Genomic DNA, 144,179 nt, shown 5'->3' with positions numbered 1-144,179 from the left:
TCTTTATTTTTTTATCTTTGTAGTCATGGCAGCAACCTGAAATGAAAAGGTTATTATTTCCTATTTGAAAATAGCTTCCAGATACCCCCCAGCTCCACAAAAACTCTTCCTCCAGACTTTTCTATCTCCTGTCAGTTATTACACAATGCAATTAGAATCGTTTGTCTCTAATATTGCTTTATCATGTTGCCACCTTCCTCAAGAACACTGTAATAATAACAACAATATTATTTAATTTTAAGGCACATTTCTTTCCCACTAGACACTTTGCTAAGTACATTATCCACACTGCTTATTTAGTATCACATTAGGAAGCTCTTATTATTTTATTGTATCATTTTACCATTAAGAATCATCAGCAACTTAAGTAACAGCCAAATATAGCTAGAAAGTTGAGCTCAGCTCTACAATAATGCATAAGTGCTCAGTCACTCAGTGGTATCTGATTATTTCTGACCCCATGGACTGTAGCCTGTCAGGCTCTTCTGCCCATGGGATTTCCCAGGCAAGAATACTGGAGTGGGTTTCTGTTTCCTCCTCCAGGGCATCTTCCCAACCCAGGAATCCAACCCCCGTCTCCTACACTGGCAGATGGATTCTTTTACCACTGCACTACCAAAGAAGTCCCTGCTAATAGAATGTTGAAAGCTGTCGCTTTCTCCCTGTAGCTCTGACAATGTTTCCTCTCAGTAGTTCATTGTTCGGTGCACCTAAGCTTAGCTGTTTGTGCACGGCCAGTTGCTTCAGTCATGTCTGTTTGTGACCCCATGGACTGTAGTCCACCAGGCTCCTCTGTCCATGGGATTCTCCAGGCAAGAATACTGGAGTGCGTTGTCATGCCCTCCTCCAGGGGATCTTCCCAACTCAGGATCGAACCGGGGTCTCCTGCATCTCCTGCATTGCAGTCAGATTCTTTATTGCTGAGCCACAGGGGAAGCCCCAAGCTTAGCTAGAAATCATATCAAATACATATGTAAATATTTACCTATTTATTTATACATATATAATTCCATAGATGTAAATTAGATGAGCTAAATTTGCTATAGTGTCTGGTTATTTGAATCTTATAACTAAGTGTGAAGCACATGCAAGTCTGAGGCTCTTTCACACAGGACACACCAAGTTTTCAAATGACCAATCTCAGGGCAGGGTCCCAGTCATGTCATGACCATCTGAGGATGAGAAGGGGCAGCTGATAGGGTCGCCAGGTAGCCTTTCTCTCCGGTACTCTGTTGATCACTGCTGGGGGCACTCTGCACAGACTCCCCAGCTAGTGGCTCCCTGTGCAATCCTCTCCATGGTTTCAGGACAGCTCCCACCCCTGAGCATGTCCAGCCCCTATTTTAATGCTGTGTTTGGGGGTCATCTCATGCCCTTCACATGAAGGGCTCCCTGTGACGAGCTGGCAGGAGGTAAACCTCATTTTTAATTCCAGCTCCATCATTAGGAAACCATGTGGCTTGCATTTCCAGCCTGACTGTAAATGGGGGTGGGAGGGCTGTGGTCCTTCTCATCCCTGGGAGGAAGATGAGATCATATTTGCGCACATCTGTGTGTTGGTGTGTGCACACGCACGTGGAGTATTTCTTTCTAGAAGTGGGAAAGCCCATGAATAGCAGGAAGCACATTTTTTCCCCCCGCATCTGTCAATGTTTTCTGGGTCCTTGGAGAGGCACTAAACACCTGGTTCTCACCATAAACGCTCTGCAGAGAGCAAATCCACGCTTCCCTCTGTGCAGAACCTGGGGGACCCAGGGACCACAGGGCCTTCATCCCAGCCTCGCCTGCCTTCCCAATACAGGCGGCCTATACCCACTCAGGCATAAGGGTTGCAAGCCCTCTTTTTAATATGTTCATCAGTATATTTGGAAAGACAGTTTCTGTGAGCAAGAAAACAGAGAAATGAGTTGCTTACTCTTTGTAAGGGAAGACTGTTCAGTTTGATTGTATCTTTAATAACCAGAGACTTAACTCTGACATGTTTAACTGCCACTAGGAAGGGAAAACAAAAGCGAACAACCCAGCAACCCCTTGCTTCACTCTGCATGTGTTTGTTTTTGAAATGTTATGAATAAAGACGTTAAATATTGTCCAATACTCATGAAGATTAGAGAATAAGACATTACTTTGCCAAGAAAGGTTCGTCTAGTCAAGGCTATGGTTTTTCCTGTGGTCATGTATGGATGTGAGAGTTGGACTGTGAAGAAGGCTGAGTGCCGAAGAATTGATGCTTTTGAACTGTGGTGTTGGAGAAGACTCTTGAGAGTCCCTTGGACTGCAAGGAGATCCAACCAGTCCATTCTGAAGGATATCAGCCCTGGGATTTCTTTGGAAGGAATGATGCTAAAGCTGAAACTCCAGTACTTTGGCCACCTCATGCGAAGAGTTGACTCATTGGAAAAGACTCTGATGCTGGGAGGGATTGGGGGCAGGAGGAGAAGGGGACGACAGAGGATGAGATGGCTGCATGGCATCACCGACTCGATAGACGTGAGTCTGGGTGAACTCCAGGAGTTGGTGATGGACAGGGAGGCCTGGCGTGCTGCGATTCATGGGGTCGCAAAGAGTCGGACATGACTGAGCGACTGAACTGACTGACTGACTGACTTCTTCTTTTTAAATATATACATGCATACATACATGTATAGTTATCATCCTACTTTTTTATTAGAAGAATAATTTGTGGGTAGACAAGAGGGCCACATCAAATCCTAGCTGCAGGGGTCACTAGTTTTATGAACTTGGAAAATCACTCCAATTCACTTTGCTTTATTTATAGGTGGGATCGCAGTGATGCCCACCTCAGGAGGTTTCGTGAAAATTCGATTGGAAGAGTCCATAAAATTTACTCTGGGGCAAGCAATAAGGAACCTCAACCACACAAGTGGCAATGAAAAATTAAAAGTAATCTTTGTTAAAAAATGTGAAGTCAGGTTTTAAAACGCCATAAACGAATGAAACCACCAGTAATTCCACAATGGAAAGGAGTTCCTGTCTAACTGCATACTGGCTTCTTGCCGTGTCAATACCTCCCTCTCTGGTCCCATCTCTGTGTGTGGTTTTTGCTACAGAAATAGGACAGGCTCCCTGAGATTCATCACCTCCTTCGGCCAAGCAGTGCTATGCTCGGGATGTTGCAAAATGTAAACACAGACATGGATCAGCTCGTTGTCATTCATGGGCGCCTGCTAGTCCACAGGACTTACCTGACCAGTCTCCCACCGACAGCCCTTCATGGCTCTTACTTCCTTTTTGCCTTTTCTGTAATGATGATACTTACTTTTCAGTTTTTGTGAATGTGACCTCTTATTGGATGAATTCCAGAAAGTGAAACTGGACACTCAAAGGGTCCACGTTGCTAAGATTTTGTGTCCAGGCTGGCAAGTTGCCCCCAAAACTATCATGACAATGTACACCCCCACAAACAACACATGAGGGCATCTACTTTCCCACAGCTTTTCAGCCTTTGCTAATTTTATAGCCGAAAATTACCTTTTCATTGTGGTAATGCATTTAGTTTTGATTGTTAGTATAAGAAGATGTGGTGAGGTGACATTCATGAAATTAAGCCACGAGGTTGCTGTAGAAAGTGGGAGACAGCAAACCACTATGACAGACTGAGAGGACTGCATGTTCCCTGGACACAAGGGGAGGCTGGGGCCCTGTAGATGACCAAGAGCATCTGGCGTGTCTTCAAGAGACAAGCCCTGAGAAGGCTCTTCGGACCCACGGTTCTAAGGGAGGACAATGTACTCATGCTGGAAGATGCCTTGGGGGTGAATGGATTTACGACACTGGGAGGGCTCAAGTCTACGGAGGGTGTAGGCGAAGCTGGAACAGCCTACCTGGGAGCCACCTCGGGACCCCCTTTAGTGTCGAGCAATGACTGCGAACCATGAAGGTTACAGACCTGAGGGCAGCAGTCCAGTACCCAGACCAGGAGAGGCATTCCCAGCAACAAACACATCCATCTACAGAGCGTGAGCCTGACTCCCGCTTCCCTGCTCTCCTTCTCTTTGCCTGATATTTGGAGTAGGATGGCAGCTTTGGGGGCCACATAAGCCCCAGGATCTCTGGATAATTGAAAGGAAGTCTCAAGAGGGTGGAAATGCTGTGCCATAGACTCTGCGGATGAGAGCATGTCGACATTGGAGCAATTTGCTGGGAAAGAAAGAAAAACCAAGCTGGGGAAACATACCCAGTGTCATTGAAAGAAAATTTCACATGATTGCTGGCCTTGTAGAATTCATGCTCCAAAACTGTCCTATTTATAGCCTCCATCCATTTTTCCTGGACTGCTTCTCTGGCTCTTGGAACAGGAAAGAACTGTTTATATGCTGGTGATGTTAACGTTGTTGTGAACACTGGAAACATCAGGGAAGGGAAAGACCTGGGAGAGAGAAATGGAAATGCAAAGTGAAGCAACTTCTGGTTTGTGAAGACTTTTTGTTGACTTCTGCTCTCACCAATCAATTTTTAAATAGGTTAAGCAATAAAAACATTTTAACACATTTAGAAACCTTTTAAAGCATTCAGGGATTCCTAAGGGAGCCTAGGAACCTCAACTTCTTTGGGGCTTAGAAGCTGCAGAATGTGAGCTGGGTTTGGGGGGATGGGTAGGGGAGAGGACTCAGTCATTCCACAGATGGCCCCGAGAATGAAGGGCTTTGGAGCAAGGAGAATGCCTGTGGTCAGAGTACTCTCTCTTTTTTTTTATTTTATCAAAGTATAGTTGATATACAATATTATGTAAGTTTCAGGTGTACAAAACAGCCATTCACAATTTTTAAAGATCATATTCCATTTATAGTAGTTATCAAACATTGGCTAAATACCCTGTGCTGTGCAATATGTCCTTGTAGCTTATTTATTCTATACTTAGTAGTTTGTACCTCTTTCTCTCTTACCCTGATATTACCCTGGTAACCACTAGTATGCTCTCTATGAGTCTGCTACTGTTTTGTTAGTTGTATCTTTTTAGATTTCTCATATAAGTGATATCATACAGTCTTTTGTCTTTCTCTGTCTGACCTGGTTCACTTAGCTTAATGCCCTGTAAGTCCATCCACATTGATGCAAACAGCATTATTTCATTCTTTTTTACAACTGAACAATATTCCACGATGTATATATACCACATCTTTTTTATCCATTCTTCAGTTGATGGACACTTAGGTTGCTTCCTTGTCTTGGCTATTCTTGAACATTCTAGCAGTCTAATCCATACTCCCAGTTGGAATTGGGACAACAAGGAATGTATCATTCGGAAAACAAGTTGACCTATTTTTGACAAAAAGTAAACCGTGAAACCACATTTCAAAGAAGAGTCCAAAGTCTGATTTCAAATGGGAGCATGAATACTTACCATCCAGAAGCCTTGAGAATTCTCGAGCAAACATGTTCTGAACATCAGCTCCACGCCAGGTCACAGAGCTGTTTGGGCACCAGGAATTTTAAAGATGTGAATGAAACAAACGATTTCAGTCAAGAAGCAGCCCAAACTCTGTAAAGACATGCAGATGTGTAAATGTACAAGTGCAATTCAGCCTCAGGTAGTGGCATGTAATGACAAACACAGCTCAGCAGAGCAGTTAGGATCGGAGCAGCTGAGGAATAACCAGGTTCCAGTTGTTAGCTGTGTGACCTTGGACAACTTGCTTAACTTCTCTGTTTCACTGCTTCATCTGTAGAAGAGAAATAATAGTAGTCCCTACTTCCCAGGTTTTACTGAGGATGAAATTAGTTGATACTCATGAGTGAGCAGAACAAAGCCTGGAACATAATAACTGCTCAGGGAGTACTAGCTGTTGTATGTTCATAAACAGCTCCCAACCTCAGCCTTCCCATCTGTAACATGGGAGTAATAATTAGAGGCTGCCTTTAAAGGCATCCTTTAAAGGATGACCATGGGGCTTTCCTAGTAGTTCAGTGGTAAAGAGTCTGCTTGCCAATGCAGCAGACATGGGTCCAGGAATATCCCACATGCTGTGGAGCAACTAAGCCCGTGGGCCACAACTACTGAGCCCCTGCTCTAGAGCCTGAGAGCCTCAACTACTGAAGCCCGAGCGCCTGAGAACATGTGCACCACAACAAGAGAAGCCAGTATGGTGAGAAGCCTGTGCACTGCAACTAGAGAGTAGCCCCTGCTTGCAGCAGTGAAGACCCAGCACAGCCTTAAATAAATAAATAAAATTTTAAAAAGGATGGCCATTACCAGATGGAACTGTGCGAAGACTTGGAGACTGGTCAGGACTGTTAGGCAAAGTGTTACTTGAATGATAATGTTCCCCTGCAAGGCTCTTCACCAAATAAGGTGTATGTTTGTGGATTATGTCGCAAGGCCATGTGCCTTAACTTTCCACAGTGTTACACTTTGTGATTTTACAAGTGTTTGTTGGTGATGAGGCCAAAATCACCCTGTGATGCACTGCCTCCCACATCACACATCCCATTAAAGAGAAGCAGAGGGAACATATATACACCTATGGCTCATTCATGTTGATGTTTGAGAGAAAACAACAAAATTCTGTAAGGCATTATCCTTCAATTAAAATTTTTTTCCTTTTTTTAAAGAGAAGCAAGTAATGGATACAAATCTAGCTCACACAAGACTGACAACAAAACCTTTTGCCTTCCCAAAGATACAGGAACCCAGAACCCTCTTGTCTCTGCTGGGCCACAGAGCCACCATATGCATGCAGCCTCTGGGGATCAGGACCAGGGTAATGGATTTGCGCCATCACAGAGTCAGGCCCAAAACAAAGTCTTTGCCACCAAATGGGGGATTAGTACAGATGGAGTGGCAGAACCAAACTGCTGACCTCGTGAGCTGCTGTCATTTGCCATGCTCGCCAACCAGCTCCTCCGACTGTGCAGGGGAGTCCCCTCTGGTGCCTGAAACCCTCCCACCCCAACAACGACCACTGAGGACACTTGCCCATCCTCCTTTGTCCACAGGCTTCCCCTTCCGGCCTCTCTCTCCACCTGTCCTGCTCCTAACCACCTGGAAAACCCCAAGTGTGCACTTTCCAGCTTGAATGTATGGGCAGTTCATTTCTAAAGCCCCTCATGCTTTTCTGCAAAACCTTTAAAAAGAGCAGACGGATAGATGAGGCCAAAATGAGCACACAGATCTTACCCAGCCCGTCTAAGATGCTCCAACCCGTGAAAACAAGACTTTATAAATGTCACTCTGTTAATACCAGGTCAAATGTTCCTAATCACTAGAAAATAAAGTAAGAGTTCTGTCGAGTTAAATGTCATTGTTCTAATCATTAGATCCTGGCATCTGAAAATAAGAGAGAATGTGTCTTTCTCTCTGCTGTGAATGACAAGCCATGAGCCATCCCTACTGTTAACTGACAGCTGTTTAATAAGCCATGTGATTGGATAAAGCTCGTCTTTCAGCCTAACTAGTGGCTTATATCAGTCCCCAAACACCTGCTGAAAGTGAAAGTCGCTCAGTCATGTCTGACTCTTTGCAACCCATGGGCTATAAAGTCCATGGAATTCTCCAGGCCAGAATACTGGAGTGGGTAGCCTATCCCTTCTCCAGCAGATCTTCCCAACCTAGGAATCGAACCAGGGTCTCCTGCATTGCAGGCAGATTCTTTACCAACTGAGCTATCAGGAAAGCATAACGTCATACTCTGTTACCGCCACAGTCACAAAAATCTTAAACAAGGCTGTAAAATGGACATTTCTTTTTTTCCTTCCAGTTATTGAATTTGGAATGTTTCAGGTTACTGAGACAATCAAGCAAAGAATGGTTAGATATCATTTCTAAGTGTCACACCAAATGCTTTGGGAATGCCTCTTTTTTGTTGGCTTCATATGGTTTGGGGATTGGTTTTCCATTCCTATCACTGATGCAGAAGTAGCTAAATGCAGTGATCCTTGTCTTCCAAGAGTTTATCATCCAAAGAAGGCAGTGGGATCAACCACTGTGGAACAACTAGAGAAGGCCGGACAATCAGGGACTGCATGATGGTGGGTTTCTGAATGAAGAACATCCCTGAGAGCTGGCACAATCAGGGAGAACTTCCGGGGAGGTGTTCCCGCTGGTCAGAACCCTCCCATGATAAGAGAAGACAGACCATAAGCTGGCTCTGGACTATGGCAGGTGAGCATCAGGGTCAGTCCCCGGAGGACCTCAAGAGGCAGTGGTGGGGGACCTCATGCCTTGCGATACATGTGGTGATGGAAAATGAATGAGCAAAGAGACAGATGAAAGTAACCTTTGAGGAAGGTTAATCTGGCTGTAGTGCACAAAATGTGGGGGGAAATGGGGAGAATAATCTGGCCATTCGTCTGTGAGGCTGTCTCAGTGATTTTGGGGTAATGGTCACAACCTCTCCTAAAAAGACACACCTAGAAAAAAATTGAGGGGAAATAACAGGACTTGGTGATCTGAGGAATAATGAAGGTATCTTTGGGGCTTGGAATATGTGGTTATCCCTGTTTTCCAGAAAAACCAATGACTTTGAGTCAGCTTTGGGAGCTGCACTCAAGACTAAAGGAAGCAACGGTTTTGAAGGAGACCCTGCACAGGCTTCCTAAAGGACCAACACGGTTCCTTTATGGGGGTGCTCCTCACCCACAGCCCTGACATTCCACTGGTAAATGAAATATACTTCCTTATCATTATGTGAGCCTCAGCCACTCTACAAATCTTACAGAAATAACTTCCCGCCTTCTCTGGAGGCTTGATCCCAGAGCTGCAGACCCCGAGCCCCTCATCAGGCCGGAATGACTGATGGCCTGGGTGTGGCCACAGAACCGGGTTCCCTGTCAGGACGCCTTCAGCACCCTTGGTGAGCAGGTCCAACTGCAGGTCAGCCAGTCTCCCACGGGTCGGGTTGCAACCCTTAACAAAGCAGACCTGCTATTCTTCTCACGGAGCACAGTATCCAAAATATCCTTTATAATGAAGCACATTTAAAGGTTTCTTTTCGAAGCATCCTCCCAACTACTGAAAACAACTTTTTTCTTTACTATTTTTCACGGTGCAGGATAGCACTAACAACCTTGACCACTCATGTATCTAAAACACCATTCCAATGAAAGCGATGATAAATTGATTTTGGCTGTCAAAGGCCGTTTAGATTTGGCAAATTTGGGGCCTTCAGTGTGTTCACCTGGCTAAGTCATGCCCGGGACTGCAGAGTTTCTAATAAGGACACATCACTCCTGAATTCCACTTCCAATCTCTGAATCCTGGGAACGTGAGTTACACCCCAAAACCAAACGCTGTGATATTGTCATAAGGCCTTGTAAACAATGAAGAGACGGTTAATACAGTACATGACACCAAAGATAAATTATCCAGCTGCACCTCCCATAATTAAGAAGGAGGCATGAAATCAAAGGTAGAGACCTAGACAAAAAAAAAAAAAAAAAAAGGAAAGCAGTTATACTTGTAATTCTGGTTTTCTGGCTATTCTTGTTTGGCAGACAAATGTTGGAGGTTTTTTATCTGTCGGTTCTCCCTATAAGTTCTCCATTTGGTGAACTCTTATGTAATGTTTATGCTGATTTATTTCTTTTTTCAAATTGTTTTCTTTCCCTGAGCCCAATTATCTTATAGACTATATTTTTAATGTATTTATTTTTAATTAGAAGATAATTGCTTTACAATGTTGTGTTGGGTTTTGCCTGTTTCTTTTAAAAACACCAAAAAAAAAAAAAAAATCCTCTAAAATGTAGTATGAAAATCTTTAGAAAGGAAATTCAGATGAAACTGTCATTTTCTGAGCCAGTTTATTTGGAAAGACTCATTATACACACTTAAATATCAGTGAAAGAAATGGCCCATTTTCTAAGTCAAAATGTCTGTATTGTTCTGAAAACCTGTATTTGAAACCTGTCACATGAGTTCAAATTTAAATGAATCGCTATTTTCTAAAAGGGCATATTTTTAAAAAGCAAAGGATAGTTGCCATGTGTAGGGAAACGATGGTATTTAGAATTTAGTCACCAGTTTGAAAACTTAAATATCCTACAATCTTTTCTGGGGCTTTTCTGGGCTGCCCCACCCCCAGGCAGCATCAGAAGCCAGCCTGCTTCCTCCTGCAGCCCGTCTGCTCCTCCTCTGGATCCCCATGCCCTCCCCATGCTGACCTTCAGAGAACACAACTTCTCTTGTCCTCCCCAAGCCCAGCGGTCCTCTCCCGTCAAGTGGGGGTGCCACTGGGGAGTGTAGCTTACATAAAATCTACTGAGGATGTCGGGCCACAGACAGGGGGCCCAGGCAAGAGGGAGTCTTTCAAGGAACCCTGGTTTAAAAAAGACTCTTGGTGTCATGGGCTGAACTCACATCCACATCCTCACTTCTGTGCCTCAGAAAGTGATTGTGTTTGCATGCACCTCAGTGTTCATAGCAGCAGTGTTAACAGCCCAGATACGGTAGCAAAAGAAGTGTCCATCAGCTGATGAATGTTTTCTATTGCCTGCCAAGGCAGGAGACGCAGAAGACGTGGGTTCAATTCCTAGATCCAGAATATCCCCTGGAGAAGGAAACGGTAACCCACTCCAGTACTTTTGCCTGAGAAATCCCAGGGACAGAGGTGCATAATGGGCTATAGTCCATGGGGTTGCAAAGAGTTGGACACGACTTAGCAACTCAACAACTATGTATCTATATAGTCACATCTTCTCCATCCATCATATATATATATATATATATATATATATATATATATATATATATATATAACCACCGAAAGTGAAAGTCACTCAGTCCTGTCCAACTCTGCAGCCCCACGTACTATACAGCCCATGGAATTCTCCAGGCCAGAGTACTGGAGTGGGTAGCCTTTCCCTTCTCCAGGGGATCTTCCCAACGCAGGGTTGGAACCCAGGTCTCCCACATTGCAGGCAGGTTCTTTACCAGCTGAGCCACAAGAGAAGCCCCATATATATATAACTGCTTAGCCATAGGAAAGAATGAAATTTTGCCATTTGCAATAATATAGATGGACTTATTATTTTGCTTAGTGAAATAAACCAGAGAAAGAAAAATACTGTACTTCTCACTTATAATGTGGCATCTAAAAAAATAAAACAAACTAGTCAATGTAATAAAAAAAGAAACAGACTCACAGATATAGAGAACACACTAGTTGGTTACCAGTGGGGAGAGGGAAGAAGGCAGGGGCAAGACGGGGGTAGGGCATTATGAGATACAAACCACTATGTATAAAATAGATAAGCAACAGGATATACGGTACAGTACACCTGGTATTTTATAATTACTATGAAAAGTATAATTTTAAAAAATTGTGAATCACTGTCATACACCTTAAACTTACATAATATTGTACATAAACTATATCTCAATTAAAAACTCTATAAACTCATCCCTCACCCCCACCCCCAGTGTCTGTAAAGAGGTAATTAAATAAGAATGAGGTCATCAAGGTGGCCCTGGTCATATCTGACCAGTGTCCTTAGAAGAAGAAGTGTTCAGGACAGAGGAAGGATCACCTGAGGACATGGAAGAAGTTGTCGACATGCCCAGAAAAGAGGCCACAGAGAAAACAGCCTGTCCTCACCTTGCTCTTGCACTCCCAGCCTCCAGGACTATGAGAAATAAGTTCCTATTGTTGAATCCGCCTCACTGGTAGTGTTGGTTATGGTAGCTCAACACACCTGGTGTGAGTATGTGCCCAGCTCGACCTCGCTCCTCCTGCCAACTCAAGCTTTTCCATCATCCCAGGCCTGATAAGTGGCAGGTGGTATGACAGAACCCTGGCAGAGCTATAGACAGCAGACCCACCAAGTCATCAGAGTCCAGCTTCCTCTACCTTCCTGCTGGGATGTGCAGAGGCCACAGGTATGGGAAGATCCAGCCAAGATGAAGGCCTGAGTGGAAGAACATCGAGCAAACCCTCTGCAGGACCACACACCCTGCCTGGGAGAGGTGGTTCCTCCAAGCAAAGTGCCTGATTATAGATGCTGTGATGTGGGGAAAACAGGATCAAACTGGTTGATCAGAATTCAGACATGAAAGGAAAGACTGAATTTGATTCATAGAATAACAGAAATTTCTGTCCCTGAGACAAAAACCTTGGGAACAGATTTGCTAGTTTTTCATTCTTAAAAATAGAATTTAACTGTCACATCCTCACACCAGGATGGGTTTCGGTTCTGAAATCAAATGTGTCCTTGTTCACAATCAGTGTTCCATGGCAGTAATCAGAAGATGAAAATTTCACTTTCTGTCTCTTTTTCCATGTTCATCTGGACAATGCGTTGCTTTTCCTTTGAGCCTGTTTTAAACTTTCCCTATTTCTTCATTTTCTTTAAAACCAAAGGCTTCACATTTTAAGATAAAGATGAGAAAAAAACGTATTGTTTATGGTGCAAAGAATCCCAGATCTCTCTCAATCACTGATACACTCTCAACCAATGTATTTCTATGAGTATAAATGTCTCAATAATTTATTTATGAAACAGCAGTACATCAACATGACCTCATCAGTGGACACTAACTAGTTGTGTCGTCTAGAAAGTGCTGATGTGGCGCTACAGCTGTTGGTGTTTCCTCCTGATGAATGGAGGGGAACAGAAATAGAATTTCTTGGCACTGGATGGCTGTGTCTCCACACATTCAGTCACTTCCTTCCACTACAGGAGAGGAAGTGCCAATCCACGTGGCTCCAGGAAGATTAGATGCAGGGAGGACAGTGGTGGGGCGGGGAGAAGGTGGGAGGTGAGTGCTGGGAAGTGGGGTCAATGGAATCAACACGGACGACAAGACGGGAGCGACTAACACGTGGTGTGTCTTGGGTCACAGCTCTCGACTGGCTGACGGCCGTCAACAGTCAACAACGCCTATCAGAGGTGCTGCTCCTGTCCTCACTCAAAGCTGTTCCTTATCACTTGGTTGATGTTCTTCATTGCTTGTTTCAGCAGCTCATCAGACTGAATCGACTGCATGTCAGGCACTGTGGTAGACTCCAGAATCACGGCCGTGAGCTAAAAAGACAAAAATATTAACATCTGTCCTTGCAACCTGTTATTAGCATCTTGAAACTGTCACCTTAGGAAACAGGATATAATAATGCGATTTCCTGCATTTTTAGGTTACAATTAAGATTTGAGTTATGTTTTGCCTTCATTGTTGTTGTTCAGTGACTAAGTTGTGTCCGACTCTGCAACCCTGTAGACGTGGCCTGCCAGGCTCCTTTGTTCTCCACTGTGTCCCACAGTTTGACCTCCTAAGAACCCCTGAATGATGACAGAATAAACAGGATGTGTTTTTCTCACTCAAGGAGTAGTACGTGTAGCTAGACCCTTGATGATTGGGCTGCATTCCATCCCCTGGGTGAGTTCTGTTTCTCTGGTGCTGTTTAGGACCCCTCAGAGAGAAGTTCTTTCTCTTCCTTTGGAAGCAGTATGGGATGCAAACTCAATTCTTGGGAATTTTGCAGCCATTTCATCACCATGAGGGAAACAACAAAGATGAATCATGGGATTTGTTAGCAAACCCTAGAGAAATCCAAACAATCATTGCCAGAGTACTGCTCAAACCACACTGTGAGAATAATGTCCACTACCTACAGTTAGACAATTGTGTGTTTTCTTTTAGTGGATAGTGTTCGTGTTAGTCACATAGTCGTGTCCGACTTTTTGTGACCCCACGGACTGTAGCCGACCAGACTCTTCTGTCCACAGAAGTCTCCAGGCAAGAATACTGGAGTGGATTGCCATTTCCTTCTCCAATGGACAGTGGTCAGTGTCAAATCACTGACCACAAGGAAGAGTAACTGAATCATTTCATTTTTTATCTGTCTATGTTACAGCTTACTGAAATTTACTTCTCTTGCAATTATTTAAAATCGTGAGGAAAAATTTTATATGTTGGTTTGATAAGGATTACAAGGTTGCAGTTTTCAAAATAACAGAATATAACAATGAAAGACATTTGAAGATTACTGATCTAGAAAGCATCACAAAACATCCATTCCAAAGCAAAGTTATCTGAAATTTGGCATTTTAAAATTTATTTTAATATCTTTTTCATTTTTCTCAAAAGAGTGATCAAAGAAAAATACCTTTCATGCTTCAATGATAAAGTATGTATTATTTGGTTTAATTAACTAATAATTGCATCATAATTTCCAGTGATGATCTTTCTTGAAGCTATACCTCTGATGATATTTATTTTGTTGGATATTTTAAAAATCCCTTCAGAATAAATGTTTTAATATTTTTTAAGTAGTGTGGTTCATACACATTTTAGATTTTCCCTTGTGGCTCAGAGGGTAAAGAGTCTGACTGCAATTCAGCGGACCCAGTTTCAATCCCTGGATCTGGAAGGTCCCTTGGAGAAGGCAATGGCTACCCACTCCAATATTCTTGCCTGGAGAATCCCATGGACAGAGGAGCCTGGCGAGCTACAATCCATGGAACTGCTAAGTGTGGACACGACTGAGCAACTAACACACACATACACACGTTTTAACAGAAACATAAAGCATTTTAATAGAAACACACATATGCACATGTACTTAGAGATTTTAACTTCTAGGACCTTAGAATGAATTTGGAGTTCTTATTGTCTTAAATAATTTCAGCAAACATACAAAAGAAAATGAATTAAGTTACAGTAGGTGGTAAAACTCTATAGTGTACAGTCCATAGATGTAACCATCTGGATGCCTGTGGAGAGGAGCAGAATATAGCTTTAACTGATATGTTCTGGTCTGAACAGATGTTTCCAAACCCACATGGAGGATGTGTCTCTGAAAATAACACACCAGTTCCAGGGGTAACATTAGAACTGTTAGCAACAAACTGCTATTTGCTAAAACTAATCAAGATAGAACATCAGAAGTGTTTTATAGGAGAGGGTCATAATACACCCTCATTGAGAGGCACCCCACAAATATGTGTAAGTGCAGCCACACTCACAATCATGTTAACAAAAATGTATAAATCCTGGAAATAAGGCAAAAGGATGGGTATTTGTGAATGTGTTTGTGTGTGTATTAAAATTATTTCACACATGAGAAAATCCTCCCTGGCAGTAAGTTTCAACATTCCTTCTCAGCTGAAATCTAAGAATAACATTTTCCCTATTGAGAGGCATTCTGTCCTCGTCACACTCCTGAACTGAAAAGCAATCCCACCGTTTACATGCCATCATCCTACCCTTTAACGTGCAATGACCAGCTCTTGCCTGTTTCAAGTGTGACAACCAACCATCCAGCATCTTGTCTGTAAGTGCTACCCCTATTGCGTAAAACCCGGAGAAGGCGATGGCTTCCCACTCCAGTACTCTTGCCTGGAAAATCCCATGGACGGAGGAGCCTGGTAGGCTGCAGTCCATGGGGTCGCTAAGAGTTGGACACGACTGAGCGACTTCACTTTCACTTTTCACTTTCATGCACTGGAGAAGGAAATGGCAACCCACTCCAGTGTTCTTGCCCAGAGAATCCCAGGGACGGGGGAGCCTGGTGGGCTGTTGTCTATGGGGTCTCACGCAGAGTCGGACATGACTGAAGTGACTTAGCATAGCATTGCTTAAAAGCAAAAATCAGAGAGGAATCCGTAAGATGGGGAAAGAAGAGGAGGAGAAAAATGATCACAAATAAAGATTTACATTTGTTTTACATGTGGTTTTTTTGGGGGGGGTGGGGGCGGGCATGCTCCCTAAGGCAGGAATGAAGTAAAGGGGACTGGGACAAAATGGTGATTTCACCCTGAACATACAAGCAGATTACCAAAAGCAGGTATTTCTCTTTATGAAGAAGTGAGAGGAAGCCAAAGAAGTTATATACCAACTTCTAATATATTCAAATTTGACATAATAAGTTGTGGACGTTTTAATTAATATGGGATAAAATATACAAGACTAAATAAAACATCAAGGTAAGAAGTCAACATGGAAATATTTGTCTGAACATTTTATAATTTTTCTGATGAGATTAACAATTGACATTAGAAAGTCTGTTTTTACACAAAACTGGAAATCAGTGTAAATGGTGTCCTTTTTAAAGCAGGTTTCTCAAGTGGCTCAGTGGTAAAGAATCTACCTGTCAATGCAAGAGATGCTGCTCTTGTTTCTGGGTCAGGGAAATTCCCTGGAAAAGGGAACGGCAACTCACTCCAGTATTCTTGCCTGGGAAATCCCATGGACGGAGGAGAGTGGGGAGCTACAGTTCATGGAGCTGCAAAAAAGTCAGACACAACTTAACTACTAAACAACAACAACAAAGAATCATTTCCTTTCAATAATTCTAATATTCTTGTTTCTATTTCAGAATGCTGTCCCTAGTGCCTACTAGGATTAAATTAGATTTTTCCCTCAAATTAGGAAGTCTGTGTTATTAATTTCCAACAGATGAGTAAAACCAAACTAAATTACAAAGTTTATTGCTTATTTTTGTTAACTCCCTTACCTGTTGGTGGCAATTATGATTTAGGGTTAGAGGCAGATAGCAAAGAACTGACATAAACTCAATAACCAGACAGCTCGGTTCTTGGAGTTGAACTTTGAAAAGGAATCTCCTCGTACATAATGTAATTTGCTTGACAACAAAGAGGGAATATTTTGTAACTGAACTCTCTAAAGAATACTGTTATGGCTTTGAGTAATATATGGCTTCTTACCAGAGTAAAGTGAACTGAAAATTATATAAAATTAATTCTAAGCTTTTCAATTTTCCCTTGAAGAAGAAATCTCTCTATTGCACTCCTGCATGTGCAGAATGTGGGAATCAACTGAAATAAAGCCAGGTTTCCAGGGTGCTGAGACACAACCTCGAGCCGTATTTCATTGTCTGGCCAAATATTTGGGGAGCAAACCAGAGCACAGACGTGGGGCTAGAACTGTAAACAAATAACTGGTTATCTAAAACTCCAAGGCTTGCAGAGTTAAGCTTGGACTTTACCAGAAACAGCCAGCAGGCTCCCCTACAAGAATCTGGGCGTCAGTCTGTCCTGAGGCCATAAATCCCGTGAGCCTGATGTGCTGGAACATAGATTTCTCCAACAACCTTCTTGCCTTTCTTACCCATGCCAGACACTGTGATCTGCTTTCAACTGTCAGAGACCAGCACAGATGCTGACGGACAAGAGAGGCCCTCCCTGGTGTTTATCAACCTCAGTGAGTTATGTGAGATGCTCTGCGTTCCTGAATGTCCTTTTATAGTTATTACGGACATACAAGGATCTAATGCTTAAGGGGCTTCAGAAACGCCGTCCTGCACACCACTTTGGCATATTGACCATTTTTGAGCTGGAGGTCTGGAGAACCAGCAGACACAGGAAGGGCTGTCTGACCTCCCATTTGCTATCCAAAACAAGTCATCAAATTCCCATGAGTAGGGTGCCCTCCCTGGACCAGGAAGATCAGAATGTTCTTATTGATGCCTGAACAAACCCATATAAGCCACCTGCTAAAATGAACTGAATCATCCATTAGACTCCCCCAAAATATCTCCCAGTCCCTGTCCCACAATGTATCGCCCCCAATCCAAGCCTCTTCTCCTTGTCACCTCCCTACCGTTTCTCATTCTTTATATAACAGGCATATCAGCTTTGGAAATGCAGAGCTTCTTCAGATCTTCATTTTTCTTCTGAACACTTCCCTGTGCACATAAAAGTATTCAACACAATTTGAATGCTTTTCTCCTGTTCATCTGTCTTGTGTCCGTGTGATCCATGGGTCAGTGGTGAGTCTAAGAGTGTGCAAGGGAGGTTTTCCTCTTCTATGAGCTCACCTTGTTTTAATGCTCCTTCAGAGGAGTCCTTCTCCCTCACACACTCCTGAAGCTTCTGTTTCTAACAGGGGATGACCGCAGGGCTCAGCAGTGGGGTTGGGTTGGGAACTTTCCTGGGAAAAGCCTCTCCTCTGACATCTAAATAAGACATGAGTAAACCTTGAAAGATGTTGTCCATTCTGCCAAGCACATGGCAGAATCTCCTTAAATATTTGTGAAGTAAATATCTGTCAACCCATTAGTTATTCACATGGAAAACGCAGCAGAGGTGGGACTCAGTCTGTGGCGCTGACAAGCCATCGTGGGTCAGCTTTTCTTGTATTTGGAGTTGACTAAACTGCTCATCTTAAAGTGAAAAAGAATTTATCTGAAGTTATTTGCTGACTGTGCACAATTTGCCTCTTCAGAGTGATACAGTGCAATACAGTTGGATTTTTTTTAAAGTAAAACATGAAAAAATAAAGAACAAAGAGAAAATTGTACTTCTCTCTTTAGGAAAAAAATGTAATTATTCAGTAATAAGCCCTAAGTTGAAACGGATATTGAGAGGTGTGTGTGTGTGTGTGTGTGTGTGTGTATATATATATATATATATATATATATATACACATATATATCTCCAGTATCAACATGATCTGATGGTTTAGTTGCTCAGTCATATCAGACTCTTGCAATCCTATGGACTGTAGCCCACCAGGCTCCTCTGTCCATGGGATTCTCCAGACAAGAATACTGGAGTGGGTTGCCATTTCCTTCTCCAGGGGATCTTCCCAACCCAGGAATCGAACCCAGGTCTCCTGCATTGCAGGCAGTTTCTTTACCAACTGAGCTATGAGGGAAGCCCAATATCAACATAACTGAAGGTTTTCTGGTCATTTTCTACTTAGATGCATGTCTATGAGACACATCACTCAATGCTCAAGCATCCAGCTCAATAGACACTAAACCTCCTTCACAGCAAGCAGTGTATGAGACACTGGACACTGTGATAATGTGGAATAGATAATGCCCAGTTCACACTTATTGAACTTATTATATAATACTTATTATTAACGTAGAGAAGTCCTATTATAGAATTTCACTTCAGTTCAGTCACTCAGTCGTGTCCAACTCTTTGCGACCCCATGGACTGCAGCATGCCAGGCTTCCCTGTCCATCACCAACTCCCGGAGCTTGCTCACATTCATGTCCATCGAATCAGTGATGCCATCCAACCATCTCATCCTCTGTTGTCCCCTTCTCCTCCCGCCTTCTATCTTTTCCAGCATCAGGGTCTTTTCCAATGAGTCAGTTCTTCGCATCAGGTGGCCAAAGTACTGGAGTTCAGCTTCAGCATCAGTCTTTCCAATGAATATTCAGGACTGATTTCCTTTAGGATGGACTGGTTGGATCTCCTTGCAGTCCAAAGGACTCTCAAGAATCTTCTCCAACACCACAGTTCAAAAGCATCAATTCTTTCATGCTCAGCTTTCTTTATAGTTCAATTCTCACATCCATACATGATTACTGGAAAAACCATAGCTTTGACTAGATGGACTTTTGTTAGCAAAGTAATGTCTCTGCTTTTTAATATGTTGTCTAGGTTGGTCATAACTTTTCTTCCAAGGAGCAAGCATCTTTTAATTTCATGGCTGCAGTCACACCATTATTTTGGAGCCCAAGAAAAGAAAGTTGTCACTGTTTCCATTGTTTCCCCATCTATTTGCCATGAAGTGTTGGGACCAGATACCATGATCTTAGTTTCCTGAATGTTGAGTTTTAAGCCAACTTTTTCACTATCCTCTTTCACTTTCATCAAGAGGCTCTTTTATTCTTTGCTATCTGCCATAAGGGTGGTGTCATCTGCATGTCTGAGGTTATTGATATTTCTCCCGGCAATCTTGATTCCAGCTTGTGCTTCATCCAACCTGTCATTTCACATGATGTACTTTGCGTATAAGTTAAATAAGCAGAGTGACAGTATACAGCTTTGATGTACTCCTTTCACAATTTGGAACCAGTCTGTCATTCCATGTCCAGTTCTAACTATTGCTTCTTGACCTACATACAGATTCCTCAGGAGACAGGTCAGGTGGTCTGGTATTCCTTTCTCTTGAAGAATTTTCCAGAGTTTGTTGTGGTGCACACAGTCAAAGGCTTTGGAATAGTCAATAAAGCAGAAGTAGATGTTTTTCTGGAACTCTCTTGCTTTTTCGATAATCCAACAGTTGTTGGCAATTTGATCTCTGGTTCCTCTTCCTTTTCTAAATCCAGCTTGAACATCTGGAAGTTCATGGTTCACATATTATAGATGTTACATTGTTCCAGCAGCAGCAGCACCTTGTGAGCTGTGAAGACAAAGCAGTTTTCCCAATGGCACCCAGCTAGCAAGCTGCAGAACACTTTGGATTAAAGGATTCTCCCAAAACAATACCCACTGTACATATCCACGGGGGTGGGGCGGCCACAGAGGTTTATGTGTTGTGAGAGGACAGTCTGTGTCAGACCGTGGGATCATAATGGGCAGTGACTTTGAGGATCGGGAAGGCTTTTTCTAAGTTTTATTTTCTTTTAATTTTTATTGGAGTAGAGTGGAGTTACAATGTTGTGTTACTTTCTGCTGTATAGCACAGTTAGTCAGTTATACATATACATACATCCACTCTTTGTGAAATTCTATTCCCATATAGATCATTACAGAGTACTGAGAAGAGTTCCCTGTGCTCTAGATAATATAGATATTTATGCACTGTATAGATTATAGTCTATAAAATAAAAATATAAGTATTGTATAATATATATGATATGTTATATATTAGAATAAAGTATATTACATATTATTGCATATTTCTGTATAGTAGATACATTATTTGATATATAATTATATATATTCTGTTTATTGTGATTATATCATTATAATACAAATACTATATTATATAACATGCTATATAATTTATAATATTGTATATTATATATGCTATATAATTTATATATCATGTATATAATATAAATTGTACTATATATGTATATATACTACACTATTTATATTATATACAATATATAGTAGTTATGTGTAATTGTCCACTATTATAGCATGTTATGTGTACATATGACCATCCCTGTAAAGCAGATGATCTTGGTCACTGCCCTGGAGCCCATCTCTCTCCTGCCAAGGTTACTGGCTGCTCTACTTGCTGTGTAGGTCTCTCCCTGCACCCCCAGATGAATTGCTGCACCCCATCCCTACCAGCCAGCCTGAGTCCTCCGGTCTGATTTGTTTTACAGCCTCACAGTAGCTCTTGTCTCATCGCAGAGCAGGTTCAACTAAGGTTGAAAATCCGGCTGTATTTGCTCAGGCTGATATCCACCCAATACCAACTGGCCACACAGTCCCCACATTGCCACTCATCCTACCCTGGTACCTACAGGTCACTCTTCAGTCAGTCAATCCAGAAAGACTGTCCAGCTAGTGCTAGCTTAATGAGTCAAATCCTAAGAACCATGAAAACCTCAATATTTGAAAAATGAATATGTTTTCAATAATCAAGGTCTAAACTGTACCTAGTCATGTTCGCCTACTGGCGAAAGTGGACATGAATGTCTCAGTAAACCTAATGAGATGTGAAATAAGAGACTGAAGTCATGAGCGTGAACACACTCAGAGGAAAGATCCAGAGCCGTGAGAGCCCTGAGCCCACGTCTCTCACCTGCCAGTCCTCACTGCCCGGCTGGGACAACCCCTCTGGTCCTCTGTCCTAGGTGACCAACTCCAGGGCAGTACTATCCCCACCCAGGATTCTGGCCCTGAGAAAAGGTTTCACCTAAAATAACGCATTTGGGAGAAACTCTTCTCTGCTGAAAAGGATGAAGAATCTTACCTAAAGCATCTAAGCTTGTAATTCAGATGTCTTATTCTTCTCTTAAATGTGTCCAAAAATCTTACCCTTGATACGGAACTTATGTGAACAGGGGGACCAATCATCAAAAAGAATGCCTCTCCACACATTCTTGCTAAGAAGTGGGCTGGGGAGGGGGGTTCAGGCTAACTCCACCAGCGAGGAGCAGAGCCTGGAGGAAGACAGCTCTAAAATAACAACCAGACTTTCCCTCTTCATTTAAACCTCCCTCACAGGCTGTTAACATTCCATCGAAGTGGCTGACATATTTGTAAAAATTACTATATTTCTCAGCCTTGGGGGAGGCCCTGCCTGAGAAACAGCAAGTGGGCTGCCTTTGAAATAAAGTCTCAGACCCAGAGCAAGAAGACGCCATGCACCTAAGAAACCCAGGTCCCTACAGGGAAGTGCAATTTTCTGTTGAGCTCTCCAGTTCCCGGGGAACCCAGGACCCCAAGGGTACAGGGGTCCCAGGCCACTGGCCCATGGAGGCCCCACACTTTGACATCTAATTGCAGTGTTTCTCTCCCTGAACCTGAGTCACCCAGCTTCTTCTCCTGATCCCTGAATTCTGCACTTCCCTCTTCAGGTTGATCTTGAGAATTCCTGCCATCCCACCCTGGTCCCAGCTTCCTGGAGAAAGTGTTTTAGACACTTTGATGAAGTATAAGGAAGGAGGAAGCACAGCTCTTGGGTGCCCTGTTTCTGAGCTCTGCAGCCTTTAACCTTGGATGGAGAAGGGCCGCGCGGAAGGATGACCGACCCCAGCCTCCTGATGTGACTGTGACTGGACAACACCAGGGAGTGATCAGGCCATGCCTCGGGCCATGGACTCCAACCCACAGGCTGTAAACTCATCTGTGGACACAGGGGGCGGGTCAGGGACCAGCCAGGTCAATGGGCCTCATGTAAAGAGGGTGGTGCAGAGCTCTGGACAGGACTTGTTTCAGAAACATGAGCTTTTAATATTCATTTGGCTCCTATTTCTTGAATTCCCATCAGAGGTATGGCAAGGGCTTCAGAGATGAACTTATTTACAAAACAGAAACAGAGTCACAAATATGGAAAACAAACTCATGGTTACCAGGGGGTAAGGGAATGGGAGGGATAAATTGGGAGATTGGGGTTGACATATACACATTAGTATATACAAAATGGGGGCTTCCCTGGTGGCTCAGATGGTAAAAATCTGCTTGCAGTGCAGAAGGCTCGGGTTCAATCCCTTTGTTGGGAAGATTCCCTGGAGAAGGGAATGGATACCCACTCCACTATTCTTGCCCGGAGAAATACATGGACAGAGGAGCCTTACTGGCTACTGTCCTGGTGTCAGAAAGAGTTGGGCACAACTGAGCCTCTAACACGTTCACTTCACTTCATATATAAAATAGATAATCAACAAGGACCTACTGTATAGAACAGGTAAGTCTACTCACTACTCGATAATAACCTATATGGGAGAAAAGTAGGTACACATATATGTATGACGAGTCACTGTGCTGTATACCTGAAACACAACATTGTAAAGTAACTGTACTCCAATCAAAATTTAAAAAAAGAAAAGAAGTGAGAGACTTGTTGGTAGAGCAGACAAAGCAAGAAAAGTGCACAAGTAATGACTTGAGGAGGTGGCTGGAAGATGCTAGGACACAGCATGCCAGGGAAACCAGACAAGCCCCATTCTTGCTCTAAAAGTAGCCACACATGGATAGTCCACACTCCAGGGACTGGCGCCTAATGAAGCATATTAATTATTGAGTGATGCAATTAACTTCTATTGTGCAAACAGCTATCTGTGTGATCTTTGTCTTGGACTCTTGGATGAAGCCTGGTTTCCCTTGCTCCTCAGAATTGGGAAAAAGTGACCAGCTTTAGATTCCCTGGTCACATTATGAGTCCAAGATTCCAAGGTGGCCTGAGTGGTAATAATAGAAATTGAAGTGCTTATCCCTGATCTAATTAAGTTGTGATTAGGGAGCAGTAACGTGAGGGGCTGCTGACTTCTGCTCCTGGGACTGGCTCTCTGGCATGGTTCTGAGTTTGGATCAGCACAGTGATTGCCAGACATTGTTTTTATGCTCCATAGCTTTCAATTAATTGCATGACACACTGACTCATCATTGGCCAATGTCCTCATTCAGAAGAATGTCCATTAGAGTCAAGTCAACTAAAATTCAAAACGGAATGGATGCCCTGAAGCTTTCCTTTTAGAACAGGAAAGCTTGACTTGACTATTTTAGGGGTTTTATTTTGTTGGTTGGGTATAGTATATACATATTCACTAGACATCTTGAGTACTTTTATGCTTTGATTTACCTGTGATCATTTTGGAATATCAAGGTGAAACAGAATTCTATCTGAAAAACTAACTCTGGGAAAGAAAGAAATATCTTTCCCTCTGAGAATCTTTAGGGAAGGTAAAATTTGTCATGGTTGTGTGCTCCGTCACACAGTAATGTCCATCTCTTTGCAACCCCATGGAGTGTAGCCCGCTGGGCTCCTCTGTCCATGTGATTCTCCAGGCAAGAATGCTGGAATAGTTTGCCAGTTCCTTCTCCAGTGGATCTTCCCAACCCAGGGATTCAACCATGTCTCCTGCATTGGCAAGCGGGTTCTTCACCGTCTGAGTAACCAGGGAAGTCATTAAAAAATGCTAGCTTATTCATTATTGTCAAAACATGACATCAACCAAGACGTCCTTCAAAAGGTGAACGGGTACATAAACTGTGATTCATCCAATGGCTATTCAGCCAAAAACAAAAATCTTATATTTCTTCTAGTCTTAATTTCTGCTTTTTTGAACATTGCGGTGTGTTGGTTATGCAGGAAATAAAATGTAGCTCTTGATGTGGATCCACATACTACTGAAAGGTAATACCCAGCCTCTCCCCATCCCCCCTTATAGGTATATGTATATATTTACATATATTCATAGATACATATCTATCTATGTACATATACATACACAATCATGTAATTTTATACAAATACACACACCTCAGGGTTTTTCCACCTCAGCACTTTGACATCACTTAGGGCCAGTGATGTTATTATTTGCTGACTTATTATCTGCTGAGGGGACCATCCTGACACTGTAGTACCCTTAGCAACCTCCCCAGGCTCTGCCCACTAGATGCCCATAGCGCTCCCCACCCCCATCCCTCCCTGCCCCACCTTCCGACAACAGAAAACATTCCTAGTCATTACCAATATCTCCCAGGTTAGGGCAGACAAAATCCCCTGATTGAGAGTTACTGATATATACACTGTTTTCTTTTTTCAAGAAATATACATAAAATGTAAAAAAATGCTTTATATCTTAAAAATAAATGAAATCATTCTTTGATTTCCATCACTGAACCAGCATTTGAAGAATAACAAAGAAAGCAGATCTAAAAACCACTTTGCCGTCTCATTCTGTACAGACCACACCAATCCACAGTTGGCGATTTTCCCAATTCTGAAATCACTGTTTGATCCATATTTCCATAAAACAAAGCACTCCAAATAGGAAAAAAAGGAATATAATTCTACCATTTATCTTCAGATTTCCTTCCAACTATTTTTGGAGCTTTGCCGAATAAACATGACTATCTTGTGACTCTGTTTATTAGTGGACCACTTCACTTGTGTCTGGAGATGAAGATAGAAAACACCACCTCAATCAAGAGACTTGTGACTGATTTTTAAATATCACAAAGCCACGTGGTTCCCATCCCTGCAGTTGGCCAAGCCGGTGGGGTGAATGTTGACTAAGCCCTGGTGTGGGGGCTGTCAGGTCAGGGGTGCCTGCAGGGAGCAACTGGACCCCAGAGAGGTGGACCACAGCAGGCACCCTCCTCTGCAGGCCCCTGTGGACATTGCTGGCTATTTCTTCATCTCCCCTTTGGCTTGGTCACTGCCTGGGAGCATGCTCCCCCTGAGGTAGAGCTCAATCGATCCAATGGTCTTGTGAATGACTTCTGCCCCCCTGATGTCCACCTAAGTGGTACAGAAACAGTCAAGGTCCAATCTCATCACAAAAAATCTCAGCAGAGCTGACTTTGGACTTTTCCACCACCAAGTTTCCCTAAAGTCGAAGTCTCATTCCAACCAATAACTATTCAAAGGCTGTGATTTTCAGGACTGCCAAACAAGACTGATATTCTAGTGTCTAAAAATAAATAAACAAAAAATAACCAAGCACAACATCTTGGGTCATTTATCAATAACATCGTTGAGCTCCAAAGCTCTAAGAAGTGACATCGGCCAAAAGTGAGAGGAAATGAAAGACCAAGTTTATTCTGAAAATGGGTAGGGTGTGGCTAACAAAACATGTCCATACAGTTAAACAGTCCGTGACCTGAGGTGGGAGGCAGCCGTGCTCCTGTCAGATGAGGTTGCTGGTAACTGTGCCCTGTAGGTGGGTGTCCTGGATGGGCCTGGGGAGCTGCACAGAGAGGGGGACCCCTGTGCTCAGAGCCCAGGGAGCCCAAGGTGAAGGTCATGGGGCGGCCAAGGGGAATTTGGGGGAACTGGAGTTGACCTGGCTTTTCCCAGGAGACTGCTATGCTTATCCCAAACCCCATCACCTTCCAAGGCCTGACAAGGTAAGTTAGTATGAGAAAACTCAAACATCTTTTAATCTAGATTTCATTTTCCCATCTTGGACAGACAGACATCAGGAAAATAGTTCCACGGCAGCAAACATGAATGGGCAGCTGACAGGTGATGCTAACTCACGTGGGCCGTCGGCGTGGCCGCCGCTTGGTATCTGGCCACCATCACTCAGTGGTCTCAGCCTCAGGTAATAGCTCCAAAGTCCAATGCTCCCAAAGGCCCCTCTGCCACCCCTTCTAGTCCCACATGGGATTTCTCCGTGTTTAGCCATTGATTCAGAATTCTTTGCCCCCCCTCCAAGAAAATCATGTCTGTGGGTGAATCTGGCCCTCAGTCCAACAGAGCGGGCCCTCTGGGTCCTGTCTTCAGGTGACATGTGAGGAGCCGGGGCAGGGGACTGTGGTCACTCCAAGGCCTGGAAGGCTGCCCATCAGACCCTGCTTCTTTCGGGTCCAAGTGTGGATTCACTGTGTCCCCAGTCGGTGAACCATCCTTTGGTCTGACCCATTGCCTTCTGCAAGGAAGCAGAACATTGTGCACTGAGGATCCTTTCATTTGCCATAAAGTCCGTGATTTCTTCAAAGCCTGCATTGCAATGCCTTTCTCCATAGCTTCATTTACTTAGAATTTGGAAAATGTGCACAGATATCCAACTACTCATCTGTCTTCATTTCACTCCTAGTCTCTAGCTTGACACACAGGCACACACACACTCACATACACACACACAGCCTTTGCCTCCTCACTAGAGACCACATTCTGCTTCAGTTAAAAAGGCCCTGCACTTGTGTGTGTGAGTGTGTGTGTTGTGTGCAGTAATTACAATGCCTACCTGACAGTTCCAAGTATAAAAACCCACATATCAACTCTGAGCTGATTTGACATTCACTCTACAAACACAGTGACAATGGCACGGGGATCAGATTCTGCCCTACTAACAGAGAAAACATTTTTTTTAGAAAAAAATTAAGATTGTGAAAGTCACATATGCCAGGAAAATGTAAATTTCACTCTTCCTGCAACACTGCTGGGAAATTCATTGCACCCTTTCATCTAAGACCAAAACGCACAATGATCAGAACTGACATGAGTCATGATTCCTGCCATAGGCTGATGAGATGAAATGCACTCATTAGCCCCAGGTTGATAAAAAGTACAGCTTCAGTAAAACGCCAGCCCTCCGAATGACAGAGCCATTTCATGGGTTTTAGAAAATAGGAGATAAGTCTGTTGTGCTAAAATCTTATCGCCATCATTCTACCCAGGCCTTCAGACAACACTAAATATGGAATAGTGATTTTTAAGAATAAAAACTTGGAACAGACAGGAGGATTCTTTGCTCCTGGAGAAATGTGAGTCTTCAGGATGTGGACCCTGCTGAGTTCTCCTCTGGGACCATGGGCATTAGGTGAGATGAGGCACTGACCTTCCTGTCTGAGCTGCAGAAGTCTGCTGGCACTGACCACTCCCACTATTGATATGCATCAGCCCTGGGCTATTGACCTGAAGACATGGGTTATGTGGGTCTGTGCTTTTGCCACAAGTAAGTTACACAGCTTTAGAGACTCACCAAACCGTTTTCTGCCTTTCCTGGCTAATAGGCATCATTATGCCTGACTCCTGTACTCACATAATTATTGTGGGGAATATGTCAGTGATTGTAGAAATCATGAACACACTGGTCTTAACTGAATCTTATTTTGATCTCTTACCCTGATGCTGGGAAAGACTGAGGGCAGGAGAAGAAGGAGGCAACAATGGATGAGGTGGTTGGAAACATCACTGACTCAATGGACATGAGTTGAGCAAACTCTGGGAGTTGGTGAAGGACAGAGAAGCCTGACATGCTGCAGTCCATGGGGTCACAAATAGTTGGACACAACTGAGTGACTAAACAATGACAACAGCCCTTGGAAGTGTTGAAACATTAGAGAAACTATATTTTTATGAATTAAGAAACAAACTCCAAAGAAAGACATATACCTATGAGACCTAGAAATTGAGATGAGCAGTTTATTTGGAAGTGGTAACTATAACAAATTAGAACACTTAATCATGTAACTGATATCTATGTGCTCACCTTGAGCTAAGCCCAAAGAAAGGCAATGCCGAAGAATGCTTAAACTACCGCACAATTGCACTCATCTCACATGCTAGCAAAGTAATGCTCAAAATTCTCCAAGCCAGGCTTCAACAGTTACTGAATCATGAACTTCCAGATGTTCAAACTGGATTTAGAAAAGGCAGAGGAGCCAGAGATCAAATTGCCAACATCCGCTGGATTATCAAAAAGGCAAGAGAGTTCCAGAAAAACATCTGCTTCTGCTTTATTGACTATGCCAAAGACTTTGACTGTGTGGATCACGACAAATAGTGGAAAATTCTGAAAGAGATGGGAATACCAGACCACCTGACCTGTCTCCTGAGAAATCTGTATGCAGGTCAACAAACAATAGTTAGAACCAGACATGGAACAACATACTGGTTCTAAATCAGGAAAGGAGTACATCAAGGCTGTATATTGTCACCCTGTTTATTTAGCTTCTATGCAGAGTACATCTTGAGAAATGCTGGACTGGATGAAACACAAGCTGGATTCAAGATTGCTGGGAGAAATATCAATAAACTCAGGCATGCAGATGACACCACACTTACGGCAGAAAGCTAAAAGAAGAGAAAGACTAAAAGAAAAGGAAGAAAAACTAAAGAGCCTCTTGATGAAAGTGGAAGAGGATAGTGAAAAAGTTAACGTAAAACTCAACATTTAGAAAACCAAGATCATGGCATCTGGTTCCATCACTCCATGGTAAATAAATGGGGAAACAATGGAAGCAATGAGAGAGTTTATTTTGGGGGGCTCCAAAATCACTGCAGGTTGTAACTGCAGCCATGAAATTAAAAGATGCTTGCTCCTTGGAAGAAAAGTTATGACCAACACAGACAACATATTATAAAGCAGAGACATTACTTTGCCAACAAAGGTCCATCTAGTCAAGGCTATGATTTTTCCAGTAGTCATGTATGGATGTGAGAGTTGGACTATAAAGAAAGCTGAGCATGGAAGAATTGATGCTTTTGAACTGTGGTGTTAGAGAAGATTCTTGAGAGTCCCTTGGACTGCAAGGAGATCCAACCAGTCCATCCTAAAGGAAATCAGTCCTGAATATTCATTGGAAGGACTGATGCTGAAGCTGAACTCTAGTACTTTGGCCACCTGATGCGAAGACCTGACTCATTGGAAAAGACTCTGATGCTGGGAAAGATTGAAGGCGGGAGGAGAAGGGGACCATAGAGGATGAGATGGCTGTATGGCATCACTGACTCAATGGACATGAGTTTGAGTAGACTCCAGGAGTTGGTAATGGACAGGGAAGCCTGGCATGCTGCAGTCCATGGGGTCCTAAACAGTCAGACACAACTGAGCGACTGAACTGAACTGGACCACACAAAATCACAAAGCCTATATTAATTTATATGTTAAAGTTAAACACACACAGATAGATCTGCTGGAGCACAGTGGTTAATCGATTATTCATATGTTACATATTTCATCACATTAAAGAAATTATCAAATTTAATGGATAGCATTATTTTCTATACCACACAAATCTTTAAGTGGTCAGCACAGACCCATATTTGTCAAAATTTCCAAAAAATCAGAATGAACTTTTTCTTTTCTTTTTTTTCTTTTTTGTTATTTTTAGATGAGTCGATTTTCTCTGAATGAGATAAATCCCATTTCTGCCAATTTTGACACTGTTTTCAACAAGTGTCTGCTCTATAGAAGTTTCCTCTCTTCAAAACCACTGAAAATGAAATCACGGAGCCAGCCGTGCATTCTGTTGTGGTCTCTCTCCGTCTTCCTCCTGAGCTGACTCAGAACCACCCCTAGTTCTCCCTTGGGTCTCCTGGACCCAACCCATTGCCTCATTTAACCATTTTCCCCATCACTTCTCTGGCTCACTTCCCTACTTGTAAGAAACGTTTTGTTTCCACATTTGCTAAATCCACACATGGCTATAAATTAGGCTCTGGTGGCTGAAAACAGCTGCAAGGTGAGCTGAAGATGAAGCAGGGGCTCCAGAGAGCTGCTGCTCACACAGCCTCTCCTGCTATGACCTGAACTGGGAAGAGGCCAGTGGTGCGGACCTGGCGATGCCCCACGGTGGACAGAAAGGGCCAGAGTCATGCCTCATTTCCAGCCTCACATATGCCATAAAACGTGCTCTTTGCCAAGCAGTTTCTGCCTCTGCCAGCTCAAGACAGGATGAACAGAAGCTGCTGGGGAAACCGAGGGGAAACCCCACAAGCATTGGCCCCACGGAGCAGGTTCCTGTTGCTCCACCAGATGCCCCATCTCTCACCGCAGAGACGGGTTTCCAAGAGCAGAGCAGAATGCAAAGAGCAGGCGCTGAGCCACTGCTCCAGAGAGGCTATGCTGGGAGCCAGTTCCCATTACTGCTTCCTAAAAACAAAAATAGATGCTCTAGTCAGCCACAGACGTTCAGCTATGACTCCAGCACCCTCAGCAGGTAACTACTGTGACACCTGAGTGCCATGCCAGAGGACACACCTACATCCCTCCTGCCAACACGGAAAGAGGGATGGAGGAAGAGCAGGAGGGAGGGAGAAAAGAAAGAAAAGAACAAAGAAAGGAAAGAGAAAAAATAACTGGCACTATACGAATAGAAAATATAAAAGTGACTGTAAGGAAATGCTTGAGGTGTGACACCCGTTGCTGTGCTCACTCTAACACGTGCAAACAGTTCACGCTCTCTTAACACCTGTGTGCACATTTTTCAGCTCACTCCACATTCTTCTTAAATTTTGGTCAAGAGAGCTCTGCAAACATTCTTTCTGTTGCCTGCCAGTCTGCCCAGAGGTAAACCAGACCAAGCCACACACACGTGTATCACCAGCAGCCCAAGGTCCTAGACATTGACCACGATGGCTGAGACAAGAGACACTTCGCGAACGTTTGGCCCCCTCGTGTTCAGAAGGTTTGCTCACTGGGCAGAGCAGAGACGTGTCTGACATCAGGTCTGTGCAGCACCAGCAGTGATCAATGATGAATGATGATTGGAACATCATGTATAAATGATTAGCAATAGACTTTTCTGTGTCACAGCTGTCCAGGGTAGCAGCCGCCAGCTCTATGTGGCTACTGATATTCAAAAAATTAGAAATTAAGTGGAAGTCAGCATTCAGTTCATTGACGACAGGTGAAGGATGGCACGAGGCTCCCAACTGCCTCCCCAGGCCTGGCAAAGGAATTTGCACCATCATGAAGTTTCCCTGGGATGCCCCTGTCCCAACACTGACCACCTGGGTCACCTGTGCCCTCGGGGCCACCACAGCACTGTCCAGCTTTGCATTCTCCCTCCTTCTTGCAGAAGGTCAACTTTTTTGTGTGTGTATAACTTGTCTCCCTTTCATTTGTTATTTTAGCTCCTGCTTCTATCAAGATGACAGACGTGGTGCTATTTTAGGATAAGTGAAGATGCAGCCCTGCAAGGCATCAGGATGCAGTCAGAGCTCCCCTCCCCTGAGAACAGGACAGAACACCTGAGTGGGTTGCTATCCAGAAGATTCTGACCTCACCTCACTCCCAGCTCCTCGTGGTTAATTGGTTTATTGATCTGCTGAAGTCTGGGGTTTGCTGGCTTGCTTGCATTTCAGAGATAGTACTTTCTGAGCCCCTGGGGGTAAGTTCCAGATCACAAAAGTCATACTGAAGATTCTGGGATCTTTGAGTTGGGGCAGGATCTGTGGTGAATCCCACCTGTTCAGTTCAGTTCAGTTCAGTCACTCAGTCGTGTCCGACTCTTTGTGACCCCATGAGTTGCAGCACGCCAGGCCTCCCTGTCCATCACCAACTCCCGGAGCTCACTCAGACTCATATCCATTGAGTCAGTGATGCCATCCAGCCATCTCATCCTCTGTCGTCCCCTTCTTCTCCTGCCCCCAATCCCTCCCAGCATCAGAGTCTTTTCCAATGAGTCAACTCTTCGCATGAGGTGGCCAAAGTACTGGAGTTTCAGCTTTAGTATCATTCCTTCCAAAGAAATCCCAGGGCTGATCTCCTTCAGAATGGACTGGTTGGATCTCTAGCAGTCCAAGAGTCTTCTCCAACACCACAGTTCAAAAGCATCAATTCTTCGGCACTCAGCCTTCTTCACAGTCCAACTCTCACATCCATACATGACCACAGGAAAAACCATAGCCTTGACTAGATGGACCTTTGTTGGCAAAGTAATGTCTCTGCTTTTGAATATGCTATCTAGGTTGGTCATAACTTTCTTTCTAAGGAATAAGCGTCTTTTAATTTCATCGCTGCAGTCACCATCCGCAGTGATTTTGGAGCCCAAAATAATGAAGTCTGACACTGTTTCCACTGTTTCCCCATCTATTTCCCATGAAGTGATGGGACCGGATGCCATGATCTTTGTTTTCTGAATGTTGAGCTTTAAGCCAACTTTTTCACTCTCCACTTTCACTTTCATCAAGAGGCTTTTTAGTTCCTCTTCACTTTCTGCCATAAGGGTGGTGTCATCTGCATATCTGAGGTGATTGATATTTCTCCTGGCAATCTTGATTCCAGCTTGTGTTTCTTCCAGCCCAGCGTTTCTCATGATGTACTCTGCATAGAAGTTAAATAAGCAGGGTGACAATATACAGCCTTGATGTACTCCTTTTCCTATTTGGAACCAGTCTGTTGTTCCATGTCCAGTTCTAACTGTTGCTCCGTGACCTGCAGATTTAAATAATTCTCTTCAATCAGCACTCACATTAGTCAAGATCTATATCTTACACAATCAATTGTCACTCCTGTGAAGTGAGGGATTCCTTCTGACCTTCCAGTCCTACTGGAGTAGGTATGTTAAGTCCCACCTTCCCCTATCTGCATCACACTTATTTTTAACTTTCAAAGAATGGTTGCACCATTATTCAAAGCCCCTTCCTGAAGATCTGGAACAGATTCTTCTCTGGATATCACCCTCAGAAGCTGTAATTTGCTGAGCCCCCAAGCAAAACTCTTTTCTGCTTTGTTAGGGTTTTTATGCATCACTTCCATTCCCTGAATCAGTGAGAGGAATCATTATCACAGAGAATTGTGGGCATGACTGTATGGAGGAATTGATGCTGGTCTTGAATTTGTGATGCCTTGCTTATTCTTCTAATCGCCTCAGTTTACATCCCATCTGCTGGGTTAGAGGGGTTTAGGTTCCTTCTTTCTATCAAGATTAATTGAGTGATGAGTGTGTGTGTCTGTGGATGTGTACTTCAGCTTTAATTCACAACTTTGCAGGATAAAATGAATTTCATTGGTCTCAAGGTATTTCTCCATTTTGTCACCTGTAAGAAAAGATGATTCCATAATAGATTTCTGTTTATTTTCATCCCTGTGTGTGTGTGTTAATCACTCAGTCATGTCTGATTCTTTGCAACCCTTTGGACTGTAGCCCGCCAGGTTCCTCTGTCCATGGGATTCTCCAGACAAGAATACTGGAGAGGGAATTCTCCAGGGGATCTTCCTGATCCAGGGATCAAACCCAAGTCTCCTGCATTCCAGGCAAGTTCTTTACCATCTGAGCCACCAGGGAAGCCCACTTTCATCCCTAAAAAAATCTACTGTGGTATTAAAGCAGCAACAAGTTCATGGAGCCATCTGACAGCAGGAGTATCTGATGGCAATGACTGCGGGCACAGCATCCTTTCCTTACATCACTGTGCGATCTCTGTAGAAAGTCTGTGTCTCACTGATCCAAGGGCACCATGTGGACAAGGGCCATTTTCATCAAGTTCACCAAATCCCCAGTGCACAGCTTATGGCTCTCATCCATAGCAATAATTAAGGCTTGCTTTTGGAATAGCCAAAGCAAAAATGATTCTTCTTTAGTTGTTATTTTAGTTCCTACTTTTATCAAAATGACAGTCATGCATGGGTTCTAACAATATAATCCAGTATTTTTTATGAATTTCACTTGGGAATGAATGCAGGGCTTTCAATAAAGGAAGGATTTTTTTAATGAAAGCTTTGGAAAAATAAATTGTAGAAAAGAATGTGAAGAGCACTGTAGACTGAGTTTATACTGATCTACCCCATAAATGTAACACTATTCAGTAGCTTGTCTTTTAATTTTGTCAATGGTTTTCTTTGCCGAGCAAGTATTTTTAAGTTTAATTAGGTCCCATTTGTGTATTTTTGCTTTTCTTTCCTTTGCCTGAGGAGACAGAATCAATTTCTGTCACGGTGTTCCACCTACGTTTTCTTCTAGGAGTTTCGTGGTTTCCAGTCTTACATTTGTCTTTAATCCATTTTGAGTTTATAGCTGTGTATGGTTTCAGAGAGCATTCTAATTTCATTCTTCGACATGTCGTTGTTGAGTTTTCCAAGCGCTGCTTCTCTGTCTTTTCTCCATTGTATATTCTTGCCTTCTTGTCATCAATTAATTAAAGGACCACCAATTAATGGGTTTATTTCTGGGCTTTCTTTCCTGTTCCACTGATGTACATGTCTGTTTCCTGCCATACCATGCTGTTGTGGTGGCAGTAGTTTTGTGGGATAGTCTAAGTCAGGGTGTGAGGCTGGACCACACTGATTCCATCCTGTCGGCTCCATCTCAGGCCCCCCGTCCCAGCCCTGTCCTGAGGTTTGCTCCCCCCATCCATCACCCCTCCCCAAATGAGAGGCCCCCCTCTGAGCAGACTGGTCAGTGTGGAAGCCCCCTAAACTGTGCTTCCCTCCGTGGACCAAATCCCCCAGAGGATGGAGCCATGGCTTCTGCTTCTGCACTGAGCCCTTGGTGCAGGACAACCACACACATCAGCACGTGGCTCTTTGGGCTCAAAGCTGCATGAGATAAGAGTTGAGAGTCAAGAAAGGAACATCGATGGTGATGGGCAAAGAGAGGTAAAGAAGTAAAAATGACAAATACTGACTAGGGAAGAAACACCTGTGGGACTGGAGAGTAAGTGCCTGGAAGCACAACAATCACATTTGAAAGGGACATTCATATCCTCTTCCCAAGAACTCATGAGGAGTGAGCGCCTTTACCTTAAACAAATATCTCTCCTAGGAAGAGGGACAAGCACATAGACCGAGACATTTAGAATTAATTGTGCTGGTGAAGTGATTTTTTAAAATTCCACCGGGAGCTATAATTCATTGGCAACGATACCAACTCGACAAAATGTTTCCAGTTCTAATTTCATAGGACCGGATGAAGTTCTTATTTTTATTCTCTATGTTATATGTGTATATATATTTAACTACCATCTTCTGAACTTTAAAGAGAGCTAATTGGGAAAGAAGTGATAGGTATCCTTGAGAAAATATGCATGATTTTAGAAATTTTGGTTCTCACATGACAAATGAAATATTACAGACCAATCAGGTTAACAAAAAACTAACATCTTCATTCATAAAATCTGCCTTAAGAAAGAGCCTTATCTTATCAACCCATTTATTCCATCTTGAGTGTTTACTGCACATTCATCTGGATTCAGTGTTGAGTTCCAATGGGCAGGGCCTGCTAGAGGCCCCACCCTGTTTATCACCACCTGCTTCCATCCAATATGCATATTTTTATCTGAAAGTTGGAGTCAAAATACCTGCTCTGCTTACTTCACAGAGAATGGAATAGATGATTAGGTTAAAAAAAAAAAAATTACTCTCCAGGCACGCCAAATGATTTTATGTGATGGTAGAAGAAAGACACTAAAACACTTCTGCGTCAGATAAAACCTAATCTATGATTAAGTGCTCAAAACAGCAATACATACAGAAAGTGCCAGGGGGTTTCAGAAAATGGGGGGCTGGGGGGAGTGCCAGGATAGGCTGCTCCAGATAAGGGGATACAGCTCCCTAAAGACTGACTTAGTGTCTCGCAATGCACTTTTATCTCTAACCCAGATCTCCACCCGACATCTTCACCCTGTTCCCACTGGTCTCGTCCCCAAAGGAACCCGCCAAGCTCCCTGCTGGTGTGAAGTCAGCCTTCAGTCTTCCTGCCATTTGAACTCAGGACCCAGCACTGCTCAGGGAAACCTGGTTGGCATGCCATTCCAGTCTCAGATCTGATCACAGGAGAGTTTCGCTCGTGGCCACTCCTAAAATTCCGCAACGCTCTGGTTTCTCAGACTACCTTCCACAAACCAGGAAGTGGCACTGACACAGGCCTCCCCACCATCCTCGCCATCTCCATCCTAATAGCTTCACTTACAGGGTTAAGTTCTCCGCAAAGAAAACACACACTCACATTGCAACCACGTGACTTCACGGGCTTGGAAAGTCTTTCCAGTTTTCCTAAGGGTATCTTGTGATACTCAATACTTTTACTTTTTTCCAGTAGAGTGTCTAAAAGACCGTAACTTAGGAAACCCTAGATTGAGGAGACACACAAGGCAGGGGGTATAGAAAGGATGAGAGTGTCTGTGCCCTCTCCGGACCCCACTCTTCCCAAATCTTCACATGTTCACCAGTCTCAAAGCTCTTGAAACCCCATTCTTTGGGGCTTTTACAGGCTTTTTATGGAGGCAGAGCTGGGAAACTGAACCTGTCACCCAGATTGGCAATGAGTCACTTTCTGAAAATTGCACTTCCCTGATAAGATCAAGGCTCCCTACTGATTTATAGTTATGGGGTGATGATTCAGGGGTGAAAAGGTTCCACCCCAAAATGTGTGGAGTGGGCACACTAGCTATTTGGAACTGAGGGTATTTGCACATACAGGAAGGGCTTTCTAATCTCCCATTTACCATCCAAAAGCCAAATTCCAAGAGAAGGATGTCCTCCCTGGACCAGGAGGACAGAAGACTCTTACTGTTGTCAGAATGAACCTATACAAACAACCTGCTAAATAGCCCTAATCATCGATTAGACCCGGGTCCGCATATCTCCTAGTCCCTGACCCACAATTTACCACCCCCAGTCCAAACTTTTTTTCCTTTGTCCCTTCAATCTCTAAAATTTATCATTCTTTGTTAAAATGGTATCTAATTTGTCATGCTTATCTGCTTCTCTGAGTTTTTATTTCTTCCGTAGGAAGGACTCTGTATACATACAGAAAATTAACATTGAATAAAATGTGAATGTTCTTCTCCTATTAATCTGTCCTTTACTCAGTTTAATTTTCAGGCCCAGGTACAGAACCTAACAGGGTGGAGGTAAAGTCTCTGTGGTTCCGAAGACAAACTCATCTGACTATCAAAGACCGTGATGATGTGACACCAGCCAAAATTCAAAAACGCTCCCATCATAATGACGTTTCTTCTAAAAGCATCCATCAATGATCATTCCCCAGATACATTTTTTTCTTGATTGCCATACTTTACGCACTTACTTTAATTTGCTTAAGCAGGTGTTATGATTATAAATTGGCTCTTGATTATCCACAGAGGTATTATCTTCCAATGCTTTCTGAAAATAACTAAGCAGAAGTGGTAACTGGATTGTTTATTTTCCTTCACTTTACTCTGCTTGTTCTCTTACTTTTCTGGTTCCTGTGGCCTATGCGGGATGTGGGGTTAGAAGCTGAAATTCTCCATCCCTTGAAAGAAGGACAGAATAAACTTAGGAGGCAAGAGAGCTCCCGGCAGCTTTGCTCGAGGTGCCGGGACTATGAGCGACAAGGGGGCTCGAGCAGGATGGCTTCACAGAGGAGGGAGTCCTAGCAACCCTGGGTTTGGCTCCAAGCAGCCATCAAGAAGCCACCTTGCAGAGAGAGCTGAACAACATGGGAGGATTCTTCATTCCACTGTCTCCTCAGTAGTGTGAACACGGAGGAAGTGGCTTGGTGCCAACAACCCCCGGTGCTGAGGGAGCCACCTGGGTGCCTCGGCCGGAATGTCCTGTCTTCCTCCTGCGAGGGTGGGGACCTGTGCTCCGTTCACTGAGACGCACATTGTGACCAGTGTCTCTACTGCTGGGGGCATGTCTTAGTCCCTCTGGGCTGTTATGGTAATACGCCACAGACTGAGCAGTTGAACAGCAGACCTGCATTTCTCCCAACTCTGGAGACTGGACGTCAAAGGTCAAGTTGCAGGCAGATTCAGCATCTGGTGAGGACGGCGTCTTCTTCCATCTGTCCCCGCCTGGAGGAAGGGGCAGAAGGCTCTCTGGATCTCTTCTATCAGGACGCTGATCCATCCAGGAGGCTCCACCTTCATGGTTTCGTGACCAGAAGCTCCACTCCTGACACCATCCCACTGGGGTTAGGAGTCTACAACTGAACCATGTGGGGATACAACAGTTTACAGCAGGCCCTGTGACACACAGCCCTGAGAACAAGCCTGGAGGCCCCGTGTGAGAGACAGGGATGGGGGTGTGAAGCCAGCTCGGCCAGGGCTCTCAAGACAGGGAACCACCTGCTGGCCTAGAGAGGGTGCAGGACCACCTGAGAGGCTGGCGGCCCTTGGGGCCTCAGCCCCACTTTTCAGCTGGTCACTCCTGTGATTGGCCTCTTATTTACAGAAACGTGCTCATCTTTTCCTCTGGGGTCAGACTGATTGGCTGCAGGGCTCCAAGCTTAGGAGCCCTGCAGGCATCAAAACCATGGAAGACCACCCATCCTTAGCAGAGCAAGGACTGGAGGGGAGAGAGGCCAGGAAGCCTAGTCCAGGCAGTGGGAAGACTGAGGTCACAGCTTTCCCTGGGGCCTGTGGGCACTTCCTCAGCGAGGGCAGGAGACCTGTGGCCGTCCGGCTGTGACCTGGTCTCCAGGGCATCCCCACAACCCTCTGCTGAGCCTTCCTTGTAACCTATGGAGTAACCTCCTTCTTCACAGGTGTCTTCACCTGCCGCCCCAGGCAAAAGTCAGTCCAGTGGGAGAGAGGGAGGAAGAGAGGCTGGGGGGTGGGCTGCTTGTGCACAGTTTATTCACTGGTTTGTAGGGGGAGAAGTTTGGAAGCTTAGAGGGGAAGAGGTGGGAGAAAGTTCTAGAGAGAGAGAGACGGCAAGAGAAACAGCCAGCACCGACCACGGAGGGCAACAAGATTTTTAAACATGTCAATGCCTGTATTCAGCTTTAATTAGTAAAGATGGTGAATTTCTCGCAAATCCTGAGATGGAGTCAAGGGCCATCTTATCTGGACGTCAAGTAAGAATGATGTCTCAGGCTGGGGGATTGATGATCATTTGGATTATATTAAAATTTATATCACATTCTTATTAGAATGACCAAAATCTGACAATACAGAATGCATTTGGTATATCCTAAACACCAAGTCATTGGAAACCTATGGCAGAAGGGGGCTTGGATGGGAGGGATGGGGACGGAGGTAGCAGAGCACACCCCTCTTGTGTCCCCCAGGCTGCAGCCTGACCCCAAGGGGCTCTGGGGTGGAGGTCAGCCGGCAGTGGCCCCACCAAGGGGGCAGGGGTATCTGTATCTGGCCTCAGGAAAAAGAATTTCAGAGCCCTCAGCTCCACACCCTGCAGCCCTTCGGGTGTATGGAAGGGGGAACGACACCCCCACAGAAGAGTCTGCAGAGGAGCACAGACTATGAAACACACCTGGGATCTGAGACTCAGATTTCATTTTATAATGATTTTCTTGCATTTTTTTTTTTTTAAGATTTTTTGATGTGGACCATTTTTTAAGTCTTTATTGAATTTGTTACAGTATTGTTTCTGTTTTATGTCTTGGTTTTTGGGCCCCAGGGCATGTGGGATCTTAACTCCCTGACCAGGGATTGAACCTGCGCCCTCCGCACTGGAAGGCAAAGTCTTAGTCACTGGACCACCCGGGAAGTGCCATCACTGCATTCATTTTTAAAGGATACCTTGTGGAATTGAACAAAAATCATAGAGAATGTCAGTGAATCTTTATTTTCAAATATTATTGAATCATCTGGGACGTCAAGTCTGGGAAATAAAGGGGTGGTTATTTTTGTCTCAGTAAGTTTTTTTTCAACCTTTAATTACCAGTTACTATAAACACTGAACGGCATGTGGATTTGATTTTGCTAATGATTTCAGGAAAGTAGCGATATTAGGTACACAAATAGAAGGACCGATTTAGAATTTAAACGCATCATGAGAGACCTACACATTGGGGTCAAATAAAACAGAAACAATTACGTAAAAATAAACACAATTCTCTGAGAGGCAGGGCCAAGGTCATGACTGAAAACACGTGCCCTGGAGCAAGACTAACCTTGCTTTCACATCTGCTCCTGGACTCCTGACTGGGGGACCTTGTGTAAGAAGAGAGATAACAGTATTTATCCCAGGGCTGTCGTTGTGGTTTATGCTGGAGAGTAAATGAGATCACTGAAGTAAAGTGCTCAGAATACATGCATATGCTGAAGAAATGCTTCTCAGCAAATGGAGCCATCTCTCCCCCAGGAAGCAGCCGTGTGGGTGATGGAGGTGGGACCCGCGTGCTCTTGTCACTGCAGTGACGTCATAACCAAAGCCACAGGCAGCAGAGTCATTATGTATAAGGCAGACTGCGTGTAAAGTCAGACACTTAGATAGGAATTTTATATCGCACATCTTCTAATCCTCGCTGAAAATCAGGTGCTATTATCTCCACATTTCTGCCAACTGAGACTCAGGAAAGTTTAGTCATCCAATAAATGGATAAAATAGAATTTGAAGCTGGATGTAATACTTTTGGATGGAAATTGAAAATTGATACTTGTTCAAGGAGGGGAATCATGGAACGAGGGCATCCTCCAGAAACTTCAGCATAACCCCTTAGGGTGGTAGATGAAGGCTCTGGCCATAGGCGAGTGAACTCAGTCCCAGCCCCTCTCCTCTGCCTGGCGGGCAGGGATCCACCTGAAAGTTCCAGCCCTCTCAGTAAGCGGTTGGTTCCCATAGGGACCAGCCATTATACTTAGGGGACCTAGGGGCTTCCCAAAAGTCACCTGAGTAACACATTAATGTACACATTTGTTGCTCACATCCCTTAGGGTCTCCCAAGGGCTTTAGGGACTCTGTGCCAATGGACCCCTATGTTGTTGTTCAGTCACTCAATCATGTCCGACTCCTTGCAACCCCATGGACTGCAGCACGCCAGGCTTCCCTGTCCACCACCAACTCCTGGAGCTTGCTCAAACTCATGTCCACGGAGTCAGTGATGCCATCCAACCGTCTCGTCCTCTGCCATCCCCTCTTCCTCCTGCCCTCAATCTTTCCCAACATTGGGGTCTTTTCTAATGATTCAGCTCTTCGAATTGGGTGGTCAAAGTATGGAACCCTCCATACATACCAAGTATGTACCTCTTGTTGTGAATTGTGACATCACAGTATCATCAGTCAAAGGCTTTGAGCTGGGGTGAGAAGGTCCCCACCCAGGGCCCCCCCCAGAACCAGAGTGAAAGCGAGGGAGCATGGGCACCAGGAAATACAGTCCAGGAGTAACTGACTTAGTGTCAGTGATGCACCCAAATCTCTCTATTCAGTCCACATAGGGCTCCCCTTCACAAACTGAGTCTTTCTCTGGGTAAAGGAACTTTACAGAAGATCAACGAAATCAGGCACACGAGCTCAGCATGGCATCAGAAACAGCAAACTCCTCAGGAAATAGTGACTATTTGGTCATTAGAACCTCCACCACCACCTGGCAACTTCCTCACTTCGTGTTATCCTGTCTTATTTTGCTGTCCTACTTCTCAGGCTCTGAATCTGATATCTAACCAAAGACAGCAAGTTCCAACGTCTATATTCTACAGTTTAGCCTTTTATGTTCACATTGTCTAAACTACCCGCAGCACACAGAAGTGTTCAGTAAATCCTGGGTGAATTAAGGAGATTTTCATGTTAATAGTATTAGCATTTGTGATGTATTTTCTTTGTGCTGGGCCCCGTGCTAAGTGTTCTACATACTCAGACTCATTTAATCTCTGCTCATAGCCCTGAAACGTAAGCACTCTATGAATGAAAGATGTTTCTTGATGCGTTGCAAGGATGCTGCTTTTGTTGCCATAGCAACAGAGGTCTGGAAATACAAATCCAATTTTAGAAGGCATAATCACTGTTTTGCTCCTCTTTTCTGTCACAGTTTTAATGTGTCGTTAAGGGTATTCGTATAAAGATAGCTGCAGAGGGAGGCCTGCCCCCAGGAGTTTTCTGTCATTGATGTTAGGTTCCCTACAACTGAAAGTGGATGTTCTAGAATCTAGACCCTCAGAATCCACTCAGGGCTCCCCTTCATGAACTGAGATGCACTGACCTCAGGGGTTCTTGGAACATGCTCAAGGCATATGAAATCAAAGGCAGAAAGCTGGTGTATATTTAGGGATCTTGGCTTTAATCCAATTGTTAAATGAGTGAAAACATTAGTCTTATGCTGTAATTGGCATGCTATCTCATGGAGAAGTCAGTGTTTGCAGGAGTGTTTCATATAAGTTTGGAGTTTGAAGCTGCTGCCATGGATGGTTCAGACTTCCATGGTTTCTTCCCAGGTTCTTTGGGAGCCCAGAATGGGTCCCAGGAATCTCTGGTGTGCAGGCAGTCTCATGTCTAAAAAGACACTGTATCTAAAAAATGTCCTTAGCAAGAGGTAAGGACTGTACTTTTTATACTGCACTGTCTACTGGAGCCTGTAATAAATCTTGGATGGTCATTCAATGCAGAATGAAAGCATAAATACAGTTTTGTGGAAAAAAAAATGCTGAAGAGATATATACCAGTTTACAAAAATATATATGTATGTGCTACAGATTTCCCAGTTTCAAAAGGTAATTGAAAGCCAAAATACACTAGTACATTTTTCTTACATTTTTGTTTTGGTAAAATATGCATCTTGCAAAATTTATCATTTTAATGATTCTTAATAGTGATTTTTAATATTTTCAGTTCAGTACTGTTAAATACATTCACTTGTGGTGGAACCATCAGCACCATTCATCCCCAGAACTATCTCACCTTCCCAAAGTGAAGCCCCACCAAACACACACATGTGCGCGCGCACACACACACACACACACACTGCTTTTGTTTGCAACAGCTATCACAGTAGACACTGCATGAAGATTCTTGAAACATTCATATATATATACACATCCATCTCTCCTATTGTGAGATAGTCATATCAGATGAATTCCAAGGTGTTGAAGATCTTTTCTGTGGAAATGCGTGTCATGTGAAACTTAGAATAAGGAGGTGAATTCCACTCTGTTACCGTGCTAAGGCTTATTATGTGCACACAAGTCAGTAGATATCAAGCTTGAAATTTGAATAAGTACTGCATGACTGGGGGGAAAAAGCAAAGGCAGTTGTGTCTAAAAGGAGCAGGAAAAGGAAGTGGGTGGAGCTGCCTACAGTAACAATTTTCAACAAGACTATGGTCCAGTCTCTCGGCTTCATGTGTTAATCTCAGGCTCAAAATGAATTACATGAGATTACTAGACTAGACATTACTTTGCTGAAAATGGTGCATCTAGTCAAAGTTATGGTTTTTCCAGTAGTCCTGTATGGATATGAGAGTTGGACCATAAAGAAAGCTGAGTGCCGAAGAATTGATGCTTTTGAACTGTGGTGTTAGAGAAGACTCTTGAGAGTCCCTTGGACTGCAAGGAGATCCAACAAATCCATCCTAAAGGAAATTAGTCCTGAATATTCATTGGAAGGACTGATACTGAAGCTGAAGCTATAATACCTTGGCCAAATTGCCAAGGTTGCCAAATCATGCCCAACTCTTAGTGACCCCATGGACTGCAAGACACTACACTCCCCTGTCCCTCACCATCCCCCAGAGTTTGTCCAAGTTCATGTCCATCAAATTTGTGGTGCCACCCAACCATCTCATCTTCTGTTGCCCTCTTCTCCTTCTGCCATCAATCTTTCCCAGCATCAGGGTCTTTTCCAATGAGTCAGCTGTTCACATCAGGTGGCCAAAGTATTGGAGCTTCAGATTCAGCCTCAGACCTTCCAAAGAGTATTCAGGGTTTATTTCATTTAGGATTGACTGGTTTGATCTCCTTGTTTTCCAAGGAACTCTCAAGAGTTGGCAGAACTGGGTCTAAATAATCATAGAACTAAATTCAGTACATATTTTTGAAGGAGAACAATTTTGATTCCAGAATTAGCTTTTCTAATTCTTTTTTCTTTCCCAAGTGGATGAGCCTTTGACTTGTCAGAGCACTTTTCATTCATTACAGATTCATTGTTCCATCTCCTCTGGAGGACAGTCCATGAGATTTAGAAAGAAGTTTCTGGCATTACTAAGTATCACTATTTTAATAGCAGTATGGCTGGGAGAACATTAAAGCTAAGCTAATGACAAAAAAAAAATGTATTTCCCTACTTTTGAATGGTCTGCTTATGTCTTGAGGCTGTGTCTATATAAGGACATTCTTACTGATGGCAATGAACTAAATTCTACACATTCTATAACATTTATAAAAAAAATTCTATTCTCACCAACCTGCCTCCCTAAAATCTCAAGAAACTCTATCAGAAACACTAGATTTTAAGTAAAACTGAAAGAAAAAAAAGAGTGTATAACTGGAGTATATAGAATGTAATTCTATTAAAAAATTTTTTGAAAAGGAAAGAAAAAGGAAACAAGGGCTTCTTGGTGAGTCCACCATGAATTAGAGACTCTTTCGACCTTGTTTCAGGTCCACACCACAGAGACTGGACACAGGTTAGCCAGCAATGCATTAGACTTCAACATCACAGAGTGATTTGATAGAAACTTGCTTTCATGCTAAGTTGTTTTAGTCGCGTCCAACTCTTTGCCACCCTATGGACTGTAGCCTGCCAAGCTCCTCTGTCCAAGGGATTCTCCAGGCAAGAATATTGGAGTGGGTTGCCATGCCCTTCTCCAGGGCATCTTCCTGACCCAGGGATCAAACTCACATCCCTTACGTTTCCTGCATTGGCAGACAGATTCTTTACCACTAGCACCACTTGGAAGCCCATTTGGTTGGTTCTTATTTCTATTAGAGATATTTTGTCCATAAAACTATTGGCTCTGAACGTCATTGTCAAAAGGAGCAAACATACTAATATTAGAATCCCAAACAGTGAAAACAGATCGTTAATTAAGGTAAATAGATAAAGAACAGATACTTCCTCCTCTAAATCTTCTGAAAGCAATCAGCTGGTCCCATGGGCAAAGAGGCTGGTCCAAGCAGGAAGTCTGCCTCAGGCCCCTGTCCAGGTGGACCCCCAGCTGACCATCACCTCTTACATCATCAGTCCCTCCCAACTCCAAGTTTGAGGATGTGGAGACAATAATTTGTTGCAGTAGCTGTTTTCCAATCACCACTGCTCCCCACCTGCCACTTCCTTGTCCATCACTTGTCTGTCCATGGACAGTAGACAGGAGGCTTCTGCCAACTGTTGGCTCTTTTCTAAACCTTGGGAGTTGAGAAAGAAGTAAAACAACTCTGCCACTGGCAAGAACAGTTTCCAACCTCTGCTGTGGTTCTTGGGGATTCATTTAGCTGCATCTGGTTTCCTGGGCTTCCCCAATGGCTCAGTGGTAAAGAATCCACCTGCCAGTGCAGGAGGCGCAGGTTCAATCCCTGGGTCAGGATGATCCCTTGGAAGAGGGCATGGCAACCCACTCCAGTATTCTCGCCTGTATAATCCCATAGACAGAGGAGCCTTGCAGACCACAGACCCCCATCCATGGGGGTCACAGGGTCAGACACAACTGAGCACACACACACACACACAGTTTCCCAGGCAGAATTCTCTTGAAACATTAAACAGACCTCTACTTTCACAGCCATAAAGTTCCTGGCCCCTCCTGTCCCTCTCCAGTATTGACCATGAGGTTTGCATGTGAGGGACACACACAGCCCAAGCCTCTGTGGCCAGAGCACTTCCCCAGGGTCTCTCCCAGCCTTTAACTAGGTTAGGAAAAGATAGCCCACCACACAGAAGGCTTGAAGTTCACCATCCAAACTGAACATCTCAGCACGCTCACTGCCCAATGTTTACTTAAACAAAACTAAAAAAAATTGCAATTAGGAAAGCGAAAAGGAAATGGAATGCTAAAATCCACTTGGGGGAGAAGGAGAGGATGGGACAAATTGAGAGTAGCATTGACATCACAGATAGCTAGTGGGAAGCTGCTGTTTAACACAGAGAGGCCAGCTGGGTGCTCTATGATGACCTAGAGGGGTGGGATTGGGGTAGGGGGCAGGAGGGAAGCTCAAGAAGGAGGGGCTATATGTATACACATGGCTGATTAGAGTTGTAGAGCAGAAACCCAACACTGTAAAGCAATTACACTCCAATAAAGAAAGAAAACCCACCCCAGTGCCCAGACTAGCCACCTACTATTATTTCCCACTCCTGCACTTAATGGTTTAACGATGGTCATCAATATTTTAGCAGACAAAAAAAAGAAGCTTTTTCTTAATAAGAGATCATTCAAAATATAGGATAGTAATTAAAGAAAACTGTGGGTGTTTATAGCCTTATAATCTCCCCATTAAAATGAGAGATGTACGGAAAAATATATATATCGTAAATGGTGATTATGGGCAGGGGAAGATTATCTATTTTAAGTTACATATAAATAATTCATATGTTTCCCATAATAGCACACGCTATCTTGGATCTTTAATATACATTCATGGCACAAAGAAACCGATAATATTACTCAAAGACACTCATTAAAATATTTCTAGTTTCCATTTTCTACCACAAAAAATGCTGGTGATTATTTAGAGCAGGAGTTTTAGGGTTTTTGTTTTGTGTTTCTTTTCTGAAATCACTTGAACAAAACCACTTCCTTTAAAAATGCATGATGAAGGAAAGCCTGCTGCTCATTGCAAAACACATCTGGGCAAAGTTGCTAAAGACTCTCTCCTAACATCTCGTTTTTTTCTGAAAGTGCATCTCTTGTGCTTTGGTGGTCCCTGGAAAGTGTTTGTCAATTTGCAGGAAGAGATTTTGTATGGAATGTTACTTTAGGTAGAACATTGGTTTAGGTAGAAAAAAACTACAATTAAACCCTAATAAAAAGAGTTTACACATTACTTAAAAAGGGAAGTGAAGTTGCTCAGTCGTGTCCAACTCTTTGCCACCCCATGGACTGTAGCCTACCAGGCTTCTCAGTCCATAGGATTTTCCAGGCAAGAGTACTGGAGTGGGTTGCCATTGCCTTCTCCAGGGGATCTTCCCAACCCAGGGATTGAACCTGGGTCTCAAGCATTGTAGGCAGACGCTTTACCCTCTGAGCCACCAGGGAAGCCCACATTACTTGTGTGGCCTCAAATATCTTCTTATTACCTAGCTGTACCATGTCTGCTTCCAAAGTAAGATGTGGGCTTGACTTAAAAACACATGGATAGGATACAAGCACAAATCATTAACAGGAGACTGAAAGAGTTGGTCAAGCAGCTGATTTTCCCAAATCCTGCAGGAAAACTATAATTCCAAAGCTTGTATCCATTCTGGTCCACACCTGCTTAAGAATGGCAGATTGTATAGTAGGAAGAATCTGGGATAGGAACTACAGGCCTTAGGAAGCTCCAAACGTCTGCCATGAGTTTTAAATAGTCGTATCTGACTCTTTGCAACCCCATGAACTATACAGTCCATGGAATTCTCCAGGCCAGAATACTGGAGTGGGTAGCAATTTCCTTCTCCAGGGGATCTTCTCAACCCAGGTATCGAACCCAGGTCTCCCACATTGCAGGCAGATTATTTATCAGATGAGCCACCATGGAAGCCCAAATACCCATCAGCAAGAGCCTAAGAATCATGGAAGACAGGAGAGAAGTAAATGTCCCAGACAAACAAGTTGGCAAAACAGAGATGTTGATTTGTGTTGTGTTGTGTGTGGTTTCCTCTCCTTTCATGTATTTGGACCCATTATTCACAACCATCACTCTCCATGACCAGGTGGGTAGAGGTGGTAAAATTAATAGGAAAGAGTAATCGATCAGTCATAGAGAATAAAGGGAAGTGAGAAATTAAGACTAGCCTATAAGTTTGGAGTTTGAACAACTAGAGTGATAGACGGGTAAGTAGAACCAGAGAAGCACTGCTCTTCTCTCTATTTATTTATGTTTATTTATTTGCTCGAGAGTTCCTCTTTTGTCCAAACTAAACCTGTGCAATATATTAACCCAGCAGAGATTCACAAGTCTGGAGCTCGTAAGAGAGGTCATAACTAGAAATTCCAACAGCAATTCCCTTGCAGAATGACAATTTTCAGAGCCATACATCTGAGTGAGGTTACCTGGGAGGGAAAACTGCTAGAGAGAAAAAGGGAATCAGGAATCTATCTTCCTGAATATCAGCTTTGAGAAGATGAGAAAGAGCCAGCAAGACAGACTAAGAAGAAGAGGCCAATAAAGGAGAAGAAAAATTTGGAAATAATCATGGAAATATATGGTCAACTGTGTCAAAGACTACTGAAAGTTCAAATAAAATAATTCCAGAGAAGCAAACATTGGATTTTGCAATATAGAGAATGTTGTTGACCTTGAGAGAGCAGTTCCCTGTGGAATCATAGAAACAGAAGCCTCCAGCATAGTTAAGTGCTCAACTTAAGATGTGGAAAAGAAGGTGAAGTCATGATATTTCTATTTATCCATCATCCACTTATTTATCCGTCCGTCCATCCATCCACCTATCCACCCACCCACTCATCTATCTACTTACCCATCTATCCATCATCCATCCATCTATCCATTCACCCACTTATACAATCACCTACCCATCCATCCATTATCCATCCAACCATCCACCCACTACCCAACCACCTACCCACCCATCCATCATCCATCCATTGCTTATTCACCCATGCCTCAGGAGAAACCACTGAATTAGAGAGAGAATGATGTCTAGTGTCCTAATAGGAAAGAGCTATTTGAAGTAATGGTTCCATGCCCAAGTGGTATGTCTGATAAGGACAAAATTTTCAAGGAAACGATTAGGCTGCATATAATGACACAGAAGATACTCAAGTCCATGAGTGTAGGTAGGACCAGTGAGGAAAAGACTTACTGGGAAGAGGGGAGAGGTCCATGAGAAGAAGCCTAGTGGTCAAGGATAGAAGCAGAGAAATAAAAGAAGCCAAGGGGTAAAGATAAGCTTTCATCAGAGAGCTAATTCAGGGCCCAGACCGAAAAACTGCAAGAGTCCAAGAGATTATTTAGGCAAATTCAAGCCAAGGTGCAGGAGGCAAGAAGTGATCCTCCACTATGACTTGTTACTGAGAAAGAACCATCACATGCCCCAGGACGCAGCTGGGAGCCCTTCCACAGGCCATGCCAGCATCACTTAGGTGAGCTGGGTTGGGGGTAGGAGGGGGGAACGTGGCGGGGGCTGCAGAGGGAATGGTGGGGTGGCAGAAGAGCTTCTGGGGCTTCCAGCAGCCTGACAACCCCTCCAGAGTGCGGACCCACCTTCCTTCTGATAAAGGAGAAGCTGTTCTCCTCCTGGAAGATCATAAAGCCATGAGACGGAAAGCACCTGGAAACTGACGTCAGGTGTCACATTGGTGTTGCTCCAACAGAGGCTGAGGAAGTAAAGCAAAGAAGAACCAGGTGTGGGAAGCTGGGAACAAAATACCTTGTGATACACTTCAGGCCATTCAAGTGTCCATGAATAACTTTCACTCCTCATGAGAATTCTACTTTCGCAGGGGTTGGGAAAGAATGATTGGATTTGGTGCCATGAAGAATCATCTAGTAATAGGTACCTTACCCACAAGGGGCTTTCCCACTGGCTCTGGAACCCAGGCTCCGTCCTCCTCACCCTGACAGGAGCTCCCAGGATCACAGCCCAATGTTTGCGGGAGATAAGCGGCCAGCTGGCTGGTCTACTGACCCAAAGCCCATCACAGAAGACCCTCGTCCCAACCATCCAGGCCAGCCCACCACCCCAGCCCACAGGCAACCCTCTCACCCCTCCATCCAGCTGCTCAGAGACATCCTCCCTCCAAGCTTTCCCTCCGGGGTGCATGGCATAGTGAGCTTCTGATATTTAGGGCTTGGGAAACCAATGTTGATGGTTTCAAGATTCAAAACTTTCATCTGTGTTTACCTGTGTCCCTACTATTCTTATTTCCTCAACAGGATCCCATGAATACAGGCAGACTCAGTCTTTTGTGAGGAAGAATGGGGACACAAAGGAACAAATCACTAGTTTGTGTCTTGAAAGATAGTATACCGCCACATAACATACCCCAACTTCAGCATCCCTGCAGCTAAAAGTGGTGCTGCCTTCCCTTCACATGATAACCAGCTCGGTTCCTGGATCTCCTCACGTGACTTAGCCTCAGCCACACCCACCATTTCCTATCACCCCTACGAACAGAACCTGCTCACCTCCAATCTCACTCTGCCACACTGTGTCTCCTTTAAAACTTTTAAATAATGGTCCTTAGAAATTTCTCTGGAAAAATACCATTTTTTGCAAATAAAACATCCCCCAAAAGGTTGGCTAAATAAACACAAACAACTGAAAAGTGACTCAATTATATAGGTCAGTAAGCATATTGCAACTGGAAAAAAAAAAAAACATTCAATGAGAAGGTTTCCTGATCAAAAACATGTTATTATTCAAAAGGAGGCCTGGGAGTCCTTTTTCTAAATCAGCCTTGCTTTATAAAGGAACTCAGATGCTACAAGGGAAAAGTGTGCTCATTAACAGAACCCAAATCAAGGCCAATGTAATTATTCAGGTACCAACTCTGTCTGAACACCCATCACTGCCTCAATAAGCATCTGTTAACCAATGGAAAGACTTGCAGTGAAATTACTTTTCGCTGCAGAAATTTGTGACTTTCATAACTAGATAAGAAAGATTAAATTTAATTAATTTTAGCATAAAATGGAAGGACCATGTCCTGATTCCCTTAGATACTAAGGCAGCCATTTTCTAAGATAATTGATTAAGACTACCATATGCAGCTTTCTATGTTTTTCTCAACACATAACATTCCTGTCTGTCTTTCCAACTACCTGACTAGCCCTCAGTAATGGCTTAAATATATTCTGAAAAAAATTACCTGATATTACTATAAATAAATATATTTGTGGGCCAAAAACTCTGACATGAGTTGTTTTTTTTTTAATAATGGCTACATTTTAGAAGCTGAGAATTAAATGATAAATGAGATTCAAAATTCACATCATAATTACAAGGGTTTTTTTTTCCTATTTCAACTTAGATCTTTACTAAAATAATACAGAATGTATTTCGTATTGAAGTATAGTTGATTTATAACATTATGTTAACTTCAGCTATACAGCATTTTTGAAGATTATACTCCCTTATAGGTGATTTTTTTTTTCCAAAAAGCAAAACATGGCCTTTACACTGTATTAGTTATTATAAGTAATCTAGAAATGCTTTAAAGCATACGGGAGGATGGAGGGAGGTAATATGCCAACATTATGCCATTTTATATGAGCATTTAGGAATTTGGGGTCCTGGAACCAAATATCCTCAGATACCAAGGGATGACTGTACAATCAATCCCTCAAAGTTCCATTTAAATCTCTTCTCCATTATCACCCCACCAAAGGGCCCCCAGTGCAGATTTTCAAGTTTTCTTCCAGATGTTGAGTCCCACCGGCCCACCCCGCCACCAGAGGCGTCATGGCTTCTGACCTGGGATGAGGTCCTGCGTTTAGCCAAACACAAGTCAAAGTGATCTTTGACTGCCATGAAGAGGTTCTGGAATGCCACAGCTGCCCAGCTGAGGAAGCGCTCTAGGAGGAGCTGCTTATTGGCTACAGCAGCAGGAGACACAGTACTCGTAGGCGCTACAGCAGCCATTGCACAAGCAGCCGTCACCGCAGTACTGATTACAGAGAAGGAAATGGCAGCCCACCCCAGTGTTCTTGCCTGAAGAATCCCAGGGACGGGGGAGCCTGGTAGGCTGCTGTCTATGGGGTAGCACAGAGTCGGACAAAACTGAAGCGACTTAGCAGCAGCAGCAGCAGCATAGTACAAGATAATGTCTATAATTCTCTGTGCTGCACAGTCAATCCTTATTGCTTACCTATTTTATACACAGTAGTTTGTACCTGTTAATTCCATACTCTTAACTTGTCCAGTCCCCTTCCCTCTTCTCTTTAGTAAGCACAAGTTTGTTTTGTATATCTGTGAGTCATACAGAACATATTTAGTCAATGCTATTTGATTTCTTAGAACTCTAGCAACTGGAAATATTTTTTAGCAGAATAAGATTTTCCTGTGTTTGAGAAAGCCACAGACATCGTACGTGTCTGCAACTGCAAGAGGCATGATTATGCTGATTGCTTTACTAGTATTTTGTTTCCATGGATTTTCTTTCTTTTTTTTTTTTTTTCTTTATTTACTGAAGGAGTGATTAGGACTCCCGTATATCAGACAGTTCTACTCCATGGGTTTGGCTTTGTTTCATTTCTGTTTTGTTTTGCGTTGCTTTTCATAAAGAAGAAAGTAAATGAAACTTTTAAGACAGAGCTTTCTTCCTTTCACTGAAATAGAACATGCTGGTACTGAACTTTTGGAAATTTCCCTTCATGATCTATTACGCAATAAGCCACCAAGAGTGAAAGTTCCAGGACACTCTGCAGATGTAGTCCCTGGGACTCGGCGCTCCTGGGCAGCTTGGAGCAAGGCCTTGTGACTCACACTGTGCCCAGAGGAAGGGGTTTCCTGATCTCTGATTTCTCTCTCTTTTTCTTAGTGTAACTTGAGCTTTAAGTAAACCACATTTCCAAAGTGTATAAAATCAGCAGGTGCATAATAAAGATCTCATTTGAAAGAGACATTTAGTCATTTGGGAAGACTGGTTAACCTTAATTCCACCACTATTTCCAACCCCTTCTCTGCCAATGTCACAGAGTCCGTGATTCACAATTGAGCAAAGCTACACCTGAAACTGGTGACAAATACCAAACATGTCGTCTAGTCTTTCTTTTAAAAAAAAGGAAAATTCAAATTAGGTAAAAAAATAAAAGGGTTTATCTTTTCCATTGTAACTTAATGGCCCTCTATATTCTAGGATGAAAAGGCATCTAATGAAGAGATCATTTTGATTTTCTTTGATCAGTTATTTCAGACTGATTCAAATTAGTTTATTTGCATTAATTTTTCTAAGACAAAGCAGACTCTGATGACTGGATTACAGCCTAATTAGACCTACCCCTAGTCTCCCCTTGAGGGTGACATGGGTGGTGGGTCCCTGATTCACAGCCAGGCCCAATTTCTCCAGGACGGCTTCCTCACTGACTTTTTATTTTACTTCTAGGTAACAAATATTCATGGGCTTCCCTGGTGGCTCAGACAGTAAAGAATCCACCTGTCAATGCAGGAGACCCAGGTTCAATCCCTAGGTCAGGAAGATCCCTGGAGAAGGGAATGGCAACCCATTCCTGTATTCTTGCCTGGAGAATCCCGTGGACAGAGGAGACTGGTGGGTTACAGTCCACAGGGCTGCAAAGAATCAGACACGACTGAGTAACTACACTTTCATTTTCAACAAATATTCATCTGGCGAGGTGCAGTGCTTTTGTGTGTGCTCATTTGCAATTTGTAATATATTCCACCAGGAGCAAAAACAGTCATTTACTGAAATGGCCTGGCATGAAGTCTGCGTAACCCGCAGAAGCAGCCGTGGGTTTGATGTGACCAGCGTACTTTTACCATCACCCTGTGGGAGGCGCTGTGGGGGCTCGTGAGCACGTGAGGGAACAGAAGCTTGGTTGCGGCTGTGTGGTAGATCCCAGAGGGTCGAAAGGGACTGTTTGTGTTTAAATTGTTACAAAAAAAAAAAAAAAAATGCTGTCATTAAAACACTGATAATGCCCTCTTGTGATTACCCAGGGAAAACAGTGCTAAAATCGAGAGCAGCCATATTCTTCCATCACAAACTTAAAACTTTCAAAGTCATAGCCATCATCAATTGTCGAATATTTATTGACCAAAAAAACTTTTTTAATCTTCAATTTACCATTTGTATTCTTCTTCCACAGCTGAACAGACGACAGAAGATGTGGAATCCTAGATGGATGATAATAAAACCATCTTGGGATCAAAGTCATATTAAATAAGTCCAGAGGAAAGATGTGCACATGTAAATGTGTCCCGTTCGTTGGTCATTAGAAAATGCTGAAAATATGCTCTAGTCACCTTAAAGAAATAATGCAAGACATGAAATTCACTAGGGCCTTTTAACCCTAGCTGAGGTCAGACACAAAATGGCAAGTTAAGGGCAGCCCGGTGTTTTTTTCCTAGCTTATAAAACTGCCAACAAGCATCACAAAGTATGGAGGCTAATTTCAAACTGGTAGACCAAATGTCTGAATTCTGGGGGTGGACCAAGGATGCTGCAGGTGGAGGGAGAAACATGGCCTGAGTACAGGCAGTGGGGGATACATCATCTCTGGAGAACTGGAAACAGTAAGGAAACCAGCTAAGAGTCAGTCTTGGAGTCAGTCCTCCATCTGCCAGGAGCTGGCATTGCACGCAGCATCAGTGATCAAGTCTTGGTCCTGGAGAAACCTCTGCCCTCCCACCTATCACCCACCCCTCAGCCCCTCACCACATCTGCCTCCTGCTCTACAGGTCTCATTGACAGGAGGGAAATCCCAACATTTTTGAAACATTCATCCTCATCATCACTTGCTGATAATCATCAGTAATTAAATAAATATAGAAACTCTCCCTTAGAGCCAACAGACATAAAATAATACTGGATCACAGTTATTTGATGTGTTGATTGTCATCTCCCTGTAGTTCAGGCTTGGGTCATACATCCTCTAAAGTACTGAAGTAGAAATTGAAGATGGCATCTCCAGAATGGAAGGGACATCCTGCCATCATCTGATTGAACACATTCAGTATTTCCAAGTGATATGTTATGGAATACATGATCTGGAACACTGCCATGACTTTCTTTTTGGTTTCATTGTCAAAAATAACTTCAGATGGACTTCAGCCACCAAGATTAAAGGACCTGGTATGTTCCATGAGCAGCGCTGTTGAAATCTGCTAACTTAAAGCAGGCCATGAACATTTTTGAAGTTCTATTTTTTTTTTGTAGTTAATTTATTCACTGTAATATGTGCCAACACACACCCTTGCAGTTCCAACATGAAAAATGAAAGAAAGATGCAACATTCCAGGCACGTCGCTGGGGCCGAGTGAGAAGGCAGATGAAAGAAACACATCAAAGAGGAAGCACATTTCTAATCAGCCTCTGAAGAGAACACAGGATGGAGTGTATACAGTTGGTCCATACACACACACACACACACACACAGCCAGTGCTTAGTATCTATGCAGATATACAGTTGGTATTTAATAAATGTGTGTAACCAGGCATCCTTAGTATAGATTTATGTATACAGTTGGTATTTAATGTGTATACATGTATAAAGTGAGAGCTTTACCTGCAAACACTTAGGGCCCCAACAGCCCACATGTAAAACCTGTAAGAACTTAGATGTGGGCTAGTCTGTGAAGAATGGCCAGCAGTTGTTTTTGTTGTTTTCACTGTTGAAAAACAGGAGTGAGGAAATAAAATCATGGATGGACCGCGCAGGTAAAACACTCATACTTAATCCTACACTAGAGAACTTTCCTCATTTCTACTGACTCTCCACTCACTGAACATACCTTGAACTCGCCTCTTCTGTCTTCAGAACAATGAGGATCTCTGCAAAGAGCACACACTTCCAGCTGTGTGGGGCTTCCAGCTCAGAGATGTCCCGATCAGCATGTCCTTCATCCTTGGTCTTCCCCTCTGCATCCCTTACAGTCTTACAGTCCTAGGCATCAGCAGCTTGGCTTTCCAGAAGCTGAAGATTACGGTGAAAAGCAAGGAGACCATGAAGGTTAACAAAATTGGTAAATAATGACCAGAAAGATGAACACTACTTTTAATTGGGTTTGATCTCTCAAAATGGTAAGGAAAAAGAGAAAGAAAAAGCAAAGTGAGTAATTTTGTCTTTGAATAGCTCAAAGATTTAAGACTGGAGTAGGTACTGAAGTTGTATCGAATCACTTGCTGCTGCTGCTAAGTCGCTTCAGTTGTGTCTGACTCTGTGCGACCTCATAGACGGCAGCCCACCAGGCTCCCCTGTCCCTGGGATTCTCCGGGCAAGAACACTGGAGTGGGATGCCATTTCCTTCTCCAATGCATGAAAGTGAAAACTGAAAGTGAAGTCGCTCAGTCATGCCCAACTCCTAGCGACCCCATGGACTGCAGCCTACCAGGCTCCTCCATCCATGGGATTCTCCAGGCAAGAGTACTGGAGTGGGGTGCCATCGCCCTCTCTAAATCACTTAGCACTCAATTAAAATAATGAGGAAAAAAAATCTGCTCCTATTGATACACAGCCCACTTGGTTTCAAGTGGGTAAAGCAGCATTTCTGACACATAGGGGGCAGAGTTCTGAGGTCTGGTCACAAGAACCTGTGGCTGGAAATTCCTGGTCACCAGCTGCCACCAGTGGCCTCTTGAACCACATGGGCCAGCTGGTCCCACCAGCGGACGCTTCACATACCTGTGTAAGTTCAGCAAGGAACACAGGCCAGGGCAGGGCACCAGTGCCCTCGCCCAGGCCTCTGCTGGGAGCTGAAGAGCTCATCTGATGTCTGTATTTTTTTCTGAAATAGCTTCTTCTGTTTGCTGTCAAAGGCAGAATCTTCACACTCTCATTATTTTTGTGACTGCTTCACTCCACCCTTCTCTTAAGATCAGAACTTTGAGCTGTTGATGGAACACAATGTCTTCTAAGACAAATTAAATTTGGAGCCTTAAGACCATGGTCAAACCAGTCAAAACACACCAGCTCATCAGCATTGTTTTTGTACACTGTCCTTCGCAACTTTGAAAATCCAGGTTGATCCTAACTGGCTTGTCATGCCAACTGAAGTCAGAAAATGTAGGGGCTTTCATGTTTCAAGGTGGTTTTCTGTGGGGACATGATCAGCACCAGCCACATCTTCTCATCCTAGACATTCTTATTCATCTCCTATATGTCCTGAAATCATTTGGACCGCATACCTGAGTTTGACATCCTTTTCCCATTGAACAGGTTGAATGACAATCATGAACTACAAGGTTTTATTAATAGTTACATAAGTATTAATAGGCTTCCCTGGTGGCTCAGTGGTAAAGAATCCACCTGCATGAGAGAGACCTGGGTTTGATCCTTGGTTGTGAAGATCCCATGATGAAGGAAAAGGCAACCCTTTCCAGCATTCTTGCCTGGGGAATCCCATGGACAGAGGGGCCTCTGCCGAAGGTATCATCACGAACAACAGGTGCTTTGCAGGATGGAGCTCTTTGCAGAGTCCATCATCATGATCTCATTATTGTATTTTCTTCCATTATTTATTTATTTTTATCTCCTCAATACCGGTCAGATGTCAATTCAGAAACAGATACAAGTCTGAAGTCTGTCTAGAGTTTACAACGTCCCGATGAAAATACTTAACTGTATTTTAACTTGTGACAATTTTGTACAACTCCTATTTTCAAACATGAGAATTCAATCATTTCCAAAATTGTTCCCAAATCCACAGCTCAGGTGGTGATATTCAGGGAAAATGTGCCATTTCAACCCAATCGCTTGTATTAAGCTGCACATCAGAGTATCAGATAAGCAGCTGAAAATGCTTGCTAGGTTCAGCGGGAATTTCATTTCCTCCAAATTTCTCCTCCTGTGTCAGTGATGACGGTGGTGTGTTAGGTCATGTCTCGTTCTAAGGTGAGATGACTCTGTTTCCCGCTGCCATGAGCTGAGACGGCTCTGGCCGGGAGCTTGCCTGCTGCCACCGTTCCTGACGTGATGGTGACAGAGGTGACTGACAGTAAGACACTAATCACACTTGGGTGACTCCTGTGGGATGGGTGTGTGGGGTGGGCCAGATGGCCCCTCTGGATGTACACACTTGTCCCCCTGTCCTCCAGGAGCATAGGCAGCTGAGCCAGAATGGCTCTGACCCCCAGGACTCATCTCACCCAAGGTTCCTGTCTCTGCCTGGGGACAGCTGGATCTGACAACTGTTCCAAAGGGGATGCAAAGGCCTGGCACCCGGCTTCGACTGATGAGACCCTCGGGGCCTCAGCCCCCAGCTCCTCCCAGGGTTACTACCAAGGACTGGAAGGCATTAGAGTCCAGCTTTTCTGGCAGCCCAGTCCTGCTCCTCACTGCCTCCCATCTGTGATCTTGAGAGTGCACTCACCCTCAAAATCTCCATCTCAGAGTGCTTCCAGGAGCCTGGTCCTTCCTGGACCCTGCTGACCACAGCATATGCGTCATGTTCCCAGTGCAGCTTCCTCTCATAGATGAAGAGACAGACATGATTGAGAGACAAAAGAAATGAGACCTGAACACTGTAGGAGACTAACATCAGGGCACAGGTTCAAATCGAGGAAACTTGAATCCAGTTTTCAGTCCTTCTGCCATGTCCTGGCAATGCCCACCTCAGTCTCCAGGAGAGACTTAGAATCTTTCTGACATTTATCATTCATAAATCCACTTATGGTTCCCAGAGAACTGTTGTATTAAAAAACTAACAACCCACTTAAAGAAGTAAACAACATTCATCAACAGCCACAGAGTGGTCGACCACTACCTTTCTCCCAATTTAACTGATCTTCTATGAAATATATGCAAGAGTGATCAGATTTCTCTGTAAAATCTAAGCACTCAAAAAAGCACAGGTTCCAAATCTCTGGAATACCCTTTGTTTGAGAGGCCAGCGTGGCAGGGAGGCCGTAGTTCTGGGATCAATCAGCATGGCTACTTCCCAGGCCTTGGTGCCTGGCTCCCGGCCAAGCTTCCTAAACTCCGTGTCTTGATTTTCTAACAGGAACAGTCATATCAAATACCTCTCTGTGCCACTGTAGGGATTAAAGTAGATATGTGTTCATCTTTTATTGGGCTTCCCTGGAGGCTCTGCAGTAAAGAATCTGCCTGTAATGCAGAAAATGCAAGCTGATCCCAGAATCGGGAAGATCCCCTGGAGGAGGGAACAGCAACCCACTCCAGTATTCTTGCCTGGATAATTCCATGGAAAGAGAAGCCTGGTGGGCTATAGTCCATGACACTGCAAAGATATGAACATGACTTAGAGATTAAACAACAACAGTCACCCTTAGGTGTCCTTGAGGCATGGTGGGTAAAGAAATGAATCAGTGTTCCATACGTGCTTTTTAAAACCATTGATTCAAATTTCTAAAAGGTAAGACACATGACCAATCATAACAATGTCTGTTGTTAGTAAATGTTGAAGTATGCTGTGGTAAGTCCTAGATGAGCCCTCAAAAGTTTAACTCAATCAGAAAGCCATCAGAAGGCAGACATCTCTCAGGTGGGGGGTCAGGATGGGGGGGAATCCCAGCCAGCCTCCTTTGAACCACCCGGAGAGAATTCCCAACAGGGTGCCCCCCTTGTAAGCAAGATCATGTCACTAAAGAGTAGCAACCAACTCTGGATGTTTCAGCTACAGCAAATAACTTCCACTCCAGGAAGCAAAATAAAAGCTCATGGGCTTCCCTTGTGGCTCTGCTGGTAAAGAATCCGCCTGCAATGCAGAAGACCTGGGTTCGATGCCTGGATTGGGAAGATCCCCTGGAGAAGGCAAAGGCTTCCCACTCCAGTATTCTGGCCTGGAGAATTCCATGGACTGTATTGTCCATGGGGTCACAAAGAGTCGGACACGACTGAACGACTTTTTCACTTTCACTTTCCATGATTTGTCTTCTATTTTGACCAATCCTCAGTAAAGTCCCACAGGAAAATGGATGTATAGGTGTGGAGGAGGGCAGAAACTCAGGGTGTGGGGCGGGGAGCTTGGGGAGAGCAGACAGGCTATGAGTTTTTGATCTGTTCCTGACCCTTGTCTGGAGCAGGAGATATTCTTAGATCCTTTTCTTGAGGTGGAAGAAAAAGACTGAGAATCTCCTAGAAATAATTTTAGGTAACCATAGCTATTTTTATCTCAACGTTCAGGAGCTAGTGTTTAATTTAAGGACAGAAATGAAAACAGTATTAAAAAAAAAAAAGAAATGTCAGTTGTATGTTTTGATTTCTTTTTAGTTCTCTCTCCAGAGGCAAGATTTGCTTAGTCACAGAAGCCAGAGATGTCTTCTTAAAAGGAGTTTAAATCTGTAGCAGAATATTATTAAGAAAAGTTAAACCCATTGTCAAATGTAAATGAAATCTACAATGATAAAGCTAGAGTTAATGTTTAAGAAATGGAAACCAGATGTAAGCTAACTAAATGCCATCTGTAAACCTTAGTGATATAAAAGGGGATGCTGAACCTTTCAGCCCAGGGATGGGATTCTGTGGAATTCCAGATGACCTTGGGTTCACAGGGTAGCATCTGGAAGGAGATGATCCCCACGTGAATCTGGAAAGTCTCTGACAAGGCGGGGGTGGGGTGGGGGGATCAGGATAGGAGTGTCCATGCCAGGGCAGGGGCCCACGACCTAGGCTTCTGCTCTAGGTCTGCTCTGCTTTAGGAAAATGCAAGTCATTTTTCTAAGGAGAGGAATGTTGTGGATGAGTCACTCAGTTGTATCCAACTCTTTGCAGCCCCATGGACTGTAGCCCACCAGGCTCCTCTGTCCATGGGATCCTCCAGGCAAGAATACTGGAGCAGGTTGCCATGCCCTTCTCCAAGGGATCTTCCTGACCCAGGGATTGAACCTGAATCTCCTGAGTCTCCTGCATTGGTAGGCAGATTCTTTACCACTGTGCCACTTGGGAAGCAAACACCTATCCGTGTTCCTTTCAGAGGCCACATAGGTTCACTGCACACACACCCAATAGCAGAGCCCGGGCCAACATCTGGTCAGAGCAGTGTGGGGACCTCCCTCCATCTACAGGGAAACCTCACACCTTAACATTGCTCCTCTCTCCTTCCCTGGGGACATCAGTCCTCCAGGTGCTGTTTGTTGCTTATGTGTGTGTGTGTGTGTGTGTGTGTGTGTGTTAAAGATACAGAGGAGATGGAAATGGAGATAAAAGTATGAGAAAGAGAGTTCATCATTATTTTTCTTTGGTTTCCTGTCGCCATCTCAAGTGCCGCTATAGTCCCCAAAACCCAGCAGCATTGTGGGAGGCAGAGTATGTGTCCACCTTTGGGGCATCCTGTACCAGATGAACAAGACCTGAGAACAATGTGCTGCCTTCAAACACAACCTTTCTCTTCTTCACACAACATGTAAGTTAGATGCTTAGTATTTGGTGCAAAAATTAAGAAAATAAAATTTTCTGGGCTTCCCTGGTGGTCCAGTGGTTAAGAATCTGCCTGCCAATGCAGACGATATGGATTTGATCCCTGCTCTGGGAAGATCCCACATAACTTTCACTGGGCAACTGAGTCAATGTACCACAACTGCTAAGACCATGCTCTGGAGAAACGACTGAAGCCCTCGTACCCTAGAGCCCACGCTCCGCTATAAGAGAAGCCACTGCGGTGAGAAGTTCTCACATCGCAACTAAAGAGTAGCCCCCACTCGCTGCAACTAGAGAAAACCCTCGTGTAGCAATGAAGACTCAGCATGGCCAAATAAATATTTCTAAAATCTCCTTTCAAGTTTCTTTAAGACCTAAGATACCTAACAGTATAATTCCGTAAACATCCCTGAGCATCTAAATATCTAATATCTTTGATTAAAAAAAAAGATAAGTGCTGCCAGTAACAATGAACTTGCTAATTGTTTTGGGTTCAAGAATTTGGACTGCGATTGTTATTTATGGTTTTTTAATTAGGACAAAGATCAGCAGCTTTGCTCATCAGATTTAGACGGCAGTGAGATTTTTAGCTCTGGCATCATTGGCTTAGGAAAGAACATCATAGACAAGCTCTCTGTTCTCAACTTATTTACATTTTAGTCTGCATTATATGTGTTTTTTTCTTACAAGAAAAATATCAACAACTTCCCGAAGATAGCCCCTGAAGTTGAAAAGGACTATGATTTCATAAACGATTAGACTATAGTCAAGTTATCTTGCTGTTTTGGTTTCTTCCCTATGGCTTAATTATACACCACAAATCTTTTGCAGAAGCAGTCTATTAACTAAATATGTAGAGATCAGCCCCACAAAAAAACATGCCTCAGTGTGTGTTTTCTTAATCTGTCTCAGCAGAGAGTATATGTGGCAATAAAATGGTGTGGTCCTCGAATTTGAGCAGTACCGGCTTGTCGTTTAGTCACTAAACAACAAGTTTAGTGGACACAGTTGTGTCCAACTCTCTGTGACCCCATGGGCTGTAGCCCACCAGGATCCTCTGCCCATGGGATTTTCCAGGCAAGGATAATGGAGTGAATTGCCATTTCCTTCCAGCCTCATGTCAATAAAGCATCGTGTTTACTTTTGGGGAAGATGAACATATGTTTCCAGGGGATGGGGTGGGTCTGCCTCTTCCCGGAGGCAGGAGAGAGGCTGTCACCATCACACTCCCGGTGACGCTGTCCAAGGCCACTGATCAGCAGACTGTGAGGGGTCGTCCTCTCTTTTACCTCTGCTTTCTGAACTCCAGAGTCACAATAAGCCAGAGCACCCCTAAGACTCCTGTAGTTCTTCATGTTGTGAACTGCAGTAGGAGGTGGTCTGCACAGAAAGGGAATTTGATGTACTGCATCATCACTCACTGATCTGATCTGATCATCACCCACACTTTTGATTACTTTGATGGGAGGTGGTGATGACTCCCTCCTCTTGTTCTTGCAGGATCTCTGAGGGGATTATATGTTTCTCTCCGCCAGGGACCTCTGTCCAACTCCTGAAATGCAGCCCTGAGAACCGAGCTTCCTCACCTGGGAACCTCCTGGGCTCAACAGAGTTCCCACTTGACTATCATGTGACAGTTTGATAAATGTTCTCACTCTTATTTTCATAGTTTCGAGGGGGACAAACAGAACCACTCACTCTTACAATCTTCCTCATGGTTTTTCCTATTCAGTTTAGTTCAGTTCAGTCGCTCAGTTGTATCCAACTCTTTGCGACCCCATGAATCGCAGCACATCAGGCCTCCCTGTCCATCACCAACTCCTGGAGTTCACTCAGACTCACGTCCATCGAGTCAGTGATGCCATCCAGCCATCTCATCCTCTGTCCTAATAAGTATATTCAATAAGCAATTAAAATTCCATAAAAACACTTTCCTTCTGCAAACCAAGTTTTCATATTTCTAGGGCTTTTTAAAAATTGTATACCCATTACTTTTGTACATGAGTATTCTTTTAAAGGATGTGTCATGAAAACTATGTACTGTAGTCCTTACTTATCTGTTTGTTGGTGATGTTAAAGGAGAAACAGTGCCACCACATTGAAAAACATCACTGATAACTTTTGGACAAGGAAAATGAGAAAGTGAAAGAGGAGAGTGAAAAAGTTGGCTTAAAGCTCAACATTCAGAAAACAAAGATCATGGCATCCAGTCCCCTCACTTCATGGGAAATAGATGGGGAAACAGTGGAAACAGTGTCAGACTTTATTTTTTGGGGCTCCAAAATCACTGCAGATGGTGACTGCAGCCATGAAATTAAGAGACGCTTACTCCTTGGAAGGAAAGTTATGACCAACCTAGATAGCATATTCAAAAGCAGAGACATTACTTTGCCAACAAAGGTCCGTCTAGTCGAGGCTATGGTTTTTCCTGTGGTCATGTATGGATGTGAGAGTTGGACTGTGAAGAAGGCTGAGCGCCCAAGAATTGATGCTTTTGAACTGTGGTGTTGGAGAAGACTCTTGAGAGTCCCTTGGACTGCAAGGAGATCCAACCAGTCCATTCTGAAGGAGATCAGCCCTGGGATTTCTTTGGAAGGAATGATTTTAAAGCTGAAACTCCAGTACTTTGGCCACTTCATGGGAAGAGTTGACTCATTGGAAAAGACTCTGATGCTGGGAGGGATTGGGGGCAGGAGGAGAAGGGGATGACAGAGGATGAGATGGCTGGATGGCACCACTGACTTGATGGACGTGAGACTGAGTGAACTCCAGGAGTTGGTGATGGACAGGGAGGCCTGGCGTGCTGGGATTCACGGGGTCGCAAAGAGTTGGACACAACTGAGCGACTGAACTGAACTGAACTGAAAAGAAAATGGCATCTGAAGTGGATTTCTGAGAAAAAAAAAATTCATAAAGATAGTTACGACAAATAGTTAAAGAAGCAGTACAAATGCTATTGTAATATTAAAGTGACATTAATTTGAGCAATTCTAGGCTTCAGTGCAATACTACTGACTAAGTGTTCACCCTGCTCTTTATTTCTGTGAAGTTTCTAAAAACTACTTAATTTCTAAGGGAAGATGAAGCCACCTGGTTTGGACATGAAAAATGAAAAAAGTAGTATTAACTGTATGAAATATCTTTAACTCAGGGGAAATCTGACACTGCATCTCTGGGAAAATATGTTTCATGTATTACAGGGTCATCGTTTGGTCTGTCCCAGTTCAGGTACCAAGTGCTTTTTAAAAGCAGAGCGCGATGAGGCAGCTCTGGTTGGAAGGGGGCAGGGAGGAGGGCTTTTCTCTACGTGTCCTTGAGCAGGCGAATGAGACACATTTGTCTCCATTTCTGCATTCATAATGTCAGAAATAAAGCATGCTTCTAAAACTACTGAAGGACCCCTGGTAGAAAGGTGAAGAGACCCACTGGCGTCTTTATGGAACAGTACATCAGAGGATTAAGGACTACAGAGAAAAAGGCCATTGCCAGAGAATAGATGGTTGCAAATGAAACAGCAAATTACATGCAAATTTAAAATTAAACGTAATGTCATTCTGCCAGACCCTCTGAAAATCTATGCCTTGGGTATTTGAACCTGGAGGGCACACTCATTTTGAGAGTATATAAATTTCTTTAAAGCTACATTTATTTATAAATTATTGGTTGTACACTTTAAAATCTTACAATTTAAGCTCAGTGACAAGACAAGAAACCTTGGGAAGAAAGTGAGTTACTTACTGTCAAGGTGTCAAAGGTCATGTTGGAAGATCTACTGGAATTCGACTTTAAATATGAGGCAACAAAGTCATGAAGTCGGCCCTTAACTGGGATGAAATCTTTCAAATTTACATGTCTATAAAGTGAACCACTGTCTCAGAATCAGAAATACAGGGGCTAATAGATGGTTTAGTTGATTTAATTTTCAAGTTTTTGATAAATACTCCTTACTTTGAAAGGACTAATATGACTTAAGTCACTTTTATTTTAAAACATTTAACAATTTCCTTCACCTTGAGCGTATCAGGTTCTCACACTTAGAAAATAAAACTTTTTAAAGTGTGTGCATTTTTCTAAGATGACGTTGGTTTTAAACAGAGCTCCCAGCCTCTAACTCTGCTTCCATCAAGACTTAGAGGGCTGTCCACTGCCCTTGAACGTGGACTCTGCAACTGCCTGGTGGAATGTGGTGGAGGGGACACTGCAGGTTCTCTGTCCATGCCCTGAGGAACTATCTTTTTCTCCAAGAAACCCTGAGATCCCCCAGAAAGGTAAGCAAAGCCCTGAGCCCTCAGTCTAGCCAAGCTCCCAGCTAACACCACACTCCAGCTGGCCATGTTGGTGTACCATCTTAATAGTGGGCTCTCCAGGGTCACCTCCCCAAATAAGTTCCTGTTCCTGATCTGAGCCATTAGGTGTGAGGGTGATTTGTTCTTCAGTCGTAGGTAACCAGGGCAGATCGGGGGACCTGGCCACAGGGTGCTGCCCTAACAAATGCCTAAAAATGGGCATTGGCTTTGGGACAGCAGCAGGTAGATGCCACAAGGGCCTGGAGAAGCATTTTTGTAAAATCCTGAAACGCTTCAACATACCAGAAGTGAAGGCCCCCCTGCATGCCCTTTGCTAGGTATCTTCTAGTAAACAACTTCACTCCCTGCTGGGGTGGGAGTGGGACAGGTTACAGTCAGTCGGATGGTGGGCAGTTCATGGTAAAGCCGGGTTTCATGGTAAAGCTGCATTTTCATTCCTTCCGTTTGTAAAAGTTTGTCCTCTCCCTTTTGTTTCCAAGTTCCCAAAATATAAGCGCAGAAAGTCACTTTCAAAGTCTGTAAAAGGAGAAGCGGGAGGCTTTGCCTTCCCCCATCTGACTCACTTGTGTCTCTTCCCCACCTGGATTTCTTGATCTTGCCAGACTCCATCCCTTGCCCTCCAGGATTTGTGAAAACCTCACCTTTCGCTTCCTGTCAGAATTCAAAAGCTGGGGCAGGCAAGCTCGTGCGGGACCACATTCAGGGCAGTTCAGAGACGGCTGCACAGCTAATGAGATGTCGCAGCCCCGTGGGGGCTGGGGGCTCGGGGCCTAGCCGGCTTCAGGGGGAGCTGCAGACGTGACACCGAGAGCTCCCCGTGGTGAGCGACCGCGGGGATGAAAGGAGCCCTTCCTGCCTGGCCTAGATTTCAGATGTCTCTGTTCAAACCAGAACGCTAAGGCCTGGCAGGCAGCTAGCACTTTTTCTCTTTTAAGAAATAAAAATGGATCCAGCAAAAGGGGGAATCCAAAAATAGGAGTCGGTCATCTAATCAGAAAGATACCCCCACCAGCCTGGTGGGGTTCATGTGTAGACGGTGTGCTTGCGATATTTTTTTTTAAGGAAAAAGAGAAAGAAAAGGTTCTTTTATTGTGTGTTTGGTTCATTTGTTCAGAAGCTCCCCCTCCTAAAGCCTTAAAAAGAGATAGCGCTTTGTGTGTTTTAAAATTCACCCTGTATTATTTGAGAGAAAAATCAGCGGGAAACTTTTTCTGCAAAAAAGATGTTTAATTTTATCCTCTGAGCAACAGCACCAGCCATGACTACAGTAACCAGCACCAGATGAAGAAATGATAAACCAATTTGATTTACAGAGAGTCCAAATGCAGGTTAAATGTGCAGAACCACTCCTTAACTGCTGAAGGGCCTTTCAGCATTTAAGATGTTTTTCTAATGGTTTTTTTTTTAACTCAGAGCACAATTTCATGCAATTTTTATGCAAAGTTCCCTGCGTGTTTATTTCCTGAGTTGCCTTCCTCATTCAGGATACTGAGGAATGAAAGCCCTGCGTAGTCAACACTCATTGTGGAAGATGTTACAGGCAGATAACAAGATGTTACAGTCAGACTTAAAACACGAACCCTTGCCAGGAGCCATGCACCGTGCAAGCACTTTATATCTGTTACCTGATTTATCCTTCACAGCCAACCAAAGCAGGCACTTGGGCAACATCCTGACTTTACAGATGAGCAACCTGAGATGGAGAACGTCTCTGTCCCTCCCCGAGGACCCAGAGTCAGAAGGGGAAAGGTGAGGGTCCCACTCAGGGGGTCTCTGCAGGGAGACCCCCTCCCGCCCACCCTGTCTCTCCTCCTTCATGATGGTCAGGGTCTTTCCTTCCCTTCATGGCCAAACTCTCTGCCTCTCTCCACTCGGTATTCCATAAAGAAGCCAAAGAATTCTTTCAAAAAAAATTCCTGAACTTCAGCCGCTGAGTGTCTTCTCCATGGTAAGTGCCATAGAGACCGGAATTTTGCCTCCTTTTATTCTAATTGATCTCTGCCACCCTCCTGGTACCCAGATGCTAAAATGTATTTATTAATGATGGTTTGAGGAGGGGCTGTCTTAGCCTTTCAGATCTAGTCCTTAACCTAGTTCACCTTGTAGATCAGTACATTTGATTTAAACATTCATTCTTAGTGATGTGAAAAGGAAGTCATATTGATTTGGGGACTTTTTAAAAAGGCTTAGGTTTCTACGAAGGTGGTAGAAATCTGTGTAAACAAGAACTTTAAGGTTTATAAATGTATCCTTTTTAATTAAATGAAAGAAGTTTTACTCAAAGCTACTCTTCCCTTCTTTTAATAGATTACATAACTTCTTTAGATTTGGAAGATAAAATTCCAAATGTGATCGTTACTCTCCTGTCTGTATCTAACTTTTGAGTGGTCTACGCTGGAGCCTTTTCATCATTTTGTTGTTGTTGTTTTGACTGGAATACACAATAAAAGTAGAAGAGAATGAAGGAGGAAAATCTCCAAGTTACCATATATAACAGGAACATGAAGATGACATAAAGCTGCTCCCTCCAGCCCGCATCCTGGTTCTCAGCCACGTAGAACATGGACTGCCCTCATACTTTCATATAAATTTTCTCACCCTTATTGGAAGCCATGCAAGCATGCTAAGTTGCTTCAGTCATGCCCGATTCTTTGTGACCCCATGGACTATTACCCACCAGTTTCCTATGTCCATGGGATTCTCCGGGCAAGAATACTGGAGTGGGTTGCCATTTCCTTCTCCAATTGGACACCATATTCTCTATATTTTCTATTTTATTCCATCCTATGCAGTTACATTATTCCATGATATCTTAATCTATTATATTCTATGCCATCCTACTTTAAGATATTGCTCTACAACCCCCTAAATTAAATTGCCAACATGGCATGTCTTTTTCAAAATCTGCAAGATGCTAAAATGGATGCTTTCAAAGTAGAACTAACTCAGACAAAACAAAACCAAAAAGCATACTGCCATTCTTTATCAACTTGTTTTGTCGATATGTCTTTTCATCCCCAGAGATATAAGCTACAATGACTGTAAAGATTAGCATAAATCTGGTGAATAAACACAAAAGAATCTTTCCCAAAGTTTTGCCAAAGTTCGGTATTAATCAGAAGCACATGGCCACAAACACCTGTTCCATGAGGAGAGGCCCTTTTGCAGTCAAGAGCTGTTCAGAAATGTTGAGCTGAACTACGCACAGTTTATAAGTCCTGAAATGAATCAAACTCTGCACAGAGCAATTGCCAGTGAAAACCACACATCCATCTTTTCAGCTCTATAACTCAGATATGGAAACCTCCAGTAAACTCTATAGTGTTAAGAGATGGGACATCCTGGTGACTCAAGTGGTTAATAAAAGTGGTAGTCCACATGCGTTAAGTCTAGACACATTCATTTTCTCTTTACCTGGGGATATCCAGAGAAATCAACCAAATGGCTAACTTTGACATCAGTTGTTATGGCAACAACTGTAAACAAAAGTTTAGCTACTGGCTAAAGAATAGGTTGAGATCTTCTTTTTAACTAGTGAAGACTGTTAATAAGGCGAGGAGAAGACTCTCCCATGAGCTGGTATCCAGGAACTGTCAGAGTATTTATAGCTCAAACATCTGCCCAGGGCATGACTGAATATGTGATTGGGATGTTTTTAGAGTTTTTTGCTAGTTGTCAAGAGAGATGAGTCCAAAATTCTTATAGTTCTAAGACTGAGTGGCAACTCTGAGAAGTTTCCGTTGCACTCATATTTTTCTGGACCATTTATATCAGGACCCATGGCCCTCTTAAGGTCTAATAACTTGCCTCCTATGACTCAAAAAGCATCTTCCAACAGTCAGCTTCATAGATCCTGGGCCTGCTCATGGCATTCTGTTCTTCCCAGAATCTTGTACACAGACACAAGCAAATTCTCTTCCATTATTTTTTCCATTATATTTTTCATTATTTTTGTCCATCAGCCTAGCACCTTGTCCACATCAATTGTTCTCTTCTCTATAGAGACTGATGGTTGTCCCTTAATTTCCTTTTTCCTGTTGTTCCATAGAAACAGAACCCCTGGATTTTGTCTTTCACAAATGACTGCCCAGAATAGATCCTCTATTTTGAAACTAAATGAAAAGTGTCATGTGACAGCTTCCAGGAAATGTCCTTTCTGCTTTCTCTGTGACTCTCTCTTTATCCTGTTACTTGGACATGGATGTGACGACAGGCACTCCACCTGCCTTTTGGCACCTTGAGGATGAGGGCTGCACCTCAGGGATGGCTCTAGATGTCTCAGGACTTTGTGGAACTGAGATGCCCAGTTAGGTCTGGGTCACTACCTCCTGGTGTTTATGTGTCGGAATGCTCCATGAATGCCAGCTTCTGGGGCTACAAGAGGAAGGCTTGATGTTGTGGTTCAAAATGCCGTGCTATGGAGCAGCATCCACCCGTGTGGCTGGTGTTCCCTGGATCTCAGATGGCGCATGGAGAAGGGGGTGCCAAGGGCAGCTCCAAGAACCAAAGGCAGAGAGGCAGCTGTCAATTGAATTCAGTCCAGCCCAGGTTCAGGTCAGCGCAGCCAAGTTTTACACAAAGCTGAGACGGGGCCATGAATTTATTTTTTTCTCTTTAATACTCTTTTTTCCTGCCAGTATTTAACATTCACTGACACTCATTCGCTCTTTTTCTACAAACATGTTCATTATGCGCTTCCTCCTTGTAAATGTATTGTTGCATCTATCTTTAGCATCTAAGCTTTCAAGTTAGCCCTCGGCCTTTTTATCTCTGTGAACTCTTTCAAAGTCAGTATTAACATAGAAAGCATCAGTTAATCAAATTGTCTTTTCTTTTTTCTTTTGACCCTGCATTTGATGTATAAAGTCTTTTCAGATGAACGGTAATGTTTTGTTTTATTAGAGATTAACGTCCACTACTGTTTTCAGAGAATGTTCCAACATCTTTCCACATCAACTTGCTTTTAAATTAGCCCTGGAGACTTCAAACTCCAAGCCTCTCAGCAAAGGGCATGTGAAACAAGGTCTGAGCAGCTGCCACCAAGTAAGGGCTCCGTTTGATGTGGACTTGTTACTGGATGAGTGCATCAAAGCTCTCCCAAACGCCTGCCGGCCTGGGATCCAGGAGCAGAACTGTCCTGGGAGAAACCATAGGGAGACAGAAATCGCTCCTGGTTGAAACCATAGGCAACACAATCTGCTTCGTGGAGGAGCCGAGCTGTCTGTCATCTGTGCTTCTGGGGACTCGTCCTGACTTGACACCCACCCTTCTCGAGCACACCTCCTAATTTCCACTTGGGTGGCAGATAATCTGGTCTTTTAATAATAGGGAAGAACAGCACAAGAGCGGAAGTGTGCTTCAGTATTTTTAACTTTCATATTTTAAATATGGGATTGTGTGTTTTTGTAGAGATGACAGAGGATGGTGACAGAGACCCTAAATTCGGTGAGGGGCACAGCCCTCACCAAATTTGACAAAGCCCTTTCTTGACACATTGACACCTGCTGCTGCGTCCTGGACCATATTAGGGCTCCCACATTTAAGATACTTTCCCAATTAACTCCACAGACCCCAGAGGCAGAGAGATGGTAAAGTCGCCTTCCAGCTTCCCTCATTTTGCAGACAGGGAATCTGTGCCCCTGACTAGCAACGGTCTCATCCAGAGTTGGGCAGAGTCCCAATGTCCTTGGGTCCCAGGCTGCATCTTCCAGAATCTGTCACTAGGATAGTAAACCCCAAGCCTTCGACACACAGTAGGAACACAAGTCTGGCTGTGATAAAGGGGTTTGTTCCTTACAAACTCTCCAGAGAGTCAGCTGCCTCTGTCACTGGGACTGCAGGCTCGAAGTCAGCCAGTATGATTTCACAGTAGTTCTGTGAAACTGGTTAAGCCAGGGTTGGCCAGGCTCAACAGGTCAGTTCTTTGCTACTTCATTATATTTTATTTTACTTGATTATACTATATTTTACTTTATTTTATCTTGCTTATTTTATATTTTCTTTTATTTTACACTTTTACTGTATTGTATTTTATTGTGCTTTGTCTTATTTACTTTATTTTATCTGACTTCTGTTTCCCTTTAAACAGTGATGGACCCCCTCCCTACATGAGTGCACTGAAGGTCTTCCTGCAGGCCCTGGGCTGGGCTCCGACTTGCACCAGGAGGGTCGCTGCAGCTGGACAGGCCTTAGGTTAAGTTTCACAGGAGAGAATGTCCTCCAGTTAAGTGATAGCTGAGTGAATCAACCCAAAGCCCAAAATAGCAAACCTGCCTTTTCATGGAAAAGAAACAAGTTATGAAGATAACTTTCCCCAAAGATCTGCTGGGAGCTACAGACCTGGCTTCCTGAGATGCAGTGAGAGGTGACCTGTGACAGCATGTGCAGAGGGAAGGTGGGGGACACATTGCTCTCCAGGAGCAGACGGAGTGGGTGCAGCCTGGAAGGGAGCTGAGGCCCCAGAATGGGCTCCAGATGCTCTCCAGATGCTGGAAGTGGGCAGCGGGACCAGGAAAGTAGGAGACTGGGGTGATGGGCAGAAACAGTGGGACCCAGGACCAAGGCAGGGACCCAGACATGAGGCCAAGGGGGAGTCAGGAGGGTGGGGCACAGGACTCCATTCCTTTCAGGCCCCTTGGGATACCCCAGCCTAGAGAAGCCCACGCACAGCCTACAGAGGGCAGGAGACTGCAGACCTCAGGCTGAACTCCAAGGGGGTGAGGAGTAACGGTAAACGGTAAACTGGCCTGTCATCCCCTATGACCAGAATCATCTAGAGAAAGGAAGAGACACAAGCATCCAGAGTACTGCAGCCTGGCTATCTGGGCATCCGTCTCTCAGCTCCGCCATCATTGGGGGTGGGGGGTGATTGTTGAGCCCCTGGTCCCTCATCTGTGAGCCTTGGTCCCTCATCTGTGAGCCCTGGTCCCTCACCTGTGAACTCTGGTCCCTCACCTATGAACCCCTGGTCCCTCACTTATGAACCCTAGTCCCTCAGTGGGAACCCTGGTCCCTCATCTGTGAACTTTGGTCCCTAACTTATGAACACTGGTCCTTCATCTGTGAACCTTGGCCCCTTACCTATGAACTCGGACCCCTCACAGGTAAACTCTGGTCCCTCACCTGTGAAATTAGGTAATAGCAGCTCCACCTCACAGGATGGGGTCAGGATGCAATGCGTCAACACACAGAGAGCTGGGACACAGCGGGTGTTCCATAATAAGAGATGACAGACAGGTGTGTGGGTCTGAGGATGACAAGAAGAAGGGAGTCCCAGGGAAGACACAAACCACAGAGGATATTTACTCACTGCCTGTCAGCAGTGACATGAAACCCTCAGCCTCCCAAATAAAATAAAGATGTTTGGGGTCTTTTCCACCTCACCCCAAAGCCAGAAAACAGGCTGGACACTTGCTAAGCCATCATGGTCGTTACCACTGCATGTGTAGCTTTGATGGGCTGTGTCGGGGTGCAGACCTCAAGAAAAACAGGACAGGAGCAGGGTCAGTTGGTGATGAACCATGGTCCAGAAAAGGCACACCCAGTGTGGACACATAGGTGGCCATAGACGGCACATAGACAGCCGCTGAGTGGAGGGCAGGTGAGTGACGACTTCAAGGCAGGTTGAATTAGCCTGCGGCTGGGAAGGTGGCCTGCTGGCCATCAGGACGTGCACCTACAGGGACGACTCTAGTCCCTGAATGCTGATCCACGTCTGTTTCATGGAAAGTATGACCTCATTCATCTGTCTGTGGGTCACAGTCTATGTCTCGACGTGGTGGCCCTGAGGGATGGTGTGAGGCATTGGGACCCTGATCTCGGACAGCATAGCGCTGGCCACCATGGCCGCGACTCAAGTCACTCTCCTCCTCCCAGAGTCTGGAAGCCTCTGATCCCTTCTGCCCTGATTAAGTCAGAACTGTCCGGAGGAAGCACCCACACATGAAGCTGTGCAGGTCAGCCTGCTCGTGCAGAGCAAGTCCTGGGCCCTCGGTCCTTATCCTGGGCCACAGGTTCAGGGCCTGGGTCCTAAGTGTCCCGTCCCAGTCCTAGATCCTGTATCCTGCACCATGAATCCTGTGCCCTGGGCCTGGGTTCTGGAACTTTCTCTTTCTGGCAGTTAAGGGGTCCCAAAGCAAATGGCTCTCTCAAGTCCCCAGAAGCCTGGACTAACTCCTGCTTCATGAAAAGGAGACCACTCTCTCCCTTCTCAAAGGGAAGATCCTCCTGAGGACTGCAGGCGCTGCCCGGGGGCCTAAGTCTCTCTTCCTTCTCCCGCTGAGGGCCACCTGCGACCCAGGGCCCCACGGGTGCAGTCACATGACACTACTCACCACCAGTACCACAAGCAGCGACTCGGGGTCCCCAGGACTGACCTGAACGAGTATCGCTGAACCGATTGTAAAAGAAAACTCCTGATCTTTTTACCCATAGACTGTGATTGATGCAATGTGCACACAACCACCTGTATCTTGAAATTTTCAAGGTCCCCTTCCCCCCATTCTTCCCCCAGAATCAGATGTTAAATGGTGATGGGGGTTCTGAAAAAGCCCCTGGGTAGCAATCACTTGGAGCGAGGAACCACTCGGCAGTGACGACAAAGGGATTTCATAAATGCCTAGATGAGCCTAACGGGATTTCAGTCATCAAATATCATGGTTTGTGTATTTTCCACATTATGGTGGGAACACTCAAGAGCCAGCTTCTCTCCCGCTCTGTTCCTGTTAGAATTTTATTCTCAGAGTAAATTTACATCAGTTCCACTTGTGCCATGGCCCAGGTTGTGTCTGCACTTTCATTATAAACCGTGTTTACTGAAGGTTTACAACTTGGCTGCAAAAACCAATTGGCACCAAAACGGGACACTTGGCATGAACTGTTTGGCATCGACATTGCCCGGAAGCAGTTTTTCTATCTAAATCTGAGAAAAACAGGCTAGGTCATTTTCAAGTTATTTGTGTTATTCATGCATAAATAAAATGAAGCCTGACAGCTTCAAAGCGTTGTTTGCTTTGCACTCCTCAAAAATAGACGCGATCCAAGAAAAGTAACATTTGGTAAACAAATACTCCATGATGGACTGTAAAAAAATGAGGGGAAAAAAAAAGTGGGCTGGAGTACATTAAATAGAAAGGGAAAATGGAAGTGTTTTAAAAGTCACTCTGTGTCAGGGAGTAGGACCTGGGAGAGACGTTATTAGATGATCTATGGGTTCTGGAGCCCATTTAGATGCCAGGGACTCCACATTAAAAGTGTAAACAAACCAAAGACAAGCTTTCAAATGAAACAAAAATCTGTGAAAAACTGAGACACAGAGCAACTCAGCATTCAAGGTAACTAAATGTCTGATGGGCAGGCAAGCAACCAAGAAACTAACGGTTTTTAACTGTGTTTTCTAAGGGCAGTGGGCTTTAAAAAAAAAAAAGAAAGGAAAAAAATGGAAGAGATGATAGAAAGAAGATGTAGGGACTTCCCTGGAGGTCTAATGGTCAAGACTTCTCCTTTCAGTGCAGGGGGTGCCAGTTCAATCCCAGGTTGGGGAGCTAGGGCTTCCTCAAGGCCATGCCTTGCTCCCATGCCTCAAGACCAAAAAACCAAAGCATAAACCAGAAGCAATACTGTAATAAATTCAGTAAAAACTTAAAAAAAAAAAAAAAAGATGTGAATGGCACCTGAAAATGTGTCAATTTTAAAAAACAAACATCTATTGTTTGGTATCAGGGTCTGAGGTCCCTACGCCCATCTGTGTGTTGTCCAAAAAGTTTAAAATTCAGTTTGTGGGCTTTGAATTCCAGCACTGCAACCAACCCTCTATAGGGGGACATACAGGCCTAGCCCTGTCTCTGAAGAAAGCCCTCTGGCAAATTTAAAAGTCAGCCCTGACGTCAAGTGAGTGCTGACAGCACGGGCTTTGAGCTCTGCGCATGTGGGCAGAGGGAACTTTCACTCTTGCTGGTCTATTGGGGGAGAAATACAACCAAGCCAAGTCAAACAGAAAGTGAAAAATAAGTTGAAGAGGAAAGAATGCAGATCAGGTAAGAGGACAGCAGAACTTGGGGCTCTGTCTGGAACCACGGCTCTTTGCAGTGTCCCTGAAGGCAAAGATGCTTTGCTTTGAGGGGCCATGACTTTCACGTGGGTTTTCAGCTGCTGTTACTCCTCAGATCAGATGCAGGAAGATCCAGGGGGTGTTCTCGGAAAGAAAATTGGCTTTAGGCAGACTGGGAGCAGAGAGAGAATTCTATCATTAGACAGGGGGAGAGTTTTGACTTTACCCAAAGGACATCTTTTGGCCATCACCTGAGCTGTAGGATCAGTGAGTCCAATCCAACATGCTCACTCAGGCTACAGACACTCCTGGGACACATTCCAACACTACTGGTCCCGAGAACCATCAAATTAACCAGAGAATCTCCAGGGTGCACTCACTGTCTTCTGTAGCAGACACGCCTGGCACTCTCCACTTCAGAGAAAGTCTGTGAAATCATTCATTTGCCCTAACATTTAGATTGTTCCCGAAGCAGTAATGGGGCATAGAGGATTCCAGCTCATTCTGGGATTTGCAAACAAGTTTTTATTCCACGGAGAGCTCACCCTCCTCACTGAGGAAACAAATATGTGTACGAATAAACACACAGAATCTCCCAATTACTCTCCCCAGGAAGATGTGAATGGCGCCCCACTCCAGTACTCTTGCCTGGAAAATCCCATGGATGGAGGAGCCTGGAAGGCTGCAGGCCATGGGGTCGCAAACAGTCGGACACGACTGAGCGACTTCACTTTCACTTTTCATTTTCATGCATTGGAGAAGGAAATGGCAACCCACTCCAATGTTCTTGCCTGGAGAATCCCAGGGACGGGGGAGCCTGGTGGGCTGCCATCTCTGGGGTCGCACAGAGTCGGACATGACTGAAGTGACTTAGCGGAAGGAAGACGTGAAAGATCCAGGGAGTGTTATTTGTGCCCCAGAGCCCAGAAACAAAACAAATTTCTAGCGGGCAACAGACCTCAAGGAGACTAGAGGGTGAGACTCTAAGTGTTTTCTCAGAATTTGTAATTATGGGGACTTCCTTGGTGGCCCAGTGGCTAAGACTCTGAGCTCCCAATGCAGAGGGCCTGGGTTCGATTCCTGGTTAGGGAACTATATCCCATATGCTGCAACTAAGAGTTTGCACACCACAACTGAAGATCCTGCATGCTACAACTAAGACCTGGCACAGACAAATAAATTTAGAAAAAAAAAAAAATGAATTTGCCATTATTTCTCCTTATGTTCCTTAAAGAGTCATCATTGGCCTCACCTGACTGGTTCTACCAGCTAATTCCTTGAGACCTGGGATGTATTTTATTTCTGTATTCTCTGGCTTCCCACGTGGCTCAGTAGTAAAGAATCTGCCTGTAATGCAGGAAACACAGTTTCAATCCCTGGGTCAGGAAGACTCCCTGGAGGAGGAAATGGCAACCCATTCTAGTATTCTTGCCTGGAAAATTCCATGGAAAGAGGAGGCTGGTGGCTAAAGTCCACAGGTTGCAAAGACTCAGACATGACTGAGTGCCTTAGCACACGCAGGACAGCTGTGTATCCCCAGGACAGCTCCCAAGCACTTCAGTGATCATAATCACAGGGATGGAGCAGTTGGCCTGGAACTAATGCTGTGACCTTATGAGTGTTTATCCTTATGCACAGGGAGAGAGGTCTTCTGACTTTAAGACTGAAGGAAAATCTGGAGTTTGCAGCCAGGATGGTTTTAAAGTGCACACGTCCTATATCTACGGAGCTGGGGCCAAGTGAAGAAAGCTTGTTGGCAGGGCACGATCAGAGAGCAGGGACCATCTCTAAAACAGTACCCTCTTTAGCTGAGTCTTCTAAACCTCTGGGAGCTGACAGCTGGAGAAGTAGCTCTCTTTCAACCTTGGATTTGGGCGGTTAAATGGTGAGTGATGGAAACTCTAACGGAAGTAAGTGTAGGCATGGACATATAGTGTGCACAAAGATTCCATAATTCAGTATAAAAGTTGTAACTGGGGGAAGACACTGTCTTTTTCATTCAGTCTAGGTGGATTCAAGAGCAAAGCTCAGTGCGCTCTCCGAGCAGGATAGGCCCCCACCCCTCGTCATCCCTGCGGCAGACAGTGGGGTTTCAGGGCCCCATGAGGACAGTGTGTGTGCCCTCAGCTCCTCACACTCCATCCCAGGGCCGGGTGCAGCCCTTTGGCCCTTGGCTGTTGCCCAGATGTGTGCTCTTTGTCCACACTTGAAATCAGAGTGTGCGAAACACGCTGTGACACATGAAGCCAGCCCAGCATCCACACTCCAAAGGCACCTACGTGGTCCTTTTGTCCACGCTTCCTCAGCACCTTCTGGGGCATCCCGGGAAGTGAAAGGGAAAGCGAAGGGCCAGCATGAATTCTTGGAACTGAGCTGACAACAGAGAAGAGAAGAAACACAAAGTGGGAAGGGCTGGAGTTTCGCTTTCAGAAAGAACTGGGTTATTCCTACCTCTGCACTTGCCAAATTGTGAATTTGCGCTTGTCAACTTAACCAACCAGAGCCTTGGCCATCTTAGCCACAAGATGAGGGGACTTGACCTGACGTGGAGGGGACTCCACAGAGAGGAAGGGTCGGAAGCGGTGCCCGCATGCCTGGCACCTGGAGGAACTAGGAAGGAACCCCTTCTCTCTGCACCCAGCGACTCGATCAGCAAGTTCATCCTGATGGACCCTCACTGCCCTCACTTCCCAGGCCTCATGGGCTCCTGCCTGGATCACCCTCAGGTGCTCGCACTGCATCCCTGCTTCCCCTCCGGCTCCCAGATCCCATTCCCACAGCATCCCTGTGGTCCCACAGCATCAGCCCCTTCACCCTCCCCTGCCCTCAGCCCAGGTGGCTTCCTGATGCTTCCTGAAGATAAAGGGGCAGGACTCCCCCACCCACTGCCCTCTGGACCCTCCTCGGCCCACCCTGGCTTTCCTCCCCATTTCTTCCACACCAGGCCCCCCTCCTCCACCCCGGCTCTGGGGCTGTTGCCCCCACAGTCCACGTGCAGTGCTGCCCTCCAGGCCTTCCATGCCTGGATCCTCCTGATTGTTCTCATGTATGATATCACCTCTTTGGAGACATCTTAACTTTTCAAGCTATTGGAAGCTGGTCACCCTTCAAAACCCTCTGTTCCCTTTCTCAGAAACTCCCACCTGAATTCTGTGGCTCCCTCACCCATTTGTTTCCATCTCAGTCCGCTCTAGCTGCTGTGACAAATAGCACAGAGTGGACCTCACAAACAACAGATATAGATTTCACATGGCTCTGGAAGCTAAAAGTCTAAGATCAAGGTGACATCTGCCTCCGTGTCCGGTGAGGGCTCTTTCTGGTTCACAGACGGTGTCTTCTGTGTCCTTACCTGGAGGAAGGGCTGAGGAAGGGGTGTGCTCTCCTTTATAAGGTCACTGATCCATCCTGGAGGCTCCACCCTCATAGCCTCATCACCTCCCAAAGGCCCCACCTCCTGACACCATCACCTTGGGGGTTAAGAGTCAACATATGAATTTTGGGGGACACAGACAGTCTATAACAGTGTCTATATCAATCCCCCAAGAATGTAAGCTCTTAGAAGTGCAGGACCACTGAACACCTCCAGAGGGTGCTATTCCCTGGAATCCTGGGAGAGGAGTGCCCCATGGAGGTGTGACAGCCTGCTGGGCCCCATCTTTAGTCCCTAGTGCAGTGTCTGGGTCCATAAAAGCCACTGGACATGTTGGAGGGTTGAATTGATTATAAGACAATTGCATTCTTATGTTGTAAAATCATAATGCCAGCTGGCTTAATGAGAACAGGGAGCTTTAGGAGAACTTGCACCCAGGCTGTCAAGTCTGCCAGTGGCTGCAGGATGGATCTCGGGTGGCCCAGCCTTGCAGACCCACAGACACCAGTGAAGGGATTTATGGGTGGTTTAGGCATGCATTCTGGCTGAATCACATTTTAATGCCTTTATAAATTGCTTTATTCCTTTTCAGTAAGAGCATTACAGATGTGAAGAGGTCAGTTAACATTTTTAGTTATGTTTTATTGCATTTTAGGGGAAAATTATAACTTACAGTCGAATTTGCAAAGTTGGGAGTTTTCAAAGGTCGGGGACGACGTGACTAAGAACCATGAAGGCAACACCAGGCCTGAGATGCTCTACCGGCTGCTGTAAGAAGAGCTTCTAGTCTGCCGCGCCTTTTCTATCTCATCCCGGATGCCCAGCCTCACCTTTGCACAGACGGCCTGTGGGTGGGGCGTCTCAGCTTAATCCTGAGATATACTGGGGCCTCACGGCAGAGAGGGGTTGAGGCTGCAAGACTGGCCTACAGGCGGACCCCTTCCCCACATCTCAGGATACAGAGAGGGTCACAGGCTCGACGGGCACCAATTCCCAAATGGATCAGGCTGTGAACACCTTGAGTCTCATTTCCTGGTAGAAGAATCTGACTGTGTGGGTGGGTGATCAACAAATAAAGTAAAATTTAAAAAAATAAGACCTGTTCCATCTTTGTCCTATGCTTTTTGGGGGGATTAAAGAAGAGGGAATTCAAAGGGAAATAAACGTATCCAAAAATATATTTAGAAAGGGGGGGTTTGATGTAGATTTATGAATTGACTTGAATATCTTGTCCATCAAGGCATAGTCACCCTGACAAGTCACCCACATGTGTCTCCATGGAGGTGGCACAGATGCCAAGGGAGGACAGTGGACTGAAGGAGGAGGATGTGGTTACGTGTGGAACACAGCTGGGGTGGAGAGTGGACTGTCTAATAAACAGAGGGAAAAGGGAAGATAATGAATAGCCATCTCTTTAATCCTATTGTATCCACAGTCTCGAGGGCTTTCCAGGTGATGCCAGTGGCGAAGAACCTGCCCACCAATGCAGGAGATGTAGGAGATGTGGGGTTGATCCCTGAGTTGGGAAGATTCCCTGAAAGAGAAAATGGCAACCAACTCCAATGTCCTTGCCGGGACAGAGGGGCCTGGTGGGCCACAGTCCCTGGGGTCACAAAGAGTTGAACACAATTTTGCAACTAAACAACGACAACAAGCCATGGTCTCAGACAACATTTTTTTAAATGTTTTAGAAATTTTGCTATGAAAACAGAGAAAAATCCTGCCACACACAGTCCTGTCTGAGCAGGGTCAGGCTCCACTTGATAAACATGGTTCATGGTACTTAATCCCATGCCCAGAAATTCTTTGACAAGAGAAGCCATCGGTGAAAATCACTTGCAGCAGAACAGGAGCATCACCCAGCTTTGGGTAAAACTGGTTAGTTTGTTCTAACACAGTATTTGCTTATAACAAAATATAAAATACATGCACTCTTCAGAGTTTGAGAACCATGTGAGGTACGCTCAGCATTTCAAAAGAGAAACTTCAATAACACTTTCAATGAATAAACATTTTGCTTTTCCTCATAGAAGGACTGAGTTATGGATCATTCCCCTAACACTCTTTCCCATTCACTTATCCAGTTGCCAGGAAGCACGTCTATTCAGAAAGTCCCTGCTTTGCATGTATGCAGAGCAGATAGCCCCCAGTTACTCCCAATGCTGTTTGCCTATGCTGTGTGGAGCTCCACTCTGGCAGCCTGATAATAGCAGAGTTTCAGAAGCTTAGGTATATTCTCGGACTGACCCAGTTCACTCAATCACTCCCCAGATACAATGTGGGGCTATTGAAGGGTCCGGACCCTGGTGGATTGAAGCCTTTGTCCTAATTTCAGGATGTCTTTGTCCCAGCAACAATGGGTGACATCCCACATAATGCGGGGCCATTTGTACCACTGCTGCCCAAACTTCCTGTTTGGAATGGGGCGCAGAGGTCTCTGAAAAGCCTGGCTGGGGAGAGAGAAAGGAGCCACATAATGCCAGATTTCCAGGATCTTGTCTCGTGGAAGATGAAGGCAAATTTATGTATGGTGTCGGCTGCTTCATCGTGCCCGTCTCTCTGAGACCCCATGGACTGTAGCCTGCCAGGCTCCTCTATCCAGGGGATTCTCCAGGCAAGAATATCAGAGGAGGTTGACATTCCCTTCTCCAGGGGATCTTCCCAACCCAGGGATCAAATCCAGGTCTCCTGCATTGCAGGCAGATTTTTTACCCATCTGAGCCACTGGGGAAGCCCTTAAGGAAATGACAACATCCCACGGGATGGCCAATATGGCTAAAACTGAACATACACGTCTGTGAACTCACCAGGCTGCAGCAGAGCTGGAGGTGGCCCTGAGCTGTTCTCTCAGCTATCTGAGAACCCGTCAGCTCTCCAGAGACACAAAGCCGGGTCTCCCCCAAAGACCATTATTTACCAAAAGACAAGGGAGGTTCTCCTCGAATTCTTGGAAATACCTTTTCGCGGTTTACATAATTTTGGCATATTCTTGGGCTCTCATCCTAACTGTACTATTTCCCAAAATAGGCTGAAACCTGTCAAGTGAAGGAAAGAGGCAATGTATCTTCCTAACAAAGTGTCTGTCACTGAAGAACCATGAAGTCAGGGCATTTGCTATGGGACCTACACAGAGATGCAGCATTCACACGCACACGCTAACACACACACCCTGAATCCACCGCTCACCCACATAGCCTGAGCCCACAGAGGGTCATGGCAGGGGTCGGATGGACCATTGGCTGCAAAGGTCTCAAGTCCCACACACAAGCCTGAGGTCCTGAGGGAGCAGCTGGACCTCCCTGGGCCTCTGCTTCCTCCTGGGACAGGACAGCACCTTGCACTGTGGACCAAGGGCCCGGAGTTCATCATGGTTCTGCCCACTGGAAGAGGACCAAAGAGACATTTCTCCACCCGAATCTCCTTGGACTCCTGGACTGCGTTTAAGTAACAATTTTGTGACATCTGAGTATTTCCAACGGAGCTTTCCAAAAGAGCTTTCCAACAGTCTAAAACCTTTTGAAGGGAGATGTGTATACTACGGTCGTATTCGTTTCTGAGAAGGGTCTCGGTTTTATATGGAAAGCAAGTAGGCCTTATTTGTGGCTTGTTGATGCAATACAAAGAGGTGAAGAAACTATTTGGTAACTTTTTTTAAAAAAGTAATACATTTAAGATAAGCATCTAAGAACATGCTAATGGTACAAAATGCACTTTCTTATTTACTAGTTATAATACTAGCTCACAATTACTGAGCAGTTAAATTGGGAAAGACACAGCTCTCCACTTTATATGCAACATTATTCGTCATTCCTCAGACGGACACAGAGAAGGCAATGGCAACCGGCTCCAGTACTCTTGCCTGGAAAATCCCATGGATGGAAGAGCCTGGTGGGCTGCAGTCCATGGGGTCGCACAGAGTAGGACACAACTGAAGTGACTTAGCAGCAGCAACAGAGGAACAAGCCATTAATTTCTTGATATAACAAATGAGAAAACTGAATCAAATGAGCTAGTAGACCCTTGATCTTGGATAAGAGAGAAGGTTAGATGTGGGTTAGCAGCAGATACTCAGGTGAAAATTTTTGATTATGAGGAAATTCCATATTATACTTATGTCACTGATGTGACATAAGGTAAAGAGTGAGTCACTTTGAGTGAACACATCTCTCAGCCTCACCTGGATAGACAGGTAGATGAAAACCTGACTCTATCATACGATTTGTGGTAAGTGTCTGTGTCCTTCTTCACTGCCTTTCTGTCACCTCACCATTTCAGAACCGACAATATCCTGGCAACCCTGGGCTGGTGATTAACCTAACTGTTCCTCAAAATGGGCTCATAATAACAGCGCCCACTGGAGTGGGTACCACAAGGACCAGCTGAACTGAGTTGATGCCTTCAAAGCCCTTCAAGCACATAAGGTCTCAATAACTAATAGCCTATACAGTGACAGGGTATTAAGAAGCAAAGATATCACCTTGCTGACAAAGGTTGGTATAGTCAAAGCTTTGGTTTTTCCAGTAGTCATATACAGATGTAGGGGGCTGAGAGCCAAAGAACTGATGCTTTCAAATTGCGGTGCTGGGGAAGGCTCTTGAGAGATCCTTGGACTGCAAGGAGATCAAACCAGTCAATTCTAAAGAAAATAAACTCTGAATATTCATTGGAAGGACTGATGCTGAAGCTGAAATTCCAATACTTTGGTCACCTGATATGAAGAGCTGACTCATTGGAAAAGACCCTGATGCCAGGAAAGATTGAAGGTGGAAGGAGAAGGGGATGACAGAGGATGAGATGGTTGGATGGCATCACCGACTCAGTGGACATGAATCTGAGCAAACTCTGGGACATAATGAAGGACAGGAAAGCCTGGCATGCTGTAGTCCATGGGTCACAGAGAGTGATAAACAACTTAGCAACTGAATAACAACATGCATTGATCATGGATGATCACTCCTTCATCTGTTGTGAATGGATAAAGAAGCCCAGAACTCAGTGCTGAGTAAACAGTGAGTTATGACACCATCACACTCCCAGCCCTGCAGGATCTGGCTACCCCCTCCTGCCCCCATCTCCAGCGTAAACCATTGTCAGTCTCTCCTGGACTGCTTTGAATGCTTCCTTCCCCCCTATCGCTCTCCATGGAGGAAAATGTGGTCAAAACCAGCTTCCGCACACTGGAGGGCAGGCCGTCTCCTCCATCTGCCCGGCCTCAGCAAAACTAGCCCCTCGGTCATTTGGTGTTCACTTTCTCTGGAAGCACCAGGGTGTCTGTCTTCTTTTCCAGTGTTTGCACCTAACAAATCCTGTCTTTTCTTGGACTTGCACTGTGAGGATTTCATCCAGAGTACATCTGTCTTTATTCCGTCAGTAAAATTGTATTTTAAGATGTTCCCAAATTTTTTAAAGAACATGTGTCCCCTGGGTACTAACCAGCAGGCAGCAGGCTGGGGCTGGAGATACAAAGCGAAATAAGATGAGACCCTTCAGTGTGCAGTGTTCCCTGCCTGGCACGGGAAACAGACATCTTCATGGACAATTGAAATGAAGTGAGTCCTGTGACTGAAACAAGTGTCCAGGGAGTGCTGTCTGGGAAGGTGGTATCATCCTGGGGATCCTGACCCCACTGATGCCCACAAGCTGGTTCACTGCTGCACAGAGAACACAGAGATGAAAGTCAAAAATCCCCTCCTTTCCCCCATCTTCTGTGGACCCTGGGCCTTGGGCCAGGTAAGCTTGACCTTGAGGAGAAGGCTTGGGATGAGGACTGGGAGAGAATGACTCCATCCCCTTCTCCTGCACAAAAAAGGATTTTCCAGGTGAAGAAGAGTCAGAGCAGACCCCTCAACTCCAGCAGCATTTCTTCAATCACAGCCCTGTCTCCCTGGACTAAAGAACCCAGGAGCCAGGCCTGGAACGATCCTACCAGCAAGGTGCATGGTCCCCTCAGGCCCACTGCAGAACCCCACCTGCATTTCCTCGGCACCTCTGTGAATGGGGGTTGTACCAGAGAAACCCTGCTCAGATTGTCATTTCCAGCTCCCTGATCAGAAGGCAGCATGCAAGCCATCAGGAGAGGCAGAGAAGGTCATAAAGGTGTCATCTACGTGAGGCCACTCATGCAAGGAAAGAAGAATGTGCGTGCTCAGGGACAGAGTCATATGACCGCTTGCTGTATCTTATCTCCTAAAATTTCTAAGAGCTCCCATTGTTGGCCCAGAGAAAAGAGACCAAGAGTCTGTAACACCACCTATAATCCCTACTCCCGGCCATCCACCCTGACCAACTCTTGAAGAACAGACAGAGGCAAAGTTTGGGGGCATGGGGAGGGGCCTATATGGTTCTAAAGTTAGAAGTCAGATGGGGGAGCAAACGCTCCCCACTGACAAAGGATTAGAACTTCATGGTCAGACTGTTATTGTTGATCAGTCACTCAGTCAGGTCTAACTCTTTGTGACCCAATGAACTGCAGCAAGCCAAGCTCTTCTGTCCTCTACTATCTCCCAGAGTTCGCTCAGTTTCATGTCTGTAGAGTCAGTGATGCCATCCAATCATCTCATCCTCTGTCACCCTCTTCTCCTCCTGCCCTCAACCTTTCCCAGCATCAAGGTCTTTTCCAGTGAGTTGGATCTTCGCATCAGGTGGCCAAAGTAATGGAAGTTCAGCATCAGTCCTTCCAATGAATATTCAGGACTGATTTCCTTTAGAATTGACTGGTTTAATCTCCTTACAGTCCAAGGGACTCTCAAGTGTCTTCTCCAACACCACAGTTCAAAAGCATCAAATCAAAGCCAGACTTCATCTTTAATACATGCATTCAGTGTCAAACTCATACACACAATGATGTTCACAGCTGACCTTAGAACTGAGTTGGGAGAAAAAGCAATTCAGGGAAATGCCCAGGGTGATCCTCCCCAGTCTTCTGAGCTGGTCAGGGTGACATTGTTCTGGATTTGAAACAACTTACTTGAGGTCCTGAGAGATGCACATGCTCACATTCACATGGGGGTGTTTCTCCCTCCCTCCATTGAGAAACTGTGGACCCAGCACTTTCTGTGCAAGATTTCCCCAGCTAGTGGAAGGCGTGTGATGTAAACATGTCCACAAGGGAAGAATGATCTTTTCCTGGCAATCTGTGTGCACTGCTGAAAAATGCCCGTCTGTGATCAAATTATTAATGCTTCTACATCAAACCAAAGTTCCTTGCTCATACCCCGGGGTGAATATTGGATGCCATTTTTTTTCTGCTTGGCATTTTGATAGAATTGTGCAATAACGTCCAAACAAGTCCGTGTTTACATAGGCCAGGTGACAAGCGGCATGTGTGGAATTACAGCATTTAGGAAGGAATGTTAGAAACATCAAAAGCATAATGAAAGCTATATATTGAAACATAATTTTTCTTCTGCAGTTTTATGTGTCGTTGACAAAAAGGCAGGCAGGAGAAATGACTGCGATGGTGGAAGCGACTCCAGACTCCACTCTCTGTAAAAACATTCCTTTTATGGAGAAAGTCAACAATGAGCCAAGAAATGGCCAGAGAACCAGGTAAAGGAAAGCGTAATTACAAAGCTATTGTAACTAATGTTGTAGAAATCATTTCTAAGTATGTGAAAGGTTAATATGCACACTCCTGTATGAAGGTACATCAGACTACAATTTTAAATCAAGCTGACCTCTCAAAGACTAATTACCAATCTGAACCAAAAAAATTACAGTCCCTGTGCTCTGGCCAGATTCTTTGGTCCTGGACTCAGACTGTACACCATCAGAGGGCATGACCTCACATTCCTTAGGAGACTGGCTTTCTGGACCACATGGGTTTTAAGACAGATGGAGAGAAAGACAGACTGGATCTGGAGTAATCTACCTTCAGCTCTGGTTTTCGTAAGTCACTGTGGAACTCCTGTTTGATCTCTGGATGTGAGGGTAAGTGATATCATTCTGCAAATAATTCTTAAACTGAGACTGCAACACATCAAATGATCTGAGGGACCAATTGGGTCGACAGGAAGCCTAAGATGCCTTAGAATATCTACAAGAGATGAGTTTTTAAACTGTTGTTTGAAATGACTTGACTCATGCCCGCATCACTAACGAGCTGTGCTTGGCCATATCCCTGACCTCTCCTCGCCGAGCACACGTTCCCTGAAGAAAGCGCCTCATGGGACTTTAAATACTAAACAAGAAGAGAGATCTCTCTATCTTGTTGCTGCTTTTCGTCCTCTTTTTTTTCCTGCTTTTGCCAAAGAGAATTAGTCTTATTATTATGAGGAAATTATCCCATTATGGCCATTTTGGTCAAAGCTGAAGCCTCTGAGGCTATAAAGCTCTCCTAACAATGTCCACTTCCAAGATATGTGGTCACTGAATCACGCCCGTCCCCACACCATAGAGGATGGCCCCCACTTTGCTGTTTGTCCTTGCGAAGTTATCGTCTACTAAGCTCAAGTTATCAGTGAAAGCTGAATCAGAGGCTGGAGCCCATTCATCCACTGCTAAGAAATCCAGGAGAAAAATATTTGCTGAGAAGGGTTATTAATTATTTTAAACTAGCAGAAATCCATGGCCTGCTCTTTGAGTACTCAGAAGTTAACTGGGGACTAGGGCCAAGGCCTCTGCAGCAACATGATAGTTCAGTCTTTTAAGACTTTGTTTCTGCTTCTGTTTTGTTATGAACAATAGAAGACAGGAATCAGGGAAAATAAGCAAAGAAAGGACTTTCCATCGAAAGGGTTTTTAGAAAAGACTCAAGAGTGCCCCTTTTCCCCTACGCTTACTGTGTGCTCAGTCATTTCAATTGTGTGACTCTTTGCAACCCTGTGGACTGTAGCCCACCAGGCTCCTCTGTCCATGGGATTCTCCAGGCAAGAATACTGGAGTGGATTGCCGTGCCCTCCTCCAGGGATCTTCCTGACTCACGGGTCAAACCCACAACTCCTGTGTCTCCTGCACTACAAGCAGATTATTTGCCACTGAGCCACCAGGATACACCTAATAGCCCCTGCCTTTCAAAAACACTAATGAGAAATCTCCTGAAAGGCCCCAGTGGTTTGTTGGGCTTATTGAATACATTTGAGCTTATAACAGTGGTACAATGCACAGATCTCTAAATTCATAGAAAGGGTTCCACTGAAAGTTTAAAAGTTCCATGTTATGGACAAGAATACAAATTGCAAACATGAGTCAAGATAACTCCATGGCAAATAGATAGGGAGAAAGTAACAGATTTTATTTTCTTAGGCTCCAAAATTACTGCAGATACAGACTGTAGCCATGAAATTAAAAGACACTAGCTCCTTGGAAGAAAAGCTATGACAAACCTAGACAGTGTATTCAGAGAAGGCAATGGCACCCCACTCCAGTACTCTTGCCTGGAAAATCCCATGGGCAGAGGAGCCTGGTAGGCTGCAGTCCCTGGGGTCGCGAAGAGTCGGACATGACTGAGCGACTTCACTTTCACTTTTCACTTTCATGCATTGGAGAAGGAAATGGCAACCCACTCCAGTGTTCTTGCCTGGAGAATCCCAGGGACAGGGGGACCTGGTGGGTTGCCGTCTATGGGGTTGCACAGAGTCGGACATGACTGAAGCGACTTAGCAGCAGCAGCAGCAGACAGTGTATTAAAAAGCAGAGACATCACTTTGCTGACGAAGGTCTATCTAGTCAAAGTTATGTTTTTTCCAGAAGTCAGGAGTGAATGTGAGAGTTGGACCATAAAGAAAGCTGAGTGCCGAAGAACTGGTGCTTTCTAATTGTGGTGCTAGAGAAGACTCTTGAGAGTCCCTTGGACTACAAGGAGATCAAACCAGTGAATCCTAAAGGAAATCAGTCCTGAATATTCATTGGAAGGACTGATGCTGAAACTGAAGCTTCAATACTTTGGCCACCTGATGTAAAGAACCAACTCATTGGAAAGGACCCTGATGTTGGGAAACACTGAGGGCAGGAGGAGAAGGGGATGACAGAGGTTGAGATAGTTGGATGGCATCATTGACTCAATGGACACGGGTTTGAGCAAGCTCTGGGAGGTAGTGAAGGACAGAGGAGCCTGGTATGTTGCAGTCCATGGGGTTGAAAAGAGTCGGATGTGACTGAGTGAGAGAACAACAACTGGGAAAGTGAAATCAAAACAGATTATAAATGTTATAAAGCTGAGGAACACCACAAACTTCACAAATTCGGGAAGAATCCATTATGTTTGACTCATTAATGACCTGATGACTCTAACATCGCTCTATCAGATTTTTTTTTTTTTTACTTATCTCTTCTCAAATTGCCTCTCCATGGAAATAATTTTATAATATAATTCCCTGGAGATGGTAAGAAGACAATCTTGTCTTCTCTCTAGGAAGAATCATCAAAACTGTTGTTGCTGTTGTTGTTTTTTAATCAGCCTTAGCTTAGAAAAGTTCTTTTCAGCTTTACAACTCCTAATTGACAATGTCAGGTAAATAATTTACATTTCTTGTCAAATTCTGGAGAAACTCTATCAACATCTTTAACCTATAATCTGTAAAAACTTCAGGGCATTTTATGTTTTCTTACAGAATAATTAATTGTACACATCTCACTGCTTCTATTAGAAACTTACCTCTTCCTTTTAGTGAATGATGGCTTTCAGTCTGACCCGAAAAATTTTTATACATCTTACTTCTTAACTTGAGAATGATTTCTGTCAACGTTACTGCTTATTACTGATTGTTCTTGGTTCATATTCTGTTGATTGTTGTCTGAATTTTCCCTCTCAGTTTTTTTGTAAATAAGTTTTAAATAATGTGTTTTGCTGTGTTCAGTTGTATCTGAATCTTTGTGGCCCCGTAGACTGTACCCCACCTGGCTCCTCTGTCCATGGGCTTCTCCAGGCAAGAATACTGGAGGCGGTTGCTGTGCCCTCCTCCAGGGGATCTTCCCAACCCAGGGATTAAAACCCATGTCTCTTGCATCTGCTGCATTGGTAGGCGGGGTCTTTACCACTAGCGCCACCTGGGAAGACCAACCTTTAAATAAAGGTACTCTTCAAATTCAGAAGTCTGGAATTTCCAATTTGATTGAAACGTTCTCAAATGGCATCTCAAGTGGCTCTTAAAATTGCCTAACTTCCCCTAACTTCCCCTCAGCCAGGTCTCAGACATTCCTGCAGCATCTGATGCAGCAAAGATGCAGCCTGGAGAGCCCGGGGTGGGGAGTGGGGAGGGTCAGTGTCTAAACCCATGCAGTGACACCCTTTCTGGAAACGTTCACAACACACACCCCTGTGAGCTCACATGGGGTTGGAAGCCTCTTCAGCTTCATGGAAAGTCCACCTGGGCACGGGTCACCTCTCACGAAACACAGGAAAATTTAAATTACAACAATGGATTCTGCTGCCTGGAGATGAAGAAAGTATGAGAAATACCACCCGGCTCTCCATTAAAATTCTAGACCCTCACAACACCTTTTAAAACCTATGGCTAATCCAGCAAACTGCCCCGCAGTCATCAGAATAGGATTTTGCACAGCGTCTCAGCAGTTTTGAAAGTGTCTTGCCTCCAACACTTTCCAAAGGTGCATTACTGATGGTTTAAAGCAAATACATATATTTCACTTGTTCCCTGATTCACCCAGTTTTTCATCCTTTGTGCCTTCCTCTGGGTCAGGCACTAGATTCCAGCAGATAGAAACAGAGCAGGACAGGCTCCTCGAGGGGTCAGGCCCCAGCCAGGCTGACAGGGAGGGCCACATGGACAGCACTCAGTCAGAGTACGTGCCTGGAGAACCAAGTGCAGCAAAGTCATGTGGACCGAGGCCTGGAGAGGGCAGACGGGGGTGAGGCTGGTGACAGCCCTGGGCCAGCTCATCAAGAGGTCAAAAGGAAGATATCTGAGCCCGTGCTAGCGAAGCAAGACAAAGGTCATCGAAGAATGCCAGACAATAACTCAGAACCTTAGAGGAGGACTGGTGGCATTCAGTTAGCATTCGTTAAAATACATGTGTATTAGGTAACTCGCCCCAGGTCACTTTTTTGATTCGTTGAGTCCACTCTGGAGCCAGATACACTTAATCTGTGAGAGTCACTGCGGTTCACTGTCAACTTGGCCACTAGGCTACCTTTCTACCTGGGGGATGGGTGAGCAAAGCCATTCACTGTCTCTTACTTAGGTTAGGCCCAAAAGTAGGGAAAACAGCAGAGAGAAAGATAGTGAATGAATGACATGGAGATAAGAAGTGAGATAAAACACACAATGAAGAAATGGGTCACAGTGCAGATGGAGGGTTAGAGCTGAGAGGATTGAACAACAACGGACAAGCAGCCCCTGGCTACTGTCCCAGGCCATTTCATGTCCACTTGTCTTTAGAAGTTGGTGGCAGCAGCCAGTTCTGTCCCTTAAATTTCCCTTTTAGAATTTTTTGTCCTGACAACTCTGAGAATAATCTCAATGGTGAACAAGAGTCAACAGACCATGTTTTCTTTTAACAAAGATACTGTTTTTGTCTAATTCTCTGCCATTGTAATCAGTCACCACTAGTGAACATCTTCACATTTAGTCTAGATCGGAATATGTATAAACAACATACAGCTCGGTCTTCCCTATGACTTCAAATCATTTTATGATCATTCCTTATGCAATCTGAACTTTTAGGGATGATAAGCTTATGGCTCAGCTGGTAAAGAATCCACTAGCAATGCGGGAGACTTGCATTTGATCCCTGGGTTGTGAAGATCCCCTGGAGAAGGGAAAGGCTACCCACTCCATTATTCTGGCCTGGAGAATTCCATGGACTGTATAGTCCATGGGGTTGCAAAGAGTCAGACACGACTGAGTGACTTTCACTTTCATTTCAACCCTGAAAGCCAGTGGGTGGAGGCTGGAGACTGGGCTCTCAGACCCTTTAAAGGAGATAGTCAGACAAAGTAAGGGGTTGATCCCTGAGGTGGAAATACTTTCAGATGATGAGAGCTCAATTAGAAGAGATTGAATGAATCCCAATATTTTCAGGGCAAGAAAGGACCCTCACAAAAGCATTATTTCTGTTAGAAAAATTGAGACAGAAGCCAAAAAGAGAGTTCAGATGGATCGCCTATTCTCTTCTGTAGGATACTTGGTGGGTATGGATTCAGTTTTCAGAAAGATATATGTAAGCACTGATGAAGCTACCCATGTCTGTGATTCTGTTCAAAACCATTGTCCTGAAATGAATCAGGTCACACATGGGGAGGAGGGGAGCCCACAAATCAATTTTCTCCTTCAATGCAAATGACTTTTGCAAATTTTTTTTTAATATTTGAAACTCATCCATATATGTATATATTCTATTCTAGAAAAATCCTTTTAAAAAACCTTGAGAGACAGGACTTCCCTGGTGGTTCAGTGGTTAAGACTTTACCTTCCACTGCAGGGGATGTGAGTTCAATCCCTGGTTTGGGAGCTTGGATTCCATGTGCCTTGTGGCCAAAAAAATATAAAACAAACAATATTGTAAGAAATTCAATCAAAATTTAGAAAATGGTCTACATTTTAAAAAATTTTTTAAACCTCTTTAAAAAAGAAAAAAAAATTTTTTTTGCAAGATGGGAGAAGGGGGGCTGTAAATTGGAAGGTTGGAGCCCTGGACTGCCTCTGAGCTCCACCACTGACCAAACTTGTGGTCTCAGGTAAGCTCTTAGCCCCCATGAGTCTCCCATCTATAAAGGATAGATGATAAAATGTCCCTTTTAGAGCTGGCCTGAGATTCAAGACAGTTCATACACATGAAAAGTGCAGAAAAGTCCTGTGTTAAGTGTCACATGCTAGACCTTGACAGAATGACATCTGTGAACACAAGCCTCTGTCAGGTGAGAAGCAACACCATCTTGCTGCTGGAAAGACAGAAAGAAATCCCACATGATAATAATGGGGTAAGGGAAGTGAGTGTAATCTTATACTATCATACTATGCTACTAATAATTCACTATTAGCAGTCTGGATTATTACCAAAACCCCCAAAGTTAAGATGTCAGGAATAAAATGCTATGTGGAGTAGAGAGTGTAAATCCAAATGCCTACACGGTCCAAAAAAGTCACATAGAAATGGAGGCTGAGAGTAAGAAAAACAGACACGGAAGTACAATAATGATGGGCAGGAAGCACTTGGCCTCAGTGGGCGTCAACTGTAGGGAATGCTGGAGACTGTGGAAAAATGAGGAGAGCAGTTCCTCTAGAAAAAGGCAGTAATACTTATCTCTGGCCAGTTGTGGTATCAGAGAAAAGTGGCTCTTACCTGGCTAGGCTTCCATCATCTCCAGCAGAAGATGGGAATCTAGGTGTGCAAATAAAATCTCCCATTTTTTTAATGTTTGCTCATATTCTTCCCCCTGAAAGCACCATGTAGGTCAAACTGGGACCCAGGAAACAGGTAACTTTGGATCTCCTTGCCGATTTCACCCTTTAAAGGGAAAAGACAAGAGGCAGAGAGAGGAGGGCTTGGAGGTTGGGTATGTCCTTGTTAATGTCAAGATTCACTAAAACTCACCATTTGGCTAATGTGGAATGTGGATGTTATCAAAGACGGCAGTCAAAAGAAGAGTGAAAGCTGAGTCATGGCCAGGTCATTGGTGGGAAACGATCGCTGAGATAATCCGTCCTCAAGTGAAACTGACCTTTTTTATTTTTTTTCCCTCCTGCCAAACATTCCTGAGGTCAGCGTAGGTGGCTGAAGATGAAACCAGAAGAGCCCCCTCTGGCCAGAGAGCCCTTGATAACAGGAGAGGTGGGGCTGGCAAACGCCCCAGGGGGACCAGGTGGTGGGAAGGTGACACTCACCCCAGCCAGACCAGCTGAGCCCAGGAAATGGTGCCTGGCCCTTCAGAACAGACTTCCCGGGAGAAACTTGAGGCCAAACGGGCTTGACTTAGTGACGAAGTTTTGACAGCAACATTTTTATGGCATCTTAGATAACTCACAAAAAGGATAATGTGTACAAAAATAAACACCACCGTGTTAGAGAGAGAGGAAAAAAAAAAACCCAAAAACTGTCAGAAACAAAGACACCCTTTGATCCTGGAAAGAGATCCTTATTAGCCTGTTTGATGAGAATCTGTATTCCTCACACTAGTAGCAACCAAACAAACTAGCAATCGAGAGCTGAATAAAGTTACAGAAAATTGAATGTATCAACCTGTTTTATTTTAAAATTGAACATAGGACCAGGATTGTTTCCTGCGCACTAGGGGTGGGAGAGGTGGTTCAATAATCAGAGCTATTATTTCCAACTTTTTATTAATTGCAGACTTTTGGGGGGTGTTTTTGGTATCATGCTAAAAAAAAATCCATTTTGATTGAGTCAAAATAATTGAGTCAGTTGAGATTACTAGTCGGCTGGTAATTTTCTTCTTACACAGTTTTAATGACATCAGCTATGGATGCGGCAGTACAAAGGAAATTTGGATATTTACTTCTGATATCAAAAGAAACTCAGTATTTCAGATTCTAAATATAGATTGACAATTGCAAAAATTAATGGAAACATATAATTAAGGGAAATTTACTTCTATCTATATTTTTTCTGGGCTCCCCTGGTGGTTCAGGGGTAAAGAATCCATCTGCCAATGCAGGAGACTTGAGTTCGATCCCTGGGTCAGGAAGATTCCCTAGAGAAAGTGAAGTCACCCAATCGTGTCCGACTCTTTACGACCCCATGGATTGTAGCCTGCCAGGCTCCTCTGTCCATGAGATTTTCCAGGCAAGAATACTGGAGTGGGTACCATTTCCTTCTCCAGGGGATCTTCTGGACACAAGGATCAAACCTGTGTCTCCCACACTGCAGGCAGACTCTTTGCCATCTAAGCCACCAGGGAAGCTCAAGAGAAGGACATGGACAGAGCTGCCTGGCGGGCTACCATCCATGGGGTCACAAAAGACTCCAACATGACTTAGTGACTAAACAGCAACAATATTTTTGCACCCACATTTTCCTAGACTCCATCCCTTGGTCCATCCATGAAATTGCTGACCGCCATGCAGCTCAGTTTGTCAACATCCTGGTGCACACTAAGCAGATTTCAGTACCTTTGGTCCCGAATCAGGGTAACCATGCCAAGAGATAAGCACCCTGGAAAACAGCTCCCTATCTTTGAACTCCAATTCATTCCTTATTTAATTCACACTTATTTACAGAGGTCAATGTGCCAGGTGCAAGGATAAGCACAGAGACCAAAGCTGGCCAGTCATGACCTTGCCCACAGGGCCCCTTCCCCCCACCCACACCCCAGCCCGGGCCTCTGACAGTGCGTAAAAACAAAAGTGAAATCACTAAGTCTGTCCAACTCTTTGGGACCCCATGGACTTTAGCCCACCAGACTCCTCCATCCATGGAATTTTCTAGACAAGAGTGCTGGAGCGGGTTGCCATTTCCTTCTCCAGGGGATCTTCCCAACCCAGGGATCAAGCCCAGGTCTCCTGCATTGCAGGTAGATGCTCTACTGTCTGAGCCACCAGGGAATCCTGTGTAAGTAGTGTGTAAGTAGCTGCTTAATTCCTTGAGAACCCGCCCTGAAGTCAAGAATGATGATTTTCATCTCCATAGTGACCATTGACCAAGTATACTTGAGGAATAAATGAATCCGTAGTGTCAAGAGTGGAGAGGAGGCAGGCAGGGAAGTCTGGGGACACACATCTGTGTCCGGGACCACCTCGGGCTCTGAGGTTCATCCCTCTCAATGCTGAACCGCCGTGGTCATTACTGACCCCAGACACTGGCATGCGAGGCTCAATGTTGCCAGGGAATTCTCCTTGGAGAGAAGAGTGGATTTCTTCTAATCTACTACTTTCCCCACCTGCCTTGAATTCACAGGAGCCTCAGGAAATGTCTAGAAATTTGAGATGATGGATAGAATTACATGAGAAACCCAGCAAATCCCTTTGAACATGTGATAATTGTCTGGTAAGAAGGGTTACTCAGACTGCAACAGAAGGTGTTTTAGTAAATCAACCATTCTCCAACAGAAAATTTAAAAGTTTTGATTAATCAAAACAAAAAAAGTGTTTCACAGTCTGTCTGGCTGAACCAGGACAGGACAGGACACCCCCGGCATGAGGTAAGGCTTCATGGAATTTACTGATAAGCAGAGTGGGGCCTGTACCTTCCACCCCTGCAGGGATCATTGTTCATTAACTGGTAGAAAACAAGTCCTTTTATTCCCCTAGCTATGTGGCTCAGGGAGGAACTTTCATCATCTCACTCCTCGTTTGCTGCTGGAGTTCATCATTAGCAGGAGCTAGCCCTGCTTACAGTTTTAATCACTGTCTCTGTCTTGGGTTTCAAGCTCTGCCCGGTTCACCTGTGGCTTGGAGTTCCCTGTGATGTCAGTAATGACTGACTTGTTTATCGGTGCTCCCAGATGCTGAGCTGAAAGTAGGGGTTTGAAAGAAAGGACTTCAGAAATCATTACCTTCCTGCGAGCACAATTAGTGATAGGAAAACCCACAGCGAGAGCTAGAGAGAAGAGGGAAAGTCCTTGTGAATTCTGGGGAGGGGAGAAATCCCTAGGAAAGTCAGAAAATGCCTCCTTGAAGGCCAGGTCAGTATCTCTGCCTGTCACCAGGGTTCCTCTTTAGCTGACATGAACTTTGGTTTGGTTAAAACCTCCATAGCAAGTTAGTTAGGATAATAGAGTCCAGTTCCTTTCACCTTAACCAAAACATTACCTCATCTGCAAAGAACTCCCATTAGCCATTTAGACCCTGAGGTCAAATCCTTTTTCTAGGTCTCTGGAAGTTTCTTGCTTTCAAAGCAGTTCAGAACGTGACCCCCTATCTCCAGAGCAGAGGCAGCTTAAAGGGTCACCTGCCTGATCAGTAAGAGAAAGGAATCTGAGCTCCTGGAAACTTCTGCAAAGTGAGAGGAACTATCATTTTAGAAAAATATCAACACTGAATTATGTGAGATAAATATAAAAGAAAACAATCAGCAAGTATTTCAAGAAAAAAAGAGAATGCCTAAGAAGACTGACTCATTTGAAAAGACCCTGATGCTGGGAAAGATTGAAGGCAGGAGGAGAAGGGGACAACAGAGGATGAGATGGTTGGATGGCATCACCGACTCAATGGATGCGAGTTTAAGTAAACTCCAAGAGTTGGCGATGGACAGGAAGGCCTGGCGTGCTGCAGTCCATGGGGTCACAGAGAGTTGGACACGACTGAGTGACTGAACTGAACTGAAGAAGACTTCTCAAAGAGTTGATGTTTAAAAGAAGGAAAACAGTTAAGCATCCATCTCTAACACAAGCTACCAACAGGACCATTGCTTGGGGGGTGGGCGGGCCATCCAGGTGATCCAGAAGCACAGTCTCCCACCAGGTCACCATCTCGTCTCTCCTGCAACAAAGCTGAGCTCACACTTCCTCTTCACCAAGGGAGCTTCATGCTAAACAAGTCAAGTTCAGTGTCAGCCTGGGTGGGGAAGAAAGGCTCTGCTCTTAGGGGGCGGGGTGGGGAGTGACCATCCCAAACAGGAGGTTGCTGCCCCAGAAGGAGTCAGGCCTGTAGGAAACACAGGACATGAGTGCCTAAGTGCCCTGACTCAGGCAGTGAGGACAAGATGAGACCCAGGACAGGAGGCAGAGAGCAAGGGACCACCGGTGTCAACGTTCACACTCTAAAACAGGATAGAGGCGAGCGAGGATGGGAACAGTCAGGAGTAAGGACGGACCCTGAGCTGTGTTTGACCCTGGTGCAAGTCCTCAGAGATCTTCCGGAGAATGAAACGCACCACTGCTGAGGGCAGCAGGGCCCAGCCTGGGAGCAAGGGCGCGTCCTTCAGAGTCACAGGGCCAGCGTGCGCTGAGTCTGCGTGGGTGGGAGGAAGTATTTCCTGACCCTTGAAAACCTAAAGCAGTTGTATAATCTAGAAATAGAAGACTCTGTATGATCCAGAACGTTCGACGGCAAATACTCTTTAATAAAAATGACTTGGTACGTTGGACCATGTGAACTTGAAAGAGAGCTAGAGGGTAAGAAATCCTTCTTTTTAAGATTTTTGTGGTCCTCCATATAAAATTACCATGTTTCTAAGTCCAGGGCACTCAAGGTTTTTAGCGTGAAAACCTAGCTCACATGTGACCTTTTGTGGTGAAGACTATAACCGCCGAGAACTGGGGTTTCCTTGTGATTTCTTTTTTTTACTCACTCACTCGCTCACTCCTGTAACTTCGTCGATCTGTATCTATACATCTTTAAGCATCATTCCTCAGTCTCTCCCCTCAATGTCACTCTGTGCTTTCCTACACAGAGATCTTCCTTTGCCGTCTTTGAACAGCTTTCCCAGGACTTCAGCCTCCTCTCCTTCCTCTTGGGCTTCTCCTGCATCCTATCCTTTAAGTCAGAACCAGTGTTACCTCGGAGGCAGAGACTGCACTGCACCAGATGTGTGTTCCTATTACTCGCTTATCTGTCTCCTCCCTAAAGCTGGGCAGCTTACCTTTGTCATAATCATAAACTCTCAGTCACTCCCATCACCAGTGCCATGGGATCCCATAGCTTCTGCTCCAAGCAGCCTTGGAAACGACTTTATCAATGGTCAGAAACAGCACCCCAACCCCTCCCAGTGTGTCCTATCCAGGCCAGCCACACCTTGTTTAGTGCACTTCCTTTACTGCACTTTGTAGACCCAAGTATTTTGCAAACTGGAGGTATGCAACAACCCTGTGTGGAGCAAGTCTATTGGTGCCATTTTTTCCAACAGTGGTTGCTTACTTCCTGTCTCTGGGTCACATTTTGGTAATTCTCGCACTATTGCCATGTTTTCCATAATTATTATATTTGCTATGGTGATTTGTGATCGGTGACCTTTGATGTTACTATTGCAATTGTTTTGGCATCTTTAGCAAGAGTACTTTTAAGGTACGTACATTGTTTTTTCAGACATAATGCTGTTGCACACTTAATCAATGATAGTATAGTATAACCATGAGTTTTACATGCACTTGGAAACCAGAAAACTTTGTGGCTTGCTTTATGGTGATATTCGCTTTATTTCAGCGGTCTGGCACCGAGCCCAAAATATCTCTGACGTGTGCCTGCATCTGGAATTTCCCAGAATTAGAATAGCCTCTGATCTTTATCTGATTTGCATACCTATTAGAACCACATTTCAAAATTTCAGCAATTTTTATTAAGAAATATCAGCGATTTCTTTGCAAGACAATCCTAAATCAAAGGTCACTTCAGTACGCAGCGAGAAGAGAGCCATCCACAAGGCAGGAAGGGGGTCCTCACCAGATACTGAATCTGCCAGCACCTTCACCTTGGACTTGCAGCCTCCAGAACTATAAGAAAATAAACTTGTTGTTTAAGCCACCTATTCTGTGGGTGTTCTGTTATGACAGCCAGAGCTGATGAAAACAGTTGGTCACATGGTTACTACTAAGGTTATGTTGACAAAGTTAAACCCAGAGTTTAAGAATTATTTCATACCCAAAACATCTGGAATTATCTAAAAGTTCTGATCTTCCCAGCCCTTTCTGCTAGTACCTGACCCATTACTAAGCTCCCTGTAGAATCTGAGATCTTAACCTGACTTAGAAGCTTCAGAGCAGCTTCATGTTTGCCAAGATTACAGAATCAAAGTGTAAGAAGTTTATGATCAGCTTTAGCCAAATGGGAAGCAACTCATAAAAGCGCATTCTATGACTAATGGTCTCCATGGCAGTTACAGGAAACATTATTCACTTTCTAATTACCACTAGCGCTTCTTGGTCACTGGGCAGAAGGCAGAACTCTAGTCACCCTGTGTACGTGCTCTTGTTCCTTCCCACAATGGCCTTTGCCATCAGGTACTGAGATCCCTGTTGCCAAGATGACCACGTCATACAAGGCACAGAGAGGTGAGCGAGTCTCTCAAAGTAGTTCAGCAAGGGTTGAGCTGGAGTCTGAACCCAAGGTATCCAACTGTTGAGTCCTGGGACTTAATCATATTCCTCGGACGCTACTCCTGTCTGTTGTAGATGAGTCATCCCCAGGTTATTCTGCCACAGCTTTGGGGCATCTTTGGCAAACCTGATAACCATCTTGAAGTGTTCATGTACAGGGAAAATCTTCTGAGCTTCACCTTGCATAAATAAACTGCAGAAAAGCCCCACAAAATCATGGAGACTTTGCTTGTGCATCCCCCTTCATGTTTGCACAAAACAGACATAGAAGAACAGCTTCATAGTCTCAGCAAGTGAGAACTATCCATCCGACTGAATGTGTGGCCCTGGTGATTTGGAATGGTGGATTGACTTCACTAAACCAACTATTTGCTAAGTTTCCCTTTTTCTTTGTTCTGTGCAAACACCCAGTTCAGTGTTAGTGCTTTATAGCACAACCAGAGATGCAATAGGACAAGATGAATGTTTAATTTTAATTAATACAGCCAGTAGAAAAAATATGTGCATTTCTCATGGAAATAAATACATTTGCTTGCACCTCTGTTTCATAGGCTCACGTTTTTTTTTTTTCTTTTCCCACACTTTTTTATTTGGAAAACAGTTTCTTTCTAAATCATGATCATCTATAACAACATTCTATTAATAGAGAATCATGAGAATGGTTATCTGTTTGAATTGAACATTCAAATTATAGTCATAATAGACTTTCAGAGAATATTTGCATTATTTCCTTCTACTGGACTGTCAGATTTTTCTACAGCATTTGAAACCATCACTTACAAAAGGGCATATCTATATATACATATAACAACACATGCATAAGAAGCTGGGGAGAGCTTATGCTACTTCAGTGTTGTTTGTCAGATCCAATGAGATAAGAGTCAGAAGTAATATCACTACGTAATACTTATTGAACATTGTCATGTGCCACGTGCTACTCTAAGACCTTAACTGTCGTGAGCTCACATGCCCCTCATCATGCAAGGATGACACCATTGTCACCCACATTTTTTACATACTAGTTTATCATTGACAGTCAAGGAATTTTCCCTGGCAAGCAAGCACTATTGGAAAACTGGCTACCTCATTTTCCAAAGAAAACTGATTTTGTTATAATTCTATTGTATTTTTGAGGAGGGCAAGTAGACTCATCGTGATTCACTCTGAGACTGGTGACAGTAGAGTGAATGTATTTAATACAAATAAAAATTAAAATAATCCTGTGTTTGCATGGACTTATTTGAAAGTGCTATCCCTTTGATTCTTGGAAGCTTATACAATCCTCGACAATGAGATCATAAGTAAAGAAAACCCAAGTGACAAAATCCCCTAGAAAGCCCTGGATTCTTTTTTAGACCATTCAAATACAATTTCCTTTTAAAATATCTCAGAAAAGAGCAAGTTGCCATTCAAAGGTTTCCATGAAAGAAACACTGCTATTAAGATATAACAATTAAAACACCAACAAGTTTCAGAAGTATAAGAGAACAGAAAACCAAGCACAATTTTATCTGAGAAAACATAACTGGATTTGTTATGCTGTCTACATAACAAAAGGAAATGAAAACATACTTTCTTAGAGAATTCCAAAACATTCAGTATATTGTATTTTTTGATAATTATGATATACAGCCAGAATCTCTACTTGTTTGTAGATGAGTCACTGAACTTCTAGTTGGCATATTAAACTATTCTGATGATCAATTCAAATTCTGTTACACATTTTTCCTAATACAACTGAATCATTTTGATCCTTGGACTCATTGCTGTTCAGTCACTAAATCGTGTCCGACTCTTTGCAAACCCATGGACTGCAGCACACCAGGCTTCCCTGTCCCTCACTATCTCCCGGAGTTTGCTCAAACTCATGTTCATTGAGTCAGTGATGCCAACCTACCATCTCATCCTCTGTCTCCCCCTTTTCCTCCTGCCCTCAATCATAGGCGAGTCAAATCAGCTGATTTGAATAGATGCACTTCTGCATCTATCTGGATTTGCCCTGCATCCAGAAGGAGGAGGAGTACCACATTGGGTCTTTGAGATGGACCCAAGAGATTTCAGCCAGCCCAGTCTCTCCATCTCACGAAGAAGTCATGTGCTATGTGTGTGCTACGTCACTTCCGTTATGTCAGACTCTTTGTGACTCTACAGACTGTAGCCTGCCAGGCTCCTTTGTCCATGGGATTCTCCAGGCAAGAATATTGGAGTGGGTCACCACGCATTCCTCCAGGGGATCTTCCTGACCCAAGGATCAAACCCACAAGGAGGCCAAGTTCAACGAAACTGGGTGGTCTGGATCTTGTACTAGAACAAGAACCCAAAATACACCAAGGTAGTTTGGGCACCCACTGTTACAGGAACTGGCCCCTAATTGGGGTGTTAATAAATCTGAGAAAAACTCTGATTTGGGGACTGTAGTTCTTTCTCATTAAAATGTGGTCCCTGGACCAGTGCCTTTGGCATTACCCAAGAATTTGTCAGTCACACAGAAACGCAGTCCCCACGCAGACCTGTGAACCCAAATCCATGTCTCAGCAAGATCCTGGGTACTTGTTTGTACACGAGAGGCTGAGAAACACTGGTGAAACTACACTTCAAGGGTGGTGAGGAGGAAAGGACCTCTTCTCAGGGGCTTTCCACGTCACAAGGCTGCTGCCTGTGGAGGGAACCCACATGACGAGACATCTTTGGGAAGTCTGAACGCCAACCTCCCCTGAACCAAAGAGTTAAAGCTGCCTGCTGCAAGTGGGTAGGAGCCAGCCCAGTGAAACCTGAAGAAGCTTGATCAGGGTAGAATGTCCACAGGCACATCTCCTTGCAGCACTACAAGGGAATCGGGCTCTTTCTGACCCCAAACTCCAAATTATCAAAAAAAAAAAAAAAAAAAAAAGGAGGAAATGTCGGTAAATCACAATAACCACCTCTTAGCTTAGTCACCATCTTGCTTGTTTGTATCTCCAACCTCCCAACAATGCTGCACACTGGGTATTATTTTCCTGATTTTATAGATGAGGAAACAGAGGCTCAGAGGAGTTGAAATCACAGGCTTCAAATCCCACAGCTTGGATGTCGGAGCTGAGTTGGGCTGGCTCGGAGTCTGGCTGCCCCCAGCTCTCCACCCAGGGTGCAGTGTCCCGAGTTTGACATCAGCTTCTGTCATTATTAGGGGCTTTCCAGGTGGCTCAGAAGGTAAAGAATCTGCCTGCAATGCCAGAGACCTGTGTTCGCTCCCTGGGTTGGGAAGATGCCCTGGAGAAGGGAATGGCAACCCAGTCCAGTATTCTTGTCTGGAGAATCCCACAGACAGAGAAATCTGGCGGGCTACAGTCCATGGGGTCATAGAGAGTCGGACAGGACTGAATCGACTAATACTTCTCTGTCATTATGGACTCCTTTCCACACAAGGGAGCAAACCAACTCAACTTTGCAAATGACTAGATTATACCCCCAATCTCAGGGCCCTTCCTGCTAAAATTGAGATGGCTTAATTAGGTCTCATTTGTTTATTTTTGTTTTTATTTTCATTATTCTAGGAGGAGGATAAAAAAAGATCTTGTTGCGATTCATGTCAAAGACTGTTCTTCCTCTGTTTTCCTCTAAAGGTTTTATAGTATCTGGACTTATATTTAGACATAGGTACCCTACCACGTGTAAAACAGACAGCTAGTGGGAAGCTGCTGTTTCAGGGAGCCCAGCTCGGGGCTCTGTGATGACCTGGAGGGGTGGGCTGGGCTGGGAGTGGGAGGGAGGCTCCAGAGGGAAGGGCACAGGTACACTTAGAGCTGATTCCCTTTCTTGTACAGCAGAAACTAACACAATACTGTAAAGCAACTCCACCCCAATTTAAAAAACTCCTTTTAGATTGAGATGGGAACTCATTTAAATGTGTTCTTCAAGGAAGACATATTCAAAAGGAAAGTGAAGAGCAGGCTTCTGAAACACCGTGTTAAATGAGGCCGAGCTCAGAACACTAAGATGTACATGTGCACAGCCCAGCAGCCTTTTACAAACATCTAACAGGACATGGCAGTGCTACGGGACTGTTAATATAGCTGCCCAACTTTGGGTAAATAAAAGCAATCTTCCCCTTTCCTCCACCCTGCAAGTAGGCCACCTTCCCCTCCAAGTGCCCTGAGGCCCTCCCTGAGGAGGCAGACAATTCACTCAACTCAAGCGAACTGGATAAGCTGGGAGCTGGGGGTGGCCACAGTTCCATTTCTGAAAGAGTCCAAATGACTTGCTTCTTAGAGAAGAAGTTAAGGGTAATGATGAACCAGTTTAAAAGCGAAGATCCAAAACCTACTAACTTTTCTCTTTGGTTTCAATCAAAGAAAACGGAAGCCATAAATTTCCCCTGAAGTCTGTTTCATAGTTGTTCCTGTGGGGCTGTAAAATAAAAAGGCAAAAATGGGTAGAAATTACTTAAAATGCAAAAGTGGCAAAGGGAAATATTGCTGTGGGTGACTTATAAATGACTTTAGAGATTTAGGGAAGCTGAATTATCCAGGCCAACTGAAAAACAGTCATTTTAATCTGAAGATGGGTAAACTCCCTGTATATTGTTCACGTATTGAAACACTCTCTTATTAAATTATAGTGTTTTATAACTGGTGAATAAAATTGGTATCATGTTTGCTATGCAAAATTCCCACTATTTTTCAAACAGATGTGTATTTTAATATGAAATTGAAATTTAATATCAAAAGCACTAAACAATAAAACCAACCCACCTAGCTTCAAATCCTCCTTAAATTATTTTTTGAATTTTGTATCTAATAACATAGCACAATAACAGTGAAACAAGATTAACACTGTGATACTATTTGTTTAGGAAACCAAGAGTGTTGCTATGGAAACAGTCATTCTGCATAACTATGGAAACAGTGACAGTGTTGTAAATAACGACGCTGAAAAGAGAACTATGTAAACTTAACATAAGAATTCTAAAAAGAATAGAGAATGAGGAGGTGGAGGGAGGAGGAATTATATTTCTTTGAAAAAGAAGCATAGTTCTATTTTTGTCTTCTGGTAGGACTTTTAAGCTAAGTTTTCAAAAGCTTCATTTGACCCCCTCGATCCGTTAGTTTCTGTCATATTAACTGACAAAATCGTAACTTTATGTTTTTAATTTTGTTTTCTGTAACCTATTTATAGTTTATAAGAAAATTCACTAAAAACTGTTTTTGATTCAACTTCACTTTGATAGCATTTTATAGACCAAGTTACTTTTCATAAAAATGTTAAAAAGAAAGGAAATCACAGAAAGCATATTTAATTTATTACACTTGGAGATTCTAAAATAATTTTCTTAAAGACTTGCATATAGTATTTACCAAATACAGTTTTCAGTTGGGCTAGTAAAAGAAAATTACTTTTTTCTAAACATACGAATGTTTGAAACCATACATTGAATGCACATTATTCTTGGTTGACTTTCAGCTCGTTCCCCGCCTATATCGTGTCCCACTAGAAGGAAATGATTATGTCTTACTCACCTTTTCAGTTCCCCGGATATCAGCTAGACAGCCAGGTGACCAGGAAATAACCACATACTGTGGAATGAGTGTATATACCATTAAAGAAGCAATCAAATGTAAAACAATATAATGTCCTAAAACAGCAAAAGGCAGAATGGTGCCAACTTCCTGGAGTGATTCCATGAGGCTGCCCAGTTACCAAGGTGAGAGGCTGACCTGATCTCACTGAAAAGGTAATGATGGTAACTCAAAGACCATGAAACAAGGGAAGCAACTTCAAGAACGGAAGGAAGCTGAAGCTCAGCCATTAAAAGCAGGTGAAAGGTGCATGGTCTGTTTTTACTGAGCAAAACCCAAGACTCACAGGGTGTCCTGAGATTTCATTATCTCATGGGTTTGCCACCACCATGAAAGGTGAGACAAAGACGGACATAGGCATCCCTTTGGATCTAAGAGCTGTGTTTACTCCCAAACTGTTGTTCCCCAAGTCTTATGAGAATTTAAGTTCATGTTCAAGCACTCCTGTATATCCTGGCATTTTTTTTATAACTCTAGAATAATGATTTTTTTAATTTGGAATTCTGTCACTTTTGATCTAAATTACTTCCTTACTCCAAATACAGACACAATATTGGTTAGGACTTCATCCTTTGGATTTGTGGGGCGAGGGGGGAAGGATGATATAGCAGTGTTACCCCTGCTTTGTTCTTTATGGTTTAAAGAACTGGAAAAAATATAAAAATGCAGTTGTTAGTTAAGTGCTGGTATAACCACAATAGAGTGTTGCACATTCATTCAATATTTTTCAAGGTTCTTCCAAAACACAGAAAAGGCCTTGGATATATGATAAGTAAAGAAGTCACATATAATAGTGTATATGTACACAGCATATTGATAACCTCTTCCCAAGAAAAAGGGCAGTAGGTATATTTGATTATTTTTTCTGGCCTGCTGTTCCATATTTTCTAATATTGTATTTTCCAATATTACAATTGGAAATATTATAATATTATTGCAATAATATTACAGTAATACAATACTATATTTTCCAATATTCCTTTATGCATGCTGCTGCTAAGTCACTTCAGTCGTGTCCAACTCTGTGCGACCCCATAGACAGAAGCCCACCAGGCTCTCCTGTCCCTGGGATTCTCCAGGCAAGAACACTGGAGTGGGTTGCCATTTCCTTCTCCACTTTATGCATATGGGTTACTTATTTTTTAAGGATAAAATAAATATAATCATTTCACAACTTGTACATAAATCATACCATCATGCCATGTGCCTTAAATACACACAATTTTTATCTGTCAGTTATATTTCAATGAAGCTGAAAAAAGTGTCACTTTTTCCTGAGACAAATGGTGAGCAGTAGCACAGTATGCCCCATGAGAAATGGTGTCTGTCCTTCATTTGTATCGAACCTGTATTTCTACTGAGCCGCAGACAAGTTTTGAGAGGTTGAGTGTGTGTTACCAAAATGGTGACCTACGTATTGGGGAAAAACAATAATAATTTGTTGTTGGCCTTCTAGACAGTACAAGATGTCTCAGACAGACAGCTGTACATTGGCTTTTATTAATTTGAAGAGCTCTACACACAAAATAAGCAGACTGTTCTTTTATCAGTTCTCTATCCAATTACTCCAAGGCTCATTTTTAAATGTGACATCAACCTTTCCTTTTGTACCTTAATTACTGCGATCACATCATAGAATTACTCACTTTTAATTTTTAATTCAATGAGTGATATCCTTAATAAGCACACATGGCCTAGATAAACCTCCTCTGTTCTGATTGGTGCAGGGAGAGATGTGTAAGAAAGCATTGGGAGGTGGTTAATGTCAACACAGGGATCAATAGCTTGCAGCAAACCAAGGGTTGAAAGAAGGGTGAGTTACAGTGCATTTCACAAGTATAGAATATCCAAGAAGAAATCTTGCCTGGCAGTAGGGATGACTAATTATTTTTAGTAGCGCATTGCAATTTTGAAGTTTCAGAATGAGTCAAATTTCCATTGTGGTTTTAAGCAATTGCCCCTGTCTCACTGTCTCTAATATTTAAACTTATATTTCAGGAATTCCCTCAGAGGAAAGTAAAATTATGATGAGGTTTTATTCTGCACCATAAAAGTAGAGTTTTCATGAGCTGTTGAAAAGAAGCTACAGTTATGATATGTCATAGCAAATATGGGCATGCAGTTATGCCTACTAATAGAAAATTAAAGAAAAAACTCACAAAACAGGCCAAAGCTATATTTAAAGACAACCCAAGTCAATTATTAAATAAAGTTCCTTTTCACTTTCACTAGTGATTGTACATTGAAAATGAAGTTGAGTTTCATAAGCTTTACAAATAGCAAGAAATGTTTCCTTCTTTAAGTATAAAATCCAATTTTTATTTAATGATTCTAAACGATAAAGTCATTCCTAGGCAATAAAGACCTTGCCATAGGCATGTCCTGTGTGTTGACTTTTAACAGCAATTATAGATTGCTATGGAAGTAGCAAAATTACATTTTGCAGTTTTGGTTTTCTGTTGTTGCTTGAAATGGTACGTAAAGAAACACACACCCTCCTGAAAATTTTGAGCCTGGTGATGACCTTCTCCTCCCTGACACCACCTAAGACTCTCACTTACCAGGGGGTCATTTCCACCATGCTGTGTCTCCTTGGATAGCCAGTGAGAACACAGGACATTATTAGTCAGAAAAGAGATGGGGTCTCAGCTTTTGGTCTTTCTTTTCTTAAGATTTTTTTTTTTTTTTTTTTTTTTTTGATGCAGACCATTTTTAAAGTCTTTATTGAATTTGTTACAATATTGCTTCTGTTTTGTTTTTTTGGCCACCAGGGATGTGGAATCTTAGCTTCCCAGCCAGGCATGGATCCCACACCTCCTACATTGAAAGGTGAAGTCTTAACCATTGGATCACCAGGGAAGCCCCTTGACTTTTGTTCCCAGCGTCCATCCCCCAAGCTACCGGCTTTGGGTTCTTCCTCTAGATTCATTGGCACCCTTCCTCTTTCTTTCACTCTAAGCAGTGGGACTTTTTGGAGGTTTCAGTCTGTTTCTCTTGGTCCTCTGATTCCTGATAGCATTTACAGTTTGAATCACTCTAGGGCCTTCCCCTGAGGATGCACCTGTGGTTGCTCAGTGTTTCAGGGGGATCGCTCACTACGTTCACTGTCAGCACCTGATGGGTGTGGATTATGTCGGACATGGTTTTTGACTCTCTGGGTGTCCAGCGTATTTGTCTGCTGGGGCTACCATAACAAAGAAGCACACATCATGTGGCATCAGCAACTGACCTCTAGTGTCTCATGGCTCTGGAGCAGCCCCGGATCCAGGTGTCAGCAGGTGATTCCTTCTGAAGGTTCCACAGGAGAGTCTATTCCAGGTCTCCCTCCTGGTGCAGGTGCTGTCGTGGCAACCTCAGCCGTCCCTCGGCCTGTAGACGCATCCTCCAGTCTCTGACTGTGCTGTCACATGGCCTTCTCCCCCCGTGTATGTCCTTGTCCTAATCTCCTCTCTTTAGAAGGAGGACACTGGTCTTGTTGGATAAGGACCCTCCCCATGACCTCATTAACTTAACTTCCCCCAGCCCCAACCCCGTGAGACCCTATCTCCAAATCAGGTCACATTCTTAGATAGTGGGGTTAGGATTTAACACAGGAAATTGACACAGTTCAACCCACAAACGGAGGAGCCTGATGGGCTACAGTCCATGGAGTCACCAACAGTCAGACAAGACTGAGCGACTAAGCACAGCACAGCCCATTACATCTAAGTGAAGCCTGCAAATGACTGAACTGACGCTCACAGAGTCCTCAGCATGATCAAATGCTGAGATTTTAGGCTGAAAAGCAAGATCGAAAACTTGTTTTTATAAGGCTCTAGTTGTTGAAAATTCTAGCTTGTCTACATATTTGGTTTGGAGTTTGGGGGACTTAATCAAGCATCTTTCTTCTTTCCCCTCATCCTACCTCACTCAGGATGACAAAAGCAGAAATCATGACCTTTGCTTTCACATTCATCTGTTTGACACAAAAAGAAGACAGATGTTTCTTTCTCTGTTTTCATTTTTAAATCTCACAGCCTATCTTAATTGGTCATTCTAGCAAAACCAACACCAGATCTGAAGTCAGGAGAATTCACTTCTACTTCTTTTTCCTACTCAAAGTCATCATGAGAGGCAGAATAAAATTAAGTCTTTTCTTTAATCCAATTTATTTTATCTAAGAGTTAATGAGTTCACCTGGGTTTAAGGAGATTTGTAATGGATTTTCAAATCCTTGCTATTATTATTTTTATTATAATGTTGGATTATTAATACCAAGCTAAAAATGTCACTGGATATGCAAAATGAAGTGAGAAGTATCACTTGGCTTTTAAGAAGTACATTATAGAAACAGTCCATTAGGGAAATAATCTCAGGTTATAGCCAGCTCTCAAAAGGCTGGGAAAAAAGATTTTAAAATCAAGGCACTTGCAGCCCATTATGACAACTAAATTGGTAAAACATACTAAAATTGCAGCATAATAAGTGCTCCTCAGAGAATACTGACAAATTGTATTAATAGTGTATTTCCCAAAAAGTGAAAAAAATCAAAGAGTCGATTGAGGTTGAAATGACCACTGTCCAACGACATTAATGAGGATGGATGCAGCATCTGTGAACATTGCAAAAAATAGGCTGGAGGGGATGCTCAGTCCTAAAGTGAGGGTTACCCGATGGCCATGCGCTGACCTTCCAAACAAGCGGCAGAAGTGCCGAGTCATCACCCAGGGCTCTGCTCACAGTCTCAGGAACATGAGAGCAGGCCCTTTCCTATCTGCAAGAAGGCAGGCTCCAGTTGTCCGCAGGGGTCAGTGAGATGTGGGTCAAGGGCAAGAAGAAACCAGAAATCCTCACCCGGAAGCCTGGGGGCAGAGTAGGCCTAGGACAGACACAGGCAGGTGGGCAGGAAGAGCCGAGGTGAACACTTGTGCACAGGGAAGGCTGCAGCCATGCTACATCTGGGATACACAGTGCTTCTGCTCAGACAGATGTAGTGCTCCCACTCAGGCAGAGGCAATGCTCCCACTCAGACAGATGCAGTGCTCCTGCTCAGACAGATGCTGACAGCTGAGGATCACAGCTCTGTCAGCCCACAGAAGTGGGAGCTGCAGGTGTGGGTGAGTACCAGAGGGATGCAAAAGGAAAATAAAGTGGAGTGAGCATGACTTTCTGCATTCACAAGCGTGTTTTCTCTGGCTCAAACACGAAGTCATCTGTGCGTGTGTGTGTGTGAAATCCACCTATACAAATCCCCAATGCACTTCCTTCATTTTTACCTTCATTTTTTCATTGAGTCACATAGTTTCAAATTCAAAAGATAGAATGAAAAGGAATTAGAAAATTTCTCTTTTGGAAAGATTTTGGGATTGAATTTCAGACACAAAATGACTTCAGAGTCACACTTCGACTTCTGTTTGTTTGTTTTTGCTAGAAGTCAACATTCCCCCAGTGAATCACCAGCCACCACTAAGAACCATGCAAAGACTGGGCTTCAAACAAAGGTTATTAATTCCCAAGTCCTGAAGGTTGGGAGGGCTCTAAAACACCCACAAGAGAGTTCCAAACTGTTTTGAGCAAGCGAGACATCCCTGGCCCAGGATGCAAATTTTCTGGAATTTTCTTAACAAGTCTGAAGATTCAGGCAAAAGATGTCATAAGACTTAGAAATATAGCCTTTGGCAAATCTATCACTCCATTAATTCAATTAATTGTAGCTGGCATTTGTATTATCCACTGAATTGCTGGTTTTTTTGGATGACTGCTTTGATTGCTCAAATAAAACTAAAAAAGAAAATACTCTTTGGCTTTTATTTGCTCAGAGTAAAGTGCAAAACTGCTCATCACACTGTTCATATCAAAATACAATTTTATACTCAACTCTTTCCTTCCCCATGGCTTATGACAGTGGAAAACTTGGGCAAATACCCTCGTGAATTAACCTGTGGAACTTTGCTCTCATCAGTGTGCAAGATGACAAATAGGTGGTTCCTTTAGTGATATAATCACCTTTTTCTTCTCTGTGTTCAATGAAACCCCAAAAAGAAAAAATCATTACTAAGGATTCTTTTAGGGAATGATCATATAGTGGAAGTGACAAATAGATTCAAGGGATTAGATCTGATAGACAGACTGCCTGAAGAACTATGGACGGAGGTTTGTGACTTTGGACAGGAGGCAGAGATCAAGACCATCCCCAAGAAAAAGAAATGCAAAAAGGCAAAATGGTTGTCTGAGGAGGCCTTACAAACAGCTGTGAAAAGAAGAGAAGTGAAAGGCAAAGGAGAAAAGGAAAAATATACCCATTTGAATGTGGAGTTCCAAAGAATAGCAAGGAGAGATAAGAAAGCCTTCCTCAGTGGTCAATGCAAAGAAAAAGAGGAAAACAATAGAATGGGAAAGACTAGAGATCTCTTCAAGAAAATTAGAGAAACGAAGGGAACATTTTATGCAAAGATGGGCGTAATAAAGGACAGAAATGGCATGGACTTAACAGAAGCAGAAGATATTAAGAAGAGGTGGCAAGAATATACAGAAGAACTGTACAAAAAAGATCTTCATGACCCAGATAATCACGATGGTGTGATCACTCACCTAGAGCCAGACATCCTGGAATGTGAAGTCAAGTGGGCCTTAGAAAGCATCACTACGAACAAAGCTAGTGGAGGTGATGGAATTCCAGTTGAGCTATTTCAAATCCTAAAAGATAATGCTGTGAAAGTGCTGCACTCAATATGCCAGCAAATTTAGAAAACTCAGCAGTGGCCACAGGACTGGAAAAGGTCAGTTTTCATTCCAATCCCAAAGAAAGGCAATGCCAAAGAAGGCTCAAACTACTACACAGTTGCCCTCATCTCACAGGCTAGCAAAGTAATGCTCAAAATTCTCCAAGCCAAGCTTCACTTGTATATGAACCGTGAACTTCCAGATGTTCAAGCTGGATTTAGAAAAGGCAGATGAACCAGAGATCAAGTTGCCAACACCTGTTGGATCATCGAATATGGGAGAGAGTTCCAGAAAAAACATCTACTTCTGCTTTATTGACTATGCCAAAGTCTTTGACTGTGTGGATCACAATAAACTGTGGAAAATTCTTCAAGAGATGGGAATACCAGACCACCTGACCTGCCTCCTGAGGAATCTGTATGCAGGTCAGGAAGCAACAGTTAAAATTGGACATGGAACAATGGACTGGTTCCAAATAGGAAAAAGAGTACGTCAAGGCTGTATATTGTCACCCTGCTTCTTTAACTTTTATGCAGAGTACATCATGAGAAACGCTGGGCTGGTTGAAGCACAAGCTGGAATCAAGATTGCCAGGAGAATTATCAATACCCTCAGATATGCAGATGACACCACCCTTATGGCAGAAAGCGAAGAAGAGCTAAAGAGCCTCTTGATGAAAGTGAAAGAGGTGAGTGAAAAAGTTGGCTTAAAACTCAACATTCAGAAAGAAAACTAAGATCCTTGCATCCGGTCCCATCACTTCATGGCAAATAGATGGAGAAACAATGGAAACAGTGACAGACTATTTTGGGGGGCTCCAAAATCACTGCAGGTTGTGACTGCAGCCATGAAATTAAAAGATGCTTGCTCCTTGGAAGCAAAGGTATGACCAACCTAGATAGCATATTACAAAGCAGAGACATTACTTTGCCAACAAAGGTCCATCTAGTCAAGGCTATGGTTTTTCCAGTGGTCATGTATGGATGTGAGAGTTGGACTATAAAGAAAGATGAGTGCCAAAGAATTGATGCTTTTGAACTGTGGTATTGGAGAAGACTCTTGAGAGTCCCTTGGACTGCAAGGAGATCAAATCAGTCCATCCTAAAGGAAATCAGTCCTCAATATTCATTGGAAGGACTGATGCTGAAGCTGAAACTCCAATAGTTTGGCCACCTGATGCAAAGAACTGACTCATTGGAAAAGACCCTGATGCTGGGAAAGATCTAAGGCAGAAGGGGATGACAGAGGATGAGATGATTGGATAGCATCACCAACTCGATGGACATGAGTTTGAGTAAGCTCTGGAGTTGCTGATGGACAGGGAAGCCTGGTGTGCTGCAGTCCATGGGGTTACAAAGAGTCAGACATGACTGAGTGACTGAACTGAACTGAACTTGAGCTCAGGGGACAGAATACCACTGGACATCCCGGATTCCATCCCTGACCCACAATTTCTTTCAGTCCTGTGACTGGAGGTTGATATAACTTCCCTGTATCTGGTTGTATCATCAGTGAAGTGGGGAAAGTAAAAGAACATCCCCTTGCTTGGCTGTTGGAAGAAGTCAACTGAATACCAGATACATAAGCAAAGTGTCTGGCACATAGGAGCCCTAAATTCATGTTAAGTGGTTTTATTCTTTTGCTTTAGATCAGTCATTTATGTCTTTTAATCATTAAAAGAGTTTTCTATTAATGCATTTACTTAGGACCTTTTAGAACATAGGTCATGGTAGGCTTGTGACCGCAGTAACAAGTAACTGTCCCATCAACCTCAGAATGAGTTTTCTTGGGGTATAAATTCAGTTAATTTGCCTGCCAGCTTCTGTGCAAAGAAGAAAAGTGTTTGCTCTGGAATAAGGCAACTCTGGCATCAACTCTCCATCTACTGCCAACCAGAGAGGCGATATTCCACAGATCAGGGAATTTCTCAATTCCTTTCTCATCCTGGGTCCACACAAGTAACTGAGGATAGGATAGAATTGGCTCATAAGGTTATTGTATGGATGAATTTTGAAACTGTCACCCCCGGAACACAAGGAGCTCTCAACAAATGTCAACTGATAATTTTTTATTATTAAATATTTCCCTCTACTCAAGACCTTGACCAAAAGATACATTTTCTGTGACGCTTCCTCCAAAAACCTACCTTGATTCCTTGAGTGTTTACTTCTGAAATGACTCTGTGTTTTGATGCATTTGGAATATCATTCAGTTGCAAGTTACAGAGAGTGCAATTAATAGAGGCATTTACGATTGAGGCTATATTTAACTCGCATAAAAATAAGTACCGAGGAGGAGAGTTCACAGCTAATGAAGCTTCGCAGTTAATATCTTCAAGGATCAGCTTCCTCCTCTCATTTCTGACCCCTCCTCCCTGCCCTCTAGGGTTATTCTCATGGTTCTAGGATGCCTGAAGCTGACATGGCAGAAGTTTTTAAAGCAATTATCTAAATAATCAGTCCAACAGTCTGAGCAAAGCTTCCAACTGTCTCTATGGTTTGTTTTGCCCTGTGTTGTGGAGGAGGAGACTGTGGCCAAAACCACTGAGTTGATTAAGTCTTTGCTTCTCCTAGCTGTGCTTTGCGGAGATGCAGCTGACAGCATCGGTCAGGTGGGGCTCAGGCAAGTCACACAGCCACCAACTTGTGATGTGGCCTTTTCGCTCAGATGTCATAATTTAAAGTAAAGGCGGCAGAGTAGTTTTTTAAAATATATTTGCAAAGTATAGATACTGATAACATCACAGATAAAACATTTCTGAACATGAGTGTTGATTAAGCAAATGTCCCCCAAATATCTTCTGAACTAAAGCTGATTTTTACACGTAAATAGAAAAGGTAACTCATGATTCCGTAACACACATCTAGCACTTTAAATTAAGGAGAGGGTCGTTTTAGGTTAGAAAAGTGAATGAAAAATGCTTTGGGATTATTTTTTGACACACAGTCTTTCTGTACAAAGAATTAAAAATTATTAATCCCTTGGAGCTTCAGTTCTTGTGGCTTGACTTTCCGATCAAGTCCAAGGTATCATCATTAATTGAAAATTCTGCACCACATTAAATCAAGTGGCCCAGAGTAGAGTTTAGTTTATTTCACCCAGAGCGAAAAAAGGAACACAAAGTAGAAAGGAATCATTTCTGGTTCAAGGGATTTTCCCCCTTTTCTACAAAACAGAGATTGAATAATCATAAAGAAGAGAGATCTAGTATCAGATAATTTAATGGGATTGTAATATGATTGATAAAATGGCCTTTGTTCAAAGAAAATTAAGCAAGCTTTTCATAGACTCTGGTGTCCTGGGCCCCGTTCTATGTCCACATGCAGGCTAAAGGGCAGGGCTGAGGTAACCCTCTCTGGATCATTCCAGGAGAAAAATAAACTGCACATTCATATCGCCAAATAGACAGAAATTTTGTGCATAATTATCCCCATGTTTCTTTGCCAATTCTGAAGCCAAAGTAAAAACAAACTATTGCAACATATCAGGTCCAATTTAGCTCATCATCTCTCAGACTAGTTAATCAATCAGCAAATATTACACTTTATAGTGTGAGAAATATACTTGGCTAGTACCCGAGGGGTGCAAATCATGATACGGCCTGTTACTGGAGCTTCTAATCCAGGTGGAAGGCAGGAATGATGTAGAAGGCCCAGAACACCTCCCAGCAGAGGGCAGGTGGGGAGAGCAGGGCTGGCCCCTCAGAGGGAGAGGCCCTCCGTGTCCAGGTGGGCAAATGGGCTTTGTCCCCGTCAGCTCAGCTGGCTTAGCTGAGTTCTACACTCCAGGCAGCATAAACAACAGGACTTTGTCTCTCACGGTTTTGGAGGCTGGAGGCCCAGCCGAGTGCCGGTGAGTCGTCAATTCTGGGCTTGCAGATGGCTGCCTCCTCACTGTGTCCTCATTCACAGAGAGGAGAGAGACAGAGGGAGAGAGACAGACAGACAGAATGGGAGGTCGGAAACGAAGTTCTCTGCTCTCTTAACCTGAGGACTCTAACCCTATCACATGAGAAAACCTCTCTGGTCACCTCATTTAAACTTCACCACCTGCATAGAGGTCATTGTTCAGTCACTCAGTCGTGTCAACTCTTTGCAACCCCATGAATGGCAGCATGCCAGGCCTCCCTGTCTATCACCAACTCCCAGAGCTTGCTCAAACTCATGTCCATCCAATTGGTGATGTCATCCAACCATCTCATCCTCTGTCGTCCCCTTCTCCTGCCTTCAGTCTTTCTCAGCATCAGGGTCTTTTCCAATGAGTCAGCTCTTCGCATCAGGTGGCCAAAGTATTGGAGTTTCAGCTTCAGCTTCAGTCCTTCCAATGAATATTCAGGGCTGATTTCCTTTAGGATGGACTGGTTTGATCTTCTTGATGTCCAAGGGACTCCCCACCCCCCAAACACAGGCACCTCGATATCTGGGCTCCAGGACAATGCTCTCAGTCAAGAGAACCCTGAGGAGGACCCACCTGGACCGGCACTTCATGCATATCACCTGAGCCCCAACCCAGCTTCTCGGCTCAGTGACCATGCGAGGAGGCACCAACCTCTTCCTGGGTTCGGCTTTGATGGTCCCTTCTAAATAATTTATCTATTTGTGCTCCAACGAGCTCTTATAGGAAAGCAGATCAAAACAGAGTTGTTCAGTTTGTGAAACAGATGAGGGGTGGGGAGATGAGGAGGCTTAGCATCCACCTGGTGCACTAACTGTCCTGGGGATCAACACACTGCCACAGCAGAGTCTCAGATTCCAGATAAGTAGTAAGAGCACCATAATTTGTCAACAAGGAAGGAAGACATGCAAAGTGACAAATCTCTTCTGGGCCTTGAAGTATTTGAAATTACACCCCCCCACCCCCAAAACACACACACCATCCTGCAATGTAATATTTAGACCGAAGTTCGCCCGAAGAAGTCATTGCAAAGCATAGAAAATACCTTCTAAAAAAAAAAAGTAGAGTCCCATGGATTTCCAGAGACTTAAAAATTCCAATGGCCTTTTATCAAGAAACCAGAGTGAAGAAGCACTAAGACAAGGTCTTGCCATGAGAGCCCATGTTGATCTCCTGCAAGCTGACCTCTGCCATGGGAAGGTATGTGGAGTCCCGCTGCCAGGGCTGGTGGCAGGCCTCGTGATGACCCAATGGTACCCTGTTGGGAAGTGGTTGGCTGATGTTCTGGAATGTCGTCTGTGGCTGTTCAGTGAATTCTTTCCTCCGGGCAAACAAGCTGGCTCTAGAAGTAATCACACGTGGCCATTTATTCCCATTAGCAACCCCAAACAAGCCAGTGGCCTTACCCAAACGGCAGGGAAGCCTAGGTTATTTTTAAATGCACTCAGTTTAATGTTTCATAATTCGTGATTTCCCAACGACAAAAATAATTAATGGCACAGCTGTTAGAGTTACAAGAGAATTCAGAAGAAGGAACGCCAAGTAGGGAGAGAGGCAATAGAGGGCAAGTTACGTGTTATTACAATGTAAATATTGTAAATGAGTGAAAATAATGAAATCCTAGTTAGAGGAGCCTGTTTCCACCGCTGCAAAGGCCACATGGGATTGACAGACACACCCTAGTACATACAGAACAGGTAAACAACGAGGACCTCCTGTATAGGGCAGAGAACTAGATTCAGTATCTTGTAACAAGCTGTAATGAAAAAGGATGGGGAAAAGTAGCTGATGACTAGATAGACAGATGTATAACTGAATCAGTTTGCAGTGCACCTGAAACATTGCAAATCAATTATACTTTAATTTATACTTAATTAGTTTATACTTTAAAAAAAAAGTCCTTGTAAAATCTAGTCTAAGAAATGAGCTACGACTTTGGGTGATATTCAGCGGATTGTGTTGATCAAATGTTTTTCTCCCAACAGGGTTCTCGGACTTTAAAAAATAAATATGCTCCAAACAGGCTTGGAGGAATGTGTTTGTAAAGGCAGCCTGATTGTAAAACAGATAAAAGAGCTAAAGACAGCCAGTCAAGGAGAAGGAGATCTCTTGCTTTCCCAAGATGGCAGTGGCCTCTGAGTCAGTTCAAGTCCACCCAACTTGGCTGGAAATCCCCCAGCCCAGTGAATCTAGACTGTCCATCAGTATGGAGGGGGTACCCCGCACTTTCCACACAGATGTCCCCCAGATGTCCAGAGTAACAGCTGTAATGTCACCAGTAAAACATGTCTGGTAGAAAATAAAAAGGAAAGTTGATGTTGATTCCACATTTCAGTTAATGGGAAAATTTCCATCATCTTTATTCCTGATTCCATCACAGGAATTCTTTCTTATGAGTAGCATCTGAAATCAGCAATGGTTAAGGATAAAAATGGACCTGACTTTTAATGTTTGACATTATTTCATAAAGAAATTTGCTTTTTCATAGTCCTCGTCGCTGACAAGACAGTGTTACCGTCAGTTTTCTTTTAAAAAACTCGCCGCATATAACCTGAGGGAATCATGACTTACCTGGGCGATTGTTGTTTCTCGGACAATCCCTTTCATCTGTAAATGAGGAAATGAGTCAGCTTTACTAAGTGCTACCTCATCACTGGCATTCTGTAATTTATCAGGGATGGGAACGCATTTTGTTACTCACAGAAGCCTGGATCACCAAGCGTACAGGTCACTGTGGAAATCTGCTCTTCAAACAATGACAGGTTCTGTTGTCAGAGATCTTAACAGTCCCTCTGATTGGAAAAGTGCCTGGCTGGTCACAAGACAGCATGACTCATTACCGCTCCGCAACTTCAGCTGTACACAAGGCTAAAAGAATAAACCACCTCCCTGATGTCATCTCTTTTCTATGTATCTTTAACATAGTTTAGATAGAGGTTGTTGAGTAAGACGCAAAGCTTTCAGATGAGAATGCGTCTGAAATACTTAGGGAGAGAAAACACCAGACACGGTCCAGGAATTCTGGGTGTGTGGTCTTTGCTGATACACAGCCATCCACAAGGTTTCAAGACCTATAAACTAGTCACCTGGTTGGTCAAAGTTTAACTCAATTGAAATATTTTAGGCTTAAGTAATCATTTAAGAATGTTGAGTTTCCAGTACAGATTGAGGTACTTTCTCATTTCCAGTTACTGGGTATACAAACTTCTTATACAGAGACTACCTAAATGTGCTTCAGTGTCAAGGAATATGCGAACAGTGGTTGTATGTGAGTGGTGAGGATTATCAGTAACTTCTTATCTTCTATTCTTTCCCAGTTCTTTAAAGAGCAGGGATTGCTTTCATAGTGACAAAAATTAGACAGAAAAAAAAAAAAAGTTTCACGTTTCCTCAAAGGTGGCTCCTTGAGACAAAAAAAACACAAAAGCTAAAACAAACCAAAGAAGTAAATTGACGACTACCTCATGTCTTTTATTACAATGTCAGTAAGACTGCAATGACCAAAAATGAGATCACTGTTTACCTCATTACACGAGTGGTCCCTGAAGAGCAAGAGTGAGAGGGGTCCCATATTCATTAGCTGTTGTAATGCTGGCAGCAACCTCTTCTAAGAAGCTGGATCACTCATTCTGGTAAAAGTCAGCCAAGAAGAAGAACGTGTACAAGGCACTGGACGGCCAAGATGAAGGAAGGATTTTTAATTAAGCTGATGACGCCACTACTTCCTCAGGGTGGCTTTATTTAGAAAATGAGAGAACAGCAGAGAAAGGGGTGTTGCTTTAGGATCGGTTTGGTATCACGTGGAAAAGTTATGTTTCTTTCACACTTAGCCAAGCATTGTTTAACTTCCCTTTTTTCTTCTTTTCTCCAGCATTGCCTGTTTGTGTCTTAAGAAAATATAGAAGCTTTGTCAGATGCCCACAGAAGTCCAGAATTGTAATAAGACGGCACTGCCCACTGTCAGAGGGCATCCTGAGCCATCTCTGAGGCTCTGCCTCTGCATCTCGAGGGTGAGTGTCCTGAGCTCCTGACGTCTGTGACAACATCTGTTCTCCCTGCCGTGTGCCTCACTTCTTCCTAAGCTAATGGTTATTTATCCTCAGCTTTCAGCTGCCATCCTTACATCCACGGAGTAGAATGGATGATTTTAACCTTGAGTAATTACCAGAAAAGAAACCCTTGCAACCAAAGATTGCCATCAAGAGGCCAGGACCGTTCATACTGACTGCATAAAAAACAATAGAAAGGCCCCAAAACGATAATTAAATGTATATTGATAAATATGTCAGTTTTTTTCCTGTGTATTCTCTCCTTCCACAGAGATTCCAAGAGTTAAAGATGACCACATAAATATGTTTTTCAATAAAGACAAAATTTAGATTATTCTGAAGACTAGAAAAGTGGTGCCAAAAGCCTAAACCTTATCTTAAACTTGAAAAAACTGAAGTTTTAAGGGGTGAAAATGACAAATATAAAGTCGCTTTCTTTTTAATATCTTGTTTAAAATGTGTCTATTACTTAAGACTAACATAACAAGGTTTTTCCCATAATTTAATGACTAAGCTTTATTTTATACAAGCTGCAAAGGCCTCTTAAGATGCGTTCCTCTCCTCTGGGTGCTCATTAGTTGGCACCCCAACTTCATTTCCTGCAGCTCCCTTACATCCTACTAATGGTCCATCCTGAACTTGCTCCTCCAAAGCCAGCTGTGTACACAGGTATTTTATCTTCTGTAAAACAGAGGATAAACTCACTCAAATTAGAGTGGCTGTGACTATCCCCTCTTCCAAGTGTGTTAATATTTTGAAAAGAACATATCAATGAAAAATAAAAGAGCATCATGAACAGAAGAAGGAAGCTCCTTTCATAGCCCCAGAAATTTAAACACAGACTTAGCCAGTTTCTTCTGTTCTGTGAATATACACACATACACACACACACACACACACACACACACACATACAAACCTAATTAACAATTGAACAAATGAGTTTTTTTCAGATTAGTAATTTTACATAGATATGAAATTCTTACACAGTTACAAAATTAAATTACATGTATTGTGCATTCAATAGCTTTCCCCCACCAAATGGAGTAAACTCATTGAAAATCATGGAAAACATAAAACTCCCAGTGGCCACACTGACCAGTAAAACCGGATGGTTAAGATAAGGTGCTGGTAGGAATCATCATCATTAGCAAGAGCACTCTTCTGCCTTTATTGCCCAGCAGTAAAACTATCCACCCTCCCCGTTTTATCACAAATTTCAATCCCCTCCTCCCTGACCACTCCCACCAGATTCTTTTCTTTCATAAGTGCATAAATGGTGATTGCAGCCATGAAATTAAAAGACGCTTACTCGTTGGAAGGAAAGTTATGACCAACCTAGATAGCATATTGAAAAGCAGAGACATTACTTTGCCAACAAAGGTCCGTCTAGTCAAGGCTATGGTTTTTCCAGTGGTCATGTATACATGTAAGAGTTGGACTGTGAAGAAAGCTGAGCACCAAAGAATTGATGCTTTTGAACTGTAGTGTTGGAGAAGACTCTGAGAGTCCCTTGGACTGCAAGGAGATCCAACCTGTCCATTCTGAAGGAGATCTGTCCTGGGTGTTCATTGGAAGGAATGATGCTAAAGCTGAAACTCCAGTACTTTGGCCACCTCATGAGAAGAGTTGACTCATTGGAAAAGATCCTGGTGCTAGGAGGGAGTGGGGGCAGGAGGAGAAGGGGACGACAGAGGATGAGATGGCTGGATGGCATCACCAATTCAACGGACACGAGTTTGAGTAAAATCTGGGAGTTGGTGATGGACAGGGAGGCCTGGCGTGCTGTGATTCATGGGGTCACAAAGAGTCGGACACGACTGAGCAACTGAACTGAACTGACACATATACTTCCAGTTGACACTTGGGTTCAGATCAGATCAGATCAGATCAGTCGCTCAGTCGTGTCCGACTCTTTGCCACCCCCATGAATCACAGCACGCCAGGCCTCCCTGTCCATCACCAACTCCCGGAGTTCACTCAGACTCATGTCCATCCAGTCAGTGATGCCATCCAGCCATCTCATCCTCTGTCATCCCCTTCTCCTCTTGCCCCCAATCCCTCCCAGCATCAGAGTCTTTTCCAGTGAGTCAACTCTTCCCATGAAGTGGCCAAAGTACTGGAGTTTCAGCTTTAGCATCATTCCTTCCAAAGAAATCCCAGGGCTGATCTCCTTCAGAATGGACTGGCTGGATCTCCTTGCAATCCAAGGGACTCTCAAGAGTCTTCTCCAACACCACAGTTCAAAAGCATCAATTCTTCAGCACTCAGCTTTCTTCACAGTCCAACTCTCACATCCATACATGACCACAGGAAAAACCATAGCCTTGACTAGACGAACCTTTGTTGGCAAAGTAATGTCTGCTTTTCAATATGCTATCTAGGTTGGTCATAACTTTCCTTCCAAGGAGTAAGCGTCTTTTAATTTCATGGCTGCAGTCACCATCTGCAATGATTTTGGAGCCCCCAAAAATAAAGTCTGACACTGTTTCCACTGTTTCCCAATCTATTTCCCATGAAGTAATGGGACCAGATGCCATGATCTTCGTTTTCTGAATGTTGAGCTTTAAGCCAACTTTTTCACTCTCCACTTTCACTGTCATCAAGAGGCTTTTTAGTTCCTCTTCACTTTCTGCCATAAGGGTGGTGTCATCTGCATATCTGAGGTTATTGATATTACTCCCAGCAATCTTGATTCCAGCTTGTGTTTCTGCCAGTCCAGCATTTCTCATGATGTACTCTGCATAGAAGTTAAATAAACAGGGTGACAATATACAGCCTTGACGTACTCCTTTTCCTATTTGGAACCAGTCCATTGTTCCATGTCCAGTTCTAACTGTTGCTTCCTGACCTGCATACAGATTTCTCAAGAGGCAGATCAGGTGGTCTGGTATTCCCATCTCTTTCAGAATTTTCCACAGTTGATTGTGATCCACACAGTCAAAGGCTTTGGCATAGCCAATAAAGCAGAAATAGATGTTTTTCTGGAACTCTCTTGATTTTTCCATGATCCAGCAGATGTTGGCAATTTGATCTCTGGTTCCTCTGCCTTTTCTAAAACCAGCTTGAACATCTGGAAGTTCATGGTTCACATATTGCTGAAGCCTGGCTTGGAGAATTTTGAGCATTACTTTACTAGCATGTGAGATGAGTGCAATTGTGCGGTAGTTTGAGCATTCTTTGGCATTGCCTTTCTTTGGGATTGGAATGAAAACTGACCTTTTCCAGTCCTGTGGCCACTGTTCAGTTTTCCAAATTTGCTGGCATATTGAGTGCAGCACTTTCACAGCATCATCTTTCAGGATTTGAAATAGCTCAACTGGAATTCCATCACCTCCACTAGCTTTGTTCGTAGTGATGCTTTCTAAGGCCCACTTGACTTCACATTCCAGGATGTCTGGCTCTAGGTGAGTGATCACACCATTGTGATTATCTGGGTCATGAAGATCTTTTTTGTACAGTTCTTCTATGTATTCTTGCCACCTCTTCTTAATATCTTCTGCTTCTGTTAGGTCCATACTATTTCTGTCCTTTATTGAGCCCATCTTTGCATGAAATGTTCCTTTGGTATCTCTGATTTTCTTGAAGAGATCTCTAGTCTTTCCCATTCTGTTGTTTTCCTCTATTTCTTTGCATTGATCGCTGAAGAAGGCTTTCTTATCTCTTCTTGCCATTCTTTGGAACTCTGCATTCAGATGTTTACTTTCCTTTTCTCCTTTGCTTTTTGCTTCTCTTCTTTTCACAGCTATTTGTAAGGCCTCCCCAGACAGCCATTTTGCTTTATTGCATTTCTTTTCCATGGGGATGGTCTTGATCCCTGTCTCCTGTACAATGTCACGAACCTCATTCCATAGTTCATCAGGCACTCTATCTATCAGATCTAGGCCCTTAAATCTATTTCTCACTTCCACTGTATAATCATAAGGGATTTGATTTAGGTCATACCTGAATGGTCTAGTGGTTTTCCCTACTTTCTTCAATTTAAGTCTGAATTTGGCAATAAGGAGATCATGGTCTGAGCCACAGTCAGCTCCTGGTCTTGTTTTTGCTGACTGTATAGAGCTTCTCCATCTTTGGCTGCAAAGAATAGAATCAATCTGATTTCGGTGTTGACCATCTGGTGATGTCCATGTATAGAGTCTTCTCTTGTGTTTTTGGAAGAGGGTGTTTGTTATGATCAGTGCATTTTCTTGGCAAAACTCTGTTAGTCTTTGCCCTGCTTCATTCCGTATTCCAAGGCCAAATTTGCCTGTTACTCCAGGTGTTTCTTGACTTCGTACTTTTGCATTCCAGTCTCCTATAATGAAAAGGACATTTTTTTGGGGTGTTAGTTCTAAACGGTCTTGTAGGTCTTCATAGAACTGTTCAACTTCAGCTTCTTCAGTGTTACTGGTTGGGGCATAGACTTGGATTACTGTGATATTGAATGGTTTGCCTTGGAAATGAACAGAGATTATTCTGTCGTTTTTGAGAATGCATCCAAGTACTGCATTTCAGACTCTTTTGTTGACCATGATGGCTACTCCATTTCTTCTGAGGGATTCCTGCCCACAGTAGTAGATATAATGGTCATCTGAGTTAAATCCACCCATTCCAGTCCATTTCAGTTCTCTGATTCCTAGAATGTCGACATTCACTCTTGCCATCTCTTGTTTGACCCCTTCCAATTTGCCTTGATTCATGGACCTGACATTCCAGGTTCCTGTGCAATATTGCTCTTTACAGCATCAGACCTTGCTTCTATCACCAGTCACATCCACAGCTGGGTATTCTTTTTGCTTTGGCTCCATCCCTTCAATCTTTCTGGAGTTATTTCTCCACTGATCTCCAGTAGCATATTGGGCACCTCCTGACCTGGGGAGTTTCTCTTTAAGTATCCTATCATTTTGCCTTTTCATACTGTTCTTGGGGTTCTCAAGGCAAGAATACTGAAGTGGTTTGCCATTCCCTTCTCCAGTGGACCACATTCTGTCAGATCTCTCCACCATGACCCGCCCATCTTGGGTTGCCCCACGGGCATGGCTTAGTTTCATTGAGTTAGACAAAGCTGTGGTCCTAATGTGATTAGACTGACTAGTTTTCTGTGAGTATGGTTTCAGTGTGTTTGCCCTCTTATGTCCTCTTGCAGCACCTACCGTCTTACTTGGATTTCTCTTACCTTGGGCGTGGGGTATCTCTTCACGGCTGCTCTAGCAAAGTGCAGCCATTGCTCCTTACCTTGGATGAGGGGTATCTCCTCACCACCGCCCTTCCTGAACTTCAATGTGAGATAGCTCCTCAAAGAATTTGTCATGTGTTATATATATGAATGAGTGAGAAATTTTAGAAAGGAAAGAAAGAAGAAATTCACTCCCCACCTAGACAAGTAAGAGAGAGAGGTTAACCACTACAGGGAATACCAGATAACAAATTTCAATAAAGTAAACAACCAGTGTATTTCAGAAAAGGTCCTGATATGATTTAGTTCATTTCTACTCATCAGGAACTAGTTTGAATGCTTTGATTTGAAATAAAATTTCTAGAATGTCCATGACAACTTTTCTAGATTCAGGCTGCCTTATATTTTTATAGTTATTAATTCATTTAGTATGGAAGAAAGAAGAGAAATATGTGTGTGTGTATGAATGTAAAACTATATATAGTAATATATATATATATAAACTATATGTATAATGTAAAACTATTTATAATTTTACATTTTTATACACACTCAGAGAGAGACAGAGAAGCAAAGAGGACAGATAGAGTTTGGGCTATAGGGTTATTTCTTCTCTTGATTTAAAGATAATAGTATCAGTATCTTTATTTCAAGAAAGACCATTCTCTCATGTTACAACACCCATTAAATATTGTGTAATTATTTGAGACGTCGGATGATTATTGATCTCCTTCCAAACATCCTAACCTCAAGAGCAAACACAGCTGCAGAGGCAATGATCCAATTTCAGAGTCTCCTATATGGCTGACTCCTATCTAGTTATTTCTAGACTGAATCACCACCGTTGACCCCAGGCAAAATGGTAAAGTTTTCGATTTTGAGTGTCCATTGATGTTTTCAGAGGCAGGTTAGCAGAGAGAAAAATAGGCTTAATGATCGTGTACAAAGTTTGAGATATTTTCTCAACTATAGTTCTATTTCAGGAATTAGAAGTTCCTACTAATTTCCAATGAACCATAGCACCCGATAATGCAACATTTTGTAAAGCAGAAATCACAGTAATTGGTTATTTGGCATATCTAGGATAATCCCCAGCCCCAGCAAATTGACATCTACAGCTAGCACAGTAGCAGACTGGGGTTATTCTAGTGAGTGCTTTGTCTACCCTGATATGTCCCAAGAAATGAAAGAGAAAGAAGAAAAAGCAACTAGAATGAAGTAACTCTCAAGGGACTGATTGCACAAAAAAAATGTGTCAAAATTTCTGAGTAAAACAGTTACTACACTATTCCAAGCTTAATAAATCTGCCTAATGTACTGAATAATTCCACTTAAGAAAAAAAACACTATCAAAGAAGCAATAAAAGAACAGATATTTTTAAAATGAAAAAAAAAAAAAAACATTTTCCAACATCGCTGGAGGTCATGTCATGTGGCTTAAGCCAGTGACCATTTTGGATGAAAATATTCAGACAATTCTGTATCCACAGTCATTCTGAGGAGATGATATTTGCAAACAAAATGTTAAATGCCAGTTCTGTAGTATCTTCAAACAAAATCATGTAGGGAACTTGTAAAAAAGCAGATTTCTGGGCCTTTTCCCCAAGTTTAGTCAAGTTTATCTTTATATACCCTCAAAACCTCCTGGGTGATTGGTAGTGTGAGAACCTAAGGAGTTTCTGGAGTAAGTCATAACAGTTCTAAGTTCATATACTTCCCTTTTGAGACAAAAGTGTGTGTGTGTGTGTATGGGTGTAATTCTCTAAAAATGTTATGTGTGCATATGCCAAAAGTGAATAATTTTAATCTTAATCTTTGTGGATTTTTAAATAACACAGTATTACTGTGCTTAGTTGCTCAGTCCAAGGCTTTGCAACCCCATGAACTATTGCCCACCAGGTTCCTCTGTCCATGGAATTCTCCAGACAAGAACACTAGAGTGGGTTGCCATGCCCTCCTCCAAGGGATCTTCCCAACCCAGGGATTGAAGCCAGGTCTCTTACATTGCAGGCAGATTCTTTACCATTTGAGCTACCAGGGAAACCTACACATTATGACAATTTAATTTAAATAATACTATGTCATGATTAGGAGAAGGAAATGGCAACCCACTCCAGTATTCTTGCCTGGAGAATCCCAGGGACAGAGGAGCCTGGTGGGCTACCGTCTATGGGTAGCACAGAGTCGGATACGACTGCAGCAACTTAGCAGCAGCAGCAGCATGTCATGATTGGGGCTTCCCTGGTGGCTCAGAGGTAAGGAATCTGCCTTCAGTGCAGAAGTTGCTGAAAACGCACATTTGAACTCTGGATCAGGAAGATCCCCTAGAGAAGGAAATGGCTACCCACTCCAGTATTCTTGCCTGTAAAATCCCATGGACAGAGGAGCCTGAAGGGCTACAGTCCACAAGTTCCCAAAGAGTCAGACAGGACTAAAGCAACTTAGCGCACACACACTTATATCATGATTACTGTGCACACACACAAAGATAGATAGATATAGAGATTTGATATAAATATAGATAATGATAATTTTCAGATTACAGGCTTTCTGGAGGGGGATGTCACTTCTGTCTTACCACCCGTTCCCAACAACTAACAAAATGCCTGGCATTTGGCCGGGAATCGTTGAGCATCTTGAAGTGAATAATAATGTACAAAGAACACTATTATATGTTCCAACTGGTCTGACAGGGAGATTGCATTGCCCTGGAACCAGCACAGAGCAACACCCAGGAAGCACTCCCTCTTGCACCCTCTTTCGTGGACTCTCTCGGTGACAGGCCATGTACTTTAGCTCCTTGATGGCAGGAGCACCGTGGACTGTCCCAGGGGCCGTCCAGCCAGGGTTACCACTTCACTGAGGGTTCCTTTTAGATGTCTGATAAGAGCCTGATAAGAGCACAATGGACCTCAGGTCTTCATTTGTTTTTGAACCAGATCAGATTGCCACGGGGTCAGTCCCCTGGACTTGGGCCTGACCGGCCAGTACAGTGACCACTCGGCCAGTTCCTCTCTGCAGGGAGCCAGGTTCCAGACTGTGCCTGTATGACTCAGAGCAGAGGAGACTCAGCCATGGACAACTAAGCGTCCTCCCCAAGATCTACAATTAAAGACACAGAACCTACACTGTGATCCTGGCTAGAACGTGTTTCCAGCACAACAGTACACTTAAGTTTATTTTTCAAAAATCAGCAGTACTTCTCACCATAACCAACAGCTAGTGGGCCCTCTCAGTGAACGACTATGTGGTATCACCCCTCCACTCCAGATCCCCTGAGCATCATGGGAGGAACCAGTGCCTTCAGAGTCTCTGGTGGAATTCACGGCCCAAACACCATGGCCCTCGGGTAATCTCAGCCTACTCTTGCTTCTGCAGGACTATGAGCTAAGAAGGATTTGTACATTTTGTAATGACTGAAAATCAAGAATAGTGCTTCTTTTTTTAAAATATATTGAGGTATGACTGACATATAGCATTGTATTAGTTAGTGATGCACAATGTAATGATTCTATGTTTGTGTATATTGTGAAATGATGACCACAATAAGTCCAGCTAATATCCATCACCAAACAGGGTGACAAAAATTATTTTTCTTGTGATGAGAACTTTTAAGATGTACTCTCTTAGCAGCTTTTAAATATACAATACATATTTATACAATCGTCATATGGTGCATTCCACGCCCAGGAAGTATTTATTTATAGATGGAAGTTTGATGTTTGTGCCTTTGACTACCCCCTCATTTTGCTTACCCCTTCTCCCCACCTTTTCATACTGTCCATGGGGTTCTCCAGGCAAGAATACTGGAGTGGGTCGCCATAGCATCACCAACTCAATGGACATGAACTTGAGCAAACTCCAGGAGATAGAGGAGGACAGAAGGGCCTGATGCAGTGCAGCTCATGGGGTTGCAAAGAGTCAGACACAATTGAGGGACTGAACAACAAGCAACACTCCCACCTCTGGCAATCATCAGTCTGTTCTCTGTATCTCTGAGTTTGCTTCTCTTTTTTTAGATTCCATATAAAAGTGATATCATAAGATATTTGTCTTTCTCTGACTTATTTCACTTAACATAATGCCCTCAAGGTCCATTCATGTAGCTGCAAATGGCAAGATTTCATTTTTTTATGGCTGAATAATATTCCATTATATGTGTGTGTGTATGTGTATATATATATATAATATAATGAGTCAGACAGTTGGACACGACTGAGTGGCTGAACTGATATACATATATATATACAAATATATAAATGTGCACAAACACACACACACACACACATAATGTGTGAAAGTGCTTATCCATGTCCAACTCTTTGCAACCCCATGGACTGTAGCCTTCCAGGTTCCTTTGTCCATGGGATTCTCCAGGCAAGAATACAGGAGTGGGTCGCCATTCCCTTCTCCAGTGGATCTTTCCAACCCAGGGCTTGAGCCCAGGTCTCCTGTGTTGCACAGAGATTCTCTACTATCTGAAACAACAGGGAATATATATATATATATATATATATATATATATATATATATATAAAGTTTTCTTCATCAGTCATCCGTTGATGGACACTAAGGTTAAATTTCCATGCCTTGGCTATTGTAAGTAAAGTTACAATGAACACGAGGATGCAGATACCTTTTCAAGTAATGTTTTCATTTTCTTTGTGTAAATACCAAGCAGTAAAATTGATGGGTTATGTGGTAGTTCTATTTTTAATTTTTTGAGAAACCTCCATGCTATTTCCATGGTGCTGCATCAATTTCCATCTCCACTAACTGTTTATGAGGGTTCCCTTTTCTCCACATCCTTGCCAACATGTCTTATTTGTTGTCTTTTTGCTGATAACCGTTCTGACAGCTGTGAGTTGATAACCTCCAGGTTTTGATTCTCAGCCACTCATTTTTTTTCTGCCAGAAGTGGACCCAGAAGTGACCTAATCTACAATTGTTTTTCCTTCTTTCTCCATTCAAATACTCAAATGCATCTTTTTAAGCATATGGTCTAGTCAGTCCCTTAATTTTCATATGAAAACATCAATTTTGTCTGACATTTTGATTCACATAAAAATAAAGAGTTCTTATTTGCAAAAGAGAATTTGGGCTTACTGATTATTGCCAGATCAAATCATTGTAATTCTGTTGGTTGGTATTAAAAGGCACTGGGAATTCCAGAAGGATATGGAGTCTTTTTAATCCTCTAGAGATTATAAATCATACTGTGGTTGGAGATTACCAGAAAGCTATACACTTGAGCAATATAATTTAAACCTGCCCTTTCTTTACTAAATTACCCTTGATATTATTTGTTGCCTATATTGATGCATGAAAAATAGCATGCAGTTCACTGACAGGTGAATGGAAAATAAAACGTGGTATATTAATACACCAAAATACCATTTGCACAGCAGTGCAAATGAGCACACTACAAAACACTCAGCAGCTCGCATAATTATCAAAAACATGATGTTGAACAGATAAAGCAAGGAGCAGAAGAACACAAACACACCAATTCCATTTACATTCAGAAACTCTCAAAAGTAAATAATATGTTGTTTATGGATGAGTGTGAAAGAAAAGTATAAATCAAATCAAGCAAGCAATAAGTACAAAATTTTAGCAAGTTTAATAGTATGCTGTCAGAGAAGGGTAAGAAGGTCTCAGAGTTATTGGTAATGTCATTTAATGTATAGAGAGATTCTTTATTAGCATCTTCTTGCCTTTCATATTTCATGTCTGTAGGCACATGTATTAAACTTATATATATGTAATGTTTTGCAACAAACAAGAGTACCAAAGTGGCCCCTCAAAATCTGCTCCTGTGTGGACAAATACGGGGGTGTGCTCGGTACTCAGTCACTCAGTCATGTCTGACTCTTGTGACTCCATGGACTGCAGCCCACCTCTGTCCTGGGATTTTCCAGGCATGACTACTGGAATAGGTTGCCATTTCCTACTCCAGGAGATCTTCCTAATTCAGGGATCAAACCTGCATCTCTTGCATCTTCTGTATTGGCAGGCAGGTTCTTTACCACTGAGCCACCCGGGAAGCTGTAGGGGTGTGGTGGGGACCCCGCTTTCAGGAGGCCTGTTGGAAATTGTCTTCACAGCTCTTAGAACCAGGAAAAGTTAGTAATTTGATTGAGCAACTGGTTTGTTTTAAACTTTTGAACTCATGTAATGAAGCTAATTGCTTCTTTGTTCTAATCAAAGGGAAGTTCAGAATCCAATTTACAGTCCATCATGATGAGCTGAGCAGGGTCAGGCTCCAAGCGTGTGATGCTGACCTAACTCCCCTGAGCCGTCTGCCTTCTCCTTCACTGTCTCAGCAACCCCCATGAATCTGACACCCTGGGATATCCTGTCTTCTAGAAAACAACCTCAGTGGTCTCCTCTTCCCCACTGTTCTTCCCCTCCCCCTCCTCATATCCCTTTTCTTCAAGGTCGAATTGTCTCAGGCTCTTTAGAAGCTCTGGGATAGTTGTCAGACGGGTCGGGGGAGGGGTATTAGCAGATTCTGCTGTTCAAGGTAGGTGTGGCCTTGGCTGAGCTTAACTCAGATGAGATTCAGTTCAGTTCAGTTCAGTTCAGTTCAGCAAATGAGATTAGCAATAAGCTTTCAGAGTCTCTAACTCCCACTCAACTGCTTTGTTGCTGGCATGTCCAATTTTGCTGCATTTTTCTAAAGTACAAGTCTAGTTATGCCATCTCTTTGTTTATACTCTTGCAGAGTCCCCACCCCCACCCCTACCCCCATCCCATCTCCAAGACTCAGCCTGGCCTGGACACCTTTCTTCCTTCTGGCCTTGGGGTTGAGGACTGCCAATAAAGCACAGATCCAACCACGTGGATGCTGCCCCACCGCCCTGACCGCCCGGACAGCTCCAAGGTCTCCCCTGGAGGCTCCATCCAGGGCATCCTCACCCCAGAGGAAGATGTGACTCTCAGCCCTGCCCACCCCCAGGTCCGCTAAGTGTCCCTTTTCTAGCCTCGTCACCAGGTAGTATTAACACTTAGTTTCCATTTCAACTCCCCTGGATGAATCTTACTCTGTTTTTATCTCAAATAGCCAGGCCATTTTGAGCACATACATCCACACTGAAGGAAGAAATGCAGTACAATGTCCAGATCTGCAGCATTTTAATTTTCAGTCCATTAGGGTAAATACTGCCAAAATTGCAATAATGCAGTTTAAGCACCCTGAGTTACTAGAAGCCCACTGTCCTTTTATTACACTAATGTCACCATTACTTTCCATCTAATGGATATCAGCTGGCCTCTCATTCCTCTGAGCGACCTCACAGTCAGTGTGGGCATTTGTGATGCATCGTATTCAGAAGGAGTAATTTTCAACACAGGGTAAGAGGCAAGACTGGCTCTGCTCAAGGAAGACAGAAGGATCATTCTAGAAGAGAGATCATTCCAGAGTTGGGCCCTGAGATCCATTTGCCCAGCCTGAACAGAGAGGGTGGGTGACTTGGGGACTCCTGAAATGATCTGTGAGTTAGAGGCCCACAGAAAATTCCTGCCAAGCTAGAGGTGGAAGAAATGTCAAGAAACTGCTATTGAACAAATAAGGGTGCTTGAAGCCACTCACACATGTGAGAAAGATACCATCAGTCACATTAAAAACAGAGCAGATACATTACATAAGATTTGTTCAAGTGATATGATTTAGATTAAAATTTTAAGCCATCCTGGATAATTCTGACATAGTGACTTGTCTTATCATCACTATTATTGTTAGGGAGATGTACAGCCAATACAAATACAAATGAATACCAGGCACTGTTCAAATTGTTTTAAACATATTCACTCACTTTATCCTTGCAAGAACCCTCTGAGATAGGTACCACATCCTGGATAAATACACTGAGACGCAGAGAGATTAAGCAAAGACTGCTGAGGCAGGACTCAGAAACAAACTTCTGGGCTTAAAAGTCTGTCCCTTCTCTATGGAAAGGTGGCTCTCAAGAAAGAAGGGTGTAGAAATAGTTGGATTGGCAGCTTCCTCCTATATTTAGTACCAGGTGGATAAAGCGAGATTGATGACCTGTCAGTCATCTGGTGAATCTGGTCTGATTTGCTCTGATTTATGCATATGTGTCTACACAGGCCTTATTTTGTTGGGGGAGGAAAAAAATACCAAATTATTTACATTGAACATTAAAAAGTGTAAAATAACAAGTGACTTAAAGCAGCCCTTTTATATTGTTAGAATTGAAATAAAATTTCTGCATGTTTTGGAAAAATAATCTTAGCTATGGACAGCCAGCCAGATTCTGTTCCAGGGATAGACAAACCTCCATAAGCATGTATGTAGGAAAACATTCGAACCAGGGTCTAATTTCTGTGGAAGCGTAAAGAATGTGGAATGGCTACATCGTGAAGGCCTTGACTTGGTCTTGGTAACACTGAGGAGTTCACTGAGAAGGGCATTCTACAATCTATAAACTGCTATTCCAGTTGTAATTAATAAACTAAGAATTGATGCTTTTAAACTGTGGTGTTGGAGAAGACTCTTGAGAGTCCCTTGAACTGCAAGGAGATCCAACCAGTCCATTCTGAAGGAGATCAGCCCTGGGATTTCTTTGGAAGGAATGATGCTAAAGCTGAAACTCCAGTACTTTGGCCATCTCATGCGAAGAGTTGACTCATTGGAAAAGACTCTGATGCTGGGAGGGATTGGGGGCAAGAGGAAAAGGGGACAACAGAGGATGAGATGGCTGGATGGCATCACTGACTGGATGGATGTGAGTCTGAGTGAACTCCGGGAGTTGGTGATGGACAGGGAGGCCTGGCGTGCTGCAATTCATGGGGTTGCAAAGAGTCGGACATGACTGAGTGACTGATCTGATCTGATTGCTTCCAACCGTAAGAGTATAGGACAATTTGACAATCTGAGTGGCTCCAATTTTCAATTTCGTATATCTGTATCAAATCCATAGAATTTAGAAATATTATTTTTCAAGAAGTTGAGATTGAAAACATTCCTACATAGACACAATGACACAACAAAAACAATAAACATATAAGATAATTTCAATGCTAATCTATTCCTAGATATGAACGCTTTTAAATCAAATATAACTATGGGTACAAATAGATCAGTATAAATACAGATGACTTAAAATACAGGTATGAGTTTTCTTTTAGTTTCTTTTTGGTCTTTTTTTTGCCATTTTATTAAAAAAAAATTTTTTTATTGACGTGTAGTTGATGTACAGTATTATATAAGTTAAAGGTATACAATATAGTGATACACAGTTTTTAAAGGATATATTCCATTTGCAGTTATTATAAAATATTGTGTAGATTCCCTGTATTACACAATTAATGTGTATGTTGTGTGTTAACTTGTAGCTAATTTTATGCATAATGGTTTGCATGCCTTAATCCCCTGCGCCTATATTGACATGAGTTTTCTAGAGGGTATTGGGTATAGTGGAAAAAACAAACGCCATGCTATAGTCCATGTAAATGCATAAGGAAAAGTTAATGCCATATTATAACCTGCATCCATTGATGACCTTGTTGCTGAGGTAGATTTAAAAGTCTGTAAGTCACACACTCTTTAAGAACCTAGTGGGATTGCCAAATATGCTAAACTCATTAAGATGCTTAAGAAGTATCAGTAACTCCTACATCAGTAATTTGCCCCAGGGGCTGCCCAGCCGCTTCATGTTTTAACCAACTTCACGGTGCTTTTAAAAGGTATGAAGCTGTAACAGTAAAACTGAGCCAGACTGCAGTAGTTCCGGCAGGCAAATCCTGGGAAGACAGCAGTGAGCCTCTGAGTGCATCTTCTGCTAACAGCTCACCTCTGCTCTATCGTCTCCAGCTCCTCTGCCGAGGGCAGCTGTTTGCAAAATCAGCACAGCCAAGGGTCCATAAACCAGCCTGCCTTTGACAAGCAGTTGACTGAGAAGTGACTAGCTTCATTGGGGTTAAAAATTATGATTTTTAACTGACCAATCTCCAAAAAATTGACTTGAAAAATCAGAAAGTAGTTTGGTTTAAAACACACACACACACACAAAGACCTAACATATAGCATAGGGAATTCTGCTCAATATTCTATAATAACCTAAATAGGAAAAGAATTTGAAAAAGAACAGGTGTATATATATATATGTATAAGTGAATCACTCTGTGGTATACCTGGAGCTAATACGACTTTGTAAATCAACTGTAGTCCAATATAAAATTTAAAAACCTTTTTAAACTCCATATATCTTATGTACTGGAGGAAGGATGAGGGAATTTTTTGTTTAAACTTGGTTCTCCTCAGCCTTTAAAGGATTACAATTGAGTCAAAGGTATTTTCAAATCCCTTGGAGAAAATAACATGAAAAATGACCTAATATTACACAATAGGTAAGTGTATTTAGAGGGCTATTAACATTTATCAATGGAGTTAATAAATGCAGGCATTTATTAAGAGATTTAATGAATAATTGAAAACATCTTAATTATTAATTTGAACAAATTTTCAAATTCAGTTTTACAAATGTATCACGTATTAGAATAAACAACAAAGATTCAATTCTCATGTATGCATTTTCACACAATAAAATTTTATTAAGTAGATAAAACATTCACAAAAGGAAAATCCATAGGAAGAGTAATGTCCATATCACGGGCAATTTTCAACCAAAAGTCATATATTTTTAAGACAGGTTTGACTCATTTAAGTTTCATTCATCGAAATTAAAAAGAAAAACAAAAAACAGTGCATTTAATTCTAAGCAGTGTGATTAATTCAACCAACCACGTACAGAATTAAAGCAATTTTTACTGTTTTGTCCACATAATGCTGAAAACTTTTGACCAAATATACCAATTATTTTGTCATTCTATGCCTCAGTCAGGTCTTCTTAAACTTTTGGTCTTCATTCTCTTCAAAGACCATCAACTCTGCTTCTCTTCAATAGGTCAAATTTAATCTCATAGCGGGAAGGTTTTTTAAAGATCCGTATGGAAAAGCACTGTGTGTGACAAACACTTTGATGAAACAAAGATGAATAAACCCAATCACTTCCCTCCAAGAGAGTGCAATCTAGTTTACAGAAATCAATAGCTCTAACCTATAATAGATTTGATGATTATCCCACTGGGGATCTCACTTTTTTGTTAATCTGTACCTTGAATTCTAAACAAATATTTTTGGACTTGGTCAAGGTCCAAAGGTATATGACTCTAGAAAATTGTCTTTATAGTGACGAGAAGACTGAAGAGCCTGTAGCCAAGCCAACACTGTCCTTGGTGTGCAGATACCATGGGAACAAGCTTGGTCCTTCCCCAAGGGGCTGAGAGGATAATGGGGGAACAGAGCCAGCATCACAGCCTTCTCCGCCCCAAACCAAAGAGCTAGAGCCCAGCTTTCTGCTCAGGGTCTCGGGCGCACATTTCACACTGAGGGGTCCGGAGCAGCAGAGGAAACGTAAGTAGAATTCAAAATCGTGTGCCTTCAGCCGTTCTCAAAACCTCTCTCCTCTGTGTTCCCACAGCATGAAGTCCACCTGCCAACCTCGAGTGTTCCTGGTTCGCTTCAACAGCTCTCTGAAAACTATCCTCCATCACCAAAGCGGGGGGCTCCATCCAGCCCAGGTCCTCTCCCACCAGGCTAAAGTGGAGGCACGTCCTCTGAGACATTCAACTCTGGACTGAAGATGCTTTAGCACTCAGCTCCTCCCATCAAAGATGATCCACTGATATAAGGACATTCGGAACAGAAGCAGCTAAGAATAAGCACCTACGCATCACATGGATTGTCCCCTTTTGTTTTCACAGTAGCCCTGGCAGGGAACTGTCCCTACCCTCCTCATTTTAAGTTGGAAACCAGAGTTTGGATGGATTAAATCTTGAACCCTCAATTGCGCCACTACTACCCAGCAGAAATACCACCTCCCCCTGGACAGCCTGTCTGCAGACCTCAGGATCTGGGCATTACTCTTAATTAGATGCTGCAGTTAAACCCTGGAAAGGTATGGGACACATGGTAGTGCTTCAGAAAGTTCCCCTGATAGCATCCTCTTTCATACAAGGGGTGGCCTGGTATGCTTTGGAACTAATCTGAGCCAGAGTTGGGATATCTGAGCAGCCCCACCTTGGGTCCTGCCCTGGGCAGGCTGCACTCACCCCAGAGAAGGCAGGTGTCTGCCCTGCAGGACAGAGATCCCCCCAAGAGCCTTTCCACGGTCAGGTCTGCAGGACCATCCTGTCTGTTGGCACAGGGTGTGAATATCTCTCTAACTGTCCTGCTCACCTCTGCTCTTCCATTTATAAGCCTTTATGCTTCTGCCTCTGTAAAGATTCTCATTCTCTTCCTCAGGACCAGCCAGCCACTGTCTTCAGAAAAAAAAAAAAAAAAAATATATATATATATATATGTATGTGTGTGTGTATATATGTGTATTTCCATTGATTTCAAATGATGCTTTATACTTTGATTAGCAGCTTAAAAAAAAAACAAATAAGTAAAACCCATAAACCAGACCCCAGGCTCTACAATAGAATCTGATGTCTAGAGAAGAAAGATCCCAGAAGAAGGAATTTTCTACTTTAGTGATGGGCGATAGCCATGACCTTAAGCTGCATTCTCATCCATGTGGCCACCGGTAAAATAATTTCCATCTCTTTCATTGCATGAAATGTGAATATTTAATCAGGTGAAAGCACTGAACAATAAGGCGCAACACTTGGGTTGTTGTCTTCCTCCTGAAGACTCTAACCACAGGATGCTAAAGTCTAAGCATCCCATCCTTCATTCATGAAATGCAAGTTAAATACATCAGCATCCTCACAGAGTGATGGTATGGGAAATGACAAGTTTATGTGAAAGTTAAGAAAATGTAAGCACGATCATCACGTTGTTATAAATAAAGCTTCTTCCTTCCCTTATTTCTGAGGAAATTGGCTGTAGCATCATTTTACTTAAATTAAAAATTTGTTCCCCAGACTTATGGTTGCCAAGAAGGGGCAGGGTTGGGGAAGGGATGCAGTGGGAGGTGGGGTTAGCAGATGCAAACTATTATACACAGAATGGATAAACAACAAGGTCTTGTTCTATTGCACAGAGAACAATATTCAATATCCCAGGATAATCCAGGATGGAAAACAATATGCAAGTGGAGAGTGAGAAAGTTGGCTTAAAGCTCAACATTCAGAAAACGAAGATCATGGCATCCGGTCCCACCACTTCATGGGAAATAGATGGGGAAACAGTGGAAACAGTGTCAGACTTTATTTTTCTGGGCTCCAAAATCACTACAGATGGTGACTGCAGCCATGAAATTAAAAGACGCTTACTTCTTGGAAGGAAAGTTATGACCAACCTAGATAGCATATTCAAAAGCAGAGACATTACTTTGCCAACAAAGGTTCGTCTAGTCAAGGCTATGGTTTTTCCTGTGGTCATGTATGGATGTGAGAGTTGGACTGTGAAGAAGGCTGAGTGCCAAAGAATTGATGCTTTTGAACTGTGGTGTTGGAGAAGACTCTTGAGAGTCCCTTGGACTGCAAGGAGATCCAACCAGTCCATTCTGAAGGAGATCAGCCCTGGGATTTCTTTGGAAGGAATGATGCTAAAGCTGAAACTCCAGTACTTTGGCCACCTCATGCGAAGAGTTGACTCATTGGAAAAGACTGATGCTGGGAGGGTTTGGGGGCAGGAGGAGAAGGGGACGACAGAGGATGAGATGGCTGGATGGCATCACTGATTCGATGGACGTGAGTCTGAGTGCACTCCGGGAGTTGGTGATGGACAGGGAGGCCTGGCGTGCTGCGATTCATGGGGTCGCAAAGTCGGACACAACTGAGCGACTGATCTGATGTATAATTGAAACATTTTGCTGTTACAGCAGATATGGTGGGAATTAACAGAAATGAACACAACAGTGTAAATCAACTATACTTCAGTGAAAGAAAAAATTGGGAAAGAGAAAAAAAAACACGTTTTTAGGTACCCATTGCTCTGGCAGTTGCTAGCAAGCCCACAGTAAGTGTTGCTGAACGGAGCTAAGTGTCAGGGTCCTGTGACCTGCAAGACTTTTCAGACACACACAAGAACACTGAGGCTGCTCCAATCAGTTTCTCCCAAAGCACAGGTTTAATTCAGGTGCAATTGGTGATAAGGGAAAACAGGAGCTTTAATTTTATCATCATCTGAACTCTTTCTGCAGGTACATAAATTCATGGCAGTATCATTAGGACCCAATAAGAGAAAACTGCACTTCCTGATGTGGAAGGGTGAGACCTCAGTCACAAGACTGATAGGATGCTGGTATCCCTCTTACCTCATGAATTCAAAGAAATCACTCTTGTAGCCAAAGTACTTCTCCATATAAAAGCCATACACCGAAGCCATTTCGTAATGCAATGCTCAATGCTATTCAGAAAAGGTTGAGGCTTCATTGAAAAATAAGGAATTCACTCCTTCTACTTCCCAAGTCTGATACCTTAACCACAGCCTCTGTTTTCCATATGTGTCATGTTACAGCTAAATCATGTTGGTGTGGACATAACGGAAGTGTAATTGGATTAACTTCCCAAAAGAAACCTGATCTCAAGCAGAATGATCACTTTTGTAGTACAATATAGAGCTTATCTTTCCAAATAAATGGGGAAAAAATAAAGCTGTACATTTTTTCCATTAATGTTGCTTTGCCCCACTGCCCCTCCCCCCCACCAACCCACACACACACCATCATCTCCTGTCACCAAAGCCCAGGAATAGCATTAAAATCAGCTCAAATTCCAGGTACAGAACATTATAAATAGCCTATCTTCAAGCCCTTGTTTAGAATGCAAATAAAACCTCTATGGATACAATTTTAAATAGGAATTGCTTATACATTTTGTATGCGTCTTATGGAAAAAGCTTTCCTTTTATGGGGAAAGTTATTTCTATTGCATACGTTTTCAACACACCTCAGTCTTTTAGACAACAGATTAAAATCTAGTCTTTCCAGTGAAAACATTGATGACCTGATTTGCACATTCTGCCATCTTCATGTTTGACTCACACACTGTCATCAGTGTCTTTTTGCCATCAGAATCTTCTGTGCTCCAGCCACAGGACAGAATTTCTAATGAATGTGCTGTTTACTTTCCAAATGTGTTGGGCTGTGTGTGCTGGAATCCTCTGTTAGTTTGGCTTAGATGTTTATTTGAATCAATGAAAGAAAACCAAATAATTGGCATATTAGCGTTTTTCAGAACAGCTGAAATTAAAATTCGGATCTGGATGTTGGTGATTAAGCGATGCTGTTTGGACAGCCCGTCTGAATGCCTTCATACTGTTGGTTTTTTAAAAAAAAAAAAACAAAACTATTTGCTTCATTTGTCACATAAGTTTCAGCATTTTCTGAAGCCCTGTTCTGCCCACAGTCAGTCAGTCCAGTCGCTCAGTTGTGTCCAACTCTTTGCGAACCCATGGACTGCAGCATGCCAGGCTTCCCTGCCCATTCACCAACCACTCACTGTATTGGATGGTTACTATGTTTTAGGCGCTGTGCGAGACAGTGTGTGTGGTCTGTAAGTCTGGATTATATGCACGTTTTAATTAAAGGAAACTGGCTTAGAGAAGTTATGTGTCACACAAGATCTACTCCTTTAAAAACCTATATAAATTTATCCTTGGATTTTTTATAGAAACTAAAGAAATCAAAACAGCCTTTGATGCTAGGTTGTGCAAACAGAAACTCTTGTCTTGTTTCTTGATAACAATGCTCAGAGTTGGATGGTGTCTCTAAAGGGCTTACGAGGCTAATGCTGAAGTCCTTCTGTTTTTCCTCATTTCAGTTTCCATTCTGATTGCGATTTAAAAGGAACTGAACACTAGTACAGAAAAAAGTGTATGTCATTAAATACAAGGCCAAAAGACTCAGCAGTAATAAAAGAAATGGACGAGGGTGTGGGGAGCGTCCTGACGTCGGAGCTCTGAGAGCAGTATCTGCCTTGAAGCACTTTGTTGCGGCATAAAGTGCATCCTTTCCAGCTGTGCCTGTTAACTGTTTTCGAAGTCATTTCAGAACAGGTTTTGTGAATGTTCACGAACTCATTCTTTAGTCAAAGTGGTGGATCTTTATGCCATGGGAAGATCTGTGCCCATGGGCCCTGAGTAGATCTGTGCCCATGGGCCCTGAGTGGGCCCAGCTGTCACGTGTTTGTGCTGAAACACAGGGTGGGGCAGATACCCTGGAGGGTCAGAGAGCTTTGTGGCCAGTATGCGGAGTGTGTGTGTGTGTGTGTATTGTGTGTGTGCGTGTGTTTGCTGGGAACATACCAGTACTCAGGCAGCAAACTGCATAACCTCGCTCCAGCCTATACCTCCTCCCCTGCCCTGTGTGCTTACACACACACACACATACACACACTCACATGCACACACAGATACAGATACATATAGGCACACATACACACACACACAAATACACATGTGTAGACATGTACACAGAGACATATACACACAAATGCACACATAGATACATATATACTCCTACACAGACACACACATACATAGATATACACACATGTACTCACATACACATCCATGTACACACAGAGATACACATACCTATGGGCACACACAAACACACAGACACACACATATACACACACACACACAGACACGCGGATTGTTTTCTGGGTCTAGGTGTGGGCAGAGGAAGTAGCCTCTCCTTCCATCTCCCCTCCCCACACTCCAGTCAAGGCTCAGTCAGGCCCTACCCCAGGCGGGAGGACCACTGGTCAGGGTCTGGACGAGACCCCTGTGTTGGACCAGCAGCGAGGCAACCCTGGGCAGGCATAAGGAGCCGGGCTCGGGCATCATATAAAGATGCGAGCCCAGCCCCCAGGTCTCCTCTGGCCCAGACTCCTGGAAACCTGCCCAGATTTTACAGGAATCCATCTGGAGCCACAGAGCCAAGGCTGGTCAGTTAGGAGGCTGTGACCTGACACAGAGCAGGCTGGCGCTTTCCTCCCATGGGAGAGGCGCATCCCCGAGGCCACCTCTCCCAGGGGCACACGGAGCCCCTCCCTTGCAAGAGAGAGGACTGTAGATTCTGCCCACACCGCTTCCCGGGGAGGCCCCCCACACCCCCTGCCAAGTGTCCAGTGAACCCAGCTTCTCCAGCGCAGCCACCAGCCGGCCTCTCCTGTGACACTGTCCCATACACCAGGGTGGATGGAGGGATGGAGTCTGTGTGTGTGTGTGTGTGTGTGTGTGTGTGTGTGTGTGTATGTGTGTGCATGCATGTGTGCGCATGCACTGGGGCAGCAAAGGGTGGAATGAGAGGGTGCTCCTCTTGCGGCCACCTCAAGAGAACATTCTGGAAATGCCCCTTTGTCCTCTTCCTCATTATTGTCCTCAAAATCGCAGCCAGTTCCAAACATTCTTTCCCTTATTTTTCAGGATCCTGTTGGGGCAGGACCTGTCCTCGGGGGGCCTATGAAGTTTTCCTGATTTTCTGAAGATCTGTGATACCAGGGGCTCCAGGGCAGGCTGACCCTTGCTGATGGTTTGGGACCTCAGCACCCTGTGAAAACCTATTGACAAGACCATTTACATAAATCTACGTACTTCAGATGTCACCGACTCAGTGTAACTTTCCTATCATTAAATTATTCTGTTCTCAGCTTTTAAGTGTTTTAGGTGCCCCCTACCCCTCAACCAAGTGTACTCTTCTCTTTGTAAGACCAGGGAGTTGGGACAGTTTCTTCAGCTCCTTCAGGAAGGCTGTTTCAATTTGCAAGTTTTCTCCAATATCCACTTGGTTTTACCCACTTTATTTAAGGTTAAACTGAGCTGTCCTGATGTAGCCTGAAGTTAGAAGTTTGCTGATGTTCCAGTGCTTAGGCTAAATTCCAAGGTTTCTCATCATCTCATACCACACAATCTGCAACCTTATCTCTCCTCCAAGTAACCAGTTTCTTATTTTCAGAGCAGAGTCTTCCCCATTACCTCTGCTGTGCATTCTGCCCCTGGGTCTCTGGACACACCATTCAAGCCTCTGCTGACCCGTAACTGTTGACCCTAAATACAGGCGTACTCACAGTCAGACTTCCCTCTCCAGTTATTTTTTTAAATGCTTTTTAGCTTTTGCATAGTAAAGGAAACCATAAAACAAGACAAAAAGTCAACCTTCAGAATGGGAAAAAAATATTTGCAAATGAAGCAGCTGACAAGGGATTAATCTCCAAAATATTCAAACAGCTCATGCAGCTCAATATTAAAAAAAAAAAAAAAAATGACACAAATAACCCAATCAAAACCTGGCCAGAAACCTCAATAGGCTTTTCATACAGATGGCCAAGAGGCACACAGAAAGATGTTCAGTATCACTAATTATTAGAGAAATGCAAATCACAACTACAATGAGATAACACCTCACACCAGTCAGAATGGTCATCATTAAAAAATCTACAAACAATAAATGTTGGAGAGAGCTTGGAGAAAAGGGGACCCTCCTACACTGTTGGTGGAAATGTAAATTGATACAGCCACTATGGAAAACAATATGGAGTTTTCTTAAAAAAATCCAGTGTTTTTTTTTTTTAATTGCTTGGGGTTCCGATACCAATATGGCAATACTTCCAGCCCAGAAACAACACAGGAAAATGCTTTGTGTCTATATGACTTATAGCAAACCCATATATCTATGTTGCTGGTATATGTCTTTCACTTAATATTTTTTCTGAACTAAAACTTTTTTCCTTAAAGAAAACTCAGTCGCCACATCTACCAGACAACTGTTATCCAAAGAAAGGCTCAACTCGGACCTAAACAACAAAAAGTCGAACAAAAATGATCACATTTTTAGCCAAAATCTCTTCTGAGAGATTGAGTTATCAAGTGAAAATAGACTTGTGGGGAGGTCATGAG

General features: G+C 43.5%; 4 long non-coding RNA genes across 8 annotated transcripts in view; 1 reads left to right on the top strand and 3 right to left on the bottom strand.

Annotated features, from left to right (window-relative positions):
• Window positions 1–53,717: 53,717 nt before the first annotated feature.
• On the bottom strand, window positions 53,718–94,684 carry LOC123329209. 2 transcript variants are annotated; one of them, XR_006544548.2, is made up of 3 exons: window positions 93,294–94,684; window positions 55,746–55,927; window positions 53,718–54,128 (listed from the first exon to the last, which is right to left on the bottom strand). It is a non-coding gene; the product is annotated as an uncharacterized LOC123329209 (long non-coding RNA). The 2 variants fall into 2 exon arrangements; XR_006544547.1 differs by lacking the exon at window positions 93,294–94,684 and adding an exon at window positions 56,636–58,310.
• Window positions 94,685–103,649: 8,965 nt separating this feature from the next.
• LOC102389993 lies at window positions 103,650–119,783 on the bottom strand. Of its 4 annotated transcripts, XR_006544544.2 has the most exons (7): window positions 119,614–119,783; window positions 118,792–118,902; window positions 118,662–118,697; window positions 109,399–109,449; window positions 108,724–108,863; window positions 105,435–105,491; window positions 103,650–104,325 (listed from the first exon to the last, which is right to left on the bottom strand). It is a non-coding gene; the product is annotated as an uncharacterized LOC102389993 (long non-coding RNA). The 4 variants fall into 4 exon arrangements; XR_006544545.2 differs by lacking the exon at window positions 109,399–109,449 and having other exon boundaries at window positions 119,614–119,779; XR_003103140.3 differs by lacking the exons at window positions 103,650–104,325; window positions 105,435–105,491; window positions 108,724–108,863; window positions 109,399–109,449 and adding an exon at window positions 117,175–117,432 and having other exon boundaries at window positions 118,792–118,958; window positions 119,614–119,772.
• A 183-nt stretch (window positions 119,784–119,966) lies between these two features.
• Window positions 119,967–120,361, top strand: LOC123329208. Its single transcript, XR_006544546.2, has 2 exons — window positions 119,967–120,100; window positions 120,194–120,361. It is a non-coding gene; the product is annotated as an uncharacterized LOC123329208 (long non-coding RNA).
• Window positions 120,362–135,766: 15,405 nt separating this feature from the next.
• Window positions 135,767–144,179, bottom strand: part of LOC123464897 — a 19,530-nt gene continuing 11,117 nt past the window's right edge. Inside the window, exon 3 of the long non-coding RNA XR_006639971.1 lies at window positions 135,767–137,644. This is a non-coding gene — a long non-coding RNA (uncharacterized LOC123464897). The remainder of the gene's footprint in view (window positions 137,645–144,179) is intronic.

The sequence above is a fragment of the Bubalus bubalis genome, chromosome 14, assembly GCF_019923935.1.
Source record: "Bubalus bubalis isolate 160015118507 breed Murrah chromosome 14, NDDB_SH_1, whole genome shotgun sequence".
In the NCBI taxonomy this organism is placed as follows: Eukaryota; Metazoa; Chordata; class Mammalia; order Artiodactyla; family Bovidae; genus Bubalus; species Bubalus bubalis.
This window is presented reverse-complemented; position numbering and strand designations above follow the sequence as displayed.